The following is a 144,179-nucleotide window of genomic DNA, read 5'->3' as shown; positions in this document are numbered from 1 at the left end:
CCTGCAAAACCGAAATCTATGCTGCGTATTTTAATTATTCGTAAGTGTGAGGAAATATAATGGTATCTCAAACACTTGTGCGCACATATCACCGCCAAATGTCTAATACATCTAACAATAAAGACTGCATCGTTATGCGGCGTCAACGCATAGACCACTATCGAATGGAAACACATGTAACAAGAGCTTGTGAAAAGAGGATTAAAATAATATTGGGGAACTGAAAGACTATTAGTCAACAGGTGTAAAAGAATTTTGTGGCTGAGATATGTAGAACACTCTGGTAACATCGATGCAATGAATGCTTGTTTAATGATGGATTCCATACACCATTATCGAAAATAAGCGAATCATGGGCAGTAGCGGATAATTTTACTTCCTTTACGCCATATCATCATCTACAGCGTTGTGAGACGAAGGAACTTCTCTCTATCTCTGGCTGACGTATTGCACCTCACGTACGCGCGTCCCACATCTCTACCTCTTCCTAGACATCAAAATTCGTACTCTGAAGGGTTCATGACAAGCCTTTAATGTAAAAAGTAGGACCATTTCATTATTCCTCCTTATCCTCAATTCTTAGCAGTGTATTTCTTAATATCAATCTGTAGAAAGATAATACATTCTGCATCGTTCTTTTACAGCTGCACGTCAGTCTGAAACATACGCTGTGTATGCCACATAACAGAGTCACAGCTACGCTGCTTTAAGCCCGTTAATGAAACCGACATGACGAACCTTTCTGTCTCCTCCAACATCTTACTCAAGCACGAGATTGTGGAGTTCTAAATCTCCCAGGGTTTTCCACACCGTGGAAGTACCGGCAAGAAAAACACAATCATAGGGACAGCGCTTTACATGTAAGGTCTGTCTTGCTTCGATCTCTAGAATGTAAAGAGAGAAACTTACCGTGTTGTGAACTACACGCATTACTGTTATTATAGCCTCAAGGATACCAAAACAAGCTGTACTCATGTGCTCTTACGGATCATATTGAGTCAGAATTTCTCCTTACTTTATATTACGTTATCAAATGATGTACATGAAGGAACTGAATAAGAGAAAAAAGAATGGTTCAAATGGCTCTGAGCACTATGGGACTTAACATCTCAGGTCATCAGTCCCCTAGAACTTAGAACTACTTAAACCTAACCAACCTAAGGACATAACACACGTCCATGCCCGAGGCAGGATTAGAATCTGCGACCGTAGCAGTCGCGCGGTTCCGGACTGAGCGCCTTAACCGCGAGACCACCACGGCTGGCTGAATAAGAAAAAGTAATACCATTCACGACCAAATATGTAAACTTTCTTCGCATCTCAAGGATCTGGGACAGGGAACAAATATCGAGAACATAAATTACCTTTTAATGTAATGTTCATTTTTCGAAACTTCTGGTACTTCTAGAGTAGAGACTTAAAAATCAGAAATTTTATGCTGCCGTACAAATGTGAGGCTGTGTATTAAGCTTCCACTGTTTGATTCGTTCTAGGGCTAGGATGATGACAGTGATAGCCACAGACGTCAAAACCATTGTTGGAGAAAATGATTGAGAACAAATGAGCTCAGTAAGTTAAAAGAAACCGACGTCTGTGTATAATGTGGAGATTATTGTCCAGATTCGCCTTGGTACGTCAATGAATTTAACTGCAGACTATTACCGGAATAACTTGTAGTACGTAAAGCCAGTATTATCACACGATACGTGCATTTTTGACTTTAGTGTCTCCCTGTTTGTCTCTCAGCCACACAGTAATCACTTCGGTGATGGATGAGTCCAGCGGGGGGCACTGGGGCACATTACACTGCTGTGAGACAGTTCTGCAAATGGCCGAGAGTAACACGTCCCCTGCATCGTCGTGCGACAGTAACGCCACGCTCGCGTCTTTGTGAAGCGACAAGTACGTACCAAGTAAAAGAAATGCAATGTTGTTCACGTTACGTCACTGTAGTTACACAAGTAAGAGTATTACACATACAAATTGCAGCACTCGTCAGTACCTGATTATAAACGGGTAGTACAACAAGCAACGGAAAACTATTTATTTAGTAAGACAGTTTTAAATTCAACTTAATGCTTCTGCGTCTCTAATTATCACTCTCAATGTTCCAGAAATAGTTGAAAATTTACTTTAGAAACAAAAACAGAGTGCTGTAGTCATTAATTTAATCACCGTGTTGAAACTCACAAGCGTACTCCTAGTCGCATAATTACAAATTTCGCTAATCGGTCCCACAATCTATTTCGATTCTAATTTCCAACTACTCTTGGAGATACTGTATCCTGCGTAGTTGCCTCAGGTGCAGCAAAGTAGTACATAATGTTACCAGGCCAAAATATTCGTGGGTTTGAATAGTTCTATCGCTAATGCAAACACATACTCCACATTCGTGCCAAGGATCACTTTTACAATCGATTTGTACCTTTTACGATCTACCTTTATCCCTATGATCTTCTCGTACGTACACTACAACCTGGAGTCTGCAGACGACAAGCCCTCACACCAGTGTTCAGGGAAGTGTAGCAGTATTAGGATACTGTGTTGCCTGGCAAAACAATACATGATATGGTAGATTGTATAGTTGTTCATGTAGGTGTAGACCCAAATGTACTGTCACGCCCGATAGGACCCGAAAGACCTGCATTACTTTCCGCCTGATTTATATGCAGTATAATGTAACTGTCTTTCAAGTCCTCCTCACTTCTTTCGGTACAGTCGCTGGCCTATAAGAAATGGTTACTATAAAAGACCACTGGAGATAACTGCTTTGCCTAGCTAACAGTCTAAACGCAAATTAATACCACGGCAATGTAAAAATGAGAAAACATGTTACTAGGGATGACACGAACTTTAAAACTTGTAAACTATTACAAAAAAGACATTTCAAAAAGCAAGCTTCAGCTTCAAATAAAATGACGAAAATTTTGTACTGGAATAAGACCCAGGACTCCAATACATCCACTATTCCCCCTGTTAAGTAACCACGAAAGATCGAAAATATGGCTTCAAACTAAAGTATAAAAGCGGGAGCTTGTTTAAACTTGAAATGACGTGTCATAAAGTTTTGTGTATAGGAGTAAAACCCAAAACCTAATCGGATTGTTAACTAAGCACAGTCTAGTTTAAGATATCTTCATTTTGCACCAGCAACGAGATAATTGAAACTACAATAGCGAGACGAAAAACTTATCGCGGTTCGAAACCAGAATCCATCCTCTTGTTTTCTAGACACGAACAGAGATTAAATATCGAGTTATTTAATTAATAATACCGCGGTTGTTGGATGCGCACGAAGTCTTTTTCACCAGCAGTAGGCGTAGCATGTTTGAACCTGAAATGATATGACGCGAAGTTGCATGTCTAACTGGGAGTCGAAATCAGCACCAATCGTTCCAATGACTAGGTACGGAGAGAGATTAAAATTTTTTCGCCTGCAGTTTGGTGTGCATGTGCCACAACTTGATACTAGAAGATGAAAACTTTTGTGCCCAACCAGGATTCGAACTCAGACACACAGCCTTCGTGAAGACCTTGAGGAGTTTGGAATGTTAGAGAAACTATGGTACGATGGACTTATATCGTTTCAGACAGGTCAAACCCAGCGAAAGTAGAGATCAGAGTTCAAATCCCAGTACAGCACCAATAATTTCAATGTCTCAACTTAAAATAAGGGATAAGCGACTTGTTACCTTACGTGGCAATTGGCTCATTAACAAAACAATATTTACCATGTAAAACAGTTTACAGGTGACATAATTTCACCTTGACGCTGCTTTCGCCTCCGCCATGGCACAATCTACACTGACTCTCATCTAGGGAAGGACATTACGTTTCATATGAATTTCGAACGGCGGTGCAGTCCTACATTATTCGCTAGCAACAGAGGTGAAGTGGGTCTGTCTGCGCTTGTTAAAAATGGCTGCCTGACGTACGAATCGAACCCAGAACTTAAGCATACGAAGCTAGACTCATTTCAAGGGAGACCAGTGCTTCATGATTTTGTCGTTAAGTAGAATTCTGATTATCTGCAAGTTGGGTAACGCCCTTTTAAAACATTCGTTCCTTGTTCGTCCATATCGATGCCAGTGCATGCTTTTGACCTCATTTTGTTGTCGCTGAAATAAAATCACACACTAGGCAGCATCACGAACTGGCAGTACAGCATGATGCGGAAATTTCTGCAGGAACTTTTGATTTACAGTTAAGATTCTGTGTTGGTGTATGTAGACACAAAGAGAAAAGAAATAAAACAAAGCGTTACACCACGAACGAATTATCCTAGACGTGATGTACGTGTGCAAACAAATGATTATAATTTCAGAACAACTGGATGCTTTATTCGAGCTCTTTATTCTGGTCCTTATGAAAGCAGTTATTCCTCATGGCATTCATTGATAGACTTGTTGGATGTCTTCCCGAGGGCGGGAATTATCTTGCTGAAATATAACCCAAGGATGGATTGCCACGAAGGACAAGAGAACAGGGCGTAAATTATCGCTGACTTAACGCTGTGCTGTAAGGATGCCACGGATGACAACCAAATGATCTTTCTAGAAAAGGAAAGGCACTCCAGACCATCACACATGGCTGTAGGGTCGACAGTAAGGTTGGTATCCCACCGCTGTCCGGGGCTAATCATCGGGCTCAGTTCGAACCGGATTCTTCACTGAAGAAAATTATACTCCAGTCAGTGGGATTCCAGGCCGAAGACATGTCCTGAGACGCTCTGGACAGCGGTGAGATACCAACCTCACTGTCACCCTTCATACGACCTGTCAACCAGGCATTTTTATATGTCATTTATTGTAATAAATTTAAGTTTGTAAGCGATAAGTGCTGTGTCATATGTAATAACGTGTATTATGATAATTGCATTACTGGGATATTAAGTTGCATCTGAACTGATATTGATACAGAGCTGATAGTTTTGTGGTCTTTTGAAGTAACTATTTTGTGTACTTAAACAACTGCCCCGAAAAGAGAGCAGAGGGTAGTTAGGTTATGTGTGTTGCATACAAATCAGGCAGAACACAATGCAGTTCGTATGGACACTTCTGAGCATGATAATATATCTCTATATTGAAACTTCCTGGCAGCTTAAAACTGTGTGCCGGGCCGAGACTCGAACTCGGGATCTTTGCCTTTCGCGGGCAAGTGCTCTACCAACTGAGCTACCCAAGCACGACTCACGCCCCGTCCTCACAGTTTTACTTCCGCCGTTACCTCGTATCGTACCTTCCAAAGGTAGGAGACGAGATTACGGCGGAAGTAAAGCTGTGAGGAGGGGGCGTGAGTCGTGCTTGGGTAGCACAGTTGGTAGAGCATTTGCCCGCGAAAGGCAAAGATCCCGAGTTAGAGTCTCGGTCCGGTACACAGTTTTAATCTGTCAGGAAGTTTCATATCAGCGCACACTCCGCTGCAGAGTGAAAATCTCATTCTGGTATCTTTATATCATTCCCCTGTGAATTCACGTAGTGTGGTTTCGCGCCATACATAGTATAAACATCAAAGAGTCACATCAACATTTGGATAACTATTACGTAGCGAAAATAGAAGTATTTGGACGGCTTAGTGCTTCTGTACTACTTCTGATCAGATACTAAGAAACATTATTCTACAAATTACAAACGATGTCTCACCTCAAATTCCAAGAAACATCAAAGCCAAATTACTAGTGAAAGTGAATATCCGGTCATAAACGGAAAGCTTTGACAGAACATATTCGGAAGAGTTTAGAGGAGATTGTTAAAGTATTTTCAGAAAATCGACTTAAAACACTCGCAAGAAACAGAAAATTAAGGAGAAATAGTTTTTCGAGGCTTGTGATACTTGCGAATGCAAGAGTAAAGATAAAAAAAAACGCAACCAACGGTGACACTGACTTTAATTTTTGGGTAATCTCGAGGTGATTAAGGAAGAAAAGGAAGGAAGGATAGGATTTAACTACACTCGGCGACGAAATCAATAGTGACGAAAGAAATCATTAAAACAGGGAGTTTGGTTTAGCCCGACAGGTAAGTAGGAGGAAACCGATCGTGGCCTTACTGAAAAATTTGGTCGATGTGTTGCGGATAAAACATGGGAACGTAAATCAGAGTTGCGGTACGTCGCCTCACGAGCTCCGCTCGTTACGTTAAGGGTCACTACAACAGAGGCACGTAAGCTGAAAAGAATTTAACTCAGTACTGGAGGCGTCTATAAGTGAATGCAAGCATTAATCACTTCTAAAAACTAAGTTCATAATGCTTTCATGGTAAAAATCATGACTAAGAATTACGAGGACGTGCTGAAAAGTAATGCCTCCGTATTTTATGTATGAAAACTTTTAAAACATTTTAATAAATCAAACCTTATTAACATTCTACGTCTTTATTCTTCGTGTTTGTATATTTGTTTCCTACCATAGTCACTGGCGACGAAAATACTTCTCCCAGCTAGAGACCAGATTGCTGATACCGCCACTATAGACTGTTTGACTTTGTTGACTGAGCCACAACTTGACTTCACCCTGTACCGCTTCATCACTATCAAAGCGAAGTTTTCGAAGGTGTTCTTTAAGTTTCGGGAACAGATGAAAATCAGATACAACGAAGACGGGACGGTATGGAGGATGACCGATGACTGTGAAACCTGGGTGTTGGTTTTTTGCATATATCACAGGGCTCGGGTGCGGTCTGGCATTTTCACACCAAAGAAGAGGGTGCCCCATGTGTGGACGAACTGTTTGCATTCAAAATCCGATTTCGGAACGCTGTTTCTCACTCACCGTCATACTTAAGTTGCACCCTGCCATATTATACGCTGCAGTTTGGAACTATCGAGCGGCAGAGGGATGCAAATATGTCGACATGAAGAATAGAGATGGAGAATATTGATAGTGTTTATTTTATTTAACAAGATTTTAAGAGGTTTTACATAAAAAATTTCGGATGCATTACTTTTCAGTACTACCTCGTAAAGTTATCTACCACAAGAAAACTGAAATATAACGCATATAAAGTCAATTGTGTCAGTAACTAATTACTCCTTCCGATGTGTGCAGATAGTATTTTTCATTAAGGACTGATAAATGGCACAATCTTAGGGAGCGTAAGAAGAAAATGAATGAAAACTGAGCACTCACAGGAAGAGCCCTGTCCCTAGTTCAGTTATAAGGTTATAGTTAACCGTTTACCTGTTTAGAAGTACCAGCATGGAATTGATTAAAAGTAACAGAAAAATGACAGAAATATTTTTGCAAAGGCACTGTCAGATTGTGTGAAAATGAATGCTTATCTTTCAAACAAACTGTAATTTACTACCTATAGTATCATTGCATTGGAACTGATTCATTATCCAAAGTGCCTTACATCCGTCAGATGTCATCTCTGCAAGCTCTCTGCCCGTGTACGATAGTATCATCATAACACCAGAAACAACGCAACGAGAGTCATTTTACGCTATTAATCATAACTCTGAGGTGGCCCACGAAGGCGAGAGAATGAACATTCTCTATTTCACAATTACGAAAAAGTATGTGTCGTGAAATATATTTGACGATATCTATTGCAGTCTTCTTACAAATAACGAAAAGGACATTATAAATGTGCAGTATCTATTAAAAATTGGAAATGAAAAAGTGTTACCTCTCTAACTTTCATGTAAAATGAATCTGGTGTACAGAGAGCTCGAGCGCCTACTGAGAAATTTATAAATGAAATTGTACAGATAGATGAAATGAAGCGTAAGTTGACACGCTTTTGCATATGTTTACGACATGTGTATCCCTTGAGAGAGGGCGAGATTAAAATCGGAACAAAAAGACGTTAGCATAAATCGATCTACGCAGGCACAACAAAACGAGTGTAGAGCTGCACGTGATCCAATGCGAGAGCCTTTCAATGAATTTAATGGCAATATCTTTTCACAGAACATAAAAGAAACCCTCTGGAAATTTCGGGTCCTACTTCAAAGCAATCAATGGAGGGAGAAAATCCGCCCCATCAATTCTGACGGATAATGGTGCCGAGATCGAGAGTAAAACTACCGTCGCAGCGAACCCAACTCCGACAGTAGAAATGTGGTCGGCTCCACGAACACAAAGAAACATTACGCCATTCCAGAACGCAACTATTTCTGGCACAGTAACGCGGATCAGTTAGTGTTGTGGACCTTTGGTAGGATCTAGCATTACAGCCGCGGAGTGACTATATTGATGCTGAGCAAAACATAAAAATGAAAAGTGCTTCGGATCTACCGTTGTGTTTATTACTCACACTTCGTTTCTACAACAATTTTTTTTCTGCGTCCTAAGCTTGGACTGGAAACCAATTGTTGGAATCACGCTGGTACCTTAGGCTTACACGTCACTATAAATCGTAGACAGATACTGTAGTTTACGCACATTCCAGTGACAGCACGGTTCGCTCAATAATTGCCATCAGGTTAGTAACCGAACAAAAGATTTGATACTTTTTATTGATAATGGATGTTTTTTGTAGTTTAACTCTTTTAAGGATAAAATAAACATAATAGCAGGATAAAAATATTATTAAGTTATTACGGAACGCTGTCTATTGGAGACGTAGCATGAAAGCGAGTCCGTGGTCATGTTTGGCACTTTACGCATGAATGTCCAATCAAGAGAGATATTTATGAGTAAAGGGTACATTGTGACTGTATTTTCCAGGTTTTTCATGCTATTAAGTCTGTTTCTGGAGTGCAATGAAACTTGCTGATTAATGTATTTTGTGGTTAGGAAGTTCTGTCAAGAGGAGATGCATGATACACACCAAATATAGCCAAGTGGGTCTTGTTTAATTTTGCGTGAGCAGAATTTAAGGGTTTTTTCACATCGTTAGATGCAAGGGGCTGTTGTCCGGAGAATGCAGCGATCACTAGAGTTTCATATTTTTTTTGTCTTGATTACAAGTAATTTCATACAGTTGCTGGCTTCGGTGATTAATCCACAGCCTCAGATCTGAACTCTATCCCAATATCCTTTTTTTAAGTTTTGAACTCTAAAATAGATTTATCGATGGCGATTAATCACCGCAACAGGTATTTGCACCTATTTTATATTATTTTTGTTATGCAGTCGGAAAAAGAAAGAAAAGTTCACCGGAGACCTCATCGGATATGGTCATCGAGCAAATAAATCTCTCGATTGGCCATATTCGTTATTTTTTAAATTGATTAAGTTCATTCAAGACGGTATACATGCATCTTGTACGTAATGTACGGGAGGAAGCATTGTTCTGTTGCTTCACGCGCGGGCAGGTTCGATTTCCCGTAATCCAGGTGGAATTTCACGGTTTTATTCATACACAACGTAATAATTCCGCGCCTCGAAAGCTGATTTACGTCGAATAAAGCCTGAGCTTTGTGAGAGCGATCTGAACCACGTTGCCACGTTTGGTCACGTTCGCCGTTACGTTGATCATCACCGTGTCAGCAACACAGTCCACGCATTATAAAGAAAATACGCGTAGGGTAGTGTAGCACCGAAACGCGTAATTTTGTTTTCTCTTTGAAACTGTGTTAGTATCACAAGAAGTGCATGCTTCTCATACATTAGACCAGTAATTGTAGCTGTTAGTACATCTACACTGCTGCAATTACAAGAATGTTTAAGTAGTAAGAATATTGGTGCAAATTTTGTTGTATAGATTTTAATATCTAATCTGGGTGCAGTATGAAGATGAAGGCGTAAATACTGTACGGACTGATAATTAGGCTTTATCTGATCCTGTAAATCTCAGTGAGCACTACCAGCCGAGTGAATGAGACACCGGGGCGAGCTGGTGCGGAGCCGCAATGGAGCAGTGACTCGGGGTCGGAGCTTTATTCTCCTCACCAAGAGACTGGCATGCAAAGTTTTTCTCTCTGCTCTAGTCAGGAGGCTGTAGCTTCAGATGCCGTGGCAACACCCAAAGTTGCCGTGGCAGACGTACGCTCTGGAACCATCACATTAGGTTATTCGTCATCATGTAGTCCGTAAACTGGTCGTGGACTACATATTCCAAGGCTTTGGATTGGACAGCACGCGCAAATGTATCGGTAGTCAGAGGATGCTTTAGCAGTATCTTGCTTGGGAAATGGTTTGAAAAGTCTCCTTTATTCAAGGCCGCGACCTTTTTCCAAGGTCTCTGAGCGACTTGTTAAATTGACTGTTCTCATGGGTGATAGCTCGATCATTTGCACCATGATTCCATCATGTCCACAAAGCTGATCCCATACGAGTGTTGGAATTTTTGACAGTACTGTCATTAACATACTTTACACAGAATCTTCCCTAGATACCGTCACTTGTGAACTTTCATCAAGCTTTGCTGTTGTTTTCATTTCAATGCCGACTGTCGGTAAAGCGAAATACTGCTACAGCTCCTATACAGGAACATTTAGATCAGATGCCATCTGCGATTCATGAGTCATTTTAGTTCCTCTGTTAGCCACTGTGCAGATATTCTTCTTGTCTTTCTAGGCTATGGTAAACAGATCTGTCATATCGCTGAGTAAGTCTGTACGTAAAGCCAGGCAATTTACTGGTTATGTACCGAGAGGTATCGAAATTGCTTCCAAAGCTTTCTACATGCACGTCTACATCTACAAGACCACTCTGCAATTCACACTGAAGTTAATGATAGAGTGTTCATCAAGCCACTTTCACGCTATATCTCTATTGTTCCACTCCCGAACAGCACGCGCGAAAAGCATACACACAAATCTTTCCGTGTCAGATTTGATTCCTCTTATTTTATTACCATGATCATTTCTCCCTATTTAGAGTGTCACCAAAAAAAATATTTTCGTATTGCGAGGAGAAAGTTGGAGTTCGATATTACTTGATAACATCTCGACGCAACGAAAATGCCCCTGTTTCAGTGACTGCCACCCAAAGCATCATAGCATATACATCACACTTCTTCGCTGTTTCGCGGTAATACGAAACGAGTTGCCCTTATTTGAACTTTTTCGATATCCCCCATCTATCCTAACAGCTAAGGATCCCATACTGGAAAGCAGTATTCTGGCAGAGGACGGACAAGCGTTGTTTACGCAGTCTCTATAGTAGAAATGTTGCGTCTTCTAAGTCACCTTAGATAAAACAAGTATTTGGGTGGTCTTCTTCTCAAAATTATCTATGTGTTCGTTCCAATTTAAGTTGGTTCTAAATGTAATGCCTAAGAATCGAGTTGAATTGGCAGCATTTAGATTTGTGTGATTTATCGTGTACCCGAAATTTAACAGATTCCATTTAATACTCATATGGATGACATCATAATTTTCATTATTTATGGTCGATTGACACTTTTAGCATCATACATATGTCTTGTCTAAAACGTTTTGGAATTGGTTTCGATCATATGATGATTTTATTAGACGGTTAATGACAGTGTCACCTATAAACAATCTGAAATGAATCCTCAGGTTGTCTCCTAACTCATTTACGAGTATATAGATTAGGAAAAGCATGGAGCCTATAATATTTCCTTCGGAAACGCCTCGTCTTGCACTGAGGTAGCTAGGCCAGACACATTGGTGCCTTTAAAGATTCCGTAGATACTTTCTTGTGGATCGTCATGAAAATTGTCCCATGGTGGTTGTAGACGTCTGATCAGCACATTTTGCTAAGTTTGATGATTTTGTTCCAAGTACTGGGTGACCAGAATCCGACTGGAATGCTTTAAGAGTGTTGCAGCGAGCACTGATGTGAAAAAGGTCATGGTATAACGAGACGCCGTTTACAGATGGCCTTAGTATCGTGTACACAGGATATAAAAGGGCAGTGCATTGGAGGTGATGTCAGTTATACTCAGCTCATACACATGAAAGGTGTACGTGATTACGGCTGCACGACGGGACTTAACAGACCTTGAACACGGAATGGTAGTTGGAACTAGACGTATGGGGCACTCCATTTCGGAAATCATTAGTGAATTCTATATATTCTGGGATCCGCAGTGTCAAGGGTATGCCGAGAATACCAAATTACAGGCATTACGTCTCACCGTGGACAGAGCCATGGCCAGCGGCCTTCACTTAATGATCGAGAGTAGCAGCGTTTGCGTAGAGTTTTCAGTGCTAACAGACATTCCTGCGTGAAATAACCGCAGAAAGTATCATGGGACGTACGACGAAAGTATCCGTTAGGAGATTGCGGCGATATTTGGAGTTAAAGTGCTACGGCAGCTAACGACCGACGCGAGTGCCTTTACTAACAGCACGACATGGCCTGCAGTGCCTCTCCTGTGCTCGTGGCCATCTCGATTGGATCCTAGACGATTGGAAAACCGGGACCTGGTCACCTGAGTCCCGATTTCAGTCGGTAGGAGCTGATGGTAGAGTTCTAATATGGCGCAGACCACACGATGCCGTGGACCCAAGTTGTCAAAAAGGCACTGTGTAAGCTAGTGGTGGCTTCATAGTGTTGTAAACTGTGTTTACATGGAACTGACTGGGTCCATCTGAACCAATGATTGACTGGAAATGGCTAAGTTCAGTTACTTGGAGACCATTTGCAGCCATTCTTGGACTTCATATTCCCAAACAACGATGTAATTTTTATGGACGACAATGCGCCATGTCACTTGGCCACAGTTATTCGCGATTCGTTTGAAGAACATTTTTGACTATTCGAGCGAATGATTTGGCCCGATATGGGACTTAATCGAGCAACACTTTCGCAGTTACGGACAGCTACAGAGGCAGCATAGCTCAACATTTCTGCAGATGACTTGCTACGAATTGTGAAGTCCATGCCACGTCCAGTTTCTGCACTACGCCGAACAAAAGGAGGCCCGACACGATATTGAGAGGTATACCATGACTTTATCCATCGCAGTGTAGGTTGTGCTGACAAGTAATTTTTAAGAAAAAAATCAATACGTTGGGCCGTTTCCGAATTAGCTGATCAGGCTGTTGCAAGGGCAAATTCAAGCAGGCCGTCAGAGACGCTGTCGCCAGACGCGTTCTTCGTTTGGTTTTCTACAATCTAAAAAGAGAGCGATTCAAAACTCTGACTTGGGACGGCAGTAGGGATCAAACACCAGCCAAAGGCTGAGCATTCTCGTGCGCTATCATCTCCGCCGTGAGAGAAACTGCCACTAATTGTATCTGTTAGGCCACTTGAATTTTCAATGCTAATTAATTCTGATGTGGAGGAATGTATCGAATTTTTACCTCAACATATATTTGTCAGCCCAACCTACCCTTCAACATCGTTACAAGCTTTTCAGACTGTTTCTGAAGAGCCTGTTTATCTATGCCACTAAGAGAATTTACCGTGCGATGAACAGGCGCACGCCGGAAGTGTGTCACACTTAAAGTAAAACAAAAGCATTCCCCTGAAGTAAGGCCAAAAGGACTGTTACAGAAAAAAATTTATGATAGTGTCATCGGCAATACTTACATCGGCTTCTTCGTATGCCGATTGGAATGGAACTGAAAGTACAGCTCCGAAGTAGAGCATCCCGTCTGACTTTCGAAGTTTGTAGAGGACACAAATTAAACACTATGGATTTGATCCCAGCAAAAGGAAACTGATTTCGCTGTTACCGGATATGGGGAGAGCGGTACCGACTAACTCGGAGCATACATATTATCGTTTTCCGTAGCACATTCCACGTCTTACTAAGTTATAACAGTATAAATTTACTGAATTTTAGTGAATATCTGATTTTAGCCTGGTTTTCTGCATATAGGGAATATTTCCGTAAAAATAGCTAGAATAATTATAAAACTAGAAGTGAAATCTTCGTTTCACTCAGCAGCTAAAGCATTTTTGAGGATTACGAAGGATAGGAGTCTATAACATTCCGTGCGAATGTTGTAAATGTTATATGGCACCAACCACAAACATCGTACATGAGTGATACAGTGTCAGATACTCATCGGTCTTCTTATGCCGAATAAACCTGCAGCGGTTGAGTTTGATATTGTCACGTAGAAGAAGGTCTAGTTAGATGAATGACGAACACTAACATCACTTAACAAAGGTTTATTCAACACTTGCACGTACAAGAGCGCGGAGCGAACTGCCTCCGGCCAAACACATACGGTATATATACAGTTACAGAACATTCCTGTACAATGTTCCTTGACATATGTGGATACTTCTAGAATGTACTCGAACTGAATATAGAAATTAGAATTCTACATTTGAGGAGAGTTTCGAACTCACGACCCTCCAAGCAACAGTCTAGTACCACAACCACAACACCACGTTAACTGTGTTACTGAGTTTTTTCTGCGACAATATTTCCACTGGCGATTTGGCGAATTTTGATGATGTGCATATAATGGACACGGTCTAATGTTCCTAAGATTTCGACGTCAAATGGTTCAAATGGTTAAAATGCCTCTGAGCACTATGGGACTTAACATCTGAGGTCATCAGTCCCCTAGAACTGAGAACTACTTAAACCTAACTAACCTAAGGACATCACACACATCCATGCCCGAGGCAGGATTCAAACCTGCGACCGTAGTGGTCGCGCGGTTCCAGACTGACGCGCCAAGAACCGCTCGGCCACACCGGCCGGCATTTCGACGTTAACAAAGCTGTGGAATACGTTCGGCAGACAACGTAATTATCCCATAAAAGGGCTTCTCTTTGCACTCATTTCAGTCAAAAATAACAACTCGTAAACAGAACTCCAGACGTGCTACATTGGACTTCCGACAGCATCATAAACCAGAATTAATCTCTCATGTTTCAGTTTTACTTCACAGCACATAGTTCCTCGGTACTGTCATTTTCATTGCTGTCTTTAGTGCGAGGATGGACTTTGTGGTGATCTTCACGCTAGACTATGCTGAGTCAGCCTATTGACCTCTGCATAACAACTGTAACCTGTGTACAGTGGAATCTGCTAACTGGGGTCAAGCGTCGGTTATCCATCCCAGCGCTTCTCTCCATTACCAAATTAACTATCATGCGTTGCCTCAGATACTGTCGTACCATCATATTCCTTGTTTTAATGAAGTTGCGCAATAGGTTTCTTTCTCCCTGATTCAGTTCGCTACTTCCTCATTAGTTATCCAGTATCGCCATCTTATCCTCAACATTCTTCTTGCACGTTATAAAAATTTCTTAACTTGTGATTGTTATTAATAATTATCTCTCTTACAATAATTGATATATGATCCAAAGCATTGCAAAGCGCTGAGTAATAATTTCGATTAATACTATCGACCAAGTACAAATACGACAAACAGCCACGATTCATTGCAATTTCGAGACTATATGGATGTGGTAAGAAACTGCTAATACGAATATTTACAATCGAATGTGACGCTAACGCATATCCTATCCATGATCGTCGTTGCTACTGTTAGGTCATTTGTACAATGGCATCTGTAGCTATCATCTTGACTTTAACGGACTGAACGTGAAGCTTGTTCCGTCGTCGTAGGTCAGCCTTATTTGTGTCATCTATTATTGGCTCTACTTATACTTATCTTCCCATGTGTTACACATTTCACGGCTTGTAGACGTAATCGGTATTATGGTATATATTCCACGTGGTCTTGACATGTACCTAGAAATTTACCTGTTATAACGTTTACTGATTCAAGACTAAACTCTTTCCGAATATATCCATGTTCTGTTTAATTCAGTATTTAACGTTCTATTACAGCTCTAAGAGAAACTCATATTAGTGAATCTTAATTATATGGGTATGGGTCGAGATCTCACTGTCGTACAGTAGTGCATAAAATTCAATTTCGTTCTTCGCCTTATTTATTAAAGTTCTGTTAGACCACCAAACATAAACTGGAATTTTGCAAGCTTTTTTTTGTACTTCACAATTTTCTAGATCAAAAGAATCCTGACCACCCTAAGTAATACTGAACTGACCGTTTGATGTCACGAGACACGGATTCGCTAGTATATGCAGGCGGGGAGTATTGTATTGCCAAGTTCGAAGCAGTAACAGCAGAATGGGTCGGCCAGGGGAGCTCAGAGACTTCGAATGTGAACTACTAACTGCGTGTCACCTAGGTAGCAGATCTATAAGGGCTGCTGGCCGACGCGACTGTTGGTGACATGACTGTAAAGTGGACACGCGAAGGATCAACAAGAGCTAAACCGCGACCACACAGACCTCGTGTACTGTGTAGAGACACCGTCAAGCATTTCAGAGGGTGGTTGTAAAAATTCATTAGTGAGTTGCAAACTGCAATCAACATAGTACAGTGACTGTGTGCAATAAATTAAGAAGAATGGACTAAGATGGTCGATTAGCTCCGCATAGCCCACACATTTCTGTAGCCAACGCTTCAGGCAGTGTGAAGGGCGAAGATAATTGACAATGGATGACTGAAAACAAATGATTTCGAGAGATTAATCTGTTGTAGTCTGATTAAAATTACTTAATAGTTGACACTTCACACTTTGGAGCTAATTCCTCCAATCGGAACGCTAACAGTCACGCCAAAATAGTTCGCCGTTGCCAAACTGCCACAACAGTTCGTCAGATCACTTCGAGTTCCTTGCCGGGCATTCTTACTTTTGTTGTGCTTTTAACCAGAACCGTAGATCTGGCACTTATATTTCGTATTTCGTCATGCATGATAACCACATCACAAACAACACACGCATATGACGATGCTAATCAAATACACGCGTTTCATAAACAGCACTAAGCAAAAAATACTGGATAATTCCACATAAAGCCCGGTTCAGTGTCACATATGTAGTATGTAGAGACCGACTTGCGTTAGATAAGCTTCGTACGATATTACATGAAACCGAGTTTTTGAAAGCAGAAATTTATCATTGCGACTTGATAATCACATGCAGTTATAAAATAAGATGACTTATTGTTGTAATTTAGCGCAATGGGTAGCATATTTACTTTCCATGTGGAAGGTTGTAGGTTCAAATCTCGTCTAATGTCGTTTTTATTTCTAAATCTAATCAAAAGACTTTTATTATCATATTTATTCAATATATGCCACGTCTTTTCATCTCCGTACTGACATTTTATTTACTCTTCTTTTTCTCTTATCATTATTTTTTATTTTTTCCTTTAGACCCTGCCTGTGTCGTCTATAATCCGCAAAAAATGCCAACGAGAACGGCTCATCGGTTGTTAATATAGCAGCTCGTGTAGACAGTGAGAGGATAATATCAGGTAACCAATGATAGTGACAAATTACAGTTTGCTTTTAGTGCTGAAATTGAATTTTTTGTCTTGAGTTAGCTTTAACAGCTGTGAACAAAGCGATCGTGGTTCTGGCTCAGCTGCAGAGTGTTGACCGGCACTTTCTTAGATATACTGCACATTACGAGGCTGTGGTTAGGTTAGGATACGAGTTTAAATTCAGGGCTACAAGACGCGTCGTCTGCCGCAGGTCAGTAATTGGTCACTTAAAATGAGTTGTCGACAGACCATCTCGCATTTGCGACGTGTCTCGCGGCGGCCGATTCCAACATTGCTCCGTGTTACATATTAACAGCATTTGTGAAGTTACTTAGTGTGTTTATGTGTTACTTGTAGTAAGCGGTAGCCGGCGACCGATGTGGCAACACCGTAGCGGCAGACGTCAACTATCAAGTAATTTTAAACCGAATATAGTTTGGACTTGGCGAACACCGTGAGGACTGTACCTGCGGTCGTGTGTAGTGCCACCAGTGAATTACGGAGGAAGCGGTGTCATAGTATAGGGGTGTCCAGATCTTCGTCTAGATGACTTCTCTGCAGTTTACAACCAAGTGCCTGACACAGGGTTCATCGAACCACCTTCAACCTACTTCTCTACCGTTCCACTCTTGGACGGAGTGTGGGAGAAACGAATATTTAAATCTTTCCTTGCAAGCTTTGATTTCTCTTATTTTATCACACTGATCATATCTACCTATGTAGCCGTGTGCCAACAAAATATTTTGACATTCGGGGAAGAAATCGGGTGATTTAAATTTCATGAGAAGTTCCTACCACAAACAAAACCGCTTTTCTTTTAATTATTGCCACCCCAATTTGAGTATGAAATCCTATTTTGCGATAATACGCAATGAACTCACACCGCTCAGCAATACTCTAGAAGAGGATGGACAATCTGACATCATCTGTCAATAGCACTCATTACTTCGTGAGAGTAAAGTATTTGTTGTGTTGCACAGGAACTAAATTTTCTGAATACGTGTAGGCTGTTTGCCAAGAAATCATTTCTTCGAGGTAATTCACAACGTAATAAGACAGTATTTGTTCCAAAATCCTAGTACAAATCTAAATTAGTGATACGGGCCTGTAATGCACCGGATTATTCCTATTTCTTTTCTTCAATATTAGTGTGTCCTATAAAACTTTCCAGTCTTTAGGTAAAGATCTTTCGTCCAGCGAACTGTTGTATATAATTTCTAGGGTTGGAGCTATTGTCTCACCGTAATCTGAGAGGAATCTAAGTGGTATGCAATCTCGAGGAACCGCGGGACTGCTACGGTCGCAGGTTCGAATCCTGCCTCGGGCATGGATGTGTGTGATGTCCTTAGGTTAGTTAAGTTTAACTAGTTCTAAGTTCTAGGGGACTGATGACCACAGATGTTAAGTTCCATAGTGCTCAGAGCCATTTCAACCATTTTTTTGCAGTCTCGACCAGAAGCCTTGCGATTATTAAGTGACATAATCTGTTTCGCTACACAGAGGATATATATACTTCTAAGTTACTCATATTGGCAGCTGTTTTTGATCCGAATTCTGGTATACATTGTAAGAAAAAAAAGTGAAAAGAGATTCACCTCGAAGAAATTACCCGAATAGGACAGAAATCGGCTGAGATGAAGCACGTGTGCAGACAAACAAATGATTACAAATTCAGAAAAGTTGGATGATTTACTCAATGCCTTCAAAAATGTTCAAAGGTGTGTGAATTCCAAAGGGACCAAACTGCTGAGGTTATCGGTCTTTAGACTTACACACTACTTAAACTAACTTATGGTAAAAACAACACGCACATCCATGCCTGAGGGAGGACCCTGCGGCGGGAGGGGCCACCCAATCCGTGACCTTGCGCCTCCAACCGCGCGGCCACTCCGCGCGACTCAAGCCCTTCAATCTTACCCCTGTGCAAGCAGTTATTCAGCTTGGCGCTTATTGATGGAGTTGTTGGATGTCATTATGAGGGTGGTAAATATCTTGCTGATATGTGAGCCCAGGATGGCTTTCTATGAAGGCTAACAAAACTTTCTGTACAGTACCGTCGACGTATGCTCTGCTGTAAGGTTGCCGTGAATACAACCAAAGGCTCATGCTAGGAAAGAAATGGCAGACCATCACTCCTGGTTGTCGGACATTAGGGGGGCCATAATCAGGTTGGTATCAATACGGGGTTTCTACAGACACGTATTCGCTCATCATGGGGCTCAGTTCGAAGCAGGATTTTACACTGAAGATAATTTTCTCCAGTCAGTGAGATCCCAGACGAAGACGTGTATTAAGATTCCCTGGACTGCGGTAGGATACAAGCCTGACTGTCGCCCCCCATACCGCCCGACTACCAGGGGTGATGAATGTTGTGTGGTGCTACTTCTATTCATAGCAGGATCCCTTTGGTCGTTATCTGCCGCACCATTAAGGCACAGCGGTTCGTCGACGATATTCTTCGCCCGTTTTGTCGTCCTTCATGACAAGCAATCGTGGTATTACATTTCAGCAAGATAATGCTCGCCTGCACACGGTGAGAGTACTACAACGAGAGTCTTCGTGCTTGCCAAATGCAAACTTGGCCGGCAAGACCGCTATATTTCTCACCTGTTGAGAACGTTTGGATCATTACGAGCAGGACCCTTCAACCAGGTCGGTATTTTGACGATATGACGCTTCAATTGGGCAGAATTCATTACGGCACCCAGCAATAGCACATCTAACATGCATGCATGTCCGAGGGAAATTTGAATCGTAATTTGGAATAACACAGGCACTGCAATATCGTAGTTGTAAATATGATTGTCGGGCGAGACGTCGGATGTCGTTGTGAATAAGCCACAATACTTCGTCGGCGCAGCTGATCGACATCTTCGGGTGCACCGAGCACACTGCTCAGGATGTGTTTTTCTTCTTTTTATTGTTATTTTTTACCCGTGCCCCATATGGGCAGGGTTGGGCTGGTAGCGGCACAATTCTCCGCTTTTCAGTTAAGAGACTAAATAAAATATGACAAGAGAAAGGTACATATATAAAATACGGTGATAAAAGAAGAAGTTTACACATGAGAGGGGGAATCAATTGGAGTGAAAATATACATAAAAAGGGGGTAGTTTGACGAGGCACGTTCATATAAAATCTACTTATAATTAAAATTTCCGTCAGCGAAGACGTAGCACATATACGCTGATGTCACTCTCCCACAATGAAAAACAGCGTTCACAGTATGGGACGACGACGATACCGAAAACACAACACATTTATGTAACATACACAGCGAGCACTAACTGGTGCTCTCTGTATATGTTAACTGGATTAAAATGAGAATGTCCTGCCAGGGGAGGGGTAGTCAGAGAGGAAGGAGAGAGGAAAGAGACAAGCAGGGTCGGTGGAGGAGGGGAGATAGAAAGGAGGAGAAGAGGAGGAGCTGGTAACACACCAAGGGACACGAGGCGGAGAGGGTGGGGAGGGAGCAGCTCAAGAAGGAGCACGAGGACTGGGAAAGGAGAAGTGAGAAGAACCGGGGCATAGGATAGAGGAAACAGCAGAGGGGAGGGGAAGGAGAAGGAGCACTAGGGAGGAGGTGAGGGGAAGAGGAGGGTCATAGTTGGAAGGAAGGATAAATATCAGAACCAAGCACATCATCTGGCATTTTGAGACGCTGGAAGTTTCTTTGGGAGGAGAGGTGGAGGGTGTGGAGATGGAGAGAGAGTGGGATAAATTGGTAGAAATGTGGCAGCAGGTGGGGAGTGGAGAGAAAAGGAGATGCCAGGGTGTAATGTGGATTGAGGTAGTGGTTGGTGTGGAGGATACAGATGTGTTCAAGGAAAAGGAGCAGATGTCGACGTTTTTGTACTGGGTAGAAAGAAACAGTGGAAATTAGCATCTCGACTAATCTGGTTAACGCAGACACAGAATACCCACTCAGCATGGCATGTGATCAAGCGCTAGTCATTTTAAAATCACAGTGAGCACAAAGAAGAACTGTTTGATGTACAAAGGATGACGCTACAGAGGTGACTATCTGGTTGACAATGGCGAGATTGGGCATACGCCAGTGCAGACACGTAATTTGGCAGGCTGCTCTCGACAGAGAGCTCTGCCGTGGGAGATGGCAGCGCACATTATGATTAACAGCTTCTGTATGTGTATGTGTGTGTGTGTTCATCGTCCAACACTCGGTACTGATCAGCACATCTGCGCTATTGGTCACCGAAATTTGGGGCGTTCACACCTACACAGCTTCTTCTCTGACTATCGTAACTGGGAGGCTTTGGTCACAGCCAGAGCAGTGTATTAGCCGCACCTGACGATGTCGGTCAGTTGTGCTACATCCTAGTTTTAGCAGGCCTAGTCAGACTCTATATCCACCCACATTCCTACCAAGACCATATATGACCATATATCCACCCCGTCCCTACCTTCCCCCACAAACTCTGCTCCTCCTTTGAGAATCGCGTCACATGTACCTCTTCTTCCAGTGAACTCGTGATGGGGATACACTTACATGCCACTGACAAACAAAGAGGCAGGAATTTATTATATACAAACAAAAAGAAAAACATCGGTGCTGACGCCAGAAATGAGCCACACTCAACACTACACTTCCCATAAACTCTTCCAAGTACTAGAAAGCATTCTTTAGACTTACAGCCAATAACCCAATAATCCCAATACTCACTACCCACTCCTCCACAACAACTGTCTCTTACCTGATAACCTGCGCAAAGCTGACCACGTTGCATCCTACCTCTCAGACATCTTTTCCATCCCTGATGACCCTCATTTTGATTACTCTCTGTTCCCTGCCACTCACAAACATGCTGATACTGCTGTCCACCATCTGGCTCCCAGCTTCCAGGACTTGGGAAACATACCACTTACAGAATTAAATACACCAATCACAGCACATGATATAAAACATGTACTTCACAGAAAACGCTACAATTCCCTGGCCATGACCACATTACCTGTTGACACCTTAAGGAATGCCCCCTCTCCTTTCTCGCCACCCTTGTGACCCTGTATACCATTATCCCCCCACAAGTTGCGATCCTGAGCTCCGAAAAACTTCCTAAGTCCGACTTTACTTCAAATCGCACAAATGCCCTACTGATCCCTCCTCGCATCACCTCATCTGCCTCACCTGTGTTCAGTAAGGTCACCAAATGCATCCTCTCCCAACATCAATTAACACCTGAATCAACACAACTTCCTTCCGCTTAAAGAGTTGGATTCTGTCCCAGTTTCTCCTCTGACCTGCTCCTTCACCTCATCCATCTTCTATCCAACCAAGTCAACTCCCATTAATCAGCTATTTATGTATCCCTAGATCTAGGGAAACCCTACAACCGCGTATGGTATTTTGGTCTCCTTTTCAGACTCCAAACTTATGCCCATACTATTAATTATTTCCCCTTTAAGCAATCCTTCGTATCCAATGGACCATCTTTTGTCACTATCACCAATAACAACTCCCATACCTATCATCCCTCTGCAGGAGCACCCCAAAACTCTGTTCTCGCTCCTCTCCTGTATCTTCTCTGCACTGCTGATATGCCCAAACGACCCCCACTAGTCCACTTACTGCAGTATGCAGATGACACTGCTTTCCCCACCTTCTACACTACACTCCAGGAATCCAAACAATCCCTCCAAACCCACCTCAATCGTCTTACTTCCTGGTCTAACCAATAGCTCCTCAAGATTAGCCCCTCCAAAACCCAGGCGACCATTATAGGATGAATCACCTGCCCCTTCCGCCTCCATGACTTTTATCTTACCATTTACGACATTCCTATGCAGTTAACTACCACGTTAAGTATCTTGTAATAACTCTCGACTGGCAACTAACGAAGAATCGTCACCTACTGACCATCCACCAAAAGACCCACAACAGAGTAAAACTACTGAACTAACTAACAGGTCGGACTCGGGGATTGCAGCACTTCACTATACTCTACACCTATAAAATCCTCATCTGGCCCACCCCATACTATGAAATTGTTGTATGGATCTCCACCCCACCAAAATTCTGTAAGTCCCTCCAGATCTACAAAGCCCATGCACTCTGTCTCGCTTTCTGCATCCGTTTATCTTCACCCACCTGGATCCTGAACTATCTCATCAAATTCGCACCCCTCCACACCAACACAGAACACTGCCACATATCCTATACTGTACTGTCCGCAAACTAGATTCCAATTACATTGTCTCCGCATTATCACCAACCCTGGCATGATGCCGTGCCACAAAGATATCTCTCCGTCCCTACACCTACATACTCTCCATATCCTGTACCAACGCAACTTCTACCAAATTGCGCTCCCACCCAATGAGATCTGCCTGGATATTTATCCCTCCTGGCAACTTTAACTCCTATCCCATTTCAGATCAACGCTCATCTCTCCTTTCCCTTTCCATCCACCTCGTCCCTTTGCTATTACTACCACTGCCCTACCAACATTACATACTACTCCTCAGCTCTGCCTTTCCCGCCGACTGTATTCCCCCCTATCCATCTTAGCTCCTATCTCTCATGGCCACATTTTTCCTACCGCCTACCTAACACACCCCTATCTTCCTGGCGCCACTCTTAATCTTATGGAACTTACTCTCTCCTCTGGCAACTGTTCTAACCTAGTTCAGGTCCTTCAAATTTTAAGTGAATGTGCAGTGCTTCAGTGTTTTTATCAGAATTTTACTCTCCTGCGATGTGTTTTTAAAATGTACATGTTTTCACTTTTTTAAAAGTTCGTCTTTTTTTTTACTCTAAAATAGAAAACACCTCAAAATTTGTTTGTATATCGCCTTATATTTTATGCCTATTAGAAGAGCGGTGAATTGTACCGCTGACAGCCCACCGCCACCTCATATGGGCGAGTGACATGAAATTACAATAAAGATACAAAAATCGGCCAGTTGCGTCGACGAAATATTTTGGAATTTTCACGACATCCGACGTCCGGCCTAAGAACCAGATTTAGAACTCTCAACCAATACTAAGCCGAGTAACTTCTCGGGTATGTGCCAGAGGTGGCCGAACGCGTTAGTAACGTTTTCAATTTGTAAAGCTCTTTCTCTTGAATAAATCATCCAATGTTCTGAAATGGTTATCATTTGTTTATCTGTACATCAACATCACATCTACCCCTTTCTGTCCCATTCGGTAATTCTTTTGCGGTGCGACGTATTATTATTTTAGAGTGTATTTACTTCATACGCTTCGTTGAAGGAAGTTTCGAAAACCGTGTTTGGCAATTCTGCTTTAATGGCACTCTCATCAGGAACATTACCATTGATACTCCGCAGTGAAGATGTTGATGGCGTCTTGCGCTCGTGTACTTTACAGACCACCAAAATCTGTTCGGATTTTCTGCTAGTTTTCGAGGTAGAGTTTCGTCTTGGAAACCACTAAAACAATCTCGCATTGAAGTCTGCGCTAGGTTTCGGGTTTCGATAAAACATTGCCAGTCTCGGAGATTTTGGATTTCTTTAAATTTGCTATGCCTTTTCGTTTTTCCGCAACATTGTTATGACTTGATCTTCGAAACATGAGGGGGATCAGTACCATCTGTGATTAATTTATTTTGTTACATTTCTTCAGATATCCGTCGATACTGTTTATTTGATGTCTAACCACATTTGGTCTACGCTTACATATCCGATTACAGGAGTATAGACTGTCTCTCAGGAAGGAGCGAAGGGAATTATCATCATCTTTTTTAAACAGAGATATTCTGTGTTTATTTTGGTGCATTTGATGTGATGGCACTCAGCCTTCCTACAACCACCTTGTCGTCACTAAGCCTTGTATTCATCATGATGCTCAAATTCAAATGGTTCAAATGGTTCTGAGCACTACAGGACTTAATATCTGAGGTCCTCAGTCCCCTAGAACTGAGAACTCCTTAAACCCAACTAACCTAAGGACATCACGCACATCCATGCCCGAGGCAGGATTCGAACCTGCGACCGTACCGGTCGCTCGGTTCCAGACTGAAGCGCCTAGAACCGCTCGGCCACACCGTCCGGCTCTGCTTGCTCAGGATTATTAGCTGCTAAGAAGTGAAGTATGTTTTCGCAATCATTTACACTTCAAATGAGCTCCTGAACTAATTGTTGAAAACAATTTTCGGAGAATGAGTTCAGTACGACATCGGACGACATTTTATTCTTACTACCGTCTTTAAAGACGTATTTTCACCAACATATCGCGGGTAGATTTACGTCACCAAGAACTATAGTTGTATGAACTGGGAATCTGTTTGAAATGAGTCTCAGGATTTCTGTGAACCTTTCAGCAACTGTATTTTATAAGTCGTGGAATTAGTAAAAAAGAACCCATTATTTATTTTTTACGATTGTCTAGTATAACCTCCACCCATCGTAACTCACCGGAACTATCAACTTCAATTTTACTACAGGGTAAACTACTTCACACGATAATAAACATTCCACCACCAATTTCATTAAAAATTTAAATGTTGTGTGACTAGGGCCTCCCGCCGGGTAGACCGCTCGCCAGATGCAAGTCTTTTAATTTGACGTCAATTCGGCTACTTGCGCGTCGATCTGGATTAAATGATGATGATGATGATGATTAGGACAACACAACGCCCAATTCCTGAGCGAAGAAAATCTCCGACCCAGTCGAGAATCGAACCCGGGCCCTGAGGATTGACACGACCACTCAGCTACCGGAGGCGGACACCAATTTTATTTAATCTACCCTTTCTCAACACGGTTAGATACTTTGTAAAAATTTCACCTGAACTTACCTCCGGATTTCGCCAGCTTTTCTTACCTACAACGATTTGAGCTTCAGTGCTTTGTATTCATGGCTGGAGCTCCACTTCTTACTCAACGTAACTACGACAATTTACAAGTACAATACAGATATTTGCTAGGTGTACCCTCGTCCTGTGTATGTACTGTAATCTCTTAGACTAGCGCTCATTCTGTAGTTTCCAGGGATCCCCTAAACTAAAAAACCATACAGCCCCCGCTACCTGTGTAGCCCCAGAGCTATTAAGCGGAACCCGGATACCCGCCGCCATAGGCACAGTTCGAGGGATCTGCTGCCTACACTGTCGCAGAACCTCTGCGTCTCTGATTCAGATCTACACACCAACATAAGCTACCACCTGCAGTTGGCTGCACTCTGTGGTCTTCATGGTAACCGGAAACACTTGTTCCATATCTGGAATGACGCCTACCTGAATGCATACAAGGTGCACACGATTTCTCCTCACGGCTGCCCTCGCTCCTTCCCCCCCACCCCCCCACCCCCTCCGACACACACGAATACTTATGTTGTAACATATAAAATAGTTACAGACATAAATTTTGCCACTGTTTTCTATACTGTTATTTCACTGTGCTTTACACTTAATATTTCTAAAATTTCATCCTGGTGACTTAAATGTATACAAAATATTCAGTTACGTAAACATGGCACAAGAATCTAAGACCACTGGAGATACTTAAATTTATATTTCTGTTCATATGTGCAAGTAAATATCACCACAATGCTCTAAGACTTGTTTCAAAATATGGTCTTGTTTTCTTGTATTACATGTTATTTGCACTTATTATTTTCTAGACCCATCTTAGCTTTCTTCAGCGTGTGCGAAATGTGATGGTGTACGTGACATAACGCACAGAAAAAGTAGCGTGTTACCAACTGAGTGCTTTAAACTTTTACTTTTACACTTTCGTTCATCCTTTAAATCAAAGGCTTCCACGAAATTATGAGCTAAGTACTGAAGTAGTGTTTTGTTTTTGTCTTCTACCCCTAAATAGTGCCACAGGTTATCCCAAAGTCGTAACACAACACACACGTCTTATTAATCTTCATGTATCCATATAATGATGAGGTTTAAACTTACGAAATGTGTCCTGAATCTAAATATGTTGTGACTGGTAACTGTAAAATTGTCGTTTTATTCGATGTCAAAAAATCAAACGGTTCAAATGGCTCTGAGCCCTATGGGACTTAACATCTGAGGTCATCAGTCCCCTAGAACTTAGAACTACTTAAAGCTAACTACCCTAAGGACATCACAGACATCCATGCCCGAGGCAGGATCCGAACCTGCGACCGTAGCGGTCTATTCGACGTCAATAAGTCGCTTTAAAGCCTAACCAAAAATATTCGTATTTAAGGAAAGTACTGTGTCCAAGCGGAGAAATATATATACTTTAGGTAAATGGTAAATTATTTATTATATAGTTTATTAACTTAAATTAAACGGTACGAAATAACACCAAGTTATTATTAAGTGAGTGCATACATAACGTAAACCTAAAAACAACACACAGCAGATCCTAAAAACCCTTTCCTTTCAGTTATTCTTGCTGTAAGAATTAATGACAACATAAAAATCGAAGAGTTAAAAATGTTCTAGGCATTCGAATTATATTTACATCTAATGGAATAAAATTTTCGGGTAACTTCTCATTTACGCAAGTAATCTCTTCTAAACACATGTTTACGTCGTTGGAATTGTTCATCTCAGAATAAAACACAACATATGCGATGATCATTTAATGTTGTCAGATACACATTTACGTTTGAGAATAATAGAGATATTCACAAATACAATATTGGAAGCAAGTGTAATCTGTTGTATAATCTAATGAACCTAAATTTGGCACTGGACGATGTGAAACATAGAATTAATTACTCTTTGACAATATATACACAGAAACAAGGCGTCTCTCGGAGAGCAATGCTGGTTCCAAATGCAGACTAAAGTTAACTTAAATAGGAGCGTTGAAATCGTCACTTTTGTAGTAAATAGGACACATGGAACGTGTAACGAACTAGCAACCTAACACACGCAATTTAAGACTACATCAGTATAAGGCGTGCATAATAGGAAGAACCACCGTGATTTAGAATCAGTTTTACTGTTATGCTACGAAAGGCATCTTAATCATAAATGCCGTAAAGAGTTACGAGGGAATTAAAATCACAGCAAAGACGTTTTTCGTCGCGGCGAGACCTTTTTACGAAATTTCAGTCACCAACTTTCTCTTCCGAATGCGAAAATATTTTGTTGAGCCCAACCTACATAGGTAGGAATAATCATCAAAATAAAATAAGAGAAATCAGAGCTCGAACAGAAAGGTTTAGGTGTTCGTTTTTCCCGCGCGCTGTTCGGGAGTGGAATAGTAGAGAGATAGTATGATTGTGGTTCGATGAACCCTCTGCCAAGCACTTAAATGTGAATTGCAGAGTAGTCATGTAGATGTAGATGTAGACTCTCCATAACTACCGCAGTGGCACTGGTACAGCAACAATAAAACAACTTTATAACAGAGAAAACAGTCTTGTTTTCACAACATAGGTGTATTTAATCTTCACATGTGACGCGTTTCGCCTGTTTTAGATATCATGAGACAATCTGGGGACATTACTAACTGGTATAAATATGAATTGCTATTAAAGGCCATAATAAATGAATAAATTACAATTAACAAAAGGAAGACATACACAGCTTGGTCTATGGAGCACAGTGCCAGTTGTGTTTCAGGGACTGATGACGGGTATAAATTTCAACTCATAAAATATTGATTCATAACTAAGCTTACTGCTAAAAATTCTTGCTAATCGTGACCGAGGCGTCGAACGTAATAAAGACTCCCGTGGAACTTGGAGGTAACTGCCAGACAGTCACTGTCAGAGGTTCAATACAACACATATAAAAAAGAACAGCGAGGCAACAGCCAGATAACCAATGTCCATGTTGTATTACATCACCTAGAAGCAACACGAAAAAAGGTAATGTCGGAACTTAAAAGAAAGCTGCTAAAGCGTGCATGGGGCATCTAACTTCGGAAAATAGGCAAAGTCAGTGTGCAGAAAAACTCACGTGTGCAAAATACACCAATACAAAGACTAGGCTAATACGGCTTTGGAAAATGAATGAGCACTAAGAAGAATAAAAAACAGCTGAAAATTTTAGTAAAAATGTGAAACAACGAAGCCATAAGCAATCCAAAACCAGAAAAATAACTGTAATGACGACCACTTACCCATACAGAAACCGCTCCATAAACACAGGACATGTGTGAGGTCACTGTTTAGCGTTATTGAGAAAAGGCTCACACCTTAACTAACTTGTGGCTACAGCTTAAATAAGATAATCAATAAGTAATAAAGGGGACAGCCATCATTTAAGGATACGCATCACTATATCAAAAATTCTTGATGTTTCGAGCAGACTTGTTAGTTTAATAGATTCGGAGATCTGAAAAAGATACGCTTAGAAATTTCTAAATCTTCTTAATAGAGGAAGTTGACGAGATCACTGGCCTTCTGGGAATATAAATTTCCCATAATTACTTTCTTTTACTACTGGAGGACGGCCTCGGGATGGGCAGTTGCCTCTCCGGTTTCTTGGTCGACGCGTTTGTTAGTCACATTGAATCTGAATATTATAAACTAAAATCCCCCATTAGTGAAACATCATCGAAAGCAAGAGATATGTGGATGATATTTTGATTATTTTCAAAGATACTCGCGAAGGGATTGAGTTTTTGATTGAGGAGTTTAATCAGTTGCACCCTAATTTAATCTTCACTCATGAAGTAATGGACAAAGACAGAATCTTAAATTATCTTGACCTCTCTCTACGGCTGAATGACTGTAAAATTTCCTTTGATATTCCCAGAAAGCACTCTACTAGTGTTTCAACAGTAGACTCCACCTCCAATCATCCGCGGAGTTATAAACTCAGCTATTTTAGAGCTGCTATAACACGAATTTTTGAACTCCCTCTCTCTCACGGCGAATAAAGATTTAGCCAATCTGCTCTTTGAAGCACGTAAAAATGGTTACAGCCCTTCGTTGGTGAACAGTTTATATAATGAGCGAGAAAACACTGTACCCTCCATTAATTCTTCGCTTATATCCGCGGTGTGTGAAAACACACCGATGGCTATCCCATTTCTTGGATCGTTGTTATACAACTTGGCTACACTATTTCGGCATACTAAAGTTTATCTTGTTTTTTAGAATGGTCCTCCAATGTAATACATGTTCCTCCATAGCGGCCAGGTGCCTACATAATTCGGTGAGCAGAAAGTTCCACCGAATATATCTGTCAAACAGGGAGATTTTTCGCTATAACGTTTAACGAGTATCCACTGACAAAGAAAAGGTCAGGTGAAAAAATTTTCTCCCTTTGCCCAGCATCACAAATGTTCTGGTCATCGGTCCCCATAGTTAGATAACCTTAAATTCCTTCAGGTGGAAAACAGAGGCAGGAAACTAAATTCATTGGAAGAGTTTGAAATTTCTAAGCATTTGTCTTTCAAATGTCTGAATCTAATAAACGAACAAGTTTGTTCAAAACATAAAACATTTTTTGATATAATGATGCGTCTCTTTAAATGATGGTTGCCACCTATATCACTTACTGATTAATTTAAGCCTTAGCCATCAGTTGGTTAAGGTTTAGAGCATCACTTTGCAAGCCTTTTCTCACAAAGGGTTTCAAACTTGCGTGGCAGTCTAGCTGCCGGCGAGTACTCACAGTGTTGTAAATATACCATGGCCCCGTTTCTTCATGGGTTAAGTTATCATCATTACATTTAGATTTCCGGTTTGGTGTTGCTTAGCGCTTCGTTTTTCATATTTTTACTAAATTTTTTAGCTGTTTCTGTACTCTTGTTAGTGTCTATTCATCTGCCAAAGCCGTATTAGCCTAGCCATCATAGGGTGTATTTTGCACTCGTGAGGTTTTCCTGCACACTGAATATGCCTATTTGCCTAAGTGAGATACACTTTGCACGCTTTAGTAGCTTTCTTTTTCGTACCTTCATTACCACTTTCTGTGTTGCTTCTAGGTCATGTAATGAAGCATAGACAGAAGCTATCTGGCTGTTGCCTGGGAGTTCTTTTGGACCCTTAATCACGTTTGACGCCTCGGTCACGATTAGCAAGAACTTTTATCGGTAAACTCAGTTATGGTGCGATATCTTATGAAGTGAAATTTTAACCCCTCACACTCCCTGAAATACAACTGTGGCCCTGTGCTCCATACTACAACTAGTGTACGTCTTCCTTTCGTTACTTTTAAGAAGACTGTATTTCACTTAGTCCTTACGGTGGACACACTGGCACAAATATGACACATTCAAATCGGAAAATCTGATAGGGGACATTTCTGCACGACATGATGGTGTAATTTCTATGTTGCTCTTGTGTAAAAACAAATCCTTTTCCCGGTAACAAATTTCTTAGGCGTCAATAACAACGAAGCGTCTTAAGCCATGGTGTAAGACATACACTGAGGTTACAGTAGTCACGAGATAACACATATTATCGTGTCGGACTTCTTTTTACCCGCCGTAATGCAGCAACTCGACGTGGCAGGGATTCGATAAGTCGTTGGAAGTACCCTGCAGAAATACTGCCTCCGTAGCGGTCCATAATTGCGATAGTGTTGCCAGTGCGGGATTTTGTGCACGAACTTACTTCTAGATTGCAAAATAAATGCTCAATGCGATTAATGTCGGGCGATCTAGGCGGGCAAACCATTCGCTCAAATAGTCCAGAATCTACTTCAAAACAATCGTGAACCACTGTGGCCCAGAGGCACGGAGCATCGTCAATCATAAAAATTCCATCGTCGTTTCCGTGCATTAACGCCAGATTTCACGTCACTGTCTTAACGAATAAGTTCGTCGTACGTTCCACACAGATTTTTGTGGTTATTTTATGCAGGGTTGCTTTTCTATTAGCACTGACAACTCTAGGCCGCTGCTCTCAGTCGTCAAATGAATACAGTCGGCCATTTAGTTATCCATGGTGAGAGGTAATGCCTGAAGTTTGATATTCTCCGCACACTCTTGACAATGCCGATTCCGGAATATCGAATTCCCTAACGATTTACGAAGCAGACTGTAACATACGTCTAGCTCCAACTACCATTCCGCGTTCAAAGTTTGTTAATTCCTGTCGTTCGGCTGTAATCACGTCGGAAACCTTTTCACGTGAATCAACTGAGTACAAATGACCGCTGGGCCATTGCACTGCCTTTTTATACCTCGTGTATGCGATACTACTGCCATCTGTATATGTGCATATCGCTATCCCAAGACTTTCGTCATCATAGTGTACATTCTTCTTGTCATTAGGAAGGGTCGGAAAATTACAGACGTATGACAGACGTAAGATTGTCCTACGAATATGCATCCATCTTTATGCAGTTTGTTGTCGAGTATGATGTCGTGTGTAAGAACCAACGTGATCTTTACAAGCATGTCCGTTGACGAAGTCTAGACATTTGTGGACATTTTGTCCTCTGTCGCTACTTAAATTACGTTTCTTGTGTGGATAAGATTAAATATCATTCGTCTTTGTATCTAAACCACTATAATTTTTTTCATCCCTAACTATTTTGTCCCATATTATTTTCGTGTACCCATTAACTCTTGTGCAAACAGTAGGTGGAATCAATTAAGTGTATATCACAATTAGTATTTGACTGCACTTGGTCTTGCTGCTAGGTTGTAGCCTGACCACAACTGTAGTGACCTGCGTACGATGTCGAATTGCACTTAATTTTCCATCGTGCTCATTTCCGACGTATATGTAGGTAAAACTAATATAGAATGTACGTTGTCGGGTTTGTAACAATAGACCTCTCCGTAATGCACAACACTCTTTTAGCTTCAGCCACTGGAGTTCGTCCAAGATCTTCCTAGGGCCTCCTATTGGAACATTTCAAGAACCGAATTGCTATTCTTTGCATGTACTTTATAAATGTCTATCAATTTGACTTTCGGAAATGTACCAGACTAGCATGTGCTCTTTCCAAAATTAGGTCTTTCGGAATGATATTTTTAGGTTACACGGCATTACTGTCCCCAGAGATTGATCACCAAACGGGAATTAGCCTTTCTGCACATCTATGCACATTAGGATTAACGGGAGCAAGACGGGGAATTCAACAAACAACTGAACTATTCGTCACGTGTTTCTCTCATCAGTGGCAATGGTATCATCAATATACTTAAAAATGCAAAACGTCCACCGTGAGAAGATACTAGAAAGGAATTTTGCATCATTTTAAAGATTGTTCTCAAAATTAAGGGCGTGGCAGCGCAGGAATCATCCTTTTCATAATACTAACGTCCGAAAGTTCATCACAGCACCGTCTCAGAATAGAAAAAGTAACGAGGAAAATGACATCACTACGTCGCTATATCACAAACCACAAGTTAACTTATGAATGCAAATACAGTTGCAGATTTAGACCATTCCAAAATATAATTATATATGTCATGGTTGATAAACGTCAGTGTATCGGAACTTACCACGTTGGTTAAAGTTACAAAAACAGATGGCTGCAGCTCTCGTGAGTTAAGCATGTCGTGCAGATAAATACGGGAGAGGTGAAATACGGGCGTGAGGCAGGAATTTGTATCCGCCTCTTGCCAAATCGTGCACTGTGCGTACGCGACGCGACTCGGCAGAAGTGAGGGAGACTGCCTCAGGCATCACCGCTAATTAGTGTATTCATCGACACAAGTGGCATCTAATTCAGGGAGTTTCCACTTGGAGTTAAAGCGGAGGACTGCAGTGACAGGCGTGGAAGCCGCAGATAGGTCAAGGTCCCTGCAGTTTGGTGCGACATGCAGGCTGTCATTAAATGGACCGCTCGTGTAGACGTTCTTTGCCGAAAGGCTCATCTTCTCTGCTGGACATATATTTCGTGTAGCATAGAGCCAACACGTTTTGGAAACTACACAGCTGATAGCTGCAACAGATGCTCTAAAGCTAGGGACTCAACAAAGCTATCATCTCTAATACCAAACTAGGAAATGTGTTTTTCGATCGTCTACTCGTACTTAGATGTCGTACGTGCACTGGAATTTTGGTACATTTTTATTAATGTCGAGAAATATCGGCTCAGTGCTGTCGTTGATTCTAATCTAAACATCACTGGCAATTTGAATTGGAGAGAGTGAAAGTTGGCGTCCTTTTATTAGGATACGTGCTGGCTGAGCAACCTGCTTCTCCCAGTCTACATCTACATCTAGATATATACTCCGTAAGCCACCAGGCGGTGTGAGTCGGACACTTCAATCAGCGCCAAAGTCATACTTCTCGCCCTCTGTTCCATTCCCGGATCGCTCGAGGAAAAAACGATTGTCTGAATGCCTCAGTACGAGCTCCAATTTTTCTTATCTTTGAATGGTGATCGTTGCGCGATTTGAAAGTTGATGGTAATAATATATGCTCTAAATTCTCGGTGAAGGCCGGATTTCGGAATTTAGTGCACAGTCCCTTTCGTTTAGCGTGTCTCTTATCTGCAAGTGTGTCCCACTTCAAACTTTCTATGAGATTTGTAACACTCTCGCGATGGCTGAAAGTACCAGTCACGAATCTTGCTGCTGTTCTGTGGACCTTCTCAATCTCTTGAATCACACCCAATTGGTAAGGGTCCCACACAGACGAACAATACTCCAATACTGGACGAACTAACATATTGTAAGCAATTTCCTTTGTTGAAGGACTGCATTGCTTCAGGATCCCACAGATAAACCGCAATCTAGAGTTCGCCTTGCCCGTTACTTCTGTAATCTTATCGTTCCATTTGAGATCATTTCGAATAGTCACACTCAGATACTTGACGGATGTTGCAGCTTCCAAAGACTGGGCATTTATTTTGTACTCGTACATTAAAGGGGATTTTCGTGTTGTTATACACAGTAGGTTATACTTACTAATATTGAGAGATGACTGCCAGTCATTACACCACGCATTTATTTTCTGCAAATCCTCATTGATTCGTTCACAATTTTCGTGTGATACTACTTTCCTGTAGACTACAGCATCATCGACAAACAGTCTCAGGCCGCTGTCAATACAATCAACCACATCGCTTATCTAAATCGTAAAAAGTAGTGGACCTATTACGCTGCCCTGAGGCACACCTGAACTTACGCTTGTTTCTGTTGAAGTCACCCTATTCAGGACGACAGAGTGCTCTCTGCCTGTTAGAAAACTTTCTATCCAACTTCATACGTCATCGGATAGACCGTAAGCCCGCACCTTTTGGAGCAAGCGACAGTGCGGAACTCAGTGGAAAGCCTTTCGAAAGTCGAGAAACGTGGCATCAACCTGGGAACCGGTATATAGAGCCTGTTGCATATCAGACGCAAAGAGGACCAGTTGTGTCTCGCATGACCGTTGTTTCCTAAAACGGTGCTGATTTTTGCAGATGAGCTTCTCAGAGTCTAGGAAGGTCATCATGTCTGAACACAAAATATGTTCGTGATCCTATAACAAATCGATGTCAGTGAAATTATCCGGTAATTATGTGCATCCGATTTTATACCCATTTATACACTCCTGGAAATGGAAAAAAGAACACATTGACACCGGTGTGTCAGACCCACCATACTTGCTCCGGACACTGCGAGAGGGCTGTACAAGCAATGATCACACGCACGGCACAGCGGACACACCAGGAACCGCGGTGTCGCAGTCTTTAACACTGGTAGCATGCCGCGACAGCGTGGACGTGAACCGTATGTGCAGTTGACGGACTTTGAGCGAGGGCGTATAGTGGGCATGCGGGAGGCCGGGTGGACGTGCCGCCGAATTGCTCAACACGTGGGGCGTGAGGTCTCCACAGTACATCGATGTTATCGCCAATGGTCGGCGGAAGGTGCACGTGCCCGTCGATCTGGGACCGGACCGCAGCGACGCACGGATGCACGCCAAGACCGTAGGAACCTACGCAGTGCCGTAGGGGACCGCACCGCCACTTCCCAGCAAATTAGGGACACTGTTGCTCCTGGGGTATCGGCGAGGACCAGTCACAACCGTCTCCATGAAGCTGGGCTACGGTCCCCCACACCGTTAGGCCGTCTTCCGCTCACACCCTAACATCGTGCAGCCCACCTCCAGTGGTGTCGCGACAGGCGTGAATGGAGGGACGAATTGAGACGTGTCGTCTTCAGCGATGAGAGTCGCTTCTGCCTTGGTGCCAATGATGGTCGTATGCGTGTTTGGCGCCGTGCAGGTGAGCGCCACAATCAGGACTGCATACGACCGAGGCACACAGGGCCAACACCCGGCATCATGGTGTGGGGAGCGATCTCCTACACTGATCGTACACCTCTGGTGATCGTCGAGGGGACACTGAATAGTGCACGGTACATCCAAACCGTCATCGAACCCATCGTTCTACCATTCCTAGACCGGCAAGGGAACTTGCTGTTCCAACAGGACAATGCACGTCCGCATGTATCTCGTGCCACCCAACGTGCTCTAGAAGGTGTAAGTCAACTACCCTGGCCAGCAAGATCTCCGGATCTGTCCCCCATTGAGAATGTTTGGGACTGGATGAAGCGTCGTCTCACGCGGTCTGCACGTCCAGCACGAACGCTGGTCTAACTGAGGCGCCAGGTGGAAATGGCATGGCAAGCCGTTCCACAGGACTACATCCAGCATCTCTACGATCGTCTCCATGGGAGAATAGCAGCCTGCATTGCTGCGAAAGGTGGATATACACTGTACTAGTGCCGACATTGTGCATGCTCTGTTGCCTGTGTCTATGTGCCTGTGGTTCTGTCAGTGTGATCATGTGATGTATCTGACCCCAGGAATGTGTCAATAAAGTTTCCCCTTCCTGGGACAATTAATTCACGGTGTTCTTATTTCAATTTCCAGGAGTGTAGATTGCTATGGCCTGGGCCTTCTTCCAGTCCCGTGGAAGTTTCCCTTGTTCCAATGATCTCTGGTAGATAATGGATAAGAATGGTGCTATATTTGTAGCATAGTCAACATACCGTCTGGGCTAGATGCCTTCCTGGTGTCTAAGTATCTTAACAGTTTTAGAATACCAGATACAGTAAACACTATATCAGCCATCCTTGCGTTAGTTCGGCAATTGAAAGGGGGAATGGTGTTGCAATTTTCTACCGTCAACGAGTTTTTGAAAGCTAGGTTTAGAATTTCGGCCTTCTGTTTATCATCATCCGTTACATTACCCGTACTGTCAGCAAGAGACGGTATTGACTTATTTGTTGTGGTCATGGATTTTACGTACGACCAAAATTTTTTGGGCTGTTTTTAGAATCTGCAGAGCAAATATTTCTTTCAAATTCGTTAAAATAATCTCTCATTGACCTTTTGACAGCTGCTTTCATTTCGCATAATTTCTGTTTGTCAGGGGGGCAGTGACTACGTTTAAAACGACAATGCAAAATTATCTGCTTTTTCAGCAACTTCCTAATATGTTTGTTGTACCAAGGTGGATCCTTTCCCTCCCCTATATTTTTGCTAGGGACATACTTCTCTAGCACGTGGTGGACAATACCTTTAGATTCCGACCAAAGATGCTCAATATCTTTGAGTCCCGCGGTGAATGCTTGCAGCTGACTGTGAAGATATTCATTAATGGCGCTTTTATTTGCTTTCCAAAACAAGAATACTGTACGCTGTTTTTTTTTCAGGTTACATCTTCCACTGGCATAGAAGCCACAACGACGTTATGGTCGCTAATACCTTCTAGATTAGCTCCCTCAAAAAGATCAGGTCTGTTTGTCGCCAAGATATCTAATATGTTCCCAACTCGAGCTGGTTGTATGCTCATGGCTGTATGTTGAGAGCCCTCCTAGAATAACCTCACACGAGTCTTTGCTTCTGCCCCCTGTGGTAAATGTGTAATTTTCCCAGTCAATGTATGCCATATTAAAATCTCCACCTTTAACTAACGGATAATTCCGATATTTATTTCCTATGTACTCAAGACTTTCCCTGAAACGTTCTGCGACGTTTGTTGCGGATGCTGGTGGTCTATAAAAACATCCAAATATAATGGTCAATCGTTGTCTGACTGACAGCTATATCCATACTATTTCACAGTCCAAACCCAGTATCGATCTCAGCTGCGTTTAAACAGTTTTTAACTGCAATGAACACAGCACTTCCCATAGCTTCGGTCCTGTCCTTCCTAAACATTGTGGAATCCGAGTTCAAAATTTCATCGCTATTTATGTCCAGTTTCAACCAGCTTTCGGTACCTAATACAATATTGGCATTGCTACTATTCATCTCGGAGACTAACTCGGGGACCTTCTACAGACACTTCGATAATTTACTAACATTAGGTTTAACATATTTAGATCCTTTAGAATGACCTATTTAGGCGAACTAACAATTTTTACATTTGGCACACCAACATCAGTGTCATGAACTGGTAATTTTTCATTCCGTTTGTTTGTCGTGGAGAGGAACCTAATCTAAAAGACAACCATGTGCACGCCACAAGTACTGTGCTACGCATGTAGCAGCTACCTGTGTGTAGTGCACCTTTGATCTATCGAGGGTCGTCCTACAACCTTCCACCCCATAGCGTAGGTCGAGGAATATACAACCATTTTCGTCTCAGAGTTGACGTAGCCTCTGGTTTAGATTCTCCACTCGACTCCAAACGAGAGGACCCTAGTCAACCCTCGGTACGATGCTGCAGGTCGTCAGCTTTTCTTCCACTCCTCGAGAGATGGAGGCTGCCTTCGCAAATTTAGCCAGCCGTCGAATAGACCGAAGGATTTCCCCGGAACCCCGACGACAGGCATCGCTGGTGCCGACATGTGCAACAATCTGCAGGTGGCTGCACCCCGCCCGGCCGATAGCCGCCGGAAGAGTCTCTTCCACATCCTGGACAAGGCCTCCAGGCAAGCACACCGAGTGGACGTTGGACTTCTTCCCCACCATAGCCGCTATGTTCCTGAGGGGCGCCATGACCCGCCTAACATTGGAGCTTAACAACTCAGTATGATTCCTCTTACTGCCCCCCCAGTTTTTGAATTTTTCTGCAGTGAAGGCCAAAATCAAAACTGCTAACACACACTGATAGCAAATTTGTGCCTCAAATATACCTTTCCACACTTTCGTTATCAATTACATTCATTCGTCGTGTACGTTTGTCACCACTAGAGGTTAACAGTAGAGAGTGAATGTGGTTTAGGTATATATTATCATATATTCCTTCGTAGTTTCCCCAAAATCTGCAAACGTCCTCTAAGGACTGAGGAAAACGTTTTGCTGATATGGAATCTCTCTGCCTGACTCTGAATTTATATCTATGTCGATGAAGTCTAATAGAAACTGTAGAATTGACATATAAGTTTTTGTTGTGGCCTTTGGTGCAGTAAGTGTGAATTCGTAAAGGGTTTCATGGCACGTGAAATATGGTCTTTTAGAAACTTATATTTTGACATATATCAATTTCCAAATTTCACAGATAACTTTCACAGACTAATGTAGCATGAAAACTGCAGGTAATTCTGCAAGTTACAAGCTATGTTTAATATAATTTTCAGTTGCTTTAGGCAGGGGCTGAATGAAAACCTGCAGCCATGCAAAGGCGCATGCATTCACAGGCTGGCCGTACCTGCTGCCAACAACTAACCCGACACGGGTCTTGTGTCCACAGATACAACGGGCAATCCACAGGAACTTCAGTAAGACGAGACAGAAGCAGAAGAGGCTCCCATTACGAAAAATAAGTAACAGAAAGACGTAGGTAGAAAGTACTGAAAGAAAAAACTTAATCCTCATTCACTCATTAGTATAGATGTACTTTGCAGACAAGTTATCACGATCGTATTGCTTATAGAAATACTGATAATGCTGATTGCACATGTCGATTTTATGTTGTGGAAACTGTGACGTTATCATAGTTGTGAGAGTTTCTTGCTATTAAAGCTCATAAATTAATCGAGTGGCACAAGTACTTCTCATATATTCTAATTAATGCTTTCCAAAGTTAAATTTGTCTGGCTTCTATTTCTTGAATGTTGCGCTAAAGCAAAGTACTATTAACCAATATAAACAAATTATTATTAGTATAACAACAAAACAATCGATACATTTTTGGTAATCAAACAATTTATTTTTATTATTATTGTTATATTAACACCATAGTACACTGTGGCAGCGAATTATTATTATTATTATTATGGCAATAAAATATTTCTTATTTTTACGTTAGTTACATTATTTATTATTACTGTTATAATTTTTTACTGTTGGTTTGGCCTACTAAGAACCATACGAAATAACTTTCGTATGGTTTGTTTTCTTCTCTCTCTCTTTCCCGTGATTTTTCTTCTGTCCATATTGACCCTGTCTTTTTCTTTGTTTTTACACGGAAGCCTTTGAAATCTTTTACTTTTGCTATGAACCTTTCTCCTTCTCCTATTTCCTCCACCATTATTTTCATTTCCCTCACGTCTGCTTTAACTTCTTTTATTCATGTAATTGATTTTTGGGATTTCTGTCCAAAGAAGTTAAAAATTCTTTTGTATCCTGTTTTCAACCAGTCTTTTTAGGTGTCCATGGTATGCAACCCTTCTCTTCCTCACTGTGTCTGATATTCGTTCTATTTCTTAATCAACTTCTTTATTACTTCGTAATTTCCATTTTCCATTGTCATATTTTAGTCCCAAGATTTTCCTGATTGTTTTCTTTCTTTCTTTTCTGTTTCACCTGATTGTTTTTCTATATTTAATGAAAGGCATTCTGATACATAAAGGCATTCTAGTGTAATGACATTATTGTACTACTGAAGTTTTGTGTATATGGAACTAGATTTCTTGCTATACAGGTTTTTTGTTTGTTGAAAAACCGCCTCCATTTTCCTGGCCCTTACTAGATTAGCTTCTTTGTCTAAGGCATTTGGTTATATTATTGCACCTAGGTATTTAAATTTTGTGGCCTCTTTTATTCTACCATAATCAGTTTCCATATATTTCGGTGCCCCCTTCATATCTGTCATATACTCTTTTCTCAAAAAGTATTATTATTATTATTATATTAAAACAATAGCTCCTGTGGGACATTAAAAATGAGGGTGGCAGCAAGTTACATCAGGTGAGACGGGAAGACAGAGGCAGCTACGAACAGTGACACCCTTCCCCTCCCCCAGAAATGAAACCTGGACCTACGCATGATTCCAAAGTCTTATTCTGTGGTTTTGGCAGCTACACTGACAAAAAAATTCTTCCAATTTCTTTGTGTAGTCTGTTTTAACAGCACTATATTCCACAGACATTAGCTAACAGTTTCTTCAATTTATGGGATAAACACGCTGCCATAATGAAAAGTATGGTTCATAAGAACATATGCTAAATTTTCTGTCCAGCTGACAGGGCGGTCAGTCTGTACTAGGCTCAGAGAACACCACAAAAGCTAAAGATTAAATAAGCCAGATTCACACATTTTTTAACATTGCTTATAGCAGAAGCAAAATATGAAATAGAAGTAGAATAGCTCCGCATACTCGTACAAGGAAAGGAACCAAAACTGACTGTACTGGAAATGTTATAAATTAAAAAAAAAAAACAGATGTGTGTACTGCGCATTTACTATTGATCTGAATTCAATTGTTAACCCCTTTCAAATAATGTTGCAACTTCTACACAGGGGTGAAGCTAATAACAGCTCTGGACCCTTGGACTCACAATTCATAAATAGGTAATGAAATAAATACCCATTTACATAAGTGACACAGTGATTGCTTTGTACCAATGTCTATCTCAGTATATGCTCAGTAAGAGTAACTGTTACGCTAATGAATGTTATGAGAGTGTACAATACAGATGTAGCCGTTTCATAATTTAAAAAGTGAACAAACTTTTACAGTTGTTTAGGAGCACAGATTGAATGAGTAGACGTATGTTCCTCTCTGCTTTGGTGCCACGTTTGCAGTGAGTTGTGTACTGGAAAACAGGCCTATAATCCGGAATTTAGGTCTTACGAATGCAAAATTTTGTAAAACAAAGGAAAAAAGTATGTCGTTTTGTTTATACAGTTACATTAATCTGGTAACAAGAAACCTACGTGTATCGAGACTATCGTCGGCAACAGTCTCATAGTCAATATAATATTATTAATTAATTATTGTTTTACAGATGATTATTAGACTTTAAAATCAATGATGTAGTTGCCAGACAGTTATTATCTATTACTGAGAAACTCGATGAAAGATAAATTACAACCATACCGTGTAGGCCCATACATTTTCACCATACCTTTCACTTTGTTCAGCTGAGTTACCAAATTGAAATTGATTAACAGACAAGCTCTTCGCAACCGTTCCTTGAAAAAACTGTGTTACAGTCGTCTAGAGAGAACACTAGGCTTGCAGGTTCGGAAAAAGGGAGGGAACTGCCGCGTTAAAATGAGTGACATGTTTGGTCAGCTGAATATTTAAGACGACTCTGTGCTTGCAAGGCAGGATGAAAGCACGGTCCTGGTGTAATTTCTCATGTATCACTTTACTAGCGTATCTACAAAATCCATAGTTGCTGGAGGTCAGTGAATTAATAAAATGCGACTTCTAGGAACGCGCTCAGTAATTTTTTCAGAGTGATTAGCAGCTGTTGTCGGCCTCGCAGGCGGCGCGAGTCGATATGTCGGCCAAGCAGAGAGGGCCGACCGCCATGCATTATTAGTTCGGCAGCTTGTCGCCTTGCTGTCTAGCCGCTGCGCCACCCGACCTCCAATTTACTTTTCAGATCCCGTGCAGCAACGAGCGAAACCTTTAAACAGACCGAAAAAACCAACATACGCGCTCATCTCCTATCGAGGTGAAAATAAACACTGTAGGGAAAAGGCAGACGTGCTGCAACGATATGTCACTTCCACTTCGTGATATGTGCTCGCCGAATGGGGCCTTAGCTTCCTGATCGCCAAAATTATCACTACCATCTACCATTCCGAAAGTCTCTGCAAAGTCTCGGGAAAATTTTGAGGTGAAGGAACCAGGCGTTGCCTTCCTTGCTTTCTGACTGGAATAGACGCCGGCTACCACTGGCAGATTCGTCTTTGTGATTGGTCAGTTTGCCCCTTACAAGTTTGTTAGAGCTCTGTACGCAGAGGTGGGTCAGGTTAGACTTTATGCAAAGTTAGTCGCCACTACGTGGTCAAATAAGTATGATGTGTTGCTTTTGTGCACACTTCAGTGGAGATTAACGATGGAAATTAGTTCTGTCTTGAGTTATTATTCTCTACAATGATTAAATTAATTCGTTAGGGGAAGTGCCGAATTCTCGCGTATGACGTTTGCACAGCAATTTTACTTAGATACAGATGCAAAAGAACTTAATCAGCCACGATTCACTTCCTGCGCCTGGTGCCCAGTTAACTTTCATGTTTCTTTTCGGTACTAATCACAAGTCAACTTTTCCTGAAAACGGTGAATTTTGATTCGAGTGTTCTGTGAGTTTGAATCTTTTGTGTGCGAGTAACTGTGCGTCCATGTTGCGTTTCTTAGTCAACACAGTCCTAGATGAATAATGATAGCCATTACGTTATTATAATGTGCTTGTAAGAAAACATAGTGTTAGTATTTTATACGTGTTCCATATAAATGCAGTCCTGGAGTACGCCCCACATTTGTGAATAAATTTTCTTCATGCAGATATTTAGTTCGTTACGATCCATACAATCCACATACTAGTACTTGTGATCACTAACCTCACGTTCCCTGTTACCGTCAGATATTGAGTAAACTAAACCCTGTTCAGTCGATCCGATGTTCAGCGGATGAATTTACGCTGCGTTTTTTTTTCTTGGGATGGAAACTAGGGCTAATGTTCAATTAATATCTATGGAAATCAGACGATTTGGCACTCAGGAGCAGGCATAAAATATTAAGCACTACCTCTCTTTAATATGAAACACGACGCTATGACTAGTCCTTGCTATAGGACAAATGTTCGACCTACCAAAGATTTAACAGCCGATTTTTTTAGATAGGCGATAAACACTGGGTGGCTTTTAATTGGAAGCCCTTACATACTACATCTAGCCTTTTCGTCCTTTGGTAGCAGTCACTATAGAGTTTGCTTCCCAGCAACCGCAGTCTAAGAAAATGCGCAAGACAGAAGCGGAAATTTCCAGTCGTTTACGCTTGTTTCATCTACTCCGCTGTTCCACTGTGTCTTCTACACGAAGGCGTCGCTAATATTCTTTAGCGAGCGGTAGGGTATCTTTTGTTTTCTGCTTCTGCCGTGGTGGCCGGTCGCCCAAAACGCACTGCGGGACCACGACGTCAGCATTTAAGCGAGTCGTCTTACCGGGCGTAAGCAAAATAAGTCACGCGTTTTTAGAGGCGAATTTGTCCGGCCCGATGTGTGGCGCCGCTCGACCGGAAGAGCGGAGGCCGCGCCGCCCGCTGTTAAATGAAGCGCCCAAGATTTAGAGGCGGCGCCGGCGCCCGCGCCCGCGCCCTCACCAGCCACACATACCACTGCACCCATCATCCTTTGAGTTCGCCAATTTCTCTTTTCTTGTTTTTTTTTCCTGCATTTCATCGGACTGTCGACAGTTCGGAATTAAAAGAAAAAAATATTTAACGTGCGTGTAATTACTTTTCTAAGACGGAATTTCCTTTACGCAATTAAGCTACCGCTGTTAGGTGAGATTCGTCGATGTTTAGAACAATTTCCATGGTTTACGAAAGCAGCTGAGGAAACAACCCTACTTATTTTAGAATAAATCTAAATGGGCAGACCGGGTACAGCTTCTAGTCACTTACTACAGGAATAAAGTTCATTTTGTCATACGTGGGACGTTTCTGTGAATCTCACTACTACTGCAAGTGTCCTCTACGCTGAAAATCGGTAGGAAATCAGATATATTTTCTGTCGTTCCAGTGCCACCCCCCCCCCCCCCCTCCCCCTCCCCTCTCCCCGTTTCACATACATCGCACGATAAACAGCCGCACATGAACATACACACAACATATTTCAGATAATCTTCAACTCGTAATATTCCACAATACCTTGTATTGAGCGTACTTTCCCACAACATTTCTAACAAATTACATTTACACAAACGTGGTGCGGTTTGTCTGCTTCCTAATTTATTTGTACGTTTGATTTAGCGCCAAAGTTCGACAGCATAATCTGAAGATTCCAAAACATCTTAACCTAGGCTTGATTTTTAAGAAGCAGGAGTTTTTATCCTTACAGGATGGATGGTAACATGATACACGTGTTTAGTCACATTCTTTCGCCGTATATTAATATAAGAGTGCAGATTAGTAGTACGGGTTGCAGATGCGTGACCGAGAAATATCGACGTAAGAATGCAGATTAATTACACTGGTTGTAGATGTGTGACCTAAAATTTTCCCTTACAGTTTCGAATAAATTAGACGCTATAGACTTGTTCAGAAAAACTCACCACCGAGATAAATTCAAATATATCATTGCAGTCACTGAACATGTGTTCTCTGCATTTATGTACTTAAACCAAAATCGAGTCTTTCCCAGAGTTGATGTCAAGCTACGGACACATGTAGGATTTCGACACTAACGGCTGTCAAATAATTCAGAAGGCGAGGAAACTCTTCGCTTTCATCTGTAGCATGGCGACACCCATGCATCACATCTTCACGAGTTAAATAAAACTTTAACAAGTAGTGCCCTTTCCGTCCATTAAACAGAAGGCGATAACAATACGAAAATTCGTAGATGCATCTTGAAAATCTATATTGGAAGCTACGAAGCATTGCAGCAACGTAGCAAATTTAGTTTACACCGACAAAAATAGATCGTTTTCTTTGAAAAAAGCTATGCACCGGAAGCAGCCGCTATGATAGCACAGAGCAAGTGTAAATGGTATGTTTTGTTTTTATTATATTATCTTGAGGTTTGGCGGAATTCCAAGTTTCTCAGACCAAACCCGAATTCTAATAATCGATCGTATATCAGTGTTGAGAATATTTAAATATTAGTCCTTAACTCTTGAAGCGCACGGGGGAATATCTCAGAACCGAGCTCTCTCTAAGAAAACAGTCATCATTACACAATAATGGTTGCTCAGACGTGAATGATATCCGAAAAATAATATACGAACCCTTTAGACAATACATTGATCGTTTTTCGGAAAGATATTGGGTTGATGTATATGTTCGTAGGGTTTATCCATAACTGTTTTTAATAAAGATAACAGATATACATAACAGATTTTAGTCATCAATAATATTCTTCTCCTTCACTATTTATAACAGCCTGCTAACTCTGTGGTCGGTTTTCGATTCAGCGACTGTAGAAGTAACGCGGTTTTGAGGAGCGCATTCTCATCCGGAAAGGAAATTCCTTGAAGGATGTTCGACGGAGAGCGGAAAAGGTAAAAATCTGAGCGCGCAAGATGAGGTGAATAAGGTGGGTGCGGAATAACTTCCCAAACCAACTCCTTTGTAGGTTTTTTTATCAGTGAAGCAGTATCGGGCGTTATCGAGGACTAGCATCGCTTCACAGAGTCTTCTTGGTCGTTGTTCTTGGAGTGCGTCTGCAAGACGTCTCAGCTCTTGACAATGACTGTCACCAGTGGTGCTCACACCTCGGGGAAGCAATTCGTAGTACACCATACTGTCGCTGTTATAACAGATGCTTAACATTATTTGTTTGTGCAGGCGCACAGGTCTTTGTATGTGGAGTTGATTCTTTGTTTGCCCTCAGCCATTCTTTTCTTTCCCTTATGTTAGCATAAAGACACCCTTTCTCGTCACCGGTAACGATAGTGGCTGGAAATAGTCGGTTGTTTTCACGAGTCAATTGATGACGAGCAAGCACAGATGCATATGAGCATGCGCTGCCAATACACCCGAATATTCAACCACCCCAATTGCAAGCAAATGTCACACGATGGTGGCATGATCACAGTTCATCATATATAGGTTTAAGCGATCTTCATTAAGTCCCAAAGGTCTTGCTGAAGATGGAAAGTCACTAATATCAAAACGATCCTCCTTAAAACGAGACAAGCATTCTATTGTGGTGATCTGTCCAGTGACATTATCCTCATTCACGGCGCCGATGTTTCTGGCGGCCTCCGCTGCTGTCATCCCTCTACTGAACTCAAACAGAAGAATATGTCAGAAATTTTCCTGTTTATCCATTTGGCTCTCCACTTTCTACCAGCCACAGTTCCACTCACTAGCTCAAAATAACAAAATGAGAATACGTTAACTCAAATACTAACAGCGAATTACAAATAAAAACTGACAATCGATGAACAGTTCCACAGCAGCCGGAGTATCAACATGCGAAACGAAAACGATACCAACTTATGCATCAGGGCGCTGATGACCTCGATGTTGAGCGCCCATAAGCCCCAGCACACCACCACCACAACTTATGCATCAGTCTAACAGATTAGACTCCGCAGGGTGTGTAATGTTTAAGAAAACAAGCAGAAACAACATTCCAACAGAAGTCCGAAATGAATCCTATTATGAATTAATATGGAGTGAAAACTGTCCGTGATGGACTTAAACTGATGGCAGGATATGTCTGTTGGCTACCAGATTCAGATACAGAGATTGTGTAGTCATTCAAAACTTGATTTTAATAGAAGGGAAATATACCATTATGTATTAGCACTAACTGAGTACCCTGGATTGCTACAGTATGTATTTAAACAACTTTATTACCCCATCTCCTCATTATCCCTACCTCTGTCCATCCCCTCCTCGTCTCTCTGTTCACCTTCTTTTCCCCCTTCTCTCCGTCCACTTTCCCCACCTCCTCCCCAATTCTCTGCCCACCTCGTTCTGCCCTCTACATTTGATACTCCCCCCTCTCTGACCATCTACTCTCCCAATACTCTCTGTACATCTGCTCCCTCCGCTGTGTCCATCTGCTCCTACCTCTTTGCCCACCTCCTTCCCTCTCTAAATCCATTTCTTTTACCACCTCTCTCTCCTCCTCACAAGCCTCTACCTTCACCTTTTTCCCCCCTCCCTGTCCATATTTTCCTCTTCCCTCTCTCTGTCCATTTAACCCACATTCTCTTTCTGTTCATCTCCTCCTCATCCATATCTATGTTGATCTTGTTGTGCTTGGCAGGAGAGCCAACACCGTATTGCTAAAGGAGGCCGAAATGCACGCGTTTTAACTCACGCAGGCTGGCGTGAGGTCTGGAACATGACAAGGGAATTAGAATTGAGAAAAACGGTCTTAGCTGGTGGAATACTTAACTTTAATCCATTAATGGAGAACGTCGCTCTTTATGGTACGTGATTCACAATATCAATAGTACGGATACTGGCGCCTTGCTAGGTCGTAGCAAATAACGTAGCTGAAGGCTATGCTAACTATCGACTCGGCAAATGAGAGCGTAGTATTCAGTGAACCATCGCTAGTAAAGTCGGCTGTACAAATTGGAGCGAGTGCTAGGAAGTCTCTCTAGACCTGCCATGTGGCGGCGCTCGTTCTGCAATCACTGATAGTGGCGACATGCGGGTCCGACGTATACTACCGGACCGCGGTCGATTTAAAGGCTACCACCTAGCAAGTGTGGTGTCTGGCGATGACACCACACATCTCCTCCTTACCCCTGTCTGTCCGTCCATCTTTTCCTGTCGTGCTCTCTATACACATCATCGGTCTCTCCGCAATAGAAGGTTTCTGGCTCTTACTACCACAGTATTTCTTTCCATGTAGTAAGTAAAATGTGTGACAAGTTTGGCTGAAATCGATCCAGGGGTTTAGGAGGAATTTTTTATCCACCGCTTTTCCCACATACACACATGTCGTATTCATTTCACCTACATTTAACATATTTCACTCATATTTGTACACATATTTCGCGTATATTTCGTGTGTACAGCTCTATTTTCACGCAGGTCAATCATCATATCTCTTCAATTATGTGTCGTACTATGATACAATTTGATAGGTACATTCAGTGGTATATGTAAATACTGTCTGCAAAGTTTGTTGCGAACACAGTTAGCAGTAAATAAGTAATAAACTAACGCGTCATGCCTCATGCCTCATGTTGCAGTTTCACTGCACTAACAGCGAAAACTTAAGTATGAAGCGATAAGTGAGACGTGGTTACATTAAGTGACTCATATCTCCATATCCACATTGCGTGTGGTGGTAGAGGACGGGTGTGGATGAACAGCCCATTTATTGAACGAGGGATACTGTACAAAATTTAACGTCTAGGGCTAACTCATGCAGTATTTCAATACGAAGGATCCTACATTCTCTCACATACTGGAATCGTTGACTTAATTTATGGGGTACAGGGTGCCACGTAATGATATGACTAAAGATCATTTGCTTACTATCATCAGTTCCAGTGTTAATCCAGGTTTAATAATGATGGACTTTAACGCACACCATCCCGCTTGGGATCCAGCCGAAAACATAAATTTGGGAGATTAATCGCAGAGATCACTGACGAAACTAGCTCAATAATACTTAACGACTGATGACCTCAGATGTTAAGTCTCATAGTGCTTAGAGCCACTGGAACCAAACTGGTACACCTGTCTAATATCGTGTAGGGCCCCCGCGAGCACACATAAATGGCAAAACACGCCATGGCATGGACTCGACTAATGTTTGAAGTAGTGCTGGAGGGAACAGACACCATGAACGCTGCAGGGCTGTCCATAAATCCGTAAGGGTACGAGGGGGTGGTGATCTCTTCTGAACAGCATGTCGTAAGGCATCTCGGATATGCTCAATAATGTTCATGTCTGTGGAGTCTGGTGGGCAGCGGAAGTGTTTAAACTCAGAAGAGTGCTTCTGTAGCCATTCTGGACGCGTGGGGTGTCGCATTGTTCTGCTAGAACTGACGAAGTCCGTCGGAACCCACGGTGTTCATGAATGGATGCAGGTGATGAGACAGGATGCTTACATACGTGTCACCTGTCAGAGTCGTATCTAGACGTATCAGGCGTCCCATATGACTCCAGCTGCACACGCCCTACAGCAGTAAAGAGCCTCCACCACTTCATCGCTACCTCGGGAATGATGTGTCCCACCGCTCGTGCGCCGCTGTAACACCACGTTCAAATTCACTTAAATCTTGATAACGTGCCATTGTAGCAGCAGTAATCGATCTAACAACTGCGCCAGACACTTATTTTCTTACATAGGGACCTTATTCTGCCTGTTCACATATCTCTGTATTTGAATACGCATGCCTATACTACTTTCTTTGGCGCTTCATTGTATATTATAGGAAATACAACTGTCAGGGTAAAAGAATAAAAAACCTGGAATACAAGAAATAATGGATGTAACAGCTATTAGCCGTTAGTACGTGCGCAACTTAAGCTAACTTCTATTAGTATTTTATACCTGACGGGTTCGAATATGGCTGAAATAATGTGTATCCGTATCGTATTGAGCTTCATTCATTGGAAGAGTTAGTTTACTAAGTCATTCGGATGTTCCAAACTTTGACTCTAAGATATCCCCATTAAAAAGCAATCAGTAGGATTCAAATTTGGGTAATCATCGGCGTATGAAATGGCTCTGTAGCTTCCACACCAACTACCACACTAAATATGGTATGAAATGACTGAAGGGGAAGAAGTTTTGGTGGTTAACGTCTCGTCGATAATGAGGTCACCACAGACGGAGCAGGCGCTCGGACTGGGGAATAACAGTAACGATACCATCAGTGTCCTTTTGATAGGAACAATACCGACATTTTCCATTAGCCACTAACCTGAAGCTCAGAAAAATACAGATCTCGATCTAACTACCTCGTCGTCAGTAGAATCTTAATCCACAATCTTCCTTCCTTATTCCGGTTTCAGCAACTTATGGTCATGTCAGTTGTTGGGTGTTTCATATATTAATCTATAAGATACTGGGCGGAAATAAAAATGGTAAAGAATGAACGGATGCAAAAGTGTGAAGTATGAGTTACAGGGGAAGACTTGTTCTAAACGTTAAAGACAAATGGTAGTATACGATAACTAACAGTCTGTGCGTAACAGCTGGCCAGAAAATAAACATACACTCCTGGAAATGGAAAAAAGAACACATTGACACCGGTGTGTCAGACCCACCATACTTGCTCCGAACACTGCGAGAGGGCTGTACAAGCAATAATCACACGCACGGCACAGCGGACACACCAGGGACCGCGGTGTTGGCCGTCGAATGGCGCTAGCTGCGCAGCATTTGTGCACCGCCGCCGTCAGTGTCAGCCAGTTTGCCGTGGCATACGGAGCTCCATCGCAGTCTTTAACGCTGGTAGCATGCCGCGACAACGTGGACGTGAACCGTATGTGCAGTTGACGGACTTTGAGCGAGGGCGTATAGTGGGCATGCGGGAGGCCGGGTGGACGTGCCGCCGAATTGCTCAACACGTGGGGCGTGAGATCTCCACAGTACATCGATGTTGTCGCCAGTGGTCGGCGGAAGGTGCACGTGCCCGTCGACCTGGGACCGGACTGCAGCGACGCACGGATGCACGCCAAGACCGTAGGATCCTACGCAGTGCCGTAGGGGACCGCACCGCCACTTCCCAGCAAATTAGGGACACTGTTGCTCCTGGGGTATCGGCGAGGACCAGTCACAACTGTCTCCATGAAGCTGGGCTACGGTCCCGCACACCGTTAGGCCGTCTTCCGCTCACGCCCCAACATCGTGCAGCCCGCCTCCAGTGGTGTCGCGACAGGCGTGAATGGAGGGACGAATGGAGACGTGTCGTCTTCAGCGATGAGAGTCGCTTCTGCCTTGGTGCCAATGATGGTCGTATGCGTGTTTGGAGCCGTGCAGGTGAGCGCCACAATCAGGACTGCATACGACCGAGGCACACAGGGCCAACACCCGGCATCATGGTGTGGGGAGCGATCTCCTACACTGGCCGTACACGTCTGGTGATCGTCGAGGGGACACTGAATAGTGCACGGTACATCCAAACCGTCATCGAACCCATCGTTCTACCATTCCTAGACCGGCAAGGGAACTTGCTGTTCCAACAGGACAATGCACGTCTGCATGTATCCCGTGCCACCCAACGTGCTCTAGAAGGTGTACCCTGGCCAGCAAGATCTCCGGATCTGTCCCCCATTGAGCATGTTTGGGACTGGATGAAGCGTCGTCTCACGTGGTCTGCACGTCCAGCACGAACGCTGGTCCAACTGAGGCGCCAGGTGGAAATGGCATGGCAAGCCGTCCCACAGGACTACATCCAGCATCTCTACGATCGTCTCCATGGGAGAATAGCAGCCTGCATTGCTGCGAAAGGTGGATATACACTGTACTAGTGCCGACATTGTGCATGCTCTGTTGCCTGTGTCTATGTGCCTGTGGTTCTGTCAGTGTGATCATGTGATGTATCTGACCCCAGGAATGTGTCAATAAAGTTTCCCCTTCCTGAGACAATGAATTCACGGTGTTCTTATTTCAATTTCCAGGAGTGTTGATTCAGAAGGTTAAGTTTATTAACACATGTCGAATTTTCATTATCCTTTTATTTTGTTTTAAAGAAGTATTTTGTCTTACTGCGAGACAAAGCAGTTGCTCTGGTGGAATGCAGTGACCACTGCCAACCATTACAGTCAATTTCATCCTGAAACTTTAGCTAAAATCGTTTATTATAAAGACTTTTGAACATGTTAAGGAACAGCTTCACTGAGAAGCGATAACCATCAGCAGATTATTATTCTTCTTCTCCTTCTTAATTTCCGCCCTATAACAGGAATTAAGATGGTTGTGATTACATGTGTTACTTGATCGCTGTTTCAGTCCGCGTACGTATACATCACTTTCCCCACTAGGTAGGTATTGTGCCATTATTTTAGCCAGTATTCTTCCATCACATGCATAAGTTGTGCTGAGATATGGTTTACCACTGTTATCGGGTTTCATTCTTCTCTTATGCAGTCTTTTAATAGTCCTTGGGAATTGATTATGCTGTATCACTTACGTTCTTCTCACTTTCGCAAAAGTTTCACGCCGCAAAACCATACAGCAATGTTAGAGCTGTCATAGTTTTACAAAAATTGCTGCAAGTTCCTTTCGATATTTCTCCTTCAATTTTTGCGTTTCAATGATTTTGCACTTTTTCGGGGGATGGTTTGAAATCTGTGTGGTTTTCCATCAGTGTTCCTTAATTCTTACAGTTTACAACATATTCCAAATATTTTGAGTGTGAGATAGTTCTAAGTCGCTTATCCTGTACGGTAACTTTTTATCGTACTGAATGTTAGTCTCTAAAAGACACTGTTTAGCAATTTTTCGGTGATTTAAATCGAAACAAGACATATTCGTATAACGTAGGATAGACCTGCGCTGTTGCTCCGCAAGCGCCAAAAGTATTGGTTGCATCGGGACCAGGATCTGCGACATTCCTTCCGCTTTAAAGCGACACCCCGTGACAGCTGGATGACGCGACGCTATTTCCGCGCCCGTTTGCCACATCTCAAGCCAGCACCCCAGACAGCCCTCAGAGATGCATCGACACTCTCCACGTAACACGCTCCCTTAGCTCGGCTTGAAAAACACGTTACCTTGGTAACGTAGAGAGCGCCTGTCAGTTTCTTTGTAGATACGCTCCCTTCTTGCTGAACTTACGTTGTGCCTTCCACGTGCAGTGCCTATCCATTTTCTTATGTTAGAAATAAAATTACAGAATCTGATTAGAAATCTCATGAAAATGAAACAAGACTGCCGGAATATTCTTATGAAATCGAAGATATTTTATTTCTTAATGGAAAGAGATCCAGGATAAAATCAACATAGGAGGTACAGAAAGGAATACATTTTATAGAGAAGCAGAGACAAAGAAAAGATATAAGAACAGGGAAACTATGGACATCTTAAGGAGACGTGAAATTAAGATTATTATATATTTTCTGAACTTACTGCAGACAAGAAATCTGTTTGTATCGATTAACTCGCATTTCGATGCATGGCGTCACGAGGAGGTACCCGAGACCCAAATCGGCTGGCTGGATTATTGACCATTGCCTGGCTGTGACTTTTCGCCTGGTTCCCACATTTTTGTAAACTTATGTCAGTCTGGCTCCCCTTTGATGCACATGCCACCGTGAATTCAATGACAAATACACAATCAATAAACTGGGTAGCTGACATTCGTAGATGAGAAAGTGTTTTAGCGCAGAATGAAAATAAAAATAGCTTCCAAATCGTAGTCAGGTTATTTCCCATTGCTAGCTGACCCTATTACGGTCTGTACGAAGAGCAGTAGTGCAGTTGTTTCCTTTTGAACCAAAATAAAGAGGAGTGGTGCTTGAAATTACGTCTTGATATAGGTACTGAGTACTCGATTACGAAACGTTCCCTGAGTTTTGTGGTTATAAGAAGCCGTTTAGCTTTACAAGAAGTTTAAATAAAAAACTAATGGTATTAGTGTTAATATGTGTGATAAAATATTAGAAACTGGTAATTCTGAGAAAAGAGTTTGTTTAGAAATCTGATAGTAGAAGGACTACACTCTAAAGCCCTGAAACGAAGCATAAGAATATTGTCATAGGCCACGCAAAAAAGAAAGGAAACAAGAAAAGTGTTTCACTACATATCACTCCTTGTTTATCATGTACATCATTATGTGTGTTACATCACAACACTAAGCCCTTGTACCAGGCTTTATCTTTCGGTGCTACATTTGACAAACACGATGATGTTCGAATCACAATTCCGCAAAATCTACTTAATTTAGCTCAAAGGAATCTCCAGTGATGTGGAGAATGCGCAGTTGGAAAAGACAGGCTCCTTTCGTACTATTTCATTTGTCGTAGACAAATACAAAAAATAGTTAACTTGTGTACATTTAGAACAATTCAGCAAATTTAAGTTTCGTAATATACAGTGCGATTTCTGAAGTTAGAGTCTTTAAGCAACGCGGTAGTATTAACTCATTATGTTTTAGATTCATCTTAAAACGTGATGCTATGTGAAACTGAGTTTGTATATTTGAAAATATTGCCGTATAAAAGGAAAGTAACCGATAAATTAATGCTCTAAAATATCAAATACCGCACCATAATGGCTCACTGAGTAGAGGTTGATTTGAAAATCATAGAGTAAAAGATATTAAAGAGAAACTGCTGTTCGAATTAATGCACATTTTGATACTTCAAGATGGTGACGGCGTATTGACGTGGTATTGACCTAACATCTACTCCATATGCTGGAAGCAATAAAAAGACACAAAGTGCTTCACTCACATGTAAAGTAGAATGGTAACAGTTCAATGTGGCTATAAAATTACATTAGTCTCATGAGTTCAACAACTGCGATGCAATTTACAATCCGTATATGGGAATCAGTTACGTAAAGCAGTTGATAAGGTTGAGTTGATTTATCCTGTCTCAGCTACCAAGAAAAAAATTCGCCGGTGCTCCAAAACTTAAGAACAGAATATGTGTTGTGAAGCAGTACTACAAATGTATAGCGATACCAGTCCATACATTATAACATACTAGATGTCCACATTATTTCACATACTACATGCAATAGTTATTTGTCTATATTGTTCAGGTAGTAATACTAACGATAAAAGTATTATGTCTTTAGGCACAGTCAAAAATACACAAGCGACAAATACGGATTGTCGAACATACAAGAAGCGAGCAATATGTTTCCGTTTTTGGCGTTGCTGCAGCGTGTATGCAACCCAGCGTGACACCGACGCGGATTTGCAAGTACCGATACGTAGGCAAGGGGTGCGGAGGCCTTCGAACGGAAACTTTTCATCGTCCTTGATATTAGATTCTCCATTCTACATGTCATGGTATAAAGTTCGTAATTACTGGTGGCGTTTGACACTCACGGAAAACTCTTTAATGACTAAGGAAAGACAGCAGCCATTTATCTATCAAATATTGTAATATACTGTTACCCGTACACCAGTACCAATCAACAATCAATTGTCAACTGAAAGACCTACGTGTGTCTGTCTGTGTCATAGCAAAGACTAAAAACAATATCTAGGCCAACTTTAGCGTTTTTCTTGGCAAAGGAAAGCACCTCGGTTAGTGTCCTTAGTACTAATAAAAATTATGTTTTAGTATATAACTATTAGATGGATTATTATAATTATAATTGTTAGATGTAGCAAGCAATAGTCATGAGGATTCGATTGGGTACCAAGTGTTGTGTATGTTGGAAATTTGTGATAAGATCTTATGGGACCGAACTACTGAGGTCATCGTTCCCTAAGCTTTCACACTACTTAACACACTTAACATAACAACACACGCACACACACGCATGAGGGAGGACTCAAACCCCTGAGGGCGGGAAGGGGGGGGGGGGGGGGTGAGCACGAACCGGTATGTTGGATGGTACACCAGTGAGTATAATGTTCTGCCATATCTCAATATCTCAATAAATGCAAACATTCTAACATATATCCGAGATTGGTTTTAGGTTTTGCTATAACATAGACACATAGACGTTGAAAGCCCTTTGAGTTGACAGAGGTTTTGCTATAACATAGACACATAGACGTTGAAAGTCGTCTGAGTTGACAGCGGTATCGTTTCTGGTATTGATGTATACGTAACAAGATACTGCGGTCTTCGGTAGGGGTTGCAGGTGATATTCGATAGTCAGTAAACAGAGTCATCTCAGTGTTAAGTGCCAACAGCAGTTACGAACGTTAATCTATGACAAATAATGGAGAGTCTTACGTGTTTAACAACGCATGTTTTCTGCTTGCCTAATGGTATAATAGTTTTAAATTCGGTATAGACGGATATCCATTACACTTTTAAATTCAGTATAGACGGATATCCATTACACGTATATTAGTAGGTGAAATACTGATTTGTTCCATTTCTCGATAGAAACAAATAACGGGGGCATGTTTTTACAGAACATGTGTTTTTAAATTAAATAAATCATGCATCAGGGTAACTGATACGTCTTAATAATCCATTCTAATAATGCTAGAGTGTTCATATCACGTAAAAATGTGAGGAATTGCACTCAGAATATCAAGACTTTCACGGTGACACAAGAACTGGTTATCCGATAAAGATCTTCAACAATTAAAGAAAACGAAAGTAAAAATAAATATGGCATTACGTTAATATTAAAATTCAATTCCATTCCCTAGATCAGGGAAAATTTGGAATTTTATAGAAAAACTGGAAATCGAACCACGTTTGCCGAGCAGATGTGCATTATATCAGACTTGTGAAACTTTCCTAAACCAAATTAGACGAAGCATGCTAGTAAAATATGGAAAGAAAATACGAAGCTCAATTTAAACTTCCACAGTCCTGGCCACTGACGGGCCAGTCAGACCCGTCACTAGTATGCGGTATGTGGGGGCGTGTAGTCAGTACGCCACTGTCCTGCCCTTTGCTGAAGTAACAGACCCGAAGCCGCAGCTGTCCGGTTAAGTTGCTCCTCAGCTGGCATAACGTGGGTGAGTGGGCCACATTCCAGTCCTCCCACCAAGGACAAATACCTGGCAGTGCCGGGAACCGAACCCACTCGGCTACAATGGCAGAGTTCATTTTGAACTACTCCCTGAACACCATCACGACTTTCACATGAAGCAAGTAGAATGAAATCAATTAATGGCTCTCGTTTTCGTGTAGTGTACCCTAAGTTTCTGAAATTACTTGTTTCTCAAAAAAATATCAACTGCATTTTTCAGTAGAATTTTAATAGCTCTAGTGGTAATTATCTTGCTAAGAAAGGCTAAGCTACACTAAACAGACGTTACGAGAAGCAGTTTTCAACTTTAAAAGACAGAAATTGGTAATTTTAAAATGAAATATGAAAACGAAAACGATATTGAGCTACAGATCTTGTGCTAACTTTAAACTTATAATCAGATACGGACCTGGACATGCTTTTATTATATAAAAATTTAAAACTTGGTATTTCTATTCACCATCCAAAGACGGGTGAATAGAAATAGCAGTGTCGATCTTATTATTTTTTCTATTTATTTCTATTTATGGCCATTATGGACATGTCAAAGCCTCTTCTTTATCTGCGAGAATATGAAACAAAATTAATCTGGCTCAAAAAAGTTTTATTCATTACAAAAACTAAATATATTGTATGCATTTTGTTTTTTATTCTGGTCTCCGAAGAAAAATTGTTACATCTCACCTTACTATGTTGTAATATTACAGTGATAAACTAGGTTTGTTTAATACAGTAAGTCACTGACATAATTTTAAAAATTACGTCTCTGAATCTACAGATCGTAACCCCAGAAGTAAAGAAAGACTTTCGAACCACATCTCCTTGACTAAAAGTAAATCCTCATCTGTTAAAATAAACGTTTTTAATCCGCCTTGTATTTCTCCCCCCCCCCCAAAAAAAAAAAATAAATAAAAGTGCCCTTTGCTTTCTAAACAACAAATCTTACATTCATACAGTCTAAATAACTGTTTACGTTTCCTTATACCTTTATCACAACATAATAGCCTGAGTCAAATGCTTGGTTTTCTTATGGAGACACACTCACCATTAGTTTGTCTATTGACCCAAAAAAATTTCTAAAATACAACCCTACATTTCCAGTTAGCCGAAACACAAGCCAGATTTAAGTATAGTTAAAAATGATCTTTTGGTTAATGAAACAGAATTGCAAATTTACATACCATGGACTTGAATTAAGATGGTTCAAATGGCTCGGAGCACTGTGGGACTTCACATCTGTGGTCATCACTAGTACTTAAACCTAACTAACCTAAGGACATCACACACATCCATGCCCGAGGCAGGATTCGAACCTGCGACCGTAGCAGTCAAGCGGTTCCGGACTGAGCGCCTAGAACCGCGAGACCACCGCGGCCGGCTCCTTGAATTAAGACAACACAGTTTAGATTGGTTATATTGGTACATAAAGTTCAAAGTAATCAAAATGAGCACCATATACGTTGTTTGTCATAGAGTGAACAGATGATGAACTGGCAGTGTCACCGACTTGGACATACATTAATTTCCCTGTTTGATTCGTTCACTATAAACATAGACAAAAAAATCGTAAATGATACACCCATTTGTCTTCCGACATGACAGCACCGAACTTGTTTGGAAGTTTAGTTTCTGTCCACCTCACTGCTTTTATCATCACATTTTACCGTTACTCTGATTTTGAAACCAAAAACTAAACTCTGCTTACTCTAACTGAAAATTACCGGAAAGGATTTCAAAGGGAGGAAGATTCTTTTTTTACAAATTTTAGTATAAAAAGTAAAAACATGTATAACTATGAGGTAACGGGCGGGTTGTGGCACCCTGGAAATAGTCTATGTTCGAGGAAGCAGTGGCGGCATAGGCCGTTTGGCCAGCCGGGATTCGGCAGCAAACACGTGGTGCCGAACGTTAGGCAGACGAGAGGGGTAGCCCCAGCGCATGGCCCACCGCGTGGCTGAGAATTGCGCTGTGTCGAGGAGGGTTCTTTGTGTTGATGATGGAGATGTCTATGCCGAGAGCGCGAAAGATGGCAGACTTCGTGAAACCTTAATGGCAGACATTTCACAGTTTGAATAGAAATTAGTAGTAGCCAGATGAATCATGATGCCTCAAAAGAAACATGTTCATTACTATTATTCGCACGACGATTCTGATGTTGTTATCAGATTTCAATATCTTTATTAGTTTCAAGTTTAGTATCTGACCGTAAATTAGACAAGTAACACCCAGCAACGAATATCCAAAATGTAAACACTTCATCCGATTTAGTCGATCGACGTGCCTTTAGAAAGCTATTAGTATAATCCTAAATTGGTACAAATTACAGGCATGTAACTTGAATAGTAGATGAATTATAGGAGGTCAAAGTGGCCATTTACACGAAAAAACGGTAACAGCATGCTTATAAATATACTTATTGATCTATGTTTTTTTATATCCGATATATACAATGCATGAAGAAATTGGTTAAATATTTACTCTGTTTTAGAAAGCACAGAGACATTAGGCTACTGGCCTACCTCTTGTTGCTATTTCTTTGATATATGTTTATTTAATTTGTTTATGTATCTAATAATATGTGTTAGAGCGTTTTTATGGTTCAGCCGTAGGAATATTTATTTAATTTCAAGTTATTTAAATGTAACTCCAGTATTTGGTATGTTTAATGGTGTTTGTGAGTGGGCGTTGGCTTGAAGACAGGGCGGGAGCGCTCTAGCCAATCACGGCGATCGTCTCCGGGGAGGACACTAGATAGTTCGGGAGAGTGCGGGTCGAGGGACAGTCGCACAGGACACGGGAAGACTGGACGCGACGCCGCGACGGACGCGCAGTCGCAGAGAGACATGGAGAGTTTGGAGCGGTTTGCGCGTGTTCGGAGTGCCGACTTGTGCACTTGTCAGATTTCCGTGGCTCCTACAGTGGAGACGTAGTGTGCGTTTAGAAGTGAATCTCTCACGAGCTATGTTGTCGTTCATAACTAATTACGTGCAGTAGAAATCTACTGTTTCTTTGATATTTAACTTATATTTTATTTAATTGCTGGACCATCGACTCCAATAAGTGTTTAGCAGTAATATACCGCATTCCAAAAGTACTTCTACTATTGTACTCATCATTTAAATTCGTTAAGATAGAACCTGCAGATTTTATTTAATTGCAATCTTTCATTTATAAATGTCTATATTACGTTCAAAATTCGCAATTGCCGAGTGATAGGAACCTTCGACCATTCGATTCATGTGTCTATTCATATTGTATACTGTAGACTCAGCAGTATTTGGCTTGTAATGCGGCAGACAACGAAACCAGCCATAACTTTTAATATTTCAACTGGAAGTCGGAGGGTACGTAGTTGAAGGTCAGCCTCACCCTTATTTTTTATTTGAAAGCCAGAAAACCTAGATTTGAGACAATACCCGCCACGCAGTGTGAGGAGAGCGTCCCATGTTTATTTTGAGTGAAATGATCACAGGCTGACTGACTGTATATCTGCTGAACAATGTGTTCTCGAATCGGCAGCAGTGAAGCGTCATTCAGCTGTATGGGTGTCGAAGACTCCATTCAGCTACATTTTTAAAGTGCTCAGCAAACAGGCGCGAGTGGCACTGTGAGTGTTGCTGAACTAGGGTGCTTTGCCGTTTCATTCGCGCACATGACAATGTAGCACACCAGCCCCTTCCTCCCCCGTGATCACGATAGAGGAGACCGAGAAACTGGAGGGCTCAAAAAGCATGAGCACCTTTTCTTACTTTGGATCACGTTAAAATTTCTTTGAACGATTTTGAACAGTCCGTAGTGGCTTCACCCTATATACCAAAGAGAAAGACTAAATTTGCAGTAGCGCTATACTCCGCGCCGGCCAGAGCGACCGTTCGGTTCTAGGCGCTACATCTGGAACTGAGCGGCCGCCCAGATCGTAGGTTCGAATCCTGCCTCGGGCATGGATGTGTGTGATGTCCTTAGGTTAATTAGGTTTAATTAGTTCTAAGTTCTAGTCGACTGATGACCTCAGAAGTTAAGTCGCATAGTGCTCAGAGCCATTTGAACCATTTTTGAACGCTCCAGATCACGTTCTATGGGGTTGCAGCCCTACCGTTCCAAAGAGAAGAGTTGAATCGTCAGGAAGCTGGAGTTGCCAGCCGTCTCAAAGTATATTGAAAACGTCATCCTTTTGTACACTGCACTACAAACTGTCGTTTTTGACCTCAAAATATATGAAAATGAAGGCAGAAGGGAACCGGGAGTTGTCATTTCGTCCTTTTGTGCCACCTCCTGAGGCCTTTTCGTGTCGATTTAGAAGGGCGATGAGTTGAAACACATTAGAAAACCGCATGATTTCAAGTTCAGATAAAGAAGTTTGAGGGATCTCAGCTTCTGAGCCAAGATTGAGCAACCAAACCGCTAATGATCACAGGAGATGTTTCTCCTCTGAAAAACTGAAGACAAAAAGAATCTGCCAATGCAGAGCAAAGGACCAAGCGGTGGAACACGTCGCATAGGACTGTTCGTAATATGCGTATGAAAATCGTTTGAAGGACTTGCAAGAACTGACTCCATGTGCAATGATATGGCTATCAAGCTTAAATATGAATCTTTAATTATTATGTGGCTCAGCTGTATTTCATTGTTAATCTAGTCGTTAATACAGGATTTCCTTAGTATGATTTTAGTATTTTAGTTAGAAAGATCACAAGAAAAGGATCGGGAGTGGCCACTCTAATGGTAATGCGGAAATTTGGCTGAAGGTATGAAAGAGTCAAAGAAAGTGTTAAACGGGATAACGGGACGAGGATTAAACCACAATTACTCCCGAATATTAAATGGCTCTGAGCACTATGGGACTTAACATCTGTGGTCATCAGTCCCCCCGAATATTAACCAGTTGCTTATCTAATACGTCACATCGTCACTCCTAAAAGGAAACAATAATTTAGCTCAAATTTATGTCACATATATGTTAAATGATTTATCAAAAAATGTTTTCCGCTCAGGATAAACATAAAAAACAACCTGGAATAGAGAAGATAAATATCCGGCTTTAGTGGCTATCGTGTGACCTGTCCAGTAAATCTGAACAAATAGTAATGGAACTTTCATCTGACGTAGAGGGAACGTGGGTCAGAAATTGTAATTGCCGCTGCAAGCATCTCAGATATGTACACCGTAATAATGAATTATGTACGTAGCATTTTATTTTTATCGGCAGCAGCGTCATTGCCGATAAAAACTAAAAGGATGATACTACTACTTTTATGAAACACAGGGATTTATTGACAAGTATTATGGACACTGTCTTTGTTTTGGTGGCCATTTGCGTGTTGTATCTTATGGTAGGTTGTATCTTCTTTTTAGTTCAGTTCATGGATCAGTATGAACTGTAAAACAAAACCAAACCTCCGTCTTATAATATGTAAAGGAGGGTTTCTTGGGAAGACGCAGATGTAAAACTTGTAAGAGGTCAACGCAACCATCTGATGACGGGTTCAGGCCCGAAATCAGCAACAGTATAATAAAATCATTCCAAGAAAAATTTTGGCTGATTGCAGTATTTTCTACAGTGTAATTTATGAAAAGAGCAGCTACTTCTCCAACCAAAATGTATAAAATAATTATGGTGTCGAAGTTAATTCATCAGCAGACTTGTAGCACTAGATCAAATTAAGTGATATTTGGTAGTAAGAATCTTAGACGCACCAGTAGTAAGACGTGTAATATTTTTACCACCACATGTTTTGGACTGCGTAATCCCATATAAAGGGCTATGAAAGAAGGAAAGAGATCAATATATCGCAAATTCTGCATATACTGAGAACCATATAAAAGTATTTCTATCATCCTGAAGTATAATACACCTCAAAATTTCCGTGCCACGAGGCACCGTACAAAGTAAAAAATCAGCAGTAAACATGCATTGTTAAACACAAAACTCTTCCTAGAACACATCATGTCCAGTTACAAAGGTAGCCGCTTTCACCTAGCAAAGATTGTACACTCCTGCAACGTGTATGTCGCAGCTCACAACGGTACTACTGTCTATCATAAAATCTATCAACTTTTTTCATAGGTCCCAGTAAAATCAAAATCCAACACTACACCTGTGTTGCAATGTGTACATTCACATAAAATGGATAAAAAAACCTAATGCTACTAATTCGAATAAGTTGGTGGCTGCTTCACAAGGGGGACATCGCTAACGTGGGCCCAGAAATGCCAAATGACCCTTGGAAACCTCTGGCTTATCACTTAGCTTGCTGAGACATTCCTTTCTTAAAGCGCTATAAATCTCCACGTCATGCTAATTTGACAACAAGCAGCACTGATCCTCAGAGTGCAATACCCACATGCTGTCTCCGATGTTATCCAACAAATGCTGTTCAAACTTGCGCCATTCCTTTACTATTGTGCTCTTTAAACTTGACATTAAAGTTTCGTCCCCTTGCCCCATTTCTCACACCTGACACTTTATTTAATAAACTTCCGGTCTCCTCATCCAGTTTTCCCCCATGCCAGTCTTATACTTCAGCCTCCGCTCCAGTTTGTTGTCTGTCCTGGATGCAGTTTTCACCCTTTTGTTGTTAAATTGCCTCGCGAAATTACATGGGATAATTTACCAGTATGACATGACTCTATGTTTCCTCGAATTTTTCTCGTTTCGTTGGTTTATATGCCCTTCTTCTGCGCCCATCCTATCTAATAAACCCGTGACAAAACCATTTTCTACTGCTGTTTGCCTAAGTGTATTAATTTCTTCCTCCTTTTTCTCAGGGCTTAACAGGATGGAATTAGCCTGGTGCACAGTATTTCTGAAGACCGGTAATTTAGGTTTACTGTAATTGCATGATATCGTATCAACAATAACTGCACTTGTAAATGTAGTTTCCTAAATACTGCTACCTCAGGTTTGTATTATTATTCTCAATCCTCTAATCAAGATAGGTAAAAGCTGGAACTACTCCCCACTAAATATTAAAATTTAACCCATCTCTTCTCCGAGTGGTATGTTCCGTATGTAGTTTTCCCTCACTTCTGATATTGTTTAACAATAAGCCTCCGTACACAACAACGGTCGTATTTCAGGAAGTGCAAACATTAAGAGGAAGCACTTGAAGGATAGTGACGGCCGTATTGTGCGTGGACAGAACGAAAAAGCGAGAGCTCTAGACGGCCCACAGACCAGGAAAAGTAGCGACCCTAAAGTTAGAATGTGAGGTGAGCGTCTGACGAATTGGTCGAGAGCGTTTCCCTGAAGACTGGCCACTGGCCGAACGGGAATAATTGATGACTTTATCATCGATCAGTGGCGGCATTTAGGTCAGTGAGTAGAGGCGCTGCCAGGGCCGCCGCCTGCACCCTTTCTTCTGTCCCAGCCGGGTACATGCCTCCAGATTTCTCATCCGTTTAAGTAATTCCGGCCCACCACAAAAAGTCGCCTTTCATGTAAGAGCAGACAAATTGCCGATCGCACAGTCTAAACCCATGAACTACTTTTCGCGGATACTAAAGACTTTTCATGGTCGTTAACAGAGTCCCTTGATTCTGTTGTTAGACTTAGATTAATTATTACATATTTTGCCAACCAATTTTTAATTAGATAGTCAGAAAGAGTTTCTTTAAGGCTACAAGTAGGTCTAGATGTCATTAAATCGTTAAGTACAAAAATAGTAACTACTTCGTGAAAACTCATATGTGGTTCGCAGTGATAGGATTGTAATTCCACTGAAGAAACTGTTTTAATCGTGTTTCGGCGATATAATTTAATTTCCAACAGAAACAAAATATTTTGCACAATATTTCATGGTGTTAACGTCGGATTATCCCAACGACTTTTCAGAATGAATGACTGCTATTTTTACTAGATTCATAATATTGATCTCTCATACGAGACATATACCATTTCCTTAAGCTCTGTTTCAATACGTGAACAACTAAAGTCAAAGCAAAGCCGAAAATCTTATGTAGGCAGACCGTCTCACTTTGAAAGCTAACATTATTTTGACAGTTACAGCCGCTACTACAAAAGTATATACCTAGACATAGGGAAGCAATTTGCAAAAGCGAATGACACTAAATGTAAATAGCTCTTTGTCGAAGCAATCATCATAGTACTTCTCCTAGATTATCATTATTATTGTGATTCTTCATTTTCTCCAGGTGTATTTCATGACGAAATATATCTCGGGTGAACAGCCTGGTGTGAGTGTACAAAGGACACAATACTTCGACAATCGACCTTGTTGCCATCATCTGGTATGCTGGTGTACTCACAATGGCTCAAAAAAATGGTTCAAATGGCTCTGAGCACTATGCGACTTAACTTCTGAGGTCATCAGTACCCTATAACTTAGAACTAATTAAACCTAACGAACCTAAGGGCATCCAAGCCCGAGGCAAGATGCGAACCAACGACCGTAGCGGTCGCTCGGCTCCAAACTGTAGCGCCTAGAACCGCACCGCCACTCCGGCCGGCGCTGACGATGGCATCAAGGTCGATTGCCGAAATATTGTACCCTTGGTACACTCACACCAGGCTGTTCACCCGAGATTTATTTCGTCATTATCATTATTATTAATATTTTATTACTTAAGAGTGACGTTAACAGCAAAAGTATATAAGCTTTTAAAGGGAAATTTTTACCCTGCTCTTTAGATACAATAACATTAGACACAGATAAAATGTATACTGAACATTCAGATCACGTGTTCCATTACTTGATTACGTCAAACTTCATCCAATACATCTTGGTCTACCAAGGAAATGGGGACATCTAGAGAACACAATTAATGATTATCCCATAGAGGTAACGTCGTACACCGCCGCCGGCATATCTGGAAACCGAGCACAGATCTTGTACAAAGGCTTATTTGTGTACGGATAAGCCCACTGTATAGAGCTTCTAGGAGATGTAGATTTGATAAGGTGGAAGAAACTTCGACCCTCGTCCACTTCATAGTTGAGTATAATTCGTCTCTGAGGGATCTATCACGTCAGTTTCACTGCATAAACTGAAAACTTCAAGAGCTGATACTCATTGTTTTCGAAAGATAAACAATAGCATCTAATGTAGGTATAAAACTGTGAGGACCATAGATTACGATTGCCGTGAGAATCTTAGTACGGTATTATGACGAGTTTCTAGCGCCACAATATTAACAGCGCTCTGGAACCTGATGTACCCTCCATGATCTGAAGGCACCATGTATTCCCGTGATAATAAGAGTTTAGTTGGTTAAATGTGAAATACGCTATGTGAACGGTTCTTGTGAAATCCTGCTCGAAATGAACGCAATTAGTGATCAGCGGCCTGAATTTCTCTTTTGAAATCCGGCGGGGTTTTTTAACTGGGGAGAAAAGAGTGGTTGTTAACTGTGGAGGCAGTATCGCAGACAGAAAGAGGGATATGGCCTCGGAACTAGTTGTGTGATGGCGGGGCGGCTGGCTGAAATATTTTGCAACGCTGCTCGAAGTTAGAGACTGCCGTCTGGGCATTTCAAGCAGCGTTTCCTTTTATTCGTCGGCAGCGACAACATAGCATGCTTGTTTCCGCCTTAACTTCAATAATTCACGCGAAACAGGTTAATTCGTTATGTAGTCGGAAACTTGCACGGTGGACGCGCCCGCCACCCGTTGGCTCTCACCTCTTCGAGTGCCTTCCAGGGCACGTTTCTTTCAGGGGATACTGTAACACTATTGAAATGAATTATCAGGAACTCTAGCGGCGGCAAAACTACAGTTGAAATACTAGGTCGCAGACTGATGAACATGGATGTCAGCGGTATCAAGAAATAATCAATTATACTTTAGAGTGGATTCCTTTATTCCTACATATATTTTTCGTATTTAGGAAATTATTGCTTGTTATTGGGACTGAAATAGTTCACCCTTCACTGAAACGGTGATGAGTTGCATTTATCATAAACTGTTAATATTTGCAGCCATTTCGTCTCAGTTGCAAATTCGCTGCTATTTATGTTGTACACCGGGAAAGAAGATACACGTCCTTCGCAACTTCTTTCATTTTCAATTCTAGCCACGTAATCGTAAATTAATTGTCATAGGCAGATCAAGTGATCTCTATGTCTCGTATATTTTGTCTACGTCCATTAGCTACCGCACTCAAACGTCTTCGTATGAAAGTTTAGACTGAACTGCTTTTCATAACACTGCTGCTTCGCCACTTGTCGTTGCTTCTAACCCTAGCAGCAAAGTCAAGTGGAAGCAAAATCGTCTCAAAATGCAGTTTAGTGAAAATTACAGCATAAATTATTTTAAGTACATGCATAATCCAGCCATATGTAAAACGCTACGGACATGAAAAAAATGAAGGCACCTAAAACAATTAAATGGAACAAGACTGGTTGACAAAAATAAATTATGTTTCAAAAATGAATAATAGTTCTTCTTGCCTATACGATTAACAACACTTACCATAAAATTCTTCCAGTTCACATTATGAGATTTGTGATTCAGCCTTGATCGAAAGCCTTGTTATTCCCAAATCGTAAACTATCAAGTTGTACGCTTCACTTCTCACATTATTTTATTCAGTGCCCTTGCGAAGCGACATTACGTGGCAGAAATAGACACTTAGCCCTCAGATAACCCATAACTAATGCGCCAAATCAAATAATATTCCGAATTAGTTACTGTAGCAGCTGATTTGTAAGACAAATAATACTACATGAAATAATAAATTTCAATGGCCAGAACACATGAACACAAAAAAACAATACCTTCATTACAGCTGATTGCTGTCGTCAGCTATTGTTAGTCCATGTTTGTGCTTCATTCTCTTCAGACCCTTGCTTTCGTTATTTCCTTTATGTGTTACTAAGAACAGACAATATTAAAATTTCTCTAAAAGTTGAAGTCAGAATATCCGTAGAATCAAGCACACTATCAGAAGGGCCAATCAATCTTGTTTTTATACAACCAATCGGTTAATATGAATGTTTCACGTCACGTTGGTTATCAGTGGAGCACGTAATCCTTGTCTAAGATCTCTGGCTCTATACAGAAGCATGAAGTAAAACACACAACACGTATTACATACGAGGTTCTTCTGTCAAATAATTGAGCACCCATGTTGGATGTTCTTTAAAAAAAAAAAATTCTTCGAATGCATGTCCATTAGCGCATTAATATTAATGGAGCATGCAAAATCTTCAAGTTTTCTGTGTCTGCTTGTCCTTCCATCGTGCTGCTAACCATAGAAACAATAAAAATGAGAAATAATCCATTCTAAGTTTAATATTAATCGAAGTTCTTGACCTTTGGCCGTTATAACTACGATCTGTGCATTACAAAAGCTGTGCAAAATAAACTCTTCGACCTTTTCGACGGTTTCCATTCATGTTACAGAGAGTAAGGCGAGGTTATGAACGATTATTTTCACAATCACTGCATGTTAGGTTTTCCACGTCGTAAGACATCGCTCTTCACTGTACATTAAAAATAAGTAAATGAATAATAAAAGAGTTTATCTTTTGATAGTCTTTCAAGAATTGCTATTCACAGATTATTTTTGATAAAAGTAGACATACTTTTTCTCTTGGTAAGAAGCATGAATGTATTAACGACTGCTAAATCATTAGAGACGGTTAGCATCCTGAAACTCTGATTCTTAAGAAGCCTGTCATTACAGCGAAGTGTTGCGTCGCCGAATCTAACACAATGCCCAACTAGAATGTGTGTTTTATCCAGTTGCTGATGCTCGTCAGGACCTGATCCACGTCTGTCCGATCGTAATGAAACTATAACTATTAACAGAAAATGGTGCTGAACATGTAATTTAATATTGCTTACAGGTCAGGAATAACAAACGTACGACGCAGACTGTAATAAAGATGGCTTTCATTTCGCGTGGTCTGACGCCGAATTTTAGGCCGATAGTTCACGCGTTACACCGCGAATTCTGATTATGAAAAGTTCATTCATTGCTGAGACATAAATATACTCTTTTCATAAGATTTCGCGTGGGGAACTGGAGCACTGTGCAAGTCGGCGAAATGACTCTCCGCGACCGCAACGGTGACGTGCCAGTCGTTAACTGGAAAGCAGGGAGAAACTTTTTTCTTCGCCGGCCATACGGGCGTGAGCTCAACAGGCTTACCATCTGAAATGACGCACGCGTCTTCACCTATAGCTGTGTCGAAAGTCAGCTGAAAAACATAAACTTCCGCTTACACACCCTACCTCAGAGCATACGCCTGCAAGACACACATTGAAAATTTTGATCTCAGATAGCTGCAAATATTTCTTTTGTCCCGATGATTAGAATAGTGATACTTCAACCACAGCCGGAAGAAACTGCTATTTTTATCAGCTTCGTCATAAGTTCTAGCGATCGCTATTCAATATTCAAGCAGGGCTTCTCGCGTTACAATGACTTCATCATCATATAAAACTATATATATATATATATATATATATATATATATATATATATATATATATATATATACATATATATATATATATATATATATATATATAATATCTGTAAAGTCATTTTAATATCGCTAACGTCTTCATACAATTTGGGTCGTTCGATAAAATCTGACATTTTTGTCTCTTTGAGAATTATGGTCAGTCAGGTGGCTTGCGGTTTGTGTAATCCATGTATTTAAAGAGAATATTTACACAGAGGACCATTTGCGCTTTTTCATGGTATTACAGAATTAAATTAACAATACGCCTTCTTCAATACTTTCTTTGGTTTCACCAAAATTGGAGCAGTATATATATTTTCGAATACAGTTTACATAAGAGTACATTTTATGATGCAAAAAAGGTAGCTTACAAATACATATAACACCATTCCGACACTTCGTCATGGCACGAGCCCGAAATTAGACAATGTCATCAAATCTACGAGGAGTGTTCAGTAAGCAATGCAACATAAGCAATACATCACTTTTTTTCTCGGCCTGTTTCGGTTGCAAAACTGTGGAACTTGTTGTGGGACATAGTGGAATATTTCCGCTTCAGCCCCTATCTTTTCATTTAGACCCGATAGTGGGCGCGCTCTAAGTAGCCTTTAGAATGTATTCTGTAACTGAGGTGCATTCCAAGCAGAAAACTTTCAGTTTCTTTTGGCGAAAAACCAGAGCATCGCTGGTATTCGTAGGCGCTTACAGAATATCTACGTAGACCTGGGAGTGAACAATAGCACAGTGAGCTGTTGGGTGAGGCGTATGGCATCATTAGAACAAGATCGCCCATACCTTCTTCATCCACTATACAGTACGGATCTCGCAACTTCTGACTTCCATCTGTTTGGTACAATGAAGGATGCCCACCGCGGGCATCAATTCATGGATGATGGAGATGTTTATTGATGCGAGTGATACGTGCGGGCGTACGTGCCCTCTCACTAAAGGTGGCGTAAGTCCGTCGCATTAAACGGAGATTATATTCAGAAATAAGTTTTTTTTAGGCAGAAGAGTGTGGAATAATATGATATACTGGAATTCTGAGAGAAACCAGCCTGCTTTCAGAAATAAAAGCGTCACATTACTTTTAGAACACCCTTCGTACGTAAACCTCATTCACGACACATAGTTACAGCATATTCAGTCTCAGAAAGACAAATATCATAGTGGTACTTTCTGTGAAGCTCATAGATTTTCAACACGATGAGGTGTTGTATGAAACCAGTGTTTCAGAACGTTTCTCTCATTGTAAGCTGCCCCACATCATTTGCTTACCAGTTCAACGTGACGTCAAAACGTGGCTGAAATTCCGCAACCTGAAGAAATTTGGTCAAATTCACTAGTTGGCCTCCAGAAACGAATAAACGAAAATAAAACACCTGTGAGAAGCAGTCATTCTTTTTACGGTCAATATGTATTTAATTAGGGCATCAGAGTTTACGATGTTAAGTGGCTAATGTTGATTATATTCTACATCTACATCCACATCTACACAGACACTCCACAAGCCACGTGGCGGAGGGTACCTTGTACCACTACTAGTCAGTTCCTTTCCTGTTCCACTCGGAATAGAGTGAGGGAAAAAGACTGTCTATATGCCTCCATAGGAATCCTAATTTCTTGAATATAACCTTCGTGGTCCTCACGTGCAATGTTCGTTAGTGACAGTGGAATAATTCGGCAGTCAGCTTCAAATGCCGTTTCTCTAAATTTTCTCAGTACTCTAAAAGAACGTCGTCTTCCCTCCAGAGAATCCAATTTTAGTTTCTGAAGCATATCTGTGACACTTATGTGTTGTTCGAACCTACCGGTAACAGATCTAGCAGCCCGTTTCTGAGTCCCTGAACAGCGTCGTTTGACTTCTTCAGACTGACCTGGTACTGATCCCAAACAATGTTGTAGTAGTAGTCAAGAACAGGTCGCACGAGCAGCCTGTATGCGGTCGACTTTACAGATAAACCACATTTCACTAAAATTCTCCCAGTAAAACGAAGTCGACCTTTCGCCTTCCCTACCATAGTTTTCGCATGCTCGTTCCAGTTCATATCGCTTTGCAACGCTACGCCCAGATATTTAAACGATGTAGCTGTGTCAAGCAATACAATACGAAAGCTATATCCGAACATTACACGTCTGATCTTCCACTCATTCGCATTGAGTTACATTCTTCCACAGTTACAGCTAGCTGCCATACATCAGGACAACTGGAAGTTTTGTCTAAGTTATCTTGTATCTTCCTAGAGTCACTCAACGTCGACGCTCTATCGTGTACCACAGTATCATCATCGAACAACCGCAGGTTGCTGCCAACCCCGTTCGCTAAATCATTTATGTATACAGGAAACAACATTGAGTGACCCTATCACGCCTCCCTGGGGCACTCCTGATGATACCCTTGTCTCTGATGGTGGATGCATGTACAAGCAAATGTAAGGTACTGTTCTGTGTGGCATTCTGAGTAATGACAAAGGGGTGTAAGAATATAGAAGGACGTGACGATACGTTGGATTTTGTTACTTGTAAAACGGTGAATAAAAATATCAGTATAGGAAGAGATTCGTCAGGTATTCTAAAGGGGTTTCCTACATCAACTCAGAATGACTAGTTCAGAATGCCACAGCCAGTCTCACCCAGCCACTGCTCCTCTGACATTTGAATGGTCCTGTTACTCAACACCTATACGACATCTTGTGGGACATGTGCCATATCATCTTCGCTGTAAATATCTTGGTTACTACGTCAGCTTGGTCACTTGCCCTAAATCCCACATAGCCTGACATTCAGAACAATGAAACATATTTTGCACTGTTTCCTTCACTGAGTTCATATTTCTTGTATTGCTTGTAATTCTCTAAGGGAATCAGTTCAGACGAGATGTTTCTTATTATGGTGCTGTTTCATTGTTTTCAGAGCCTTTAAGATGACAGTGTAGTTCTACACATAATACATTGTACTCGTCAGGGAGCTAGGTAGTGAAAACGTGGCGGAGGAAAACAATTCAACATCCAAATAAATCCCCTTAATTTTGACCGACAATCGTACACTGAGTTAAAATCTTCGTTTCTAAAGTGCCATAAAATAAAGGCTTCCAAGCAAGAACTGCATTACAGTCCTTCAAATAATTAGTACGATCTGAATTAATTCTTAGCATTTAGAAGACAAGTGGACGATAGAAAGGAAAGTCCTTTACACGTATCCAAAAACGCATTGTTGTATGCAGCCAATTATCGAAAATTTGTTTCATCGATGGTCGAAGGTCACTATTGAGTGCAGGTGTGTTTTGCTTACTTCACTATGAAGAATTGCCACCTGATGCGAAGTGGCCCGTTGCCAGAGGCTGCGAACAGGACTGGACCTAAGAGACCCTGATTACCTCTGGAGCACAGCAGCGCATATGCTACACACAATGCTCTATGAGATCCATAACCCATGCACTCGTAGTCAAGCCGTGATACAATGGAGGTAATCTGAAACTGGAGCAGACAGGCTCGATCCGACTTCCAGGACATATACTGTATAGAATCCGTTTTAAATTTCTCACTGGTTTTAGGAATAACGCATTCATACCCCAAAGAGATAGCAACCAGGTAAACGCAAAACCACATTTTCGGAAACAACACAAATTTCTGACAATTTAGAGAAATGTCTCTGATCCTCATTTCAGGATGATTAAAAACAGAATGTGATTCGTTGAAAAGTCCACGTCAATATATATGAGCTAAGAAATCATTGCCCATTCCTCCAGCTTTCTGATAGCTGCAGATGAGGTTACAGGAGCAACAAAACATGCAGAAGTCATAAATGAAAAGAAGGAAAACGACTAAATAAAATTGTCGAGGCGTATATAATGACAACGACAATAATTAAGACAATGGGAGACTGTGTGAACTTTGATTCAAACGAAATCACAATAGTTCTTTCCATATATCTAAAAGAATCTGCTGTGTTAACGCCTCGCCGTAACTAATTACTTAAAAATATAAACTACGAGACAGATGCTGTTTATGTATAATAGCAACAGTTGTATCTATCAGGCGCGCAAACTCAGCTGGTGCAGTTGTGGAAGCGGACTTCGTATTGGGATTCGTCGAACAGACTCGGAATTCTCGATATGCTCCACTAAGTGTATTGTGGCAGTTTCCAAATCGTAGAGGTGGGATGCCCATCACCCTCGGTTCTTTATGCTCCACTAAGTGTATTGTGGCAGTTTCCAAATCGTAGAGGTGGGATGCCCATCACCCTCGGTTCTTTGGAATGGCACGCGCTCACGTCAGAAAACTGGGTTCTGCATGTGCGATATTCAATCACCAAACTCCTTTTTGTTGGCCACTGTTAACTGTTGAGGCCACTGTGACGGGGTGTGTTGTGATACTGCAGCGCAAGTGTTGCTGAATGTGTTGTAGTTACTCCTGTCAACTTCATGACATTTGACATGTTTGTTTTCACTGCCATATCTTCACGAATTACACCAGTACACTGCTCACGCCTTACATCTACATGTGTGTATAATAGTAGCATTTTTTCTTTTGATCCATGGGCATATGTAGTAGATGAGTGACTTCGATTACATGGCACTGGGAAATTCTGAAGAGGAGCTTAAACGAGTAATTCCCGCTGCCGGCCACTCAGCCGTAACTCAGCCGCATTTACGTCTCCGCAACACATTTTACTGCCCACTAAACAAAATTTGAAGCTGACCCAGGAGTTACGTTACGCTCTCGCCTAATATCTCATACTGGCCAACGCGGCCGTGCCCGGAAGAGTGTCGGTAGACGCTGATCGCCGCAGATCCCATCGCCCTTAGACTTGTGGTCTCCAAGTGACATAATCGGCTGAGCGTGAGCACTTCCCGGCTGTGCGGAAATCATCTGTCTGAACGCCCAGATGGAATGCAACCACAGGAATTCATACTAAAGACTACAGTATAGTTCCCACAGCCTGTAAGACACTTTGAAGCGAACTCGGACCTGTCTAAGTATCACATAAGGTGGCAAGAAACTATGTCACATTTCTGGGTTACGGCACAGTATATTTCCGTTATCACACAACACGTTCTCTTTCGCTGTTACTGAGGAAGTCGAAACAACAACGTTTCTGCTTCGTGGCTAAATGAGGTGCCATACACGTACCTCAACGATTTTACTACACCGTATGCAGTATGGTGTGATACCATGAACACTAGATACTAATTTGTTCTGTGGAAAGGCCTATATTTGTACATCTCATAATGAGGCCTCCTGTCTGTTAGTTATGTGTACATTACGGACGCCGTAAGAAGTTCTTTACTCGTTCACTTCCCGCTAGTATCAGTTTACCACATGAAAGTAGTTCATTCCCTGAAATGAACCACCAGTGAAATACATTCTAAATCTTAGTGAACTGAACATTAAACTATGTAAAATACTGCTGTTATCTGAGCAGAACCACTGAGAAACGTGCAACTCGTTTCTGGGAACAATCAATTCATTCCACCATTTTGAACTATTAAACAACTCACACAGCCAGACAGTATCAGACAACAGGCTGAAATTAAGCTCAGCGCGCAATCGACGCCGTCTGCAAGGTGCAGCTCCCTAACACTCTTCGAATGACTCGTAGTATGTCGATTTAAACCCCACTACCTGACCCCAGCCTCTGTCCTACCTCTTGCATCGCTCCGAACGCCCGGTTCAAAGAATCTCGCGGAAATCACGCGTAGAGTGATAAAGTGCTGATACTGGAGTCATAAGATATTCAGTTGTCTAGTTCACTTATGCTCATTATATTAAATCTCCAAACAACTTTTAATCAGCATCTTCATTGCCCCTGCAGAGTGCGGCCGAGAATTGTCGTGTAGAACAAACTACATGACAGTTGTGTTATGTGGATTCCATAGCTTCAGGCTAAATCTTTCACCAGGCCCTCATACTTGACGGGAGACGCTAATTTCTAGCCAAATTTACATTCTCACTGTGAGCTCAGAACTGAAAAGAGCGACATGATGTTATAGACGGGCGTACTAGACACAGTGCCCAACGCATCTGTGCAAAGCTTCATCAGATTTTCACTGTATTTTCCAGTTCACGACCGATCGTTCCTTACTTTCCGAATAACCCTCGTAGATGGTTTATTCTGAAAACAAAGTGAAACATAACTCAGAGTAATCACTCGTGTCCAGGTCCGTAGTCAAAATTCATTTTCCGTAAACAATATCACAGTAACAGCGTCGTGATTGAGAAGAGAGCTGTTCCGCTCTCCAGGAAGCCCACCAGACTACTCCCCTTCCGTGCCGCGACGACGCGACTTTATCACGTGGAGCTGCATCCTGATTGGCTCTGCCGACTCCAGTGGTGTTACTGCTGCCACTCTTGTGGCGCCCCCACTGTGAGCACTTTGAAGTATGTCGCGCTGCTGCCACCGGAGCGTTGGCACACGGTGCTCGAGAAGGAGATGGCCGCGTCTCACGTGCGGCGACCGCGTTGTATGAACGCAGGGCACAACAAGCACAGCAATGTCAGTTATGATTTAGATGTAGGTATTGACCCAGTGTCGGTAGCGAATGTATCTCCATTCGTCATGTCGGCTTTTTGCAACAGTGCAGTAATAGCTGAAGGTAACTATTTGCTGATAAAAAATTAATTCAATGTGTACGAGAAAAATATTACACTTACTCGGTCTAACCGAAATAACCATTTTGCGTAAGTGCTACTGAATACCGTAGTGTATATGTGTGGGGATTTAAACTGATTCGACAAGTAGCAGTGTTTTGGCAATATTTATCGTCACCAGTCTACCACCACACCTGAAGATGGTAACTGAGTTTGTTGTCCGACTTTTATGTTTCCAGATCAAAATGATCCAGCTGTTGGATGAGCTCTCTTCACACATGGTTCAGAAGAATTCCTGTGTAGTCGATGTTTTTGAACTGTGTAAATCATATTAGTATCAATAAGAACGGAAATCGTGCTTTCAGTGTGCTTTTTTACCAGTTTCAAATACGTCCTTGGTTCAGCTGCTCCACGGAAGATCTTCGATTCTTCTCTGGCAACATTTTTATCTACCTACGCTGCTGCGGCAGTCTTACGTGACACACTCGAGCAATACATTGCGACAGACAGCTGCACATCAACATATCAATTTGACAAATTACGATTTATATTTACTTGCAATTACTGAGTCCTGCCTCGTACATAATTTTTTCCAAGCGATTATCCCGTGTTGCGCAGGCATGCTTTATACAGTACGAGGTAGACTTGCTGTCAGTTTAAGACAAATGCCTGTCTTGTAACAGATCTGATGTTTGTTTTTTTCCTTCAAAAACGGCGAGTTTAATTTCTGCATTTATCATAAAAACTTTCATGTTGCATACGTACGTAACAAAATCGGGTTTCTGTCAACGGATTGAATCTCTGTCAAACTAAACTGTTTCAGGCATCTAAACAGATTTACTGCGCAAGACATACTCATGGCGTAGTATTGAACAGTGCTTCTCTACAGACACATACCACAGAGTGTACTGCTGGCAGTAGAGAGAGATCGTTACAGATTCTCACGAAAGTAACACATTACTAATAAACTGACTATAAGTGAGGTGAAGGGCACATCATACGCACTGACATATTTATCCAACAAAATGAGAGTTTCTGGAGTCTATAAAGACTTTTGACATCACTGTCTTCTATCAATAGTAACATTCAACAACGTAGTAAACGCAGTGTACTTGTACACGCCCTTATGAGGCTCATCTATTCTACTCATTGTTTTACTAAGCCTTCGAGCTCCCTCTTCGAGGAGTCGTACACTGTGATAAAACGGTTCTCCACTCACATGCCAGTTTAAGTTCTGTCGACTCATTAAAAACTAAGTCAATATTTCTGCACTTGCCTCGTGATATAGGAGTCCACAAACATGAAGGATACGCTACGGATCAAAAGGAGATTTAGGGATGCGTGACTCCCTTGTGCCATCACTCATACATACTCTGGTGATAAACAGCATGGCTCTTCTTTATTGTAATCGATAGCGTAGTAGTAATGAATACAGGGTGTAACAAAATTGTACGGCACAAATTCCAGGACACATTCCTCACAGGTAAACGAGGAAATCATGTTATATGAGCATAGTTGTGGAAACGGGAAACGCTTTGTTACCATGCTACAACTCATTTTCTCCAAGTCATTAACCGTAGGAACATACACGACAAGAACGCACCAGCATACCATATGCAACTCTTTCTCCGTGTACGTTGATACATGCACCAACCCGCCGTCGTAGTGAATCTCGGATGCACTGATGTATCCCTGGATTATTAGGTACGACTTGGCAGCCTCCCATAATACGGCCACGGAGATTCTGAACATCTAGCACTGGAGTCCCATACACAAGAGCTTTCAAATGCCCCACAAATAAAGGTCCAGTGGGGTTAGGTCCGGAGAGCATGGAAGCCAAGCAACTGGTCCATCTCTACCTATTCGTCTGTCACAGAATATGTTATCTAGAAGCCGATGGGCATTAACAGTAAAATGACAATGTGAACCACCGAGCATGTACATGTTTCGTCGCACAGCTAAAGCCATATCTGCTAACTGGTCAGGTTGAACATTCTCCGCTAAATTATGATAACTTTCACCGTTGACCCAAGGTGAAAGAAAGTGAGGGTCTATCAGACAGTCTCCAACAATGCCGGCCCAAACACTGACAAAAAATCTTTGTGGATGACTTGCTTCAACAGTTGCATGAGTATGGACGTCTGCGCTTACATTCAGATTGCGAAAATTTGCAAAGTGGGATCTCGTTGAAACGAAGCCTCATCTGTGAACAAAACAGTTGCACTAAAATTAGGGTTGACACTTGGTTAAATAAACCATTCGCAGAAAAGTATCCGTGCAGGAAAATCTGCCATTGATAGTGCGTGAAAAACCGATGTAAATGCTATAGATCCTGCTGGTCCTCGTGTAACACTCGCCAGACAGTCATTTGGCCAACATTCAGTGAGCAGCTACATGTCTTGTACTGACACTAGGGTCGTTGTCAATTACATGACGAACTTATGCCTCCAGCAGCGGTGCCCTCCTCCTTCTAGGCGTCGGTCTATTGCGAGTATCAGGCTTAAGTGCCCCATGTTCCCTTGGACGACGCTCAATGGCTTCAAACGTCTTCCTCCTACAAATCTCTTGCGGTACACACTTCGAGCGAGAGCGCCATCGCCGTCAGCTAATCCATGCATCAAATGGGCATCTGTCATCTCTACAGTTGCGTACCCTGTCATTGCAGTAACCAAATCTGTGGTTAACTGTAAGTAGTAACATGCGTGCTTGCAGCGTTCGTAGTGATCGCTGGAACGATTGATGTTACCTGTAAACAAACAATGACGTACGCCGCATGGTAATAGGGACACGTGGAACAAAACACTGCCGGTGTGCAGCGTAACCAGACATCACCAAGAGTGCATGTTCCCCAGGAGTCTAAAGTTTTCTTCTTGTTTGTTTCCCACGATTAATGAGCTGGAGAAAATGCGTTGTAACATGGAGACAAAGCATTTCCAGACCCAGGTTCATGTAACATAATTTCTTCGTCTACATGTGAGGTATGTGTCCTGCAATATGTGCCGTGCATTTTTGTTACACCCTGTATTTCATAAGAAGCAACATATAGATATTCCTTTCGTACTTTTTACAAGGTGGTTAACAGTAACCATTCATTACATGCCTCTTGGTCATTAATCCACAAGATGAACTACAAAATGTTCAGGTATACTCTTAGCAATTTTATACGGGCAATAAATGATTCGTAGAGAAAGAGAATTGGGAATGAGTTGTGTTTCTACGGTTTTGGTTAAAAATTCACTTACATATGGAACTGAAGTGGGCCAAGGTAATGAAGATCTGAAGGGATGTAAATTACAATTTGTTTCGATTCGCGCATTATTCTAGCATGTTATCAATAGGCTACTAAAACTAAAGTTTCCGTTACATAATAGCGATACTTACAGGGGAAACTCCCCATCGCAACCCCCTCTGATTTAGTGGCAAGACTGCCCATCAGAAACAGAACACAGATCAAACATGAAGGCAACTGAACTGTGAAAAATGAAGCAAAATAGAAACAGTGAATAGTCCAAGTTCAATACATGCAACATCAAGCGAACTAGACGTGCCAAGGCGTCTTCGTTATATGATCATGTTGTTGGACTGCAGAACAGGAGATTAATATTCAAATTTACTTCGTACCACAATTTTTTTCCTACAAAAGTATCAACAGGTCATTAACGTGTCTGTATTCAAATTTGTATCTGTCTCGTGGTGTAACGTCCGTTGGTAACACTGAGGTATAAGGAAGGACCTATAACCAAAGTTTATTCCAAGATCTTTTGTGTTTTCACCGTTACTCGACACTGATTATAAGGCGATGAGCCTCCAGATGTGCGTACCCTCTAATTATTCTACACAAGTACCACATGTTATGATTCTTGTGTTCTGTTTGGAAGTTTTGACTCTTGAATTCCTTCGTTGTAACATAGTTCACATTCGTTTATTTGTTGTTTTCATTTATGTGAAAGGTCTACGCGGCATCTCGCCTTCTCTCACTATTTGTCACATTTACTTGCGACGTTAATATATTATTACCACGCGACTCATATTTTATATCCAATGTATGATTCGACAGTTGCCAAGACTACAGAAAGATAACAGACAAGTCAGTGACCGGACAAACAGTTCATAATTATGTCAAGAAAATGAACCAAAAGTGAGATTGGAACACGGATCACTTTCTCTGCAGTCCAACGCTCTGACCTCATAACAGCGACGCCGTGGCTCTACCACTTCGCTCGTTGTTGCACATCTTTATCTTGGACAGTTCAGCGTTCCTATTTTGCTTCTTTTTTCACATTTCAGCACACTTTCTTCCTGTTTTCATGTTTGATCTGTGTTCAGATTTTGACCGGCTATCTACTGTGCCATCTTACGATTAAATCCAAGGTTGGTGCGATGGGGAGTATCCCTTGCTAGGAAATAAATCAAACTTGAGGGTAAAACACATTTAATAGGAAACAGATAATGTGGTGCTAAACTTGTCCATCAATGACTGATCAATTTGTTTATATAACAGCGTGGAAAATGGATGAAGGACTACATTAGCTTGGTGCATAAGTTTCTTAGTGTTTTTCTATAAGTTCAACAAACATAACAGATGCACGTAACAGAGACTTTATTCACCAGTATTATACTCTCCTTCACTATTTACAACAATCTGCCAATTCTGGGGCAACGATTCGATTCTGCAATTGTAGAAATCATCTAGTTTTGAGGCGAAGAACTCTTCGAACCGTGTTCGGAGCGCATTGTCATCAGGAAAGGAAGTTCCTTGAAGGTTGTTCGATAGACAGCGTAAAAGGTGAAAATCTGAGGGTGCAAGATCAGGTGAATAAGGTGGGTGCGGAATTACTTCCCAACCAGTTTCGTGCATAGTGTTTTTGTCAGTCTAGCAGAACGCAGCCGGGCGTTGTCACGGAGTAGCCCCACGTGACGCAGTCTTCCTGGTCGTTCTTCTCGTATTGCGCCCGCAAGACGTCTCAGTTATTGACAATAAATTTCATCAGTGATGGGTACACCTCGGGGAAGCAAATCGTAGTATGCCAAACCGTCGCTATTCCCCCACGTGGATAACATTATCTTTCAAGGATGCGCACAGGTCTATGTACGGGGAGTGTTCAGCCATTCTTTCCTTCTCCTTATGTTAGCATAAAGACTTCATTTCTGTCACCAACAACTATACAGGATAGAACAGTCGGTGTTGTTCAGAAGTCAATTCGTGACTATCAAGCAGATATGCACGTATGACCACCCTCTGGTTTTTCGTGATTTTAGATTCGAGTAAGCGATACCCATACACTAGACTTCTGAAACTTCCCCATTGCTTCCAAATATTGCACGATGATGAAATAATCACAGTTCTCCACATTTGCCGGTTATCGAGTATAATGATGAGGGACACTGAGGATTAATGTGTTTAAATAATATTCGGTAGGCCCTGAAGATTTTCCTAGACATGGAGAGCCATTAATGTCAAAACGATCTTCCTTGAAACAAGAAAGGCATTTTCTTGTTGTGTTCTGTCCAGTGGCATTATAACCATACATGGCGCAAATGTTTTAGGCAGCCTCCTCTGCAGTCACTCCTCTATTGAAATGAAACACAAGAATAGTTGAAAATGTTCCGATTTTTCCACGTGGCACTCTATTTTCTAGCGTCAACAGCTTCTTTCCCTACCTCAAAATAACATAATGGCAATTTGTAAACTTAAGTAGCAACAGTGGTGAAAATCGTTAAATGAACCCATAGCAACCGGAATACCAGCAAGTAAAATGAAAACGTTACAAACTTATACCCTCAGTCAAAGCTTGAACATCAGAGAAAAGGCACTTTGATACATATAGGGCCTGGTAAACCTGCTTCGTTTCATTACTCTTCACACTATTATTACTGCTAGAGTCAGCCCACGTGAAAACTTCAACTTATGTAACATACGCAATAACAGAAGTAGCTTTGTAATTAATTTGGGTGTGGCTCCACAACTTCGGTTCATTGCAATTTCATATACTTTTCTGTCTCTTAAAATTGCAACACCCGGTAACGAAATACGATTGAATATGCGTATATAGTGTAGCAGGAATAACACGAAATTAAATAAGGAAGGTGAGAGTGGGGTCGGGTTGTTTGGGGGAAGAAACCAAACCGAGAGGTCATCGGTCTCATCGGATTAGGGAAGTGAGAGTATGGTAGTTGGCCGTGCCCTTTCAAATGAACCATCCCGGCATTTGCCTAGAGGGATTTACGGAAATCGCGGAAAACCTAAATCAGGATGGCCGGACGCGGGACTGAACCGTCGTCTTCCCGAATGCGAACCCAGTGTGCTAACTACTGCCCCACCTCGCTCAGTGAAGGAAGGTGACTTCGGGATACACAGAGTAAGAAATTTAGTCATTGCACTTCAAAATCAGTTGGGCATTGGGTATAAATGAACTTGGCTAAGAGGTGCTGGTACGTCACTCGGTGCTGTTTCAACACTGTGCCATGGTTCTTCAGTATTAGTGGCTGGCGATAGGTGGCGCGGCAGTGTCTTAGCAACCCATGAAGAGATATTGTGGATGTGTAAGAGATCTGGAGATGGTGCTAGCCAGGGCAACAGCCAAGCACCACATGTATGGAAGTAGGTCAGGGGACCACGCGAAACACGAGGTATTGCATTATCTTGTTTGATAGGCAGTTTTGGAGACCTCGTAGTCGTCGGCCTTAACGTGTCAGAAACGTAACCGAGCTTGCAACGTTCGTTCTTCTCGGAACATACATACATGGGTACCTCCATTGTGCTACTATCCGCAGAAACGGGACTCATCACAAAATACGACATGGTACCAATCCTGTATCCAGGATTGTCGCTGGGCACACCACTGTCGGCATGTCTCACTCTGCTATCACATCGAAAAAACCAGAACCATTCTCGGTGTGCTAACAGTGGTGCTCCAGACGTCATCGTAAGCTTGTATAGATACATTTCTCACTGCAAAAAAAGTGAATTTCCTAACTCTAGGTATCTGACATGACGGTATTATCGTGCATGGCCGAATAAATAGCATGTGCGCCATCCAGGGCACTGGTACCGCAGAGCCACTGACATCTTGCAGGGCTCAGAGGATGATGATGTTTGGTTTGTAGGCGCTATACTGCTGGGTCATCAGAGCCCGTACAGAGTCCCAAGTTTTACACAGTCCAATTTGTACACAATCCAATCCAGCCACTGTAACAGATTATGATGATGAAATGATAAGAACAACACAAACACCCAGTCCCCGGACAGAGAGCATCCCTAACCCGGCCGGTAATCGAAACCGGGACGCCGTGATCCAGAGACAGCAAAGCTGGCCACTAGACCACGAGCTGCGGACTTGCAGGGTGTTGAGTATCGGACTCCTCAATTCATCGGTTTCATATTCGCGTAACAGTGGTGGGATCCTGATCAGCACGTGCAGCAGTGTCGAATAACATTAATCCACGGTCTCGATAGGTCATTCATTATCTTGCTGCTGTCGAAATACAATACCCACAGGTAGAAGTTTCGTTCTCATACACGAGGCATAACATGATCTTCTCCGAAATAATCAACATTCAAATGCGATTTCTGAGCGATAAGTTCGCTGTGTAACCTTTCTTTATATAGAGAATTGTACTAGCCGTTGCTCCTGTCTAGTTTCATCTATTGCGATGAAATGCCGATTATTTGCATACCCAAGCGTGTAGTATACTTCATGCTAATTTAACGTTTGTAATATTCTGTCTTCGTACTGTTGTAATTTTGATGTCCATCAGTGTGCTTATGTAATAAAAATTTTCGTTTCCATATACTGATAAGCTATATTCAGCTACTCTCCAGCTCCAAATGCCACATCGGAAACGACTAATAGAATGGTGTAAGTCGGTCACTACGGAATTTACGAGAAATACTCTCTGAATACCCGGCGTGGCCCAAGCATGTATTTATTCCAGTTTTCTATTAGTTCATCTCCCCCTCACCTTTCTACCTTCTTTCTGTCCACCTCCTCCATCCGCTTTGCTACACTACTTCTTCCGCCAAAAATTTAATCTCCACCTTTCCCTGTCTTTGCTCATTTCCTCCTCGCCCTCTCTCTGTCCAGCACCTCATTCATCCTCACCTTATTCATCTCAGTTTTCCTCTGTCATTCTCATCGTCTCCCCTCTTCCTGTCCATCTCCTCTTCTTCCTTTCCACTATCCATTTCCTCCTATCTTTCTCTCTGTTCATTTTGTTCTCCCGCTGACTCGACCTATCTCTTCCTCTCCGTGCCTCCGTCCGTCTCCTCTTCTTTCCATTCTGTGACAATCTCATCCTCTCCCCTCTGTCTGTAGATTTCCCCATCCCCATACCTCTGTCCATCTCCTCTCTGTCTGTCCATTTCCTCCTCCTCTCTTCTATCTCCACGTTATCATGCTCACCTCAGTAGGACGCTAATGGTTCTTAACCCCACGGTACTTACTTCCAGATCGTTACCAATATGCTTACCAAATTTGGTTGAAATCGTACCTGGATTTAGGATCAGCTTTTCAGCCGTGGCTTTGCCCGTATACATACGTGTATATTGTATTCTACATATATGTAACATATTTCACACGTATTTCCAGAGATATTTCCCCTGCATCTCTAGCGAATTTCGTCCTGAAGTATCATTTTCACGCATCTCAATGTTCATGACTTATATCTCCTGGACTATGAACCGTACACAATGATATACTTTGGTGGTACATTCAGTGGTATGTGTGAAGTTTGTTGTAAGTTACTAAGTGTTCTCATTATCAAATACTGAATGGTTGGTTAGTCTGGGGGAGGAGACAAACAGCGATATCATCCGCCCCATCGGATTAGGGAAGGATGAGGAAGGATATCGGCCGTCCCCTTTCAAAGGAACCCTTCCGGCATTTGTCTGAAGCGATTTAGAAAAATCAAGGAAAATCTGAATCATGATGACCGGACAGGGATTTGGACCGTCGTCCTCCCGAATGCGAGTCCAGTGAGCTAACCACTGTGCCACCTCACACTGAATTACTAAATTATGGGTACTCGTGAGTCGTGGGCTACAACGATTTTTCACCCCCTACCCTATCCCTTTGGTAGGGACGTGGTTATTGCCCCACAGTGATCCTTTCCAGACAGTGAGCGATATACGTACCAAGTTGGTTGAAACCGGTCCAGTAGTTTAGGAGGAGATGTGGAACATACATACATATGTACACACAGTCATTTTATAGTATGTATTGATAAATCAGAGGTTTTTTTTTTGTTTCTTTACGTTATTGGTAACGACTTTTCATCAGTCTTCACCTCCGTTTTTCACATGGAGCAGTCTCCATGCAACGCTATTGTTATAAGTAAGCAGGTAATTATAGTGACATGAGCACTGGTGCAAGAGGTAAAAGAGTGAGCAGGCGGTGTAAGCCTCACAGGAAGTGACTACTTCTACGTCAGGTTACATAATTCTTACTTACGCTCCGACTTGCTCAGTCGGTCACGGATGGGGAAACGGCCGTGGCCTATAAAAGGAAGCATTCCGACCTTCGCGTAAAGTGATCAGGGAAAACCATGAATAACCTCAAAATGTGTCTATGGACAAATCTGGAGACTACTTGCCCCGGATAGGAGGCTGGTGGCTCTGAAGAATGTCAGGCTGGGCCAGTGTCAGAGCGGCTGGCCTGCCCGCCATTCCCGCGGGACTCCAGCGGCCTGTAATGGAGCGGCTCCAGCTTAAGCTTTTAGCGTTAGGGGGAAGGTAATGCAGAAAGCTACCATCCGGCCTGCCTGTAAATTACGTTATCGTCGTGTTCGTGGAGCATAGCCAAGGTCGCAAGTCGCTTCGCTTCTTTATCGACTTGAGTTAAACCCAGATTAAATATATAATCAAGTAACAGGTTTATTGAAATGACACAAGCGGATATCATGGTTGCAGCTTTAGATCCCGGTAAACCATGCATTACTTGCAATATTACATGACTGTAACTCGAAACTCTGTTTCTACGAATTTCGAAGAGTCAAGTTTCTCGCAGTCACTAACTGAGTTCGTTCATAGGAAGGCCCTGTCAAGGTTTGTCATATGATACAATTAATTTTATACTCTCCTGATGTAGTGTCAAGTAATAGATATAATGAGGAAAAGCAGTTGTAAAATCTGTCAACGGTGAGCGGAAGTCCCAAATGTGCTTCTTCGCTGTCGTTCAGTGACGGATGGCAGTCTCTATCTAGCTGCGATGGTGACAGTTCGAGCAAAGTTTTTAGCCATTATTGGAACAGAATCTCCAGGAGTTGTCTACAAAGTTCGTTTGTTTGTGGTTTGAAAATTACAGAACGCAAAATATTTGTAGAGCTGAACACCACAGAGAAGTCGGAAATCTACTTAATTCTATGTTCTCCTGAAGAGCCTGATGCACATAAATTAGCATGCACTAAAAGCTCCTAAAATCATATAAGGATGATAAACGCTTTTCAAAGTGCCTCTGATCAATGAATTCGTGAGAAGGCCACTAAGGGGAGATTACTGGTACAGTGTTATCCGTAACAGTATTCATTAGTTAAGACTCGGTCGGTTGGAAGAGCGGTGCATTGCCACCATGCTTTACTATACTATACCCAAATGATGTCACTGGAAGAGAATGACACTATGGTCGGTCGGTACCGAACGGCCGTTGACTGGCCACTGCGCGGAACTGGTTATGACCCTTTAAAATAGGGAATCTTTAAAATGAGTTCCTTGTAGGCATAAACTGGAAGTTTCTACCTTGTATTAACAGAGGCACTTCCTCATCACTTATCTTGAACTGGAAAACTTTCTAAGTCTTCTTATACGTAGCGTAGGAAACACAATTGAATATAAACCACTGGCGCTGAACATGTTGGTCCTACCTCAGCCAGGGCCTGTTAACATCTGCCAGAGCCAGAGGCACCTTTTTGCACGACAGAATGATATGGCCACGTAACTGCTCATCAGATCAAGCATTTGACATCTCAACTTAATTGAAGCCAGTACCTGTGATTTCAGGTTACATTGTTGAAATGGACATTAGTATAGGAGAGACTGATTTAATCAAATCGCCATTGACCAGAAGTTATATATTTTTCACATATGGTGTTATGATCTTCCGCCCGAAGAAGAGTTTTATTTAGTTTTTACTGTGTAGTCCCCTTCATCGCTGCAATAGTATTGCAGTCTAGATCCACTTGAGGTTGTTTACTATAGTCAAGAATTGATCTCCTTTTACCATTTTTATACATTATACTTCCATCCACTACCAAACTTCGTGCATATGACGTATCCCATCAACCGATTCTTTTTTAGTCACCTTGTGCCATAATGCTCCTTTCTGCGTAGCTCGAATCAGTGTCTCTTCATTAGTTATTCGAACTACCCATCTAATCTCTGTGGCAACATATATGAAAAGATTCTATTCACATGTTGTCTGTATTGCCTATCCTCCACGTTTCAATCTATGAAAAGCTACACTACAGACCAAAACTTGAAGAGAAATCGTTTGTTGATATTACCCTTTCTCCAAGTAGATATGTAAGCACTTATTTTAAAAATCTGAATCTTCGTTTCCTTTCTGAAACGCAATATTTTGACGATGCGCGTGTAAAACGTAAATACATATTTTGTTACAGCAAGTAAAAGGGGTTTGGATTTCTAAAACGAACACACTGAGTAACGATTTCCTCACATTTGAATTTATATTAGATTTTAAAGTATTTCTCCGTTTAGAAACTCATTTCTTCCTATTTCCAGCATGCATTTTGTGTCGTTTCTAGAGCTACCCAAATAGTACAAATCTACTACTATTTTTCGTGACTCAGTTCCGTTACCGTCATCTGACTTAATTTGATCACACTCCACCATCATTGTTTTATTTTTGTTGATTTTCGCCTTATAACCTATTTTCAAGACATATAAAATCCCATTTCACTATCTTCCAAGTCCATCTACGTCTCATGTCGACACCGGCAAACCTCAAAGTTTTAAATTAGTTTCAATGCACTTTGTTCCTCTTTCCAGATTTCTCTTTGTTTCCTTTTGCTGTCTGCTCAGTGTGCAGATAAATAATTTGGACCATAATGTACAAAACAGTCTCAGCTGCTGCCTTCCTTTCACGTCCTTCGAATTTTAGAACTGCAGGCTAGTTTGTGTATAGATTGTAAATGACTTATCGTTCCAAATATTTCAGCCCTGATGCCTATGGAATTTCAGTTAAATTTCTCTAAATATGAAACTGCTGTAAATGTACGTTCGCTTTCCTTCAGTCTGTCTTCCTCGATAAGTCACACGATAATCATTATTTCGCGTGATCTCTGTTGCACATTATTAAGGACAGTGCTCCACTGAATTCTTTCGAAATGTGACCTGCAAATCCCACTTGATTATAACTTCTAACGGTGAATCACCACTCTAGATTTTGTTTCAATGGCAGCTTACATGTGATTGTCTTGTAGATGCAACCTACTTACCAGGGTCCTTTAAATAAATCCAAGTCTTCAATTTGTCTTCTCTACTACTGATTTCACGTCTTCCTCACATTTCGTACCGCTGCTTACAATTGCTTTCAACTATTTAAGCGATGTGACGAGCTCGAAAGCCTTTACACTTATCTTGTAATTCAGTATTATCTCAAGTTAGGAGCGCATACAATGTTTGTGAAGCTTTTAACGTAATGCAGCAAAGACACCAGTTGTCCAACTTTTGCAGTGTTGGAACCTGCAGACGCAAGGGATCATGTCAGACAAACAATAGTTTTAGTACGTTTCAATGTACTATTAAACTCAAAAATTTAGTTCAGCCTGATTTGTATGCAGTCCACATAACGTAACTTTCTTGCAGGACACTGCAAATGTGAGGAAACACGTTATAAGAGATCAGAGAGCTCTCAAAGCTTGTAAAATCAAATTTATTACAATAAGAGACTTTTCTGAAATGTTATCACTCTCATTAATATCTTAAACTACTAATGCCGATAACTGTACCACACAAATCATACTAATTCTTACATGAAAGTTAATTCTTTTGTGAATAAAGTATTTTGCAAGAGTATCTGTAAGACACTTCGAAGTATTCTATCTCTCTAAAAAGGTTTTACAGCCAGCTGTTAAGCATCGTTCACTTGGCAAGTGGTTTCACATTAACGAGTTGATGAACTAACCAGTTAGAGATACCGCGATTAACAGCGTCAAGCGGTCCATGCAAACCTCACCATTGCCAACTCTCTGCAGTCCTGATGACAGATGGATCTCTGTGGAGTTCATCAGTTATCTGTAACCCTTCTTGCCTAACATAAAATGACATTAAAAATTTAAGTTATTTCTCTGCAAGTAGTGGTTTATTTCTTTCAGCTTTAAATAACATGACGAAGAGTTTTGTTCTAGATACAGAAGCAAACCAAACACCTATAGTGAGCGCTAAGTAAGCAAAGCTTTCGTGCCTGACCGAGACTTGACACACCACTGTTCGTCACTGCTGATTAGGCATAAAAAGACGTGAAATGCCCAACTTTTAGCCAGCATCAATTAGGAAACCTGAAGTCGTATTCTGCAGTATTGTCCCACTTAACTAACCATGAAAGATATTAAACATATTTTCATTAAAAAAAAACTTTAGATGATGGGATGCAAAGTCTTGTGTTGGACGGAGATTCGAGCCCAGAACCAAACTGGATTGGTAACTAAGCACAAACAAAGCCCAGATATCGGATGTTTTCAGCATTAGTAAGAAGTCTCAACATGAAATGATGAGAGGAATGAATAATTTTTGCATTCCCATCATTCGAACACGACGTCTCTCGGCGATGATAACTAGTGCAGCAATGTACATGAAGTATAGGTTTCTTTCGCCAGTAGCCAGATGTGCGCGTGACTGAACTATCATTACAATGACAATGTGCTCTGTAGTGACAGGAAATCGAGCCCCGTGAATACCGTCGTTGACGACGCACTATGATACGTTAATTGTAGAATGTTCATCAGTAGCTAGGAGTGGCATATTTGAGCTTGGCATGATGTGACGAAAAGTCCTGTGTCTGACTGGGAGTTGAAAACGTCACATTGATATTTTTGATAGCACATGAAGAGACATTAAGAATCAAAATTATTTTCCGCCAGGATTTAGGTGTGCACATGCTAGAGTTAGAAAAGACATGACGAAAACTTTTCAGCCGACTAAGATTCGAGCCCAGACATTCGATTTACCTGGAGATCTGGAAGAGTTTCAAATCTTGGAGAAACAACGAATTACGGAACTGTATCATTCTGTAGGTATCCTATATCGCGAAAGTAAGGATCAGAGTCCGAATTCCAGTCCATCACCAATATGTACGACAACTCAGGTTCAGCTAAGAGGTGGAATAAGTGTCCAATTATTTAAAATGGTGACTGGTTCATTAACTAAAAAAAGTAGTAGGATTAGTAGTGTAATAAAGCTTACTAGTGACAGTAGTTCTACATTTCGCGACTTCAGTCTCTGTCATGCCTCAACATAATCTCTAGTAAGCAGCAAATGGACGTCTTGTTTAATGTGAATTAGGAACCACGATGCAATTCTATGGTCTATACTTGGCGTCATCATACGTGAATAGCTTCTTTTTGTGCATACTGAAAACTGTCTCCTGAACTGTGAATCGAATCCAGACCTGAAGCATAAAACCCTTGCATCAGTTCATCAAACCACCGAACACTGCGAGTGATTGGATAATGTATTTGCCGTACTCGAGATGTGCTACACTGGATGGGAATTATGCAATATCACACGATTCTTACTTTCAGATCTACTGGCTATTGAATGTAGCGAGAAATCTTATGATAGAAAAATTTTCTTAAGATTTCCATAAAGTTTTTCGATGTGCCGGTTATAGGTCTGTCAGGGAAGAGGTAAAAATCTGGTCTACAACGTGACTGGAACGTAGACTGACACAGCGTTGTCCTTAGAACACGACGACATTTCCACAGACCCAGCGATCAGTCTTAGCGTTCGGTGCTCCATTATTCTCCTAGTGCCCCAGGGATCTAAAACACTAAGAAGAAGAGCTTCTTGGCTTTTGGCAAGATCAATGTGTAGATAATGTTTTTTTTTTGATGATACAGCTCTATAAGAAATAATCAATGTATGTGCCATATTTTATTACATACTATTATAAACAGTCATATCGCCGGCTATTTTACATTTCATATTTACACCCCTACCACGCAGAAAAACACGAACATTACCATCATGACCAAGTTTACAAGACCTACGAGTTCTTACACACTATGGTTTATCAATAAAAAAAATTGTCGATGTTTCTCCAACACCACGAACTTGAAACAGAGTGATCATAAACGAACGATAACCAAGAACATCACAGGGAGGTATCTGCTCAAATGAGGCTGCAAGAATTTTTGTTGTAGTATCAAAAAGTATAAGAGTAACAGTCAACCAACATTGACCAACAGCACAGTTAGTAACATAAAAAGTAATATCAAAACGACCTCCTCGGAACGCAATTTGACCTTTAAAAACAACAAACAGAAACAAATAATTTCCAATTAAAAAGGCGTCAGTGGTTGAAGTTTCTGCTTGGAATTACCTTACCTTTTGGACTAAAAGCATACATTTGGTAGTTAAACATCACACCACAAGTAACAATCTATCAAAATATTTAACTGAAATACCAAGTGAATTTAGCAGGATGATTTCTTGACGCTCTGAGAAGTAACTCGACCATTACAGGCTTGCAACATGTATCCTACAGATTTGCCAAGTCTCAATCACACTCGCAGCAACTGACATGCGTTTCCACATCGAATTTGTTTCTGTAGTGGGCTGAGACATCAGGAGTGAAGGATGTACTTCAAACATGTAGTGGAAACAGTAGCCAAGTTGAGATATGTTCATCGGCCAACGGAAACACAATACTTTAAGACCAGGGGAAATTAGCTTGTCATAGCTGTCATTATTTTACTTTTGCTTCAGTATCTAGTTTATCAGATAGTCATATCAGAATTTTCGAGGAGTAATTGTTAATGTATAGAGCTACGTTAAGTGTAAATAAGAAAATAACTGTGCATTCATTCTGGTGAAATTCTTAAATTGAAAAAATTTTTTAAAAAGTGCCTTGGGGTGGCGTTGACACATGACGACACACAGCAATGTCTGGGGATACGAATACGACGGTATACATGGGCAGACGGTGGTGGAATAAGTGGAGACACTTCGTATGGTGTTGATTTTTTATGTCAGTCTACCATGATTGATTAACAGCGGGCGTTGTCAACCAGATTACAACTGAAACGTAGTCTCTGTCTTATAAACAACTGTTTAACAGTATGTGAAAATCATAAACATCTTTGTACCTTTCACACAACAGAAAATCATCACATGTCAGTTAATTACAACACTACGCCCTATGCAGACGAATTTCTGATGCGAAGAAACTAAATCCTCCCCAGAAAGGTGAAGCGTGGGCCAACGGCTGTGATTAAACCACATGGAGTCCATAACCATATATCTCATACACTCCACCTCTATTGTCGATTGCTCTTAACATATGATCCCACAAACAGAAACATAACATTAAGTCTTGTAGCCTTCCTGTACTCGAAATAAGCTTGACCTTCCATATGGATCTTAAATACCTGCCTTACGAAACTGGTAAACCTACGAAAATAATAAGCATACCCTGTGTCCTTCTGGCCGCTAGGACCCTTTTCTGTACTCGACGAGGAGTAACCATTACTCTTCGACTCCACATGTTAAAAATGGCCTCTGAATTTGTCTATTCTTTATGGAGTATCGCCAAACGACGCCGTAGGTACAGTTTTATTGCCATCTGGTACCGCCCATGCCCTTTGCCCCTAAAAGCACTAGTCTACAAAGATGAAGTAACTCTCTCGCCATAAATATCCTAATAGTTCTTTCTGTATCTTGGGAAACACTCATATCAACCCGGGGACAAGTAAGAAAAGCAGCATCTGATCGTTAATCGTTGTGTAGGAACGGAAGCATCCAGACGCCAGTTGCTCAACTTCTAACTCGTTTAATTCAGTAAAGCTCTCACAGCCTGTCCCATTGTTAAGAGAAATCACTTCTCAACTTTGAATAATGAAATGGTCAGGAAGAATTCCTCTAACTCGTTCCTGTAGACTAGAAGACGAAATTTTACATTCTTACTTGGCGTTCCCAAAGCAGTCAACTACGACTACACACGCATAAATGGGAATCATGTTTGCAAGGGTTCTCATGAACTGTCTTCAGTTGTATGTGTAACATGAGGAACTGTAAACCGATAACTCTGGGATCTGGACCCAAAACTCAAACTATTCCGTATTTCAATCTTTTCACACTTCGTTACAGATGCATCAGAATCCCTGTGCATAGACACATTGGACATTTTACATTATAGCATGTGAAGGCAAATGAATGTGCTCAAGATCCATTCTAAATGCGTTTTACGCCCATACAATAGGCTGCAAGCATGTCTAATGATTTCAAGACGTCAAACACTTCGATTCAGACCAAGCAAATTAGTTTATATATCACTCGAAAGCTTTCGTCGCAATAGCTCTTCATCAGAGCATAAACAGAGATATATGTGCTGATAACGTAACATTTACTTGCATCGAGGGTCATAATTTATGAGAAATCCACCGTGGAGCAGGTGGAGGGGTGCATTGGGGTGCATGGCAGTGTTGTAGCCTGTTACTCTTTTTGACCGCCTCTACAATCAGGTGACAGTCCGTCGGAGAAAATCTTAAATTGTTTACAAAAAAGTGTACACATACAGCATATTCCCGTGATTAAGAAGCATAAGTATCAGCTGCAACCTACAACTTAGAAAGACTACCTGCGAATGCTATGTGAGTACTGCACTTGTGGTTTCTCCTCGCTTTACTTCGTCACTTTGTAACTACGTAACTACAATCCACTTCTTGTTGAAAATTTCTTTGCCTTATGCATTTCAGGTGTTTCCCATCATCAGAACATCATTTAAAAGGAATTAACACATAGCATCACGTCACATGACTTCAGTCTTCAGGCTGGTGTCAATTAAGATTTAAATCACGGAACACAATACTATGTTTTACGAGTAAAACTGTCTAGACTGATTAATACATTTCCTGATTTATTACGTCGTTTTGGCTACTGCCATTACCAGATGAAAAATTGTGTAACCACATTAAGTTCTTTTTCTTTGCTTGGATGATGAGCTATGACGAAACGCACAAACAAATATACTTTTAATAACAAGAAGGCTGTCATTACCAGTTAACAAGTCAACCAGTGAAAAAAGACACGCTCAGTATTAACCACCTTAGACTGAAACGATTTGTTTGTGGGAAACAAGAGTGTTAATGCCTTTTATACACTGCTGAGCACGTCTGAGTTGTAAACTGGCTGACAATGCCCACTATAGATGAACTGCGGGAGTTAGACATCATTAATCATATAGATAGTCTCCATTTACTCCAGCAGTGCCTGCTGTCGCATGGGTAGCCCAGATTTTTCTATCGGTCAATGTGTGTAAATGCCACAACACACAATTTTTTTAAAAAAATTCACTTAATATTAGTATCTGTTGTCATTGGGCCGTCATCAGAATGAATCAGAAGTTAGTTTATTATTTACGTTTAACGTTGTAGCCTCTTCTAACAATTACTCCTCGATAATTGTCATATAAATAGTCTGATAACGTAGAGACTGAAACAACAATAAAATACTGACATATGTCAAGAAGAGACGTCCCGAAAATTTTTCCTTTTCTTAACTTACGGTGTTTCGGTTAGCTTATACACGTTTACTTATATCTGTCGTATTACAGGCATACGCGAATCTGGCGGATGTTTCAGATATGTCCTTGAAGAGCAAGCTTTACTCCTCATATGTGAAGCCGCTATAGACACATTTTGGCTGTGGAAATTTTTATTTCCTGTTGCAAGTACGATTTAGACTTGACAGCACTGTAGAATATATCTGGCAACCCTTAGACAGTCGCGAGACATCTTGTAGTGAAGCAGGATTAGCCTACTAAATTCATTTGATATTTTTTGGTATTTCAGTAAAACATTCTGCATTATTTACACTTACAATGTGTCATCCAATTACCTGATGTGTGTTTTTAGCCTAAAATGTTGTTCCGCTCTCGAACAACAACTAATTGCGATTCTTGCATTGCAAATTATATGTGTTACAAAGAGACGGAATGGCAATCATTTTTCTTTTTTTTCACTTTTTATGTTGATGGTACACGAAATTCAGAACTTAAATATCGATTTCCCAATGCACTTCGGAGTAACTCTCAAAAATTCTCATGGAAATCGACATCGAAGTTTCCTGAGCTTCTTTAATATCCCAAAGCTAGGTCATCTGTCAGACTGGTGGTCTGACTCTCTGATAGAATACTCGTCTGCGAAGTGGCTGGCCTCGGTTCGATTCCAGCGCATAGTTTTTTTTAAAGAAAAATGCATGTTCCATGAGTGTTACCATAAAGGGTAAAGTACATAAGAACTAAAAAACACGAATTTTTAATTTTTTATAAATCGATGTTTATTAACTATCTTACATAAAAAACTGATAATTAAGAATTCATATTTGCAATGAAAACTGGATTTTTGTGTCCAATATTATTTAGAAATAAGAATACAAGACATGCGTTTTTCATCAAAATCACAGATATATGTGGATTTGTATGAATTTTGTGTTTAAATGATGTAGATTCGAACTGACCGGAGCGAGGGTCGAATCAGCGATTAGCAGTGTCATGTGTTACTGATTTTTTTTCGTCTTTATGTATTTTACGCTTCGCAGAAATGCTCATAAAACATAAACCTTATTTTAAAACCTTATGTTGGGTGGGATCCGAACCGATGGGTCCTACGTGGCACGAGAGCATTTTACCACAGAGCCATAGTGCGTGGCCGAAATTTTCAACCCTAATTTGGGGTATTAACGACGCTCGGAAAACTTCAAAGTCGACTTTATCGAGAGGTTTGAGTATTGTTTCGTACTGCTTTGTGAGAAGGATATTTGAGTTCTGACCTACGCGTACTGTAAATATAAAAAATTACAAAAATCCGATTGCCTTGTGGTCTCCTTGTTAGACACCACTAGGAGAATGAGGGAGAACTGAACGCTGTAGTTGGTTGCTGCGTCGCTGAAAGTATCGTCGCGCTCTAAGGCCAAGACTGTCTCATTGTAGTTTCTAATCCTGTTTGAGACCACGCTTTTACCTCTGCCATGACAGACTTACAACGAGCTGCATCGAAAATCAGTTTGTTGGTAATGACAGTGTACAATGTTTGAAATTGTTGACGGAGTCACAACCTCACATTTGCTTGGACTGCTGCATGACTATCAAAGTGAAGTCCTCGAAGGTGTTGCTTAATTTCTGGAAACAGATGAAAATGGTATGAGGCCAAGACGGGACTGTATCGAGGATGACGGACTACAGTGAACACAAGGCGTCGAATTGTTGCAAATGTCGCAGGGCTCGTGTGGTTTCGGTTGTCTACTCCGAGCACAGTGACACATGTTGAGGTTTGCATCGCTGTTTCCTTCATTACGAGCAAAAACGACCAACCGTTGCACATTAGTGATGTCGGTACGATCATCACCGTACACAGGTTTCGTCCTTCTATGGATTTCAATTGCAGTAGTTTTCTGCTCTTAGAAATTCGATTACAGCACGTGGTTTCTCACACAACGACGTAGTTACATTACACACCGCCATGTTACACCCCACAATTCTGGGCCCTCTAGCGGCAGAGTATATCATCTTGCGTCAGCGAAGCAGGCTATACACATGAGATTTAATGCCGCAATCGATGTTGAGAACAGAGTAAAAAATCCTGAACCATTACTTCTCATTACGCTCTCGTAGAATCACATGTGCCAATGCATCGGCCATATTTAGGTATGAACGCCACAAAATAGCGATTATATATCACCAGCATCCAATTGCGTCAATGTAAAGTTCTTCTTCATCCTCAGAGTCTGAGAAACCCACGAATAAAGAATAATGCGGCAACGTGGCCAACTGGACACACTCCAAGATACTTACAAGGGGATACCACGACGTTTGATCACGGATTCACTTCAAACATTGTACACCTTTAGTAGGCCATTAAAACAACATAATGTGCAAGTAGTAAAGTGCATTACACTGGAAATTTCGAAAACATCGCAAGAGTAGTTTTAAGCGTCTTTTACGTAACTGATGTATCTGTGCGTGAGCGCAGGACGTTAGAGTTCATGGTGATCAAGAGGTTGGCCTTCTAGATTCCTAAGACGAACCTGTATGAAGCGATGGGTCGACTCCCACTGAAATCTTTATTTTTGTAGTACAAGTGTAAATTTTGTGATACTCAGAAAATTTCCAGCAACGCTATTCGTTCTTGCTGCATTAGCAACGTCTCACCATTACACTGGTTAATTGCCAAATAGGGCCCTCTGTGTATGCAGCGCGAAGCATCAAGGTGCTAAGTAGTTCCGGGTACCTTACCGGATTGTATCTGTAAGGGGTTTCGCAAATCATGACAGGAATACATTTTTAGGATTATTTACTTGTCGATGGTTATGAATACGTTTTTTTCTAATAATTAAATTTAATTAAAAACAGTAAGTAGTCAAATAACATGAAATTAACTAAAACTTCACGCAAATACACGTGGATTTTTTTTACTTTTGTTGCCTCTCAAATGTAATACAAATTAAGTACTATTACCTGTGATGAAAAATGTATAGACTCAAATTTTAAGTCGAACCGTCGCCTTATACACGTTCATCTTAGAAAGCTGGAACGCAAAACATTAGCCCTCCCTAAACTCTAACGCAGAATATGTACGTACCCACAAGTACATCAGCCACATAATAGACGCATAAAACTGCTCTTATGATTTTCTCAGGATTGCCAGAGTAGTGGCCTTGATACTTGCACGTTATGTTGCATTATGGCCTAGTAGAGGTGAAGGGTGTATAAAGTTTGAAGTCAACCTGCGATCCCAAGGTCGCGCTCCCCACGCCCCGCCCCGCCAGCCACTCCGCCACTGTCAGTATTAGTAACGAACCGCAACGAAATATGCGGGTATTGCTATGCGTATCTCGAATATGAATATTACAAAACAATAGGGAAAAAGAAATACGCAGAAACATATAGCAACAACCTACAAATTATGACTGACCGTCAGTTTTTAAAAGTATCACAAAGGAAAGAAGTATTATTTTCCAAGAACAAAACTTTTGAGTTTCCACAAGAACTTTATTTTCCGTACTTCCCTTGGAAGATATTTTAGTACAGAACATGTCTATCCTTATTACAAGGGAGGAGAAAAAGTCTTGCACACATTTATTTTTACGAATTAATGCACTATCACTATCGCACGCGCTAACGATATCTGAGATTTATTTTTCTGAATGAGTGCAGACTTGTTTCACTTTGAGGAGATTCCAGATTGCAATGAGCATGTATTTTATCTGCTTTGCCACGAGAGGGCGAACACTCTTATTTTCTTATCACATGTACAAATCCAGTAAATGGTTTGCTCAAGGTCTTGAATGGCAAATATCAGATCTGGTTTACTTTTTCGTTTTGCATGAGAGAGTAACATTTTATTTCGGAAGGTTAAAGATTACTGTTTAGGACTCATGCCACGGTTTCAGAATCCCGACAATTAAAAGAAGAGTGCAGTAAGCACAGTGTATCACACAAAGAAGCTCGCAAACGAAGGCATTAATTGGAGAGAGCAAGGAAAAAAGAGAAGAAAAAAGTAAAAAGACCAAAAAATGTGGTTGACCCGTCTGACTCGAAATCAGATTATCCTGGGAAAACACAAACATATAAACAGGACGTCTCCCCGAAGCGTGAGGGACGTTTCTCTAGTGTTTCAGTATGTATCCGCAAATTTCGTTTTTGCAACTTGTCGTTGCTCATCATATCTTTCATGAGACGCCCGGCGTTGAGGAAAAGCGTTTGTTTCTTTACCATTACAAACAAAATGATCCTTAAAGCAGAATCTTACGTGCCCATTGGACACATCCGCCCAAAATTAGTCTAGTGGGATATTACTCTTATCGATATGTGTTAACAGAAAAAGCAAAACACGAAGAATAACCGGTAGTCCAGCAGCGCCAGTACTGTCCTAGCCCGCGCTGATTGCTACCGTCGCGCAGCAGCGCTTATCATACGCTACTGGTGTACTGGTTGTTCTTCGTGTTTTACCATTCCTGTTAAAACATATGGATAAAATGAGTACAGCTCTGTCTGTTTGATGGTAGCGCGGTGAGATTTTCGTTATAGATACAACCTCAACCTACAGGTTGGTATTTTCGTGAATGGATTAAACGTAAAATATGTTTAACGAGTTAGATTAGGTTATGTTATACAAACAGGTAATGTCAGTACCTAGACAGTAATCGAAAATGTGTTTGACATTCTACAATATCTTTTTATTTATTTCGATAATGCATAATCTTCACATTATGTGGAGAACACTCTTCTTTACATGCCGTGTCACTGTGAATAATCGATAAGAATTTTGCCGTCCGCCGAGCGTCTCTAACCTAACATAAAATATAAATCTGTCGGAAGACATATGAGGTAAGCTTATTTAAACCACTTACGATATAGCTCTGCTCCTTCGCAGCATTCTGAAGATATGTTTTTGTTATATTTTGAACCGTAGTAGGTTCATAGGTCCCTGGTATATGAGGAAGTAGTTGTTAATTCATTAGTGGTTAGAATTCGAATATCAGGAATCAGTAAATACTTTAGATTGTGAGACTTCATTTAATTTCCAATTTAATTCCAGAAAACCGCTTTCCAAACACGAAACAGCCTGAATGATGCTGTATGGAATTGCACGATTAGTAGTAAATGGCGCAGTAACTTCGTGACGTTTCTTATAAACATTACTACTAGTTAAACTAGGAAGACTTCATAGCAGGTGGTGACCACTTCACGGTATAATGATCCTACTTCAGAAAACCGAATAGCGCGGTGAAGAAACAAAGAAAGTGCTTGTCGCGAGCAGCAAATTGCCGGTGATATAGGAGGCTACTAGGATCGAGAGATGTGTGGAGCTGAACGGCACGTAGTTACCTAGGACGGGCGACCGTCAAGAGCGAGCCAGCGCGTGCGCGAGTAATTGGGGCCGGGCTGTGATTAGGTTACGGCTTCGCGTGTTCCCAGAGTCTTGACGGCCGGCGCGCCATCAATTTGCGGCCGAGCCCATGTGCGCGCGGCCCGGACACGCCGCAGCCACACACGTTTGCTTGCCAGCGGCCTCTGACGGACTTCCCTTCGTCGCAGCGCGCCGACCCGCCCGTCCCTTCCCTTCCCGTCCCGTCCCTAACACGGCCACTTCCGAAAGCCGCTGCCGGCAAGCAAACCCCCTTGCGTAGCGTTACGCAAAACGCTTTAAGCGTCAACTCTGCTAACCAGATCGTCGGAATTGAGATAGGAATACAAACGTCTCCTCTTAGGGAAATGATTAACAAGTCTTAGTTAATTTCATTGCTTCGACGGGTGATCGATTGTACGCAATTTCTTATGACTTCGAAAATGTTTTTCAGCTTTATGTGCTCTCGTGTCAGAAATAGGAAAGGAACTACTTAAGGTCACGCAGTACCTTCCTTTATTCCCCATTATTTTGCGCAGGATTTGTCAAGGGCTTTTGTAGTTTTCGTGAAACTTAAGTTTATAATTTTTTATTAATTTGTGTGTCCATCATTCCAAATAATCCTTTTGCTACCTGAAAGTTAAAGTAAAGAAAAATTTGAAACGAGATACAGGACGAGTCAGCCCAAACGTAATCAGCTTATGCTAAGTTCCATGCGACGCCCTCAGGAACGGGAGACGTCATTTTGTTAACGATTAAAAATGAAATGCAAATTGTCATTTCCTTAGGCCCATGGAAGGAATATTATTAAATTATGATGGTGCGGCTTTGAAAGAAGCATATTTACTGTCAGACACTGCTTAACAAAGAAGTGAATCACCCAGTAGGGGAGGAAGAAGTGAAATGAAACTTCATGGGTTGACAGGCAATGCCCGCATCTCGTGGTCGTGCGGTAGCGTTCTCGCTTCCCACGCCCGGGTTCCCGGGTTCGATTCCCGGCGGGGTCAGGGATTTTCTCTGCCTCGTGATGGTTGGGTGTTGTGTGCTGTCCTTAGGTTAGTTAGGTTTAAGTAGTTCTAGGGGACTGATGACCATAGATGTTAAGTCCCATAGTGCTCAGAGCCATTTGAACCATTTTTGAGAGGCAATGTCATGTTATTTCAGTGATTACAATATCGAGTCAAATTTGAATAATATGAGCCGACTTATCAGTATGACGCTGCAGCCCTCTGGCCTGGATGAATGCCCTTATTCATTTGTGAAGGGTATCAAAGAGCCATTGTATATTCTCATGAGTCAATCTTGCCTACGGTTGTAGTGGTGGTCAATGAAGTCATGGATACTGGCACTGAGCCGGATTAGAGTTGGTGGTGCACACAATACGGCGTTCCTCCCTTGTGCCACTCAGACGTGGTCGACGAGAACCATGATTATGACTGCCGGCTGTTGTGGCCGAGCGGTTCTAGGCGCTTCAGTCGTAGGTTCGAATCCTGCCTTGGGCTTGGATGCGTGTGATGTCCTTAGCTTAGTTATGTTTAAGTAGTTCTAAGTCTGGCGGTCTGATGACCTCAGATGTTGTCCCATAGTGCTTATAGTCATTTGAGCCATGATTATGAGTATTCTTGCCCCCACGTTCTCATAAAGTCAAACATCAGGCTACTGTCACATCTGAATGTCACACAAATCTCGATATTGCACGATTCGATTAGCCAGCCAAATGAAAATGAGAGCCCACTCAAACTCTGCCAGGAGCTGATGACACTGTGTCACTCCAGTATGCGGCGTCACCGAGTCCATCACAGCAATCACTCAACATCTCTCACAGTTCACAACCCTTATATACACTACGAGACATGGTAATGACACTAAACATGAACAGCAATAATGCCCTCTAGTAGCCCTCCACTTGTCCCAGAGGAATCGAACTCTAATCACTTACATAGTCACTGATGTTCTGTGCGCGTACAACGTTATATCGACATCCGACTGTCTTCTGAGTGCTTCACTTTGTCAGGCAGCGTAGACTATGTGATCAAAAGTATCCGGACACCCCCAGAAACATACTTTTTTCATATTAGGTGCATTATGCTGCCACCTACTGCCAGCTACTCCATATCAGCTAACTCAGTAAAAATTAGACATCGTGAGAGGGCAAAATTGGGCGCTCAGCGGAACTCACGGGCTTCGAACGTGGTCAGGTGATTGTGTGTCACTTGTGTCGTACCTCTGTACGCGAGATTTCCCTAAATATCCCTAGGTCCACTGTTTCCGATTTAATAGTGAAGTGGAAACGTGATGTGACAGGTACAGCAAAACAGCGTACAGACCGAACGCGTCGACCAGCGGTAAATGCCAAACGATGCCTCGCTTGGTGTAAGTAGCATAAACATTGGACGATTGAACAGTGGAAAAGCGTTTTGTGGAGTGACGAATCACGGTACACAATGTGACGATCCAATGGCAGGGTGTGGGTATGGCGAATGCCCGGTGAACGTCATCTGCCACCATGTGTTGTGCCAACAGGCCGGCCGTCGTGGACGAGCGGTTCTAGGCGCTACAGTCTGGAACCGCGAGACCACTACGGTCACAGGTTCCAATCCTGCCTCGGGCATGGATGTGTGTGATGTCCTTAGGTTAGTTAGGTTTCAGTAGTTTTAAGTGCTACGGGACTGATGATCTCAGCAGTTGAGTCCCATAGTGCTCAGAACAATTTGAACCATTGTTTGTGCCAACAGTAAAATTCTGAGGCGGTGGTGTTATTGTGTGGTCCTGTTTTTCATGGAGGGGACTTGCACCCCTTGTTGTTTTGCGTGGCACTATCACAGCACAGGTCTACATTGTTGTTTTAAGCACCTTCTTGATTCCCACTGTTGAAGAGTAATTCGGGGATGGCGATTGTATCTTTCAACACGATCGATCACCTGATCATAATTCACGGCCTGTGGCTGAGTGATTACACGACAATAACATCCTTGTAATGGACTGGCTTGCACAGAGTCCTGATCTGAATCCTATAGAGCACCTTGGGGATATCTTGGAACGCCGACTTCGTGCCAAGCCTCTCCGACCGACACCGATACCTCTTCTCATGCAGCACTCCGAGAAGGAAAGGCTGCTGTGCCCCAAGAAACCATCCAGCACCTGATTGAACACCTGATTCAACGTATGCCTGCGAGAGTGGAAGCTGACATCAAGGCTAAGGGTAGGCTAACACCATATTGAATTCCAGCATTACCGATGGAGGGCGCCACGAACTTGTAAGTCATTTTCAGCCAGGTGTCCGGCCACTTTTGATCACATGGTGTATGTGTGCCTTAGATGTTCCCCTTCTCTGTTAATTTATTAAATGGTGTCCCTGTGAAAGTGGATATCGATCACTTTTCTCAGTTACATACTGCTGTGTGAATGTGAGAATGCATTGCTCTTTGTTTCTGATCTTAAGAATCGAGTCAAGTTCTCGCACCCGAGCACGCTGCGCATATTGTGCAGAAGTAGGGGTGAGAACTAGTCCCACTGGTCTGTGCGCTTTTATTGAGTAGTATGTGCTCTGTCTCCGCCACAGGGAGCCATATTCCAGGCTGTCAAGGCGTGGCCTCACACATTAGATTCGATTAGTACTTGTTCCATAGATCATGAATACGACACTTCGTAATTATGTGGAATATGTCAGGTTAAAAAAAGGTGTCTATACAACATATTACATTACACAAAATATTACGTGACACTTAATATTTATAATTTTTTATGGGGGTTGGGGAAATTATCCACTTACTATATCCAAAATTCATCTAATGAGTAGAAGGAGTTGCCATTAAGAAATTCTGTTAATTTACTTTTAAATGCTATATGGCTATCTGTCAGACTTTTGATGCTATTAGGTAAGTGACCAAAGACTTTCGTGGCAGCATAATTTACCCCTGCTGAACCAAAGTTAGATTTAACCTTGAGTGGTGAAGATCATCCTTTCTCCTAGTGTTGTAGCCATGTACACTGCTATTACTTTTGAATTCGTTTAGATTGTTAATAACAAATTTCATAAGTGAATATGTATATTGTGAGGCTACAGTGAAGATCTCTAGCTCTTAAAATAAGTGTCTGTAGGACGATCTTGGATGAGCACCAGCAATTATTCAGATTACACACTTTTGTGCAATGAACACTCTTTTACTCATGATGAGTTACCCTAGAATATGATGCCATACGAAAGCAGAAAATGGAAACAGGCGTGGTAAGCTGATTTATTGAGATGTATATCGCCAAAATTTGCAACGACCCTAATAGCACAAGTAGCTGAACTCAAACGTTTCAGCAGATCTTCAGTGTGCTTTTTCCAGTTCAACTCCTCATCAATGCATACATCTTGAAATTTTGAATATTCTACCTCAGCTACCGATTTCTGATCGAAGTCTATATTTATTAATGGTGTCATTCCATTTGCTGTGTGGAACTGTATGTACTGTGTTTAGTCACAGTTTAATGAGAGCCCATTTGCAGATAACCACTTAACGATTTTCTGAAAAACATCGTTTACAATTTCACCAGTTTATCCTTGTCTGTTGGGTGTGATAGCTATACTTGTATCATCGGCAAAAAGTACCAGCTTTCCATCTTCGTGAATACAGAATGGCAAGTCATTAATATATATTAAGAATAGCAGAGAATCCAAGACCGAACTTTGCGGCACCCCATTCTTGATTGTTCCCAGTTTGAGAAATCACCAGTGTTTTGCATATTATGTGAACTGCTGATTTGAACTTTCTGCACTCTTCCAGTTAGGTATGATTTAAACCATTTGAGCGCTGTCCCATTCTTACCACAGTACTTGAGCTTATCTAGAAGTATTCCATGATTTACACAATCATGGTACTGTCAGTCGTCTCCTAGATGGCGCATGTATATGGTAATACTTTATGCTTCACTACAAGGCATTCATATTGGCCATTCATCCTCCTATGGTTACGTCTGCAGCCAAAGAGACGCTGAAACCCGGAACGATTTGATGCATCTGCGAAATACACCACATTCGCGCATTAATATTCCGAGCACAATATTTAAGCAGCCGCATGACAATATTAGTCCACTTACCACAGAATCCAAGTTCTCGTAACTTCCATCTAGTTGTCGGCAAGTTAGCGAGAGCTGCCGACCAGTCCCAGCCGTCGAGCAGTTAGCCCGAGGTGTCGAAGTAGATTTGTTTCATAATTTTGCATCAGTAACACGCCTTTTCACAAAGCAAAAGCTGAGAAAATTTCGATGTACATTTCCTTCTTCTTGCGTATCATGTGTTGCCGCATTATTCTGTTTTACATAAAGTGCGTTGTTTTTAACTTGAGAAAGCTAAATATCTCAAAAACGGCGCATCGTAATAGAAAGTGTTCTACGTGAAAAGCCAATATTAGTATAGGGGAAATATCTCTTTGCTGTAACTGGCCTCCCTTGTTGCATGAGATGGGTGAACTTTGTATTTTCAAATGTGAACCCTCCATTTTACTGAATATTCGTATTCTACGCCAAAAAATATGTACAGTTTGCTCAAACCATTGTTTTCCATTCGTGGCAGATGGCACTGTAATCGATAAATATTATATGTGATTGTTATTGTAATTAATACCCGTCGCATTTGATTCTACGTTTCATTTACGATGGAAACGTAATCATTTGTCTTCTAATGGTGCATATTTACGTTCGAAATTCACATTAGAGTTGTAAATTGATTGTACAGTACAATGCAGTTAGCTGTCTCAATGTCTGGTTACAAACAACGTTTAGCATGATCCAGGAACAACGACGTGGATGTAACAGCTTCCTGTTTTGATCAGGATGCTTGATATCGGCGATTCCCTTGCCTCTCACCATTGGGGTGCTTGATTTCGGTGAGTCCGCTTGCCTTTCGCCAATAGAATGCTTGATGCTGGTGAGTATCAATAGCAGATGCGCCGTCACTATCACTTAAAATACATTTTCCCTTATTACAATGGTTATGGTCTGTATTTTGCCGCTAACCGCGAAGCGGCCAGAGCGAGAGTACGGCGGTTAGATACAAACACACACCGAAATCAGTAACTTTGATGGCGGGGTTCTAGGACGGCCACCGATGTCAAACATCCCAGGGTTTGGAGACTTACCGCAGTCGACCCCGTGGGGAACAGGACACTGCGTTACTATACAACTAGCTCATTTGCCATAAATTTCAATGTGTAGCCAATTTTCGCTCAGCAGCGAAGTGTGTGTTGGTATGAAACTTCCTGGCAGACTGAAACTGTGTGCAGGACCGAGACTCGAACTTGGGACCTTTGCCTTCCGCGAGAAGGTGTTCTACCATCTGATCTATAGACTGCAGCATCAAAGAAATTGATATAGCCATGCTTATTCAAATACAGAGATATGTAAACAGGCAGAATACGGCGCTGTGGTAGGCAAAGCCTATATAAGACCAAAAGGGTCTGGCGCAGCTGTTAGATCCGTTACTGCTGATACAATGGCAGGTTATCAAGATTTAAGTGAGTTTGAACTTTGTGTTACAGTTGGCGCACGAGCGATGGAACACAGCATCTCAGGGGCAGCAACGCAGTGGGGATTTTCCCGTACGATTATTTTACGAGCGTACCGTGAATATCAGGAATCCTGTAAAACACCAAATCTCTGAAATTGCTGTAGTCGGAAGAAGATCCTGCAAGAATGGGACAAAATACGACTGAAGAGAATCGTTCAACGTGACATAAGTGCAAACCCTTCCGCGAATAGCTGCAGATTTCAATGCTGGGTCATCAAGAAGTGTCAGCATGCGAACCATTAAACGAAACATCATCGACATAGGCTTCCGGAGCCGAAAGTCTACTCATATACCCTTGACAACTACACAATACAAAGCTTTACGCCTCGGCTGAGCCCGTCAACACTGAAATGTATTGTTGATGACTGGAAACATGTTGACTGGTCGCATGAGTCTCTTTTCAAATTGTATCGAGAACATGGAGGTGTACAGGTATGGAGACAACCTCATGAATCCATGGACCCCGCATGTCGGTAGGGGACTGTTCAAGCTGGTGGAACCTCTGAAATTGTGTAGGGCGTGTGGAGTTGGAGTGATATTGGACCCCTGATACGTCTGGACACGACTCTGACAGGTGACACGTACGTAAGCATCCTGTCTGATTACCTGCACCCATTCATGTCCTTTGTGCATTGCGACGGACTTCGGCGGTTCCAGCAGGACAATGTGACACCCCACACGTCCTGCATTGCTACAGAATGGCTACAGGAAGACTCTTCTGAGTTCAAACACTTCCGCTGGCCACCAAACTCCCCAGAGATGAACATTATGGAGAATGTCTGGGATGCCTTGCAACGTGCTGTTGAGATGAGGTCTTTACCCCCTCGTACTCTCACGGATTTATGGACAGCCCTGCAGGATTCATGCTGTCGATTCCTTGGCGCACTGCTTCAGACATTCGACAAGCCCATGCCATGTCGTGTTGCGGCACTTCTGCTTGCTCGCGGATGCCCTACGCGGTATTAGGTAGGTGTACCATTTTCTTACCTTTAGCCAAGGTAACTGTATTTTAATTCCTTTGTAATTTTCATTAATACTTAATGAATGTAACGGATTTATGTCTTTGTGCGCTTGTGTTTAACTTGAAGTCCACAGCAAATGTTAATATACAGGGTATTATAGTGACCATACAGCACCCATACATCATATATGCTAGTGCCACCCGTGTTTAATAAATTGAATTCATTAAGTTATCCATTGAACGACAACTGTACTTAATGTCATGTAATCCTATGACGAGCTACCTGATTATTGGTAAGGTTACCCGGTACAGGTCTTTCTGGTGTTGACTGGGGTATCCGCACAATGGCAACAGTCGAGACAAAAAATTTTTGTAATAAAAGATCAGTTATCCATTACAGTGTATAAATCTGGAAAAAATCATCAGTGCCAGGCCAAGACTTGTACCATCACGGCAATGTTATGTTTAAAATAAATACTTCTCATAGTGTCACAACGCTCCATAGGCGTAAATTAAGGCTGCAAGACACTTATACACACACAGGCAGAACTTCTTGACTCTTCTCTTTTTCAGATTCTGCAATCATCCCAGACCTTTCATGAGCTAGGTAATACAGAATCCTAGCAACAATGTTTGTGAACTCTGTTCCCATGCAGTCCTGACGTTCGGAGGAGGACGGAAATCATACCCAGAGACATGAAAACAGAGGAGGCGTTTACAACGTGGCGACGAGCGACTCGACGACGGATAATGTGTTACCTTCGGATACGACCGACGTAGATCACAACAGTAATACGGTGAGTCTGTTCTCGGAAAGCGTAGCAGCGCCTCGTCAGAAACTTTAAGTACAACGCTGGAAACCGATATAAGAAGAACTGAATCTGAATTTTAAATTTAGTTAAAGGAAGTTACGAGCTGTTTTTAACTCTGCTGGACTTACGTGAGTCAGATAAACAATGAATAATGGTACAGAGGACAGTTACAAAGAATTAGTAGGAACAGAACTTAATTATTCTGAACCAAGAAAAAAGTACCGAAAGTTTTGAAACCAGGGAAATTACTGAAGACGATAACGTGAATTTTGCCGCCACATTGTCGGTTATGCAACCCGAAACCACAGACGAAAAAAGAGGGACCTAGGTTCAAGCGTTATTTGAAATCCCTCAAAATTAAAATAACAAAATCGATACAAGAAATGAGGAGGAATCAATAGAAAACAAAAAAACGAACTTATTGATTTAATTTCACAAAAGCATGATGCGTTCAAGGCTGACTTTGGGGATTAAGGCAATAATCTTGAGAGCGAAATCACTGCAGAAAAAAAACACAGTTTGAAGAAGAAATGGTCCAGGGACAAAAATATGCAGCTGAAACTTCTGATTTGCTCAGACAGCACAATCAAGGAATTGCTGCTCTAAAGGAAAAGTGCACTTTTAACGCGTACGCTGTAACGAAAATGCATTGTGGTGTACAAGCTGATTGCACAGTTCTTGAAACAAAATTTTTGGATACTAGCGAAGTGGAACGCAATTTTCTCAACGAAAAAGCAAAAATTGATCGGGAAATTTTTAAGAAAGAGTTTAATACAGTATTCAATGAACAAAATACCGAACATCTCGAAAGACAGCTAACTGAAATATGAATGAGCTATTTAAGTGACGGATTGCATGTGTGAGGCAGTAAAATTTGAAATGTTTAAAAAAATTTTAACACCTTTCTTAACAAATATTGGTCACAAAACGATCGAAGTTTTATCAAAGGATCATTGTCCCCATTATCAAATTAGACATGGAATGACAGAACTCACGAGAATATTTATAAAAGTCGCTGGGATATAAACGAGTATTTAGATGATCCAGTAAAATATCATAATTTAATTTAAATTTTAGTCTAAACGTTACCCTTTTTGTGGTGGAAGGAAATTTACCTCGTTTTGCAACATGCAATTGAAGAAGTATGTGTCATATAAGTGGACATGAAGAATGCTATTCAAGAAAAGGGATAGTGTCACAGAGAGAATTATGTTAAAAGAAATCTCTATGCACGTTTTTCGCCCCGAAATCACTTTGATTGAAGGGACGATGGACTGCGCAGGAACATGGATTAGAGACAGCCAAACGAAGACGGTAATGTTTACGAAGAGGATTATTGAAGGACTCAAGACAGATGGCTGTATCGAGAAATTAATGAGGACTGCAAGTCAGCCCGATCTTTATAGTCAAATTAAATGAAGTTTCAGATGGGACTTCGCCCGAAAACGTAGCTACAATTAGCGATTTAGCGCTTGCCAATAATAATATTCAGTATGATACAGATTGTAAGATGGCTGGATGCGAGAGCGGGTACTTACTGCTTAAGATGTGTCGACGCCCATTACTGATATTAATGTTCGTAGTATTAATACTGATCGGCTTTTGGACAGCGGTAGTCAAGTCTGCGTAATGTCGAATAAATTGTATCTACAGTTATGTGACATTCCATGTTTTGCTGTGAGTAGTGTACATATAATCAGTGCTGTGATAGACGGAAGCAAGCCGAGTAAGTATCGAATATTACTGAAGTTTTACACTGAAGGCAAAGAATACTTTAGTATCCGAGGTTGATTCGGATTCCCCGCCCAGCCCAAGTATCGACAGAGGGAGCATGTCAGCAATACTTGAGCTCCAAGCGACATCTACCGCTCGTGCCACGAGGGATCAAGCTGTTGGCGGCGAGCGTATGAGGTGGCGTCACCCTCTGACGGTTTTCAGTGACACACCGCCGCCGGCGAGTTCTCTCGTTAGTCACTGAGAACTTATACATGCATCCATTCGATAGTACAGCATGCTGACCATGCTTGATTAACGTTTTGTAGTTTGGGCTATTCCCTGGATTGTGGTTTATGTTTAGATGACTCGCCTACGCTCTTGTCTTGGGTTGACTATTAACTCACCTCGCTATTTCCGCTGGCAGCCACCACCGGAACCGTCTGTCCCGTTCCGTTGGTCTCCTCGCCGCCACCGGTGCAAGTAATCATTAACTGCGTTTCTACCTACGCAGGGTATGATACAAAAAATACGAGCGAAGTTTCCTCCTAGTACAATCGTGGGTATAGTTTAGGGATAGACTAGATGACAGCGAATAAGTGAGAAGTGGATTTTGTTTCGTGTAAGCTACATATTCAGAGGAGTAATGAATAGGGCTAGGATTTTTATGACCAAAAAATCACCATAATATCCATAACATGCAGGAAAAATACGCTGTTACGACGAAAAAATTACAAAGAGTATCTATAATAATATAACAAGTACGACCTAAATATATTACAATGAGATAAAATTTCTGTTCTAGAATATATTAGTAAGTCAGTTTATGATAATAACTATTTATTTTAGAATATAAAGCACTTGAGAAACAATCTGAACAATGAAATGTGATGTGGTAGTATACTTTTTAGTAACATTATCAGATGATAGTTAACCTATTACTTGTTTTTTGTACATCCTCATTTCTACTTCAATTTATGAGCCCAGAAATGCAAAATACAATGTACAACTTGGGTATTAAATGGTGCCAGAAGCTTTCAGTTAACCTAAGTCTGAACGAAGTCAAAATAAACCATACGAGTACTAAAATGAAGGATAAGAGAAACAACACCACGGGAACTAACGTATTCAACGAGACCAGGCTGTTGTTCCGTTGTTCTTTGCCCAGACGAATGTCCGCTGATACAGATATTTGAGATTTTGACGAAAGGTTGACTGCTCGGCGTGACAGTCACTAGTTTCATCGATAGAGAGTGAACGATGCGTTGGTAGGTTAATATATAACTTTCTTGTTACTTCCAAGTTAATAGAGGCGGATAACTTATTCGGGAGGTGGATGGGAGAACGAAACAGCGGTAAACTTCAAATGTTCAAATGTGTGTGAATTCCTGATGGACAAAACTGCTGAGGTCATCGGTCCCTAGACTTACACACTACTTATGCTAAGAATAACATACACACCCATGCCCGAGGGAGACTCGAACCTACAGCGGGAGGGGCCGCGCAGCCAGTGACATGGCGCCTCTACCCGCGCGGCAGTCGTAGCCTTGTTGAAGCAATAAGTATATCATTGACCTAAAGTGATTTGGAGAAGTCGCGGGGTCGTCGGACAAAGATTAACAATCAGCTCCTCCCTTATACGAGAAACGGGTCTCAAAAAATGTCACGTTGTTCATTTAAGAAATGTGGAATCACAGATTCCGAAATAATTTGGGTGAAAATATTGTTCTCATAAACTCTTCACCTCAGTAGTCGTAGTGGGTGAACATTTCAGAGGACACTTAGCAATTACCTAATGACGTTACAGTGTTAGTGGGCCGGCCGCGGTGGTCTCGCGGTTCTAGGCGCGCAGTCGGGAACCGTGCGACTGCTACGGTCGCAGGTTCGTGGATGTGTGTGATGTCCTTAGGTTAGTTAGGTTTAAGTAGTTCTAAGTTCTGATGACCACAGCAGTTGAGTCCCATAGCGCTCAGAGCCATTTGAACCATTTTTAGTGTTACATCTACATCTACATCCATACTCCGCAAGCCACCTGACGGTGTGTGGCGGAGGGTACCTTGAGTACCTCTATCGGTTCTCCCTTCTATTCCAGTCTCGTATTGTACGTGGAAAGAAGGATTGTCGGTATGCTTCTGTGTAGGCTCTAATCTCTCTGATTTTATCCTCATGGACTCTTCGCGAGATATACGTAGGAGGGAGCAATATACTGCTTGACTCTACGGTGAAGGAATGTTCTCGAAACTTTAACAAAAGCCCGTACCGAGCTACTGAGCGTCTCTCCTGCAGAGTCTTCCACTGGAGTTTATCTATCATCTCCGTAACGCTTTCGCTATTACTAAATGATCCTGTAACGAAGCGCGCTGCTCTCCGTTGGATCTTCTCTATCTCTTCTATTAACCCTGTCTGGTGCGGATGCCACACTGCTGAGCAGTATTCAAACAGTGAGCGAACAAGCGTACTGTAACCTACTTCCTTTGTTTTCGGATTGCATTTCCTTAGGATTCTTCCAACGAATCTCAGTCTGGCATCTGCTTTACCGACGATCAACTTTATATGATCATTCCATTTTAAAACACTCCTAAAGCGTACCCCCAGATACTTTATGGAATTAACTGCTTCCAGTTGCTGACCAGCTATTTTGTAGCTAAATGATAAGAGACCTATCTTTCTATGTATTCGCAGCACATTGCACTTGTTTACATTGAGATTCAATTGTCATTCCCTGCACCATGCGTCAATTCGCTGCAGATCCTCCTGCATTTCAGTACAATTTTTCATTGTTACAACCTCGCGATACACCACAGCATCATCTGCAAAAAGCGTCAGTGAACTTCCGATGTCATCCACCAGGTCATTTATGTATATTGTGAATAGCAACGGTCCTATGACACTCCCCGGCGGCACACTTGAAATCACTCTTACTTCGGAAGACTTCTCTCCATTGAGAATGACATGCTGCGTTCTGTTATCTAGGAACTCTTTAATCCAATCGCACAATTGATCTGATAGTCCGTATGCTCTTACTTTGTTCATTAAACGACTGTGGGGAACTGTGTCAAACACCTTGCGGAAGTCAAGAAACACGGCATTTACCTGTGAACCCGTGTCTAAGGCCCTCTGAGTCTCGTGGACGAATAGCGCAAGCTGGGTTTCACACGACTGTCGTTTTCGAAACCCATGCTGATTCCTACAGAGTAGATTTCTAGTCTCCAGAAAAGACATTATACTCGAACATAATACGTGTTCCAAAATTCTACAACTGATCGACGTTAGAGATATAGGTCTATAGTTCGGCACATCTTTTCGACGTCCCTTCTTGAAAACGGGGATGACCTGTGCCCTCTTCCAATGCTTTGGAACGCTTCGCTCTTCTGGAGACCTACGGTACACCGCTGCAAGAAGGGGGGCAAGTTCCTTCGCGTACTCTGTGTAAAATCGAACTGGTATCCCATCAGGACCAGCGGCCTTTCCTCTTTTGAGCGATTTTAATTGTCTCTCTATCCCTCTGTCGTCTATTTCGATATCTACCATTTTGTCAACTGTGCGACAATCTAGAGAAGGAAGCACAGTGCAGTCTGTCATCCTTTGTTTCAGTACCATTTTGGTCACAGAGTGTCTGGACATTTTGTTTTGATCCACCTACCGCTTTGACATAGGACCAAAATTTCTTAGGATTTTCTGCCAAATCAGTACATAGAACTTTACTTTCGAATTCATTGAAAGCCTCTCGCATAGCCCTCCTCACACTACATTTCGCTTCGCGTAATTTTTGTTTGTCTGCAAGGCTTTGGCTATGTTTATGTTTGCTGTGAAGTTCCCTTTGCATCCGCAGCAGTTTTCTAACTCGGTTGTTGTACCACGGTGGCTCTTTCCCATCTCTTACGATCTTGCTTGGCACATACTCATCTAACGCATATTGTACGATGGTTTTGAACTTTATCCACTGATCCTCAACACTATCTGTACTTGAGACAAAACTTTTGTGTACTCTGTAATCTGCTTTTTGTCACTTTTGCTAAACAGAAAAATCTTCCTACCTTTTTTAATTTTTCTATTTACGGCTGAAATCATCGATGCAGTAACCGCTTTATGATCACTGATTCCCTGTTATGCATTAACTGATTCAAATAGTTCGGGTCTGTTTGTTACCAGAAGGTCTAATATGTTATCGCCACGAGTCAGTTCTCTGTTTAGCTGCTCAAGGTAGTTTTCAGATAAAGCACTTAAAAATATTTCACTGGATTCTTTGTCCCTGCCACCCGTTATGGACGTTTGAGTCTCCCAGTCTATATCCGGCAAATTAAAATCTCCACCCAGAACTATAACATGGTGGGGAAATCTACTCATAATATTTTCCAAATTATTCTTCAGGTGCTGAGCCACAACAGCTACAGAGCCCGGGGGCCTATAGAGACATCCAATTACCATGTCTGAGCCTGCTTTAACCGTGACCTTCACCCAAATCATTTCACAATTCGGATCTCCGTCAATTTCCTTCGATACTATTGCACTTCTTATGGCTATGAACACGCCTCCCCCTTCACTGTCCAGCCTGTCCCTGCGGTATACATTCCAACCTGAGTTTAGGATTTCATTACTGTTTACATGTGGTTTCAGCCAACTTTCTGTCCCTAGTACTATATGGGCGTTGTGACCGTTTATTAATGAGAGCAGTTCGGGGACCTTTCTATAGACGCCCCTGCAGTTTACTATTAGTACATTAATATTGTTATTCCCTGTTGCATTTTGCCTACTCCTACCTTTCCGCGTCTCAGGAGGCGTCTTGTCGGGCCTAGGGAGGGAATTCTCTAACCTAAAAAAACCCCATGTGCACTCCACACGTACTCCGCTACCCTTGTAGCCGCTTCCGGCGTGTAGTGCACGCCTGACCTATTTAGGGGGATCCTACATTTTTCCACCCGATAGCGGAGGTCGAGAAATTTGCACCCCAGCTCTCCGCTGAATCGTCTGAGCCTCAGGTTTAAGCCTTCCACTCGGCTCCAAACCAGAGGAATGCGATCGGTTCTGGGAACGATACTACAAATAGTTAGCTCTGATTCCAGCCTGCGAGCGAGGCTTTCCGCCTTCACCAATTCCGTCAACCGCCTGTACGAACTGAGGATGACCTCTGAACCCAGACGGCAGGAGTCATTGGTGCCAACATGAGCAACAATTTGCAGTCGGGTGCACCCAGTGCTCTCTATGGCCGCCGGTAGGGCCTCCTCCATATCTCGGATGAGACCCCCCTGCAAGCAGACAGAGTGAACACTGGCCTTCTTCCCCGACCTTTCCGCTATCTCCCTAAGGGGCTCCATCACCCGCCTAACGTTGGAGCTCCCAATAACTAATAAACCCCTCCCCCCGTGTGCCTGCTCGGACCTTGCTGAAGGGCGGCCACATGTCCACTCACAGGCAGAGCGGGCGATGCCACACGGCCAGCCTCCACATTGACCCTCCGCCTCGTGCGCCGCGAACGCCGCTGAACCCGCCACTCCCCTTGGGGAGAGGGTGGCCCAACCGCGCCCGGTACCGGGGAAGATGTCTCGACAGCAGGGACAGTGGGTGAAGCATGTAACACCTGGGGTGTACCTTGCGACGCACCAGACTCCCCACTGCCGCTACACTCCGAGGCAGCAGCCTGAAGACGGCTGACCGCGGCCATCAACACGCTCAGCTGTTCGCGAAGAGTGGCCAGCTCCTCCTGCGTCCGTACAGAGCAGTCACACATCCTATCCATCCTAAAGAATCAATTTACTGAAGAGACTTAATCAACTTCTAACTAGACTGCTAATACACTAAAGGCGGATGATTATTGACTGAACTGTGATTGCTAACCACTTCTTGTAGAAAACAATGAAAATAGCACTACCTGCCTCTGGACTGAATTCAAACAAACACTAGCACTACTGGCACTATGGTTGACTAGAGAGACTCTTTCTGACACGAAATCTATGGAACACTATTAGTAGCACTCGACAATTAAAGCTTCCTAAAAGCAAAAACACACGGAAGAAAAAGTGACAAGTAAGATAAATACAGTTAATACTTAAATCAACGTAGCTCGCTGCACAGCAGATGTGAAGCAGACGTGTTAGTGGGAGAATTCAACATACCGGATATAGAATGGCAGACTCAAGTGATTACGATAAATTGTTTGAACACGAATTCGTGTAAAAGTGGTATAAATGCCTTCACAGAAAATTACCCTGGGGAACTAATAAGAGAACTGACTCGTGAGGATAACGTCATAGACCTCTTTTTCACACAGAAACTCGACACTTCTGACGGAATTGACGTATCGCAAGGAATCAGTGAGCATCTGACGGGTAGATAATTCACTTACTACGGGTGTCAATAGGAAATGTGAAGAAAGGTAGGAAGATTTTCTGCTTAATAACTGCAACAAAACCGATTTCAGTCTATCTCAACTGTCAACAGTAAATTCAACTGTGAGACTGAACGCGTTGGTATAAACTAACGAAGCTAAGTTGAACAGTATGAAAGGTATGTGTCGAACACAGTTTTAAGAGATGAGAAAAACTCACCGTGGTACAGTAACATGGTTAGATTGCTGCTCTGAAAGCAAAGAAAACCTCACAGCAAATTTAAATGTAGCCAATGCCTTTTTGTCAAACTAAGGCTGAAAGAAGTCAAAATGGACAACAGGAGAGCTAAACTGAAGGATGCAAGAGCTAAATGTGAATCATTCAAATAATTGGGATCTCATAAAAAATCCTAAAAAGTTTTTGCCTCACGTTACGTCATTAAATGGGTCAAAATAGTTATTCAGTCACCCACGTATCATTCAGGAAGATGACAGAGAACAGGCCGAAATACCAAATTTCGTTTCCATAAATTTGATTCACAAAAGAAGCTCAAACTAAGGTTTATCCTGCCAATCGTTGCTCGAACAGAAAAATGACAGATACTAAGGTAAGTGAGTGCGGAATAGAAAACCAACTAAAATCACTCATGAGAAGAATAGTAACTAGACCTCATTACGACATAAAAATATGAATGAACGTGCTCCATTTCTAGCAGCAGTCTACGAGGGTGTGCTTGATTGGAAGGCTTCCTAATTCTTTATGTGAAATTTCTTAGAGCTTATTAAATAAAACGTGCGTTATTACAACTCTACATATTAAGTCTTTATTTCTATATAATTATTTCCCAACATAGTAACCCTGATGACGAACAAATTTCTCCCAACGAGGGACAAGTTTGGTGAAGCCATCGCTGTAGAAAATTTGTCATTGTTCATCTCTGCTTGCATCACTATCAAAGTGAAGCTCTCGAAAGTGTTCTTTAAGTTCTAAAAACAAATGAAAATCACGTGGGGCCAAGTTGGGTCAGTATGGAAGCTGATCGACGACAGTGAGCCCAAGGCATCACATTGTTGCAGATACGAGGTCTGTTCAAAAAATTCCGCAACTAAGTCCACAAAATTTTTCTACGCTTACCTTTAACTTATTGTGCATAGTCACCTCCGAAATACTCTCCTCTACAATCGATACACCCCTCCGAACGCTGTTTCCAAACGGAAGCAGTCTTGATACACGCCTTGCTGCATCGAGGAAGCGCTGTCTGTGAATTTCCTTTTATCTCACCTATCGTTGCAAATCTTCGTTCTTTCAATTGATTTCCAACATTGGAAATAGAGAAAAGTTCTCAGGAGCCAGTTCTGGAGAGTCCGGAGGACTTAGTTTTTTATGCAACAATCACGCACCAACAGGGATGAATGCACGGGTGCGTTATCGTGATGCAAGAGCCACGAGTAGTCTCGCTACATTTCAGGCCGTTTCTTTCTCATATTTTCTCGCATGCGTCACAGTACGTGCGGATAGTATCATAGATTAACAGTTTGTCCCTGTGACACGAATTCATGATTAACTAACCCTTCAAATCCAAAGAAAACTATTAGCATGGCTCTGACGGTTGAACTGACCTGACGAGCTTTTTTTGGTCTTGGAGAACTTTTCCCGACCCACTGTGAAGACTGAACCTTGCTCTCAACATCATAACCGTGTCCCACGTCTCGCCACCAATTATGATTCTCGTAAGGAACATCTCGTTCTCATTTGCGCCTGGCGAAGGTCTTTCTGGTCTTGAGTCATGAGGCGTGGGACGAACTTGGCAGCAACACCATGCATTCCAAGATGCTGTGACAGGATTTTATGACATGATCAAACTGAAATGTTACATTCTTCTGCAATCTCTCGGACAGTCAGTCTTCGATTGGCACGTATAATTTCGTTGACGTTTCTGAAATGAACGTCTTCGGTAGACGTCGAAGGACGTATCGAACGAGGGTCATCTTTCACTTCCGTTCGGCCATTTTTAAACAGCGCGAACCATTCGTAACACCGAGTACTAGTTAAGCACTCATCACCGTCGGCTTCCTGCACCATTTGGCGTGTCGCTTTAAAGATTTTCTTGAGTTTCACGCTCCTCAAACTCGAAATTCGCAAACTGAGCAACACTGAACAATAACTGACAGACATACAACAATGAAACTTCGGAGAGTTACACACTAAAGACAGGCTTGTGCAGGGATGCCAACCGCATTTTGCTCTAACACACCATTGGCACGAAATTTCCTAAGTTCCTGAAGTTTTTGACCAGATCTCGTATTGCAGGCTCGTGTGCGGTCTGTCATTATCATGCTGAAGGAGAAGGTCCTTCGTGCGTGAGCGAACTCTTCGAATTCGAAACTCCATCACAGCAAGATGTTTCCAACGCACCGACAAATTTACTTTGCATACCGCCATTTTACCCGCTGAAATGCCGAGCCCACTTACGGCGGAGGGTTTCAATTGTGTCAGTGAAACGGGAAAGTCCATTGAGTAGTATGCACGATACATAATGCCTGAATCGATATTGAGAAGGGGGTAAAAACAATTCGGAGGCACTATCTTTCAGCACGCTCTCGTATCTTAGGTCGCTGAATGAATAAAGCACGAATGGAAAAATGCCAAATTAGAAAAATCCAATCTCACAAGAAGAATTATTGACAGTGGTTCTTTCCGCGCACCATTCACGACTGGACAGGGGTACTCGACGAACCCTCCGCCACACACCGTAACATTGTTAAGTGTAGGCATAGTTGGCAGAATTTGGACAGGGCGTCTGAGTGAAAACAGCGACGTCGGCATTGTAGCTTCGGAACGACAGGAGGTGGCATTGTTGTGGCGCCGGCGTCGAGGTGGCGAGGAAGGTGCGCAGCGACGCGGACGATACTTGAACACGTGGTCGATACGGCGCCCACAGCGACGCCGCGGTGCCGCGCTCAGCCGCGCCGCGCCGTGCCGAACCGCGCGTACAACAAAATTCTCTGCGCCCGCAATTACTGCCTGCGTCGCGCCACAGGCGCACGCGACAGCGCTTTCTTTTTATTCGGCGTCTTCATACTGAACATTGAGGGAGATTCTTGGCCAAATCTGCTAGCTGCCAGCACGTCCAGAGTGAAAGATAGAACCTTAGCTTGAAAGCGGCCGGCAATACTTGTTCGACGTTACAACGGGGTGAGATATGCGTTTTATCAGGAAGTGACATGCCCTAACATCCCCGTCTGGAAATAAACTATTCCGAAATTCTTCGAAGAGAAGTACACAAAGTTTCTGCTTTTGATAGCTAGCTACTGCGAGGGGTGAGTCAACCTTTCCCTTGGAAAGAGTAGTTTCCACTGCGCTGAACGTAAAAGTGTGCATTCTGTGCTTTATCTCATCAGATGCTGCTTAGCAAAGCAATGTAATATTTGTTGAAATAGTTCGCTTATAAACAACAAAACATCTGACTACTACGAGATATCAAATCGTATAAAGAAAAACAGACCGTCATAGAATAATTGTATTCACTTGAATTTGGTGGAGCGCACTTTGTTTTCATTACGTGTGGGAAGTACAGCTAAGTACCGTAAAGGGACTCGATCCCTGTAGGCAGTGCTTCACTGGTAGAGAGGACAAGGCCTCAGTCGAAGGTTTAACTGTCCGCTATAGATGCGGGAGTGGCAAGTTGAAGCGATGGTTCGGTCGATGAAGTGGGCTCGCTGTAGGGCACGAATGGTGGATTTCAAAGATTGGTATTGGGGTATACTCAAGATACTGACGGAGCTAGTTCTCGTAGAACAGAGACTCAAATAAATTCTGTCAAATAACATTGAGTACTATTACTGTATTCACATCATACTGAACGGGTACAATAACTTATGACCGTCGTTCGTATCCTAAGACCCAGTTTTTCTTTTTGTTGCCTGCGGATGTGTACAGCTGTCCCTGTTATTATTCCTGTGGTATTACTTTTCTTTGATACGGCATTCACGAGGAATGGGATCTTCAGGATAAAATATGTATTTTGTTAATGAATTGGAGTTACTTATTAGGTGTCAGTCAGGAAAAGTAGACAACAGTTTTAGCACGAGCACGGTCAGTTCTCGTGACCTGTGGTCTACGTGCCACGTCTGTGTATTTCCTTTAATAAACAATTATTCACGTTACTATTAGAAGATATACCACTGTAATTAGATGGCGTATAATGCCTACACATAACGTCACACAGCCTCGTCTTCGTCAGGCTGCCAGAGTTTCCATCCAGCTCATAACTGTTTATGACCGCTAACCACAATTACAGGATACCCAGAGTGTAAGGATGACGACTGCATCCCTGCGAGCACAATGCAGAACTCCATTTGGAGTATCCGCTGGAACATAGTTAAATCGATAAATCTGAACGATATAAAAACGAGATTCATCTAGTATACATATTGCTTGGTTGTAGTATCCCACAGCCACTGGTGGCATGGATCCAAATTTTAACGCCTACCCTGCACCGACACTATTAGCCTTTACGTCCGTATGATATGGCACATGTGGCACTGGTATGGTGTCAATGCGACCTAAGTAAACCCTTTACTGCAGTCACATCCGCTATGCATTTACAAAAAAGTTTCCAATAACAATGGGAGCACATCTACCAGTCGTCAGCGATTTCTTCCGAATTTACGGTTTATGCAGGACGTCACAAGAAATGGAAGTGACAGATGTGGGAGCGCAACATGGTAATGTGTTTACAAAAAATAGCATTTTTTGGGTGGGTCGGCCATTCTTTGAAAATTTTGATGTCATCCGTCAACGCAATCTGCTGCGCATCCCACATCGCAGGGCAATACTCCAGAAGAGGACGGACAAGAGTAGAGCAGTCAGTCTCCTTAGTAGACCTGTTCCATTTTCTAATTGTTCTGCCAACAAATCGCAGTCTTTAGTTCGCATTCGTCACAGCAGTATCCATTTGACCGTATAATCGCATACTGTACGAAGCAGCTCCCGCGTTGCCTTCAGACTCTTAAATTTGTGTGTGCTACTAATTCTAGTTGTCATATTGACATATCTTCATTGGTTATTCAACGTGCAATGACAACGAACCGTTCAACACAGTGGATGGAGAATGAAGAATTGGAATGAAAGTGTGCTGGAAACATGTCGGTACGAAAAAGCAGGTAAGCAGGTTAACGAAGTGCAAAACAACTCCATCATAAGCAATGCAAATTCTGTCGGGTAGTCGCTAACATCTTAGTACGGAACGAAGAAAGTGGGTGTTTAACAAAATATCAGGATATATTTACACTCAAATCAGTTGTTCTGTAGCCTTGGTGCAACATAGTAGCCTATTCGAACGTCAGTGACTACTTCATCACAACAGATGCAACACTTGTGACTGCAGGAACATAGAAACTATATACTGCAGGACATTGACTAGCCCCGGGACCACTTACAGTATGTAACCGTAGCATGTAAGTCGACATGTGAGTATCGTATCAGTTTTCGTCGCTATAGTCAATATGTCTGACAAGCAATTAATTACCCAGACAAACCATTACGCCGAACTGTCATAGTCTGTGAAATTAGGACATTCTGTCATACTAAATCTCTCCTACTCTTCCCAGGAAAATGTAGAAAAAATTTACGGGGTGAAAAGCGATTCCAGCTTCATATGCAGTGCAAATTCCATAACTGCAATAAACAGATCGCACGTTGTTCCTTAAGTGGGGAGAGACGTGATATTCGAAAACGCACCAACTGTTGAGGCCTTTGCGAAATCTGCTATTAACGTAAAAATCAACGGCAACTCGCATCCCTCTCGCTGACCATCTCTCTAGTGATAGTTCATATTACATATGCGCATGAAGAAGAGTTATTTATTCCAATAATGGAGCTGAAAACTGCACCTCAATGAAGTAAATGCTCTGAACCACGTAGTACAGTTGTCTGAATGAGAGAGGTATTAACATGTTGCTAAATAATGAATAACTATGTTGACCACCGTGTACAGCTTTCTGGTTTTTCATCATCCGTCTGAGGACGTGATCTTCTATAATTTTTGGCAATTAAAAATGTAGTCGGCTGTCAATGTTTGCCGAGTAATTTTTGGTGCTCTGTATTTCGGCTTTAAAGGCGTACGTGCAGGTACTTTTATTGATGACTGAAGACAGTGTACTGAACAAAATTACACCAGTATTTACTTCATTTAGAGACTAATAATTATAGACATTACGAGTATTATGTTTTTAGGTTGGTCAGGGAATACAAGTATGCATAGCACAAGCCAGCCAGTATTAATGTTTGTTTTCTCCTGGGCAGCAGGTCAGGTATTGAAGTGTTGACATGTGGACGCAAAACGGGTAGTATATACCGACAAGTGTAGTCTACTTAGCAGTGCAGTCAGAACTGTGCAGGAAACATCAGGCAGTAAATACTGTGATGTGTTCGCGCTATTAGTCCACGAGATTCAGAGGGCCATAGACACGGGTTCACAGGTAGATGCCGTGTTTCTTGACTTCCGCAAGGCGTTCAATACAGTTCCCCACAGTCGTTTAATGAACAAAGTAAGAGAATATGGACTATCAGACCAATTGTGTGATTGGATTGAAGAGTCCCTAATTAACAGAACGCAGCATGTCATTCTCAATGGAGAGAAGTCTTCCGAAGTAAGAGTGATTTCAGGTGTGCCGCAGGGGAGTGTCATAGGACCGTTGCTATTCACAATATACATAAATGACCTGGTGGATGACATCGGAAGTTCACTGACGCTTTTTGCAGATGATGCTGTGGTGTATCGAGAGGTTGTAACAATGGAAAATTGTACTGAAATGCAGGGGGATCTGCAGCGAATTGACGCATGATGCAGGGAATGGCAATTAAATCTCAATGTAGAAAAGTGTAATGTGCTGCGAATACATAGAAAGATAGATACCTTATCATTTAGCTGCAAAATAGGAGGTCAGCAACTGGAAGCAGTTAATTCCATAAATTATCTTGGAGTACGCATTAGGAGTGTTTTAAAATGGAATGATCATATAAAGTTGATCGTCGGTAAAGCAGATGCCAGACTGAGATTCATTGGAAGAATCCTAAGGAAATGCAATCCGAAAACAAAGGAAGTAGGATACAGTACGCTTGTTCGCCCACTGCTTGAATACTGCTCAGCAGTTTGGGATCCGCACCAGATAGGGTTGATAGAAGAGATAGAGAAGATCCAACGGAGAGCAGCGCGCTTCATTACAGGATCATTTAGTAATCGCGAAAGCGTTACGGAGATGATAGATAAACTCCAGTGGAAGACTCTGTAGCTCGGTACGGGCTTTTGTTAAAGTTTCGAGACATACCTTCACCGTAGAGTCAAGCATTATTTTGCTCCCTCCTACGTATATCTCGCGAGGAGACCATAAGGATAAAATCAGAGAGATTAGAGCTCACACAGAAGCATACCGATAATCCTTCTTTCCACGTACAATACGAGACTGGAATAGAAGGGAGAACCGATAGAGGTACTCAAGGTACCCTCCGCCACACACCATCAGGTGGCTTGCGGAATATGGATGTAGATGTAGATCTAAGACGGTAAGACACAGAGAAACAACTTCTACCACACTAGAATGGGCACATATTAAGGTGTCAATGAGCACATTACCTGTACTCATGCATCTAAACGCATTCGCTGTATTTATAACCAATGTGTTTCATATTGAATTATATAATCCTTTATGTTTTAAATTCATTCGAAAGTAATTGTTCAATAAATCTTTGCGTAAACGAAATTACGATAAGAAAATACAGCTTTTGTGTTTACAATTACACATACAATAACAAACAACATTACCGACATAGTCCCACTTTATTCTGATTGCTTTTATTTTTGTTTCTTTCCCCTTCCCCCCCCCCCCCCCCCCCCCGCCTCCCCGAACAAGGGATCCGCACCTACTCATCGTCGCCGAAGATTTCGCCCAGATTTATAGTGTTCCCTTGACTAGGCCTTAAATCAAAGAGTCAGAACTGGGAGCTTCAGATGACCAAGCGTTTAGAAAAAAAAATAGCATTTCTGCGCGGATCGGGCGAAGCATAAGACATTTATGCTACCGCAGTTACCAAGCTCCGACTGGCCCAACGGAAAGAGAACAGACTCATAATCTGAGGGTCGTGGAGAGGGGTCTAGTCTCAACGCAGTACTTTTTATCAACTTTTAGGTTACTCACGCTGCAAATAAACCGAAATGATGCTCAGTCATAATGGTTGTTAATATTTTCATAAAAGGGAAAAGGAAATGTCAATAAAAATTTGAGTTTCCAAATAAATTTCTAGGAAGGGACTCTAAGGCATAAAAGAGATTACCGTACAGAGAATTAGATACTTTTATCATTGTACGGTTGGTGATTTGCACGCGCTGGAGGGAAGATATTGTTTATTTGGCATCTTGCACACATTATAAATGCGGCATTTTTCAATTATACGGTGGTTTTAAAGTCTGTATAAAAAACTAACTTAATTTACATCCATAAAAGTTCTCTCTCACCACACAGTGTGGAAGCAAACCATGCGTAACGTATAATTCCACCAAATATTGACAATGCGATGTGTTCTGATGCATTCTTCTCGATACGATAAGAGCAGTTTTCAAGCTTTTTCATCAAATTATTTACATAATTATAAAAACTGACATCTCAGGGTTTTCTCTAGCGAGAGCATTTGGGGATGGGGGAGGGACCAAAGAAACATTATTAGATGACGGCAGTCCTTCTTTATCTTGAAAAATGTCGTCGTATAATTGTGGATATTTTTGTACTCCACGCGAGTCGATTATCAGAAAAAAATTGTTCTCCCTCATGTAACACTTCACGACATCGGCCAGAAATATTTTGTGTAATGTTTTTGAAAGATTCCTAGGCTATGATGAATCAATGACGACATTTCTATACACTAATGACTCAAAACATTATTATCACTGCCCACCGCGAGGGTGGGTGGCGTCTGATGGCGTTGCGGGAACGTGACACGGTAACGAAGGTAAACAAGTGGGTCAAAGACGGATGGGGAACCATTCTAGCGACGACACGGACCGCAAATGGGGAAATCTGTTGTCATGAACGACTTCGACAAAGGTGATATTATTATTACCCAGACCCTCTGAACGAGTATCTCAAAAACGGCGTAGCTGGTCGAATATTTACGTGCTACTGTAGTACGTGATAAGCGGTTGTTGTCAACGACTCTTATCAGAACGGAGGGTGTGGTAGCTTGCCTCCTCTGTAAAGCGAATAGATGGCGATCAGTAGCATCACTGCCGTAAAAGCACAACGCTGGTGCATGCAAAAGTGTTTCGGAACACACCGTCCTTCGTACCTTGTTCAACATGGGTCTCCGCAGCAGGCGACCCCCAACGTCGGTTGCATTGGCTTCAGGACCTTCGAGATTGGACCGTGGATCAATGGAAACGTGTCGCCTCGTCGGATGTATCACGTTTTAACTACACCAGGTCTATGGTCGTCTCCACAAACGGCGTCATCCACGCGAACGGCGGGGCTGGCAGGCGGGAGCAGTATTGTACTACGAGGAGACATTCTGCTACGCTCGCATAGTACCTGTGGTAGTAATCGAAGTCACTGACACAACTCTGAACCACCGGCATCCCTCCATGCTAGATGTATTCCCCGCCGGCGTGCTAACTGTTGGTGTCTCAAAGCCGTAACCGTGCTACAGTGGTCTGAAGAGCATGATAGTGTACTCACGTTGATCCCCTGGCCACGAAATTAGCTTGATCTGAATCCAATGGAACCCATCAGGGTCGCTATCAGGCACATCACCGCATACGCAGATCAGTGCCCTCCCATTTAAAGAAATTACATGACATGTGAGTGGATATCTGATGCGACATAACTCCACAAAACTACCAACAAACTGACGAATTCATGATACGCGGAATCAGGGACGTATTGTGTTCCGAATATGGAACAAGTTATTAAGCAGCTGGCCATAGCGTTTTGGTTCGTCAGTATATTTTTCTACGTACTCATTCATCAGATTTTCCTTTGCGTTTCCTGTTCATGCCTTTTAAGATAATTTCAGTATATACAGCATACTGAGTGTTATTTCGGTTTGTTGGCAGTGCAAGTAACGTACAAACTGAAAATAACCAGAAATTTCCGCATATGGACACGACCCTCGAATTACAATGGTGTATTCTTTTTCTCTACGTCAAACGCTGTACGTAACGTAAACTACGCTCAACGCTCACATATATGGGTGATGCTTCACCCAACTCACTCCCAAAATGCTGTTTTTCTACACGCATGGTCATCTAGAATTCTTATTTCATTTATGGCCAGGCCCAGCATAGACCAAAAATTTCCGGGTAGGTGCGGTCCGCTAGTGAGACAGGCTTGCAGGAATACCTGATTAGTTTTTCACTGGACAAAGAATGGGTTACTTTTCTCTGTCATGACATCACACGTATGTTTAAGATTTTTCTGTCTCATTCTCTAGGTTTTAATTGACTTACATCACGTACTTAAAACTGAGCAGAAGCAAGCTACCTCTCGAAAAAACAGACATTCCTAAATCCAAACAGGTTTCAATAATTTTTAATCTTACGTTCCCCTGACATTGAGTGCATGAGTTATTAGGCTAAGCATTAGGTCCGGTCAGTGCAGCGTTTCGTATTTGATTCCTTTCCTACTCTTGAGTTTGTAACTGTACTATTTATTTGCGGTAATTCATTTATATTAGGGTCATTAAAAAAGAAAGGCGTCGAGATCTGTAGAATGAAAGCAATTGAATGGATTGCAATGCCATTGCCTACATTTCATTACTATTCTTTTGAAACCTCCTATGTTTTCAGCACTACTGAGTGCAATGGACAGTCGATGCGTGTGTGTGCTCGCTCTGTGAACACGTGACTGAGCGCCCATGTCACTAGTGTCCAGTTTCGGTCCTCAGTGCTCTTATAGGGACCATACCTTTTTCAGCAGGTGACGGTTTTACGATCCCTTTAGCAGTTTTTGTTTTACAACCAACGGATCGTTTCTTTTTGAATGACCCTAATACAGTACAAGGAAATTTGCATACGTAGTGTTTTGTTAATGTCTACGCTTCTGAGCAATTCCGCTGGCTTTCGCCTGGTCCTATCGCTTTTTCATATTTTGCGATCCTTCGAGCAGCACAGAATTGAATTTACTACATTTTACCCAAATGTTTGACAGTATCCAGCAAATGGCAACTCAGTACAGTACGAGACAATTTCATTCGTCTTTCCCAGTGTTGATTTATCTTGACTAGATTATACCATAAATTTTACAGCATAAGTAGTGAGATATGTCTCAGCTTCCTGAATATACTACGATGAGAGATTATTTATCTTTAAATAAAGAAGCAAACGATAAAACCAGGAAATAAGTCTCTGATTTCCCCAAAGAAATCCGGTCACTGGTATACACTATGTGTCAGCAACAAAAATAGGAAACGATCCAAAAAGAAAGTACACCTGGGATTCTTTACGGTACAAAACTATAAATTTGTAGTAAAAAGAAGCAGCGGGGCGGACTGATGAAGAAAATTAGTCACCTGTAGTTCTTGTTCTTTGCGTGCAGATGTGTTGCGTGTCACAGTCGGGGCCTCATATCTGGCGCCCTTTTCTGGCTGCCTACTCGAGAAATACCACAGGCCTGCTATGTGGCTGCGCTCGTAAAACACGAGCGATTAATCGGTAGCTACAGTTGGAACAGATCTTTTTTCTTCAATTGTGAGAGAAAAAGAAAACTTCGCTTACGTCTGAAAAACAGCGCGGATGGAACAACAGAAGGCACGCTGGAGTTTGCATTCACCAGGCGGCCGCGTTATCCAAATACTGTCAAGTTGTGTTGTCAAATTAACAATCAGTTGTCCCCTACCCCGTCTTCCTAATGAAATGAGCGGCGGAGGCACGTGCGCGACTTATTGTCTCTAATGAATGCCATCCTCGCCTTCTGCTCGCCGTAGATCGATTACGTCGTGCGTGTACAAAATTTATCTACAGAGGAAATGACTGCCTGCAAATATTTGTCTTTCCCTCAACTCCGTGGTTCACTGTGCGACACGACAAACAGAAGCAACCGCAAAGAAAATCCTCTGCCTTTACGTTCGTAGAAGAGATGATTCTCCGGTTTACTTACTTGTTGTTTAGAACTGAGCCTATGGTTTTAGATTGTGTTGCTGAAGACGAAAATTGATTCAGTAAGTTTCGGCGTGGCAGTAATTACAAAACGATATCCCTCATCGGAAGATGAATTTTCTTAATTCGTAATTGAGAGGGGCTGTTGATAAAATCTTCAACAAAGTCAGTCCCAATGTATTGCAGAAATATAAGGAATATGTATAGGGTTTATCATTTGAAACAGTTACCAGCCACAAGTATTCTCGGAAGTGAAGGACGAGCGTGTGTGCTGCCATAAAACGTAGAATGATGTGTATTTAAGCAGTTCTCCGAGAATTTCAGAGCAGTTGATGCACCGTTCAAAATGTAGAAATTGTACAATGAATAACGTAAATATACGCCCCATTCGCCGCTCAGAAATATACACCACTGCAAAAAACCAATGAGGATCACAAAACCAGGCTCAAAGTAAGAAAGTCCATACGATTCTTATGAATATGAATTAATAATAAATCCGAAACTGGTAATAGTTTGATTTAAATCACCTTTTAGAAACTATATTTGTGGCTGGTTGATGTTTCAGGCTATGTTATTTGTAATTATACTTTGACCATGATTTTCATAATGTCTATTGTGGGCCAGTTAGCGTCACGCATATAGTTTCAGTTCAGTTGGACGTTTCATTCGACCTCAGGCGCCTTACATCTCTCTAGAACGGCAGAAAATTGTAACATAAGGTGATACGTAAATTGTAGCCAAAGGAAATGAAAGAAAATGGATAACTGCTGTCAGCTGAATAGGGACATTACACGGAAACAGTGAAGACGAAAAATGTGTGCTACTGCGTGATTCAAACCCGGGATCTCCTGCTTACTAGGCAGGTGGGTTAACAATTTTTTTTATTTGTTCGCCTTATCATTTTTTCTTTTTTTTCCTACGAACTTTCTTTTTCGTGGGCAAGTTCTCCAGTGAAGTTTTCTTGTCAGATGCTCTGACCACTTTTATTTTATGGAAGGTAGGAGAAACAGAAACCTTTATTATTCACAGAATCATAGTTTGTCCTTATAACAATATGTCTGCTCTGGAAGGAACCTCGGTGTGCCATAGTACCAAGAAGCAAGAAATAACAACAAAGTCAAATTGGTGTCACCTCCGGCACCCTTCAACATTAAAAAAAGTATTTATGTAGATTAAAATAAAACTAAAAGAAACATTCAATTGCTAGCTTTGCAACTGTTGATTCTTCCTGGATCGCACACTTAAACATTTTTCTTTAGGTGATCACTTTACCTGCTCGGTCTCACAAATGACAGCACCGCCGCTGATCTTTGCTCACCCGGCAAACCCCAACTGTCTGGCGGGCCCGCAAGAACCGTTCCTAGGAAATTTGCATACACGTCCTTGTACTTCCGTACCCGTAACACTTTTGTAGGTCCGTCTTCCAAGTATTGCCAATAATTCAGTACGTTTACAAGCATCTCTCGATATATGTTAAGGAACGTCATTCCTGTGATCGACGCCACTGCGTTCGTCTTATGATGCAGAAAACATGTTTTCTCTGGAAAAAATGCAAGGTCGGAGAATATTGCTGTATGTATAGTGCACCACATGAACGCTATGATCTTCCTTGCCAGAGTCCAGACTACCCCTCGCCGCAGACCAGCCGGCGGTAGTCACTATCCAGCATGCCGCATTGTTGACACATGGGCGAATCCGCCAAATTTATTGTGTAATTTCTCTCATTTAGTGGGTATTTCCGGTTCACTAGAATGTACAATGTTGACCGCACTGTTGTAGATAGGTGGGGGTGGGGGGGGGGGTGGTGTACCGTGCCCCACATCACTTACCAGTTCACGGCAGGATGCTTCCGTTCCACCTGTTCCGTGCGATCTGTGGAAGAAACAGATGGTACACGTTCTTCGATGTCGGCTGTCGCGACGTCTGTAACTGGGCCCTTGCGTAACTGTGGTCAACGATGGACGTGCGAAAATATGTTAACGGCGGCTATATATGTCCGAAACTGATTGAGGGAGATGCGGTGTTGGTATCAGTTCTTCGATAATTGTCCTCGTAAGGGAGTGATTCGTGTTGGGCCACTGTTTAAACATGATATCAATATACATGACACGCGCCTTCTCGTGTACGTTGACTAAACCAACGTCCCCATCCCGTGCTGGGAGGGTAAGCGTCTTGTACTGCGCCTTAAAGAGGTGTCCCAAGCTTATATAGCAGACCCAAAAGCCACTTGAATACTCATAGCCATTGTGCGCCTCAAGGGGAGAAGGTGTGTCAGGTGGCACATCTAGGGAGCGAGATAAAAGTTGACGAGTGACTCCCGCTGCAGCACATCTATCGACCATTAGGCGTTTAGTCGTACTGACGTACGAACTCGGAACAACAACCGTCAGTAGTTGTCCGCAGTCATTACTTATGAAAAGCGATATCCAAACATCGGAGGGTTGGCACCACAGGTAAGAGTCCTTCCTTTCCTGCTTCTAGTTCACGCCTCACATTTAATTGTAATTTTCGGAAGTTGACGTCGTTGCCAGCTGCCATCCCATACGTCTATAACGAGTCGAGTGCTGATCGAGTCTCCTCCTCATTCCGGACGAGGAACACAGGGTCATCTACGTATGCTCTACATTTGAATGATAGACGCCGCAGGGAGATACCGGTAAGTCAGCGTTGAAGGCACGGTTCTAAGGCGATCGCCTGTAGGTGGATCAAAAGGGGCAACCCCGTCTGATAGATCTTATAATCTTTGAACACTCTGTTCTCCCTTCGTTGATCACCATCGCTGATCTGGCGCCGTCCAACAACCGCATCACTGCAGTGGTCAGTAATGGCGAGACATCCACCCTGTTCATTACCAGCGCGAGGTACACATGATCTACCAGATCAAAGACAAGATCGGAATCTATTAAGGAGTATAAGGTTGCGATAATCACATGATCTTTTGCCACCACGTGGCTTGGGTATCGGGATCACGAGACCTTCCGTGAATTCTACGGGAACCGGGGCCTCTTGCCACAGAAGCTCATTAAACTTCCATAATAACATCGGTGTCATCATGGTCACAAAGGCACGGTAAAACGTCAACGGGAATCCATCAGGACCCGGGCAACTCTTCGAGGCACCTCGTGCAATCGCCTTCTCCAGCTCCTTGGACATAATTTCAGATAACACGTCCGCGTCCCCGTTCACACGCGTCAGGTCTGGGGTCTCGTCCAGGACGGTCCCCAGCTGCCTCTGTCCCTCCCCGTCACTCGCATAGAATCTGATAAATTGATACGTGAACGCCTGTAATATGCACATTTTTGTTGAAAACCGGCCATCGCCGAGATCGACCTCACGAATTAACGTCCTTCGTCTTCTTCTTCTTTCCTTTGCCATATAGTGCATCCAGGGGAGTTCGTTGGGCTGGCACTCCTGCGACCTCGTGCGTCCATACGTACCCGCAATCCTTAGTCTCGCATGTTGAAGCAACCTCGCTTGACTCGGTAGACGGCTGGTGTAGGTGGTTCAGCGAACAGTTCCTGGAGGACCGTAAAGTAAAAGTCAGAGGTCGTGCGTGCGCTGCCATTGAAAAACCTTCTTCCCATGACCTATTAACATCCTCCGCAAAGCTAGCTTCACGCACTTGATCCATCACTGCAGGACAGAACCATAACAATTCTTAGACGGAGTTAGCGATGTCACGTTTCCACCACCATGGTCGATATTTTGCATCACGCATGTTGGAGACGTTCATCTTCCAATTACCCCTCCATCCCCATACTTGCTGTCTAACAAGGGTAACTGTACAAATATATGCCTTATGGCCTGTAAACGTGCTCGGCCAGATTTCTGCGTAGACCGTCGACATCGCTAACTTCTTTGAAATATAGATCTGATCCAAACGGCTCGCGGAGTGGCTCGTAAAAAAATGTATATTCCGATTGAAACTTCCTGGCAGATTCAAACTGTGTGCCCGACCGAGACTCAGTACCTTTCCCTTTCGCGGGCAAGTGCTCGCTGGCAGAAGTAAAGCTGTGAGACCGGGCGTGAGTCGTGCTTCGGTAGCCCAGATGGTAGAGCACTTGCCCGCGAAAGGCAAAGGTCCCGAGTTCGAGTATCGGTGTCGCACATAGTTTTAATCTGCCAGGAAGTTTTATATCAGCGCACACTCTGCTGCAGAGTGAAAATCTCATTTTATATTCCGATTGGTTCAGACACTTCAGGTCACATGTATGGACTAATTCCGTCCCGGTGACCAGCTCCCTAAGTTTTTGTCTAGAGGTATAGTTAATACACTCCTGGAAATGGAAAAAAGAACACATTGACACCGGTGTGTCAGACCCAACATACTTGCTCCGGACACTGCGAGATCACACGCACGGCACAGCGGACACACCAGGAACCGCGGTGTTGGCCGTCGAATGGCGCTAGCTGCGCAGCATTTGTGCACCGCCGCCGTCAGTGTCAGCCAGTTTGCCGTGGCATACGGAGCTCCATCGCAGTCTTTAACACTGGTAGCATGCCGCGACAACGTGGACGTGAACCGTATGTGCAGTTGACGGACTTTGAGCGAGGGCGTATAGTGGGCATGCGGGAGGCCGGGTGGACGTACCGCCGAATTGCTCAACACGTGGGGCGTGAGGTCTCCACAGTACATCGATGTTGTCGCCAGTGGTCGGCGGAAGGTGCACGTGCCCGTCGACCTGGGACCGGACCGCAGCGACGCACGAATCCACGCCAAGACCGTAGGATCCTACGCAGTGCCGTAGGGGACCGCACCGCCACTTCCCAGCAAATTAGGGACATTGTTGCTCCTGGGGTATCGGCGAGGACCATTCGCAACCGTGTCCATGAAGCTGGGCTACGGTCCCGCACACCGTTAGGCCGTCTTCCGCTCACGCCCCAACATCGTGCAGCCCGCCTCCAGTGGTGTCGCGACAGTCGTGAATGGAGGGACGAATGGAGACGTGTCGTCTTCAGCGATGAGAGTCGCTTCTGCCTTGGTGCCAATGATGGTCGTATGCGTGTTCGGCGCCGTGCAGGTGAGCGCCACAATCAGAACTGCATACGAACGAGGCACACAGGGCCAACACCCGGCATTATGGTGTGGGGAGCGATCTCCTACACTGGCCGTACACCTCTGGTGATCGTCGAGGGGACACTGAATAGTGCACGGTACATCCAAACCGTCATCGAACCCATCGTTCTACCATTCCTAGACCGGCAAGGGAACTTGCTGTTCCAACAGGACAATGCACGTCCGCATGTATCCCGTGCCACCCAACGTGCTCTAGAAGGTGTAAGTCAACTACCCTGGCCAGCAAGATCTCCGGATCTGTCCCCCATTGAGCATGTTTGGGACTGGATGAAGCGTCGTCTCACGTGGTCTGCACGTCCAGCACGAACGCTGGTCCAACTGAGGCGCCAGGTGGAAATGGCATGGCAAGCCGTTCCACAGGACTACATCCAGCATCTCTACGATCGTCTCCATGGGAGAATAGCAGCCTGCATTGCTGCGAAAGGTGGATATACACTGTATTAGTGCCGACATTGTGCATGCTCTGTTGCCTGTGTCTATGTGGCTGTGGTTCTGTCAGTGTGATCATGTGATGTATCTCACCCCAGGAATGTGTCAATAAAATTTCCCCTTCCTGGGACAATGAATTCACTGTGTTCTTATTTCTATTTCCAGGAGTGTATGTTGGTCCTTCCTGTCGAGCACATAATTAAAATCTACGCTGAGTATGCAAGCATCGTATCGTCCTCGGAACAACGGTGCATCCTCATGGGCGTAAAACTCTGCGAGTTACCTTCTCTTATCAGAGCGAGACAGCTCGTATATACTGATCAAGCGTACTCCACCTATGGTGACGGCCGTACCACGGGCCGAAAGCAAATGCCTTACTTCGTTTAGACGTATCCCTTCCTTCAGTAGTATGGCAGTCCCAACGCTTCTCTCTTCACAAGGGGAATAGTAAATCTCATAACCGTAAAAGTCAGAGGGGAAGCACCCGAGCTCCCAGCGCTGTGTTTATGTCTGTAGTCCTTAACATGTCACTGAGCATCTTGATTTTTACAGGCGTCCCAATTGTATTTATGTTAACAGACCCTATCCGATAAGCTTGTTGCGTGGCTGTCATCGTAGATAGGGCACCTTACGGTTGCTAATACTTCCGTACACTGGCTGCATTCTTTCTACCGTCCCCTGCCGAGAGCGTGTGGTGCAGCTCCTCCAGCACCATTTGTTCCCCACTGGAGTGGCTCTTGTGACCAGTTCCCTAGCGGCCCATCGTTGTCGAGCATTGTATGCGCCATACTCTACCCAGTATCCTGTTGCCGTCGATCGGAGCTTCCGCGGTCTCTGGAGCATTGTGATGGGAAGGTTGCGTTGCCATCCCTGCACCCACGCTAGGAAGTTCTTCTGTATCTATGGTCGTGCTCACTGTATCCCGCAACGCCTCAGGATCGCCTGTTGGATCTGGTTGGTCGTTCTCCACCGTGAGGCAGCGCTCTTTTCGGCGTTTCGGTGACCGTTGTTTCAGTTGCCGAGCCTCGGAATCAGAGGTTAGCTTGGCCTCTTGATGTTTGTGGGGGGGGGGGGGGGTCGTCGGAGTCGTGCGCCGGCGAAATATCGACGTCCGTATCCGAAGGGGTTCCGCGATCGCCCCAGAAGAAAGTTCGTCCTGTGACTGCTGTAGGCGTTCCAGCGCGTCTTCCTTCTGTGGGTCGCCATGATCCGCCTCTGTCTGTAAGTTCCGGTACGTTACTGACGCGCGGCCTACTTCATCGCATAATGCCACAACATAGGCCATGGGGAGCATCTTCGGATGCCTGGTCATCCCGTGGTAGCTGTAAAAATCATCACTGGGTGCACTCAGAACGTATGTGTCCCTCCTTCCCACATCCAGAGAACATTCGTGGTTGTGTGTCATAGATGATAATAGCTCTGCAGCCAGTGATGTACAGGTATGACGGAACATGTTTTCGTAGTTCGATCCGTATTTGTCTGACGCCATGGAGGACAAGATACGTTATCAAACTCGCCCATTTTGCAGCCACATGGGATAGAACCTGCTGAGGTCGCCCACTTCGTACATCGTAGCGCCTACTGCATCGGCATGCAACTTCACGCCCAACCAACAGGGGATGCCTGCATCACAGGGCGTATCTTCACCAGGGAAACCTACGTCGTCTGTGTTGTCAAAAGAAATACTTATTGGCGACCACAACACAATACAACACCAGGTCTCCACCAATGGCCGCCAAGGACCGATACCTGTTCGTGGAACTTGCAGAACAGCTTCACCAGAGGTCGCAGCTAGCCCAGGAACTACTTTGGTACACCAGGCAGGTGATGGCAAATAATTCTGGCAGATACCTCCGCCAACGGGCTTTATAAGGCAAAAGGTAGTTCAACGCACAGCTTGGAAGAATACAGAGCTGCCGTCTTGACAGCGATGGCTAGACGTCTCTTCTAGCTGGCCGATCTCTTGTAGATGGACTTGGTATAGTAGACGAACCTCTTGACACTGTGGAAATGCTTATTGTGTTCGCTCCCCGTGAAGAGTCGGGTCTTTCCTATTATTATTATTATTTGGTATTTTATATTTGTGTCGATCCGCAGTTGGGATCGAGTCTCTTGTTCTTTTTGTGTTTGTATTATTGTGTCGTTTTGGTAAGTCTAATAAGTTGTTTTCGAACTCGTGTTTCCCACATTTCTGTTCTGCTGGCGCAGATACTTCACAACCGCTCCGTAAGGCCGCAAGGCATCTGTCACCAATTCTTCTAGCATTTCCAATGGAAGCTCAAAAACTTGGATTGTTCATAATCTCATACCGGCGTATTCAATTGTAACCGCTCCGACATTCCCCTCCGAATGACAGAAACGAAGTCCTGGTCGGTGTTGGAGTAGCAGTTCGTCACATGTTGACGTATACCACTCTGCTGACTAAGGATAACTGTATTCCCACTAGAACGTCAAGTTTGATTGTTATTTCGTCTCGTAAATAACGTACTGCCTCATAAGCCTCTGTTCGAGTATATTCGTTAGCAAAACTAAATTTCAGCGTACATTTGCTGAATGACAAGGCCATGATTTGTTCAATGTACTACTGCGGCACACCGTTACACAATTAACGTAAACACTTCTCGCGCACACATGCGGCAGAGACGTAAACACCGTCCGAACCGTTGCGCCGTCAAAGGCTGACTCAACCATTGCCACTGTGTTATCGCAGCTGCGGGAACTATCTCTGCACACATCACGGCCGGTCCATATTCCCACTAAGCGCCACGTATTCGCAGTCACTGTCCATTTCCTCCATACTCGCTACTCTGAGATTCCTGCAAGAGGTCGGACGTACTTGTGCATTCGCACTGAAGGAGGTGGATCCATTGCCCATCGAGGCGAATCAACAGGACGCATTCATGTAAGGTCGTTGGGTGATGCAAATATTTGTTACCTGACGAAGTCGAGTAAACCATTTATTCAGGAATGGAAACAAGATGAAACAGTTGAAAGTCGACAAGCATATTATTCATATTTAATCCGCATGAAAAAATTATTTAATCTCCGAAAAAGGCACGTTCATGTCGTCCAAATGTATTCAGTTAGAACAAATATTTTTGTTTTAATCTGCGCTGCTGATCTGTTTCGACTGCTGCGCTATTGTGGGGACCACACATAATATAACAACAAATTCAAATAGGACACCGTCGAAGCAACATAACATCTATACAACTAAACTGATTGTGGCTTTATAACATAAAAATAGTAGTTACTTACGTGGATTAGAACTTAATTACACTACGTAAAAGCTATAAAATAGTAAATGGTTTGTGGAGTTATTTCAACGGTTGTTGAGAACATATGTACCCCACTGTAATCGTTAATAATTATTTTAGCAAATGATGTGATGTATTAAATTCAGTTTGAGTCCGTTCTTACTTTCATGCGTGTTGAAATAAGCCAGCCGCTTGATTCCAAACAATAACTTTCTGCTGAGAGACAGGATTGATAAAGTCGTGGCTAGTCATAGCGGTCGTGTCTGAATTGTAGCACACAGTTACTACGTATCAAGGCGCAGTATTCTCCTTGTTCGGAATGTATGTGGGGAGACACACGGATTTGTCTAACAAGAAAATAAACCATCATCGCTACGTCACTCTCTACAAGGAAGTTAAAATATGACATGCACATGGTCGTCAATTTCGTATACTGCTTTACTACATGGAAGTGCCACTCCTGAAATCAATAAGTATCCTATTTTCCCTAGTGGTTATCATACATTTCCCTCACTAGCTGCGTGACAATGGCCTTGGTACGGGGAATTCCCTTTTTTTCTGCGTTCTAGAATACAGAGAGCTTCTTAGTCACTTGCATCTTGGTTCCAGGAAACGACATTCCACCAGTGACAACACTGTCTTGTAAAAGTCGCCATAGGAACAAGCTTGCCTACGCAAGCAAGATCTAACAGTTACCTTTTCAAGCATGAGAGGACATAAAATAGTATGAAAGACGTCTGTTTATTCAGCCACCCTTCATTTCGATCATATGTCTTTTTTCGTATAGATTGGTTCAAATGGCTCTGAGCACTATGGGACTTAACATCTATGGTCATCAGTCCCCTATAACTTAGAACTACTTAAACCTAGCTAACCTAAGGACATCACACAATCGATTGCGGAGGAGTTCTTTAATATAGTTTTCGATCACTCGTTGCTCGATTTTGAAACCCCTCTGCTACATGGGAAATATGTAGGTTTCACTGGCCTACAACCGCTCGGCCACTCTGGCCTGCAGGAGTCGGTTGCAGTCTGGTATTTGTAATGTGGCAGTTGTATGACACCAGTCGTACGGAGACAGACTATTATTGTCAGATGTGTAAAGTCGTAGGTGGACATGGCATGTTGTGTACTGCATGTCATTCTGAGTTAGACGGTGCTCAGCAGTTTTGGGAATAAACTGCATGCTACTGGGAGTTGATGCGAGCAGACAGTAATGAACCGAAGAGACCTATTGGAAGTTGTTTCTATCAGAAAAGCTGTGGTCTGGTAATTCTGCGCCCACTCAGTTGAAGAGGAGTGCATGATACTGGTAGTGTTATGGAAGGTGGCTGGAATATGTTTTGAGAGAGCAAGCTATCTTTTATGAACAAATTTTGACAAATACATGTTTCTCCTCTGTATGTATTCTGCTCAGCTATCGAATGTAAGGTGTTATTGCCTGTCTTGTCTTTCAGCTTGGCTTGTATCTAGTTGCAGTTTGACTGATTAGGTTTTCTGATGACTAACGTAGCAGAGTAACTATAAGTATGAGATCATTATTCAGCGTTGGGTACGTTGACGTGAAATATTTAAACCGCGATCGAGAATTTATAAATCACTGTTTTCCTTCGCCAAATAGATGTGAAATATTTCTGTATTATTTTAGTATTGCCGATTCAGGCATGGAGCCAAATGTAACTATGTCAACTGTAGCAGATACTGCTTGTTCATGTGGTCACGACGCTCAGCGATGAGAACGATGACTTATGATGATGGTGATGATGTAGTAAATATTCAAATAAAGCATATGTTTATTTGAATTTTCCAATTTATTTACGTTGACCAGCATTATTCTCCCATCTCATGCTTTTTCTAAAGTAATAGTCAGTAAATATTTTGTCATTAATGTTAGTGTGGATTATTAACTTTTACTGCCCAGCAAGATGTCTGTGACGAGTCACAGTTGTACGTTAGATTCGAGTTTATAAAAGTAAAGTAAGTCAGTCTGCCGATCGACGAAGCTATGCCTGCTGACTTCTTATTGCATTCTTTTCAGATGGTGTGGCATTTTCAGTCCATTTATGAGAAATTTTATCTGTGATTAAAAAATTAAATCACATATACAAGGATAGGAACGGGCCTTTAGTAGCTTATACAGGTTGTTTATTAATGGAGTCACAAAAGAAGATCTCTATAATATTCTTTGTACCTTTGCGCAATAAGTATATTAGATTCCGTTGAATTGCGCTTGGATTTAGTCAAATGTTCATCATCGATACCTTTCTATGGGCAACAAACAAACACTATGAAATAACACAGATGTTAAGTCCCATAGTTCTCAGAGCCATTTTGAGCTATATCAGTTAAGTTTCTGGTTACGACTATCAATCTTCATGTGGATTGTCCTGTCTGGGTGTTATTTCCGAGACAAAGTTGGGGTATTCTTACAATATCAGTTTAAACAGAGTGACAGTGTCCCACAAGAGTAGGAGAGCAAAGTACTCTTTCGATCATTTGATGAGAGCAAGAACTTGAACATCTTTGTGTTCTGTCTTACGGCAGATCTTGTCATGGGCGAAGCCTCGTCGGAGACGTCCACAGCATGAGCGTCTAGGGAAGTGATTCCATTGGTGGTTTCCCGTTGCCTTCCACTGGTGATGATGAAATGATAATGTGGACAACACAACACACAGTCCCTGAGGTGAGAAAATCTCCGACTCAGCCGGGAGTTGAACCCGGGCCCCTTAACGTGACAGACCGCTGCGCTGACCATTCAACTGTCGGGAAGGACAGAGCAACACATACTTTGAATAAAATTTGACATTTTACCATCTGTTTAGCTATACACAAGGACAAACTTACGACGTCATCTTGCCTCTCCCTGTCCATGCCTTTCCCTCTTGCGATGCCTTCTTCTAGGCTATTATGTAATATATGCTGATGAATTGTCTGGCAGGCACATACTTTGCTCGTCATAACACAGCCACGTCCATCACATGCATTCTTTGAAAGCTATCATGTGATATAATCAGGCAATTTTGTTCAAACTGAAGGCGATTGCCTTTTCTGTCTATAATGTATATTCAAACAGGTGCGATATGCATAGTTCATAACAAATATGACTACCCATCTTCTTGTTGCAGTTAAATATTTCGAAATGATGATGGATGCAACTATGAAACTTATTACCAATAATAATAAAATATTATATATCCAAAATATTGATTTTTATCATCTACAGTGAAGTTGGATGAAAATTTAGTTGATCATTCTAATCCAAAGTAGTCAAAAACGTCATGCCCTGAGCAGAGAAACAGTTCATAAAATTCGAGAAGAACGGTAACAATTGAAACTACTCTATGCCATTTACGAAGATTTCGAATTCTTGCTCCAAGGAGGAGTTACTGACGAAATTTATGTGCATAAAACATGTAGTATTACTTAATACGTACAGCATAGTTTTACTGAAGGATGTTCCAAGTTTCAGCTGTACCTTACTACAGACTGTATGGAACGGTTTAGCAAACAGCTGTATATGATTGCTGATCATATAAAATATTATTTGTTGCAGAAGAAGCACATCAATATTAGACTCGATGAGGAAGAAGCATTTCGAGCAACAGAAATTTGCTAGATCTGCAAGGAACGCTTCAAATACACTGATGTGAAACACAGAGATCATTGACATTTTACTATCAGATTTCGAGGAGCCGCACATGCTAGCTGTAGTTTAAATTACTGATTTAATTCCACAAAATCAATTGGGCTTCGAAGCTTAACTAATTAAGGTGCACATTTTATAATCCTGAAGCTAGACGAAGAAATTGAGTATGATAACACGTCAAAAACAAATCCAGGACTTGTATCTGTGACTGCGGATAACATGCGAATGAATAACTCATGTACTAAAACTATCATAGTAGACCATCATTTCAACATAAAATTTCGGTTTATTGATTTCTGCAGCTGTTTGGTATGGTCTCTAGAAAAATGCTTCCATAATTAAAATTCATGAGTTGAAAACAGCAAGAAAAATTTCCTCGGCAGAGAACTGTTTAATTTGATCAGCAATAAAGGCGTGTTCCGAAATGAGTATGTGACTGACAAATCCATTTTGTTGGATAAACAGTTACCGCCTGTTGAAGCGTCAAAAAGTTCCTTGACCAATAAAAAGTCAAAAAAATGCAAATTAGAAAGAGCGTACATGGTTTGGTGCTTATTTAAATGTAAGACATTAGAAGATTTCTTCGTTCCATATTTGAAAACCGATTTCTTGCTAATGGTCGCTTTCCTCGAATATTTACGCTCACCTCGTCTCAAACACAAGAAATGGATCCACCCCATTACTTTTGACAACACTTGATGTAGCGCGGGCTGCTTTGCTGAAAACTAATAATGTAAAATTTCTACACACATCAAATAAAGTGTTGCAGAACTCCCGAAGATAGACGTTGACTGTGGATATTGTCCCTTTGACTGTTCAGAGATGTCACTAAACCCGTCTGGACCATGCCTAGACCGTCTATATCACGGTTCGATCGCGTCGGCATTGTTACTTTGTGTCAGGAAGGGCTATCAATAAGGGAAGTGTCCAGGCCTCTCGGAGTGAACCACAGCGATGTTGTTTGGACATGGAGGAGATACAGAGAGAAAGGAACTGTCGATGACATGCCTCGCTCAGGCCGCCCAAGGGCTACTACTACAGTGGATGACCGGCACCTACGAATTATGTCTCGGAGGAACCTTCATAGCAACGTCACTGTGTTGAATAATGCTTTTTGTGAAGCCACAGGACGTCGTGTTATGACTCAAACTGTGCGCAATAGGCTGCATGATGCGCAGTTTCACTACCGACGTCCATGGCGAGGTCCATCTTTGCAACCACGACACCATGCAGCGCGGTACACATTGGCCCCACAACATGCCGAATGGGCCCCTCAGGATTGCATCACGTTTTCTTCACCGATGAGTGTTGCATATGTCTTCAACCAGACAATCGTCGTAGACGTGTTTGGACATCTGCCTGTGCCATCTTACTTCCTCTCACTGGGACTTAATATCGCATGGCATGAGGCTCCAATGTTTATGAGCCCCAGTGTTTAGGGGGCCTATCGAAGAGGTGTTTTCTTATACTTTATGCCAACAGCAAAATTAGTAAATACATTAAATGTCGGAACAGCGATGCGTTTCTACAAGGTAAACTGACAGGGACTGTATCTGAATCAAATTGGGTTTAAAGTATCCCAAAAATGCAAAACAATCTGCCAGTCACACATATAGTCTAGATGGCTATTAATCAATGCAAAAATGTTCAGTCCACTATCATACCTTTGATTCAAAACAATGTCCGTAGTTTGTCAAATATTTCGAAGTCCAGCACCGTCTGCATCAAATGAAAGTCCCTCGACCTCCAATGTAGGAAATTTTTCCAGTGCATTGACTCGGAAATTTTAAAAGCCCAACGACTATCTGAAACTTCCCATGTCCAACCCCAACAGGAATATTTGAAAGTCACACATCGTAGTCGAATTCTCAGTGCACCTGTCACGCCGCTCGTCACCACACACGTCTCATCAACATCAACGTACCACCGCTGGCTAGAGGAGAAAGAATAAGCAACCGTGTCTAGTAAAAGGCTCACCCAGAGAACTCTTTCACTGGCTTCTTATAGCCGCAGAGCCGTTTCTCCGAGCCGTATTCGCATTTTGTACCGTATTTTGCAAGATTTCCAGACGTATACATGTCTGATGACGCGTATTTCCCGAGCGCATGTCGCTGTATGTTCATGAATTTACTGTAGTTAATATGCTCCTCACAATCTTAAAAAAATCTAAAATTATTATTAGTAGCTTGATGGTTTACACAAACACAGCTTGCTTAGAATTAGTACGAAGTTATTATACTTTCACATGCTAAGACAGGGTGGAACACCATATACTTTGGGTAATGTCGGGAAGGGTGCTGTGTTAGGTGATCGCCACTGCGATCGCATTTTACGATATGGCACAACGCAGATTTTCCGAATCAGGCTGAGGTGCATTGTAGGCTGTGGCACCCCAAGCAACTCGGCGTACGATGTACTTTTTCATGCTGCAGTGGGTTTCTTATTTATAATTTGAATTGACGGCGTTTCTGCTAAAATTCGCTAATATGAAGCCATCAGAAAACTGTACGAGGTTAAAATAAAGCACGACTTCCATTTATTTTGTTGTTATTGATCTGGTGAATCTAATATAACATGTCTCAGACGTGTATCTGCAGTAGTTTTCCAGAACATCCAGAGAAGCAAAGACGCAATATTGTAAAATTTTTAATTTATTATTTACTTGGCCCAATTTAAGTTTCAAATTCCAGACAGTTGCACAAAGTTTTCAACCGACGTTTTTATCATCACATTTGCCATAAACAAACACCATATCGGCGTATTCCTCTGTCCTGAATTTGAAAGGCATCCCTATTTTATAGATAATC

The sequence above is a fragment of the Schistocerca gregaria genome, chromosome X (assembly GCF_023897955.1).
Source record: "Schistocerca gregaria isolate iqSchGreg1 chromosome X, iqSchGreg1.2, whole genome shotgun sequence".
NCBI classification, from domain to species: domain Eukaryota; kingdom Metazoa; phylum Arthropoda; class Insecta; order Orthoptera; family Acrididae; genus Schistocerca; species Schistocerca gregaria.
The sequence above is the reverse complement of the archived record's forward strand: the minus strand, read 5'-3'. Positions refer to the sequence as shown.